The sequence below is a fragment of the Pangasianodon hypophthalmus genome, chromosome 6, assembly GCF_027358585.1.
Source record: "Pangasianodon hypophthalmus isolate fPanHyp1 chromosome 6, fPanHyp1.pri, whole genome shotgun sequence".
NCBI lineage: Eukaryota > Metazoa > Chordata > Actinopteri > Siluriformes > Pangasiidae > Pangasianodon > Pangasianodon hypophthalmus.
Genome location: NC_069715.1, coordinates 2991974 through 3136152, shown reverse-complemented (window position 1 = coordinate 3136152; position 144179 = coordinate 2991974). Strand labels below are relative to the sequence as shown.

At 39.2% G+C, this 144179-nt stretch overlaps 1 protein-coding gene across 3 annotated transcripts; it reads right to left on the bottom strand.

The window, feature by feature from the left end:
- Positions 1-34904: 34904 nt before the first annotated feature.
- LOC113534491 (carbohydrate sulfotransferase 8) lies at positions 34905-136585 on the bottom strand. Of its 3 annotated transcripts, XM_026927340.3 has the most exons (5): positions 136219-136585; positions 118395-118866; positions 90241-90429; positions 38783-38820; positions 34906-38665 (listed from the first exon to the last, which is right to left on the bottom strand). In XM_026927340.3, the coding sequence occupies exons 3-5, from the start codon at positions 90416-90418 to the stop codon at positions 37544-37546; spliced, it is 1338 nt and encodes a 445-aa protein (XP_026783141.3). In that variant the 5' UTR covers positions 90419-90429; positions 118395-118866; positions 136219-136585; the 3' UTR covers positions 34906-37543. The 3 variants fall into 3 exon arrangements, with proteins under 3 accessions (XP_053090859.1, XP_053090860.1, XP_026783141.3); XM_053234884.1 differs by lacking the exon at positions 118395-118866 and having other exon boundaries at positions 34905-38665; XM_053234885.1 differs by lacking the exons at positions 118395-118866; positions 136219-136585 and adding an exon at positions 38993-49667 and having other exon boundaries at positions 34905-38665; positions 90241-90375.
- Positions 136586-144179: the final 7594 nt, after the last annotated feature.

The following is a 144179-nucleotide window of genomic DNA, read 5'->3' as shown; positions in this document are numbered from 1 at the left end:
TTTAAAACGTCAACAAGCTTTCCTGTCTTTGAGACCTAAAAATTTAAGAATTTCTAAGAAAATCTAAGAATGTAACCCTTGTTTGTTAAGATGAATACAGTGTAAAACTGCTCTTAGTTGAGAAATTTTGCTCTTAAGTTTGTTGAATAAGTGCCTTACTTATAGGAAGCTCCATGACCTGAGGGTCTGACATACAGCTTATGTAGGCCGCCTACACTGATGCCTCATGCTCATTCTGAAACAGCAAAGATCTTTTCAGAGCTTTTTCTTAAGGAACAGCAGCTGCAGATGAAGCCCACACACCTCCGATACACACCGCTCCGATGATCTCTGTACAAAACAAGAGGAAACAGAAGAAACACTAAGGTAAAAGTAAAGTTTAACTCTGTTTAAAACAAGAAAATTGAGTTAAAGCTCTTGTAGCAGTTTGAGATGGATGTTGTGTTACATTATGACATAAAGGTGCACAAGTGTGCTTCAGGATTTTGTCTACCGTCAGCAAATAGAGCACTTGCATTAAAGTGTGTCCTACCAATCTCACACTGGTAGAGAATCAATCTTTCAACTGACTCTGTCTGAGATTCCGAGATTCAATTTACAGAGGAGACACGCCAATAAATTTATTTTCATTAAGAGAGACAGTATTGGGGCTGCCATAAAACTGAGACAGCAGCTGAGACAAGTTTCCAGACTGTGGCACAATGTTGCAGACGTACAAGAACCACCTGTATTTCTCACTCTTACTTCTCAACCTGTATCTTCTTTCTTTCATTTCTACAATCGTATCCTTTGTTTCATTTCTACAGCTGTATCCTGACTATCTCTTGTTTCTGCACTTGTATCGCTCCTGTCTCTCATGGAGTCATGACAGGGCATCAGCCTCGTTGTTCTTGGACACGTGCCTGTAAGCGAGTGTAAACTTGAATCAGATGAAGTAGAGTGCCCAGCAAGCTTGGCAAGGATTCAGCCTCTTAGCAGAGTTGACCTTTTTGTGGTTACTATAGTCAGTGAGGATCAAAAAATAATTCTCTGTCCCCTCTAACCAATGCCTCCACTCCTGTAGGACAGCCTAGGAGACTGCTAGTAATTCTCTTTTTCCCACGTCATGATTTCTTTCTGCTGGACTTAGTTTGCTGGAGTAAAAAAAAGGATGCAGCTTTCCTTGTTGCTGAGGTCATACTCTCAAGGGTACACATTTTGTACCATTCGTATGTACTTTTTACCTAGAAAGGTTTATATGGTCTTCCAAAAAGTGATACTATCAAAACTAATTACAGTCCATTCATGAACTTAAATCATTTTTAAATGAACCCTATAGTCACCTTTCCAGGTAAACGATAAATACTAAGGGCACAAAAGCTGTACCCTAGAGGATACCACCACAGCATCAGGGAAATGTACAGTTAGCAAGATTTTTTTTTTCTTCTGAGAATGCAACTTTAAAGGGGTTTCCATGGCAATGAAAAAGAATTGCACCTGTGCTGTTTGTTCTCGGAAGCATCTACTTCCACCATGAAGGGCAGCAAAGGATCAGAGTGATGAAAGACAAGGATGTGAAAAGTGTGAATTGCTGCATCAGTCTACTTTATTGTCTAAAAACCCTGTATGAACCTCCAATAGAATCTGGCAAACCCCAAAAACCTCTGCAATTCCTTGATTGTTCATGATTGTGGCCAGGATGTTACCATTTTCACCTTAATCTTGTCCATCTCTACTCACTAGTCATCTACAGTGTACCAGAGAAACTTCATTGAGGGCTATTGGAAATCACTTTTTACTCCAGTTTGATATACAGGCCATTTTCCAGTTGCCTGGTTAGGACTGTTGCACTTTGTTAAAAAAAAATCTTGAAAGACAGAGCAGTGAGCAAACCATAGGGCATTACCAAGTAGTCTTATTATGCTGAAGTGGTAATAAAGGCTGCCTTCCATTCATCCATTCATCCCCTTTCTCTAAACAAACTGGTGAACTATCCTCATAGTCACTATTGGGCAACTGCTGAACACAGGGCCCGAACTTCCTCTGAAGCCATGGTTAATGGTACTCTTCTGTAAGAAACAGGACTTGGAACATTATTGAAGATCCATGTACAGGAGGGTTTATTAACAGAGCCAAAACACGATCCAAACTCTTAATCGTACCAAAGGTCAAGCAAAAAGATGCACAATATTTCCAAGAATAAGAGAGCACGTTCAAAGAGTAAACAATAAGCAAGGCAAGAGTCAAGACACAGTAATGGCAGTCAGAATAAAGGTGACTCACAGTGTACACAAACACTGGGATTGGCAAGACTTGGCAAAGGTATACTGCAATGACTTGTGTTCTAAAAGCAGGAAGCAATGTGGAAGTAGTAAGCTAGAACTCAGGGGATGGAGACCTCTGCTGGCAGGGAGGTGTAACGTCTCAAGCTGGTGTGAAAGTCAGGCATTGGACTGGACTTTGTATGAGCTCTGACCTTTTCATTTTCTTTATGTTCACACATCCAGTTTTGCCTCTGCAGGGGTACTTGGTGTTGTCTGGTGACATTTTCTCTCCTGCTTCTGCTGTTGTTTGCTCATGTCACGTTAGTGTGAGAAGAAGAGCTATTTGCTTTTTTTGTTTGAGACTGCAGACTCTGTCTCTTTCTATGCACTTCTTCTGACCTAAAAAATCATTACTTCTTTCTGAAACTCTTTTATTAAATGATAAGGTCACTCTCTTTTTCCTGAATAAAAAGCATCAGGCATTTTGGTCTTTTTTCCTCCGTTTGCCTGTGAGGAAAGAACTGAAGCATAGCCACTCCCATTTTAAATCAGTCAAAATCTTTTCCCATCTGCCATGTAGACTCCTATGTGTGTGTGTGTGTGTGTGTGTGTGTGTGTGTGTGTTTGAAAAGTGAATGAATATATAATTTAATCAGCAACCACCTGTCATTTACCCGAGAGAGAGAGAGAGAGAGAGAGAGAGAGAGATTTTTCTCATACTTGCCAATCAGCTTCAATATTAGAGTAATTAACTCAACACAGAAATAACCAGCTCCATCCATTCCTGCTCACAGTGTTAGTAATAAATGTGTCCTAATTTAATTATCTTCTCATTTCTAATCATTTTCAGTAGAAGCTCGCTGAAGCTTTGTCTCTAAAATGCTCAGGAGTGAATCTGATATAAATCTGATATAAATACTATGAAATAAACATTATATCATCTCTAAATTACATTTCAGGATTGGAGAGTGTTCAACACGCTGAGTGGTGAAGGTTGGAGAAGGGTGGAGCTTTATTAGAGGCATTTACACTGCAGTCTTACAATGTTCATTACAGCATAGATATAATCTGCATTATACCACAGTGTAGTTTAGTGTTCAAATCTGATTGGTCAGAAGGTGAACAATAGGTTTATATTAATGTGCTCATTTTAATGTTATTGTTTCTATAGCAATAGCTCATACACAGGGACTTGTATGGCAGATGCTCCATATAATCTAAGACTAATAATAAACAGACTTTTTAAAAAAAAAAAAAACCTATAATCATTGATGTGTTGACATTTTTTGTTAGGAGACATTTATTTAACTTTAATGCAAGACGTCTAGTTTATCAGCAGAGGAAAGTCTTTAGGATGGAGGAGTTTACACTTTCCAGTTTCTGTAAAATGAAAAGTTGCTTTTTTTGTTTGTTTGTTTATTTTAGAGAGAGAGAGAGAGAGAAAGATGCTGTTGAGGGAATGACTGTTTATAGCTGCTATAACGTAAGTGAGAATAGGAACTAACTTGTTTCTCGGATGTTCCACAACAGTAAATCTAACTGTAAACCATTAAACGTTTTGTACTTCAATAAATTAATAATTCTGGTGGTATAAGTGGAATAACACACTCCAGACCATGCTGTTACACAAAAATAATGTAGTTAGTAGGGGAATACCATCGTATACCCCTGGCTTGTATTTTCGGTGTGTGTTATTCCTTACATAACAGCAGCTCTGACTGTAGTGCAGATGATCCACATAAACAGAGTGGAATCATTGATATGGTGAAGTTTTCTGCAAAGAGACATTTATTTATCAGAAACATATTAAATGCATTGTTGTTTTTTTTGTAAGGAGACGTTTATTTAACATTTATGGAAGGAGTCTCCAGTGTCAGCACTTTGTAACAGTCAGAGGAAGCTTCAGGATAGAGGAGTTTATGCTTTGAGAAAAGCTGAGGCTGTTGAGGGAACGACAGTTTATAGCTGCTACTATATTGCATAAGTCATAACAGATATGTACTTGTTTCATGGATGTTCCATAACATTAAAAGTAACTATAAATGTATAAAAATAATGATTTGTAGTTCTTTAATCATCATTGGAAAATTGCTGTGAAGTAAAAGGTTTAAAACACTTCGAGTTGTGCTGCTATAGAAAAATAATCACCTTCAGGGAGGTAACAGTAACTCTGCTTTATCACACCACCTGGTCGTGTTTAATTTCTTACGTAAAGCCCAAGTGTAAAGCTCTGCACAATCCCTGTTTCTTCTTAAAGGTCATTTTAATTAGTGTGTAACTTCTTAAACTTTGTGAACTCAAGTCTCTTCATGTTCTTTATGCCTTCTGCAGGCAGAATTGTACTAATGAGTGTGATCTTGTTGGCTAGCTCTCTCTAAACCCACAATGCATTGCTCTCTGTGTGCCCTGCAGGGTGATAATGACTCTCTGAGGCAGAGTTGCATCTCTTAATGATGCTTTGCTTTGTCTTTAACGTAACCTCCAGAAATCTCATTACTTTTCGCTTAATTGCTCCATCTTCAGCGGTTTTGACGTCAGGGGTGAAAAAGGAGTGGTGATATATTGATACAATCACACACAGACATCTCTCTAATAAGCCCACCATCCTAATGCATTCTGGGTAATGAATAATTTACATAGTCTGTCACCTGTGAGGTCATCAGTGTGCACCCTGCCCACGGGCTGCTTATTAAAATGCTAAGCACCGGCCAACCCGTCACCTCGGAAATGCTCTCATTATCATCTGCTTTTAACGTTAGCCAGATTTTTTACCCTGCAAACCCTGAGGAGCCGAACGAGATGCTGTCAGGAGAAAAGAGACTCGGCTATACCTGAGTTTCATCTCTAGATTTTCAGGACATCAGGGACTCATTAGTGAAGTTTAACATACACACACACACACACACACACACACACACACACACAGGCTGGGTGGAAAGTGTGTGTCTATGTGTGCATGTGTCAGGTAAAGGCACCACTGTGCCCGAAAGCTCCAGTAATTCAGCACCATGGACAGCAGCCACACAAAGGTTCTCTTCCTCTCTTTTTTCTTTCTCTCTCTCTCTCTCTCTCTCTCTTTGTCTCCATTTCTTTCTCTCCCACTCACTCACACTCTGGCTCTCACTTTCTCCATGTCTCTCTCACTTTCTCAGCCCCCTTCTCTCTTTCTGTCTCTCTCTCTTTCCCTCAGCCTCTCTCTGTATTTCTCTAACTCTTGCTCTTTGCATTCATCTCTCTCATTCTCTATCTCCATTTCTTTCTCTGTCTCTATCTCGCTGTCCCCTCCTTAGGGGGAACCTTAGAAAGGTTTTGAGCATTATTAACAAAAAGCTATGAATCTAACCCTCAAAATGGAAAATGGAAATAAAGTTATAGACTCAAAAACTGTAAATGCTGATTTATTCCCCTTTGCTGTTATAATAAGCTCCACTCTTCTGTGAAGGCTTTCCACTAGATGTTGGAGCGTGGCTGTGGGGATTTGTGTTCATTCAGCTACAAGAGCATTAGTGAGGTCAGGCGCTGATGTTGGTGAGGAGGTCTGGGGTTCAGTCGGTGTTCCAGTTCATCCCAAAGGTGTTCAGTGGGGTTGAGGTCAGGGCTCTGTGCAGGACACTCGAGTTCTTCCACTCCAACCTTCACACACCATGTCTTCATGGAGCTCGCTTTGTGCACAGCGGCATTGTCATGCTGGAACAGGTTTGAGACTCTTAGTTCCAGTGAAGGCAAATTGTAATGCTACAGAATAGAAAGACCTTTTATACAATCTTATGCTTCTGACTTTGTGGCAACAGTTTGGGGAAGAAGCATGTATAGGTGTGATGGTCATATAGTCTATGTGTGTGAGTTTGACAGGGAAATGACAGGGATTGTATACAGGTATATGTATATATATATATAGTGGGTTAATATAAATGGGGTTTAAATAAAAAAGCCTCTCTCTCTCTCTCTCTCTCTCTCTCTCTCTCTCAGGATGATGAGTGTTTTCTCAGAGAAATTACAGGTGGCGTGTCAGTAATTGCAGGTGAATTCCCAGGTGGCTGCTCGCTGGATCGAGACATTACAGAAAAATATTTTCCTCTTTAACAGGATGTTGTGCATCATCCACTTAGGATCAAATCTCTCTGAACACCAGAGAGGTTTATTTTCTATCAGCGGGTGAGAGACAGTGCAGGATTAATGAGAGTGAATGTTAAGAACCTGAAATGCTGTGTATCCACGCTTTGTGTGTGTGTGTGTGTGTGTGTGTGATCATTTCAGATACTTATTAGGATGCTATTAACAGGTTTAGAAAAACTGCACTATGTGTTGCGTAGAGGTGAAATTTACTCCAGATATGTGAACTGAGCTGCAGATGAATTTTTATAGGGAGGTAAGTGTATAAGTGCAGAAACACTTGATTATTTTACGCACATGATGATGTCTTCAAGTGAAAATGAGCTCAGATTAATTACTGATGAGAACATGCCATGGTTAATGTTTTTGAGGAGAAAATGAGCATTTTAATGGTTTTCATTTTTAACGAGCGCTTGTCTCATTCGTCTTTTTCAGTTTTAATGACGCACACAAGTTGCCAATTGCAACAAGAGCCAATTAGAGTTCAGAAAGCAGCACATAATAAAAGTTGGAAAAAGTTTTAAAAACTGCAGTTTATGAGAATAATAATGGTGGCAGTTTAAGTGTGATGAAAAATGATCATGAGTCATTACACAGCAATGCGCAACACTGATCAGATTTACACCAAATCAGTTCATACACGTCTCATGACCACCATCTGAAAACACAACTACACTCTGAGGCAACAAAATGGCTATTCATATTATTACTTTTTAATTGTGTGACAAAATTCATCACATCATGGTAGGCAGCAGAGAAGCATCTCAAGCTTTTCTTTGCTGGAAAAATAGGACTTTTTGTACTGTACATCTTTAAATCCTCTTTTTTTGGATTCCATGGCTCTTCCTTATTCACAGTGTAGATTCTGATATTCTGTTAGAAGGAAACATCTGGAGTTGTTTTAGTGTATAGAAGCAAAACAGAGGCAAATATCTGAATGGTAAAAGCCTTTGAACACTTAATAATGAATTTAAAAAATAAATAAATAAATAAAAAAACACTGAATTCATAGCATTGAAATAAACTATATGGCCAAAAGTATGTGGACACCTGACCTTCAAATCAGAATCAACGATTCATAATAATTGTCAGTATGAAGTAATACAGATTAAAGTGGCCACTGGAGACTGTGACTGTACACCACACACACACACACACACACACACCTGCTGATATACAGTGTGCATTCACAGCTCAATGGCAGCCCTTTTAAAAGCCGCTCCAATAAAAAGCTGATTTATCGCTGGTCAACAGAGACTCGTCTCTTCCTCAGGCGTCCCAGCATGCATTATTCAGGACACGGCTAATCACTCTGTAGGAGTTCAGAGGGAAGAGCAGTAGGCCAGGGGCTACATGCTCCTCACATATAAATGCAGAGGAACAACAAATAGAGGATTTCTGCTCCCTTTGAAAGGAACATTGTCCAAATGCTTTCTCTATGATTAGGGTTGAGGACTGAGCTGATCATCTGACAGTGATTGTTGAATGCTGATTAAAAGCAGCTCTGACAGTCGTGCAGCTGCAAATCACAGGTTTATATTAATGCACTTGTTCTAAGACGTTACCATTTCTATACTAACAGCTCATTCACAGGGACTTCTACAGCTGACGCTCCTCAAAATGGATTTTAAAGAATGTGTAATTGTTGATGTGGTTAAATTTACTGTAAGGTTGCGTTAGTGAAGGAGTCTCCAGTGTCAGTGCTTGTCAGAGGTAAGGCTGTAACTTTACACTTTCTGACATCTTCAGGACAGAGGAGTTTATACTTTGGGGTTTTTCTGTAACATGAAAAGCTGCATTTTTTTTACTTATTAACTCCAAGAGAGAGAAAAAAGAGAGGATGTTGAGGGAACGACTCTTTATAGCTGCTATAACAAATGAGAACAGGAACACACTTGTTTTGTGAATGTTCCACAACATTAAATGTAGCTATAAATGGATAATAGTGTCAATCATTATTAGGTAAGTAGTTTTGCTATGGTATAAGAGAATACCCTTCAGGATATGCTGTTATAGGAAAGTAATCAACTTTGGATTGGTAACAGCAACTCCACTTCATCCCTCCACCCTGTGGTTAATTATTTTTCCTGTATCAGCACAACAGCGCGTGATTCATTGTGCTCTGTGATCCTCTGATGGTATTAGAATTGCGATCCAACACATACAAAACCTTTCAATCAAAAAATATGTATGATAAAAAAAACTGAGGCTGTTCTTTTATGGTCTCATCAAGGCTTCAACAATAAATTTTTAACAAATTACAACTTGTATGGCAACCATGAATATGGAGCAATAAATTCAATATGACGTTTAAAAGTGCAGGTTTATAGCAACAGTAAATATTAGATAAACACACTGCATCTAAGAAGGAGAAGTTGATCCATTTTGCACTTCACTAAAACTGAAGAACTGAGTGATGAACACAAATCCAATCCTCGCTTATCTGCGTCCATATTAATAACCCCAAATATTAAAGCTCATAATCTGTTTATTTGTCTCTCTCTGTCTCCCTGTGACATCTGTTCAGATGTGTGTGCTGTCAATCAGGCTCTTAAATTGATGTCATTTACATTTATTGAGTAAGTGATCTTCCACAGAGCAGCCATTTACTTTCACCAAGCTTCATTAGCTTAAGTGATAGATTAGCTAAAATGCATGGTCTAATTAGCAAGAGCTATATCTACATATCAAGTGTAATGGATTTAATCAGGATGATTAGTGAACATGTGACTGAGGTGATCAGCATGGTCCAGTCACCTGACACATGTTCTGCTAAATCAAGTACAGTAAATGAGTCTTATCCTGTGTTGTCTCACATCAGGAAAATCGATGTATTGTATATATGTAAACACAGAGGAAAGTGCCCAGGAGAAGCAGATTTAATGTCAGATTTCATATTCGTTTTTTTTTTTTTTTTCTTTTAAGTGCAATGTGAGGACAGAACACCACAGCTCGTAGCCGAAACGTTCGCCAGCGACTTGCTGAGTATCGTCAAGAGTATTGTCAAAACATGACATAACAGAAAAGACTCAGGAGAAGGTTTAGGCTGCATGTGCTGGAAGATTATTATAAAATCCAAAACAGAATGCAAATATCAGTCGAAGAGCAAACAGAAAGAAAGAGAAACAAAACAGCCAGACAGAATCCCAAAACCAAAGAGTAATCAAAATCATTGCAAAGGTGAACCACAAAAATATAATAAATGAGCAAAGATGAATAAATTACTTCTGCTAGGAAAGCATAAAAAAGAAAATGCCCCCTCAACTCAGAATTCCTACTCGGGAATTTGTGACGGTCTTCTCATCCCAGCGTTCAGCAAGTGACGGCAAATCAACATGGCTAGCGTGGAGTTTTTCCTTTAGATCAATCAACATACAGACATATCTTATGTACAGACAATTGCTTGTTAAATTTATAACACTGACTATTATACTGTACTGAGGAGGCAAGTATACATCATCACAGAGTATAGTATATAAGTATACATGAGCTAGCTAGCTTGTTGCTAACAAAGTTTTTTTTTCACATTTAGCTGGAATGCACAGAGGTAAAAAAAAAAAAAAAAATGTAATTCAATTATTAGTTCCGACTTCTTACTTCCCAGGTAAGCAACAGATCATGAATCAGGAAATGAATGAATGAATGAATGAATGTACAGTTCAGAACTTTGGCCCTCTGCTGGTGTGGAGGTGTCATGGCCTGCTACATTAGAAACTTTAGAAGAGGATAATAATCATAAACTTATTTGTTTCTTCCTCAGGGAGTTTTTCTTCACCACTGTCACCTCTGGTTCATTCAATCAGATCAAATCAGCTGCTTTGTCACAGTGTCTATTGTTAAAAGTGTTGTACAAATAAAATCAAACAGAACATTTAACACATTTTCCACTCTTTATTTGTGAGTTTGGGGTAATTTGGGGACGCTGAGCATGAGGACACATCAGTTCACGGCCTGAATCAAATCCACATTTCTCCTTTGTGTGTGAAAAGCTTGGACGTGCCTCGAAACCAGCCACTTTTCCCAAAGAGCTCTGTGAGCAAAAACAGCAAAGGTTAACTGTCTCAATCGTAATGAATGCACGCTCACTCCTCGCTGTCTTCGGCACTGACCGATCCATCGACTTAATCACAGATTAGAGGCGGCTCCATATAAATGAGAGCATGGTGGAGAATTTAGTGTTGATCTTTAAGCTTGGATTTCTTACTGAGTTTTCCAGAACAGCATGATCTCAATCACTAAGACTAAAGTGATGAGTATTTAGAGACAATTTTATGGTGAAGAACTATGTTGTAGCTCTAAGGCTGTTATTGCAGGTGAATGTGCTTGCACATGGCTTCCTGGGAGAAACGAATTAAAATCTTAAAATGGTGTTAATTTCACAGAAATCCCTCTAAAGTGCAGTGGATGTGAGAGAAGAACAAAAGGCTAGAGCTCAAGACATGCATTAGTGTGAGGGGGAAAAAATCAATAATCTAATGGGGTGTTGAAGTGGTTAGAGGTGAAGAATGTAGAGGATGTAGAGACTGGATTATTAACAGATTTTAAAAGGAGATTTAGGAGGCGACTGTCACGTAATCCAGGAGGCGGCGGATGCAAGTGCAGATTTGAATTTAATAAAAACAATCAAACAATATGAAGACTGTAGACTTAGACACACAGAAGATGAACTATGAACTCGAGGCAGAAGAAAATACAAGGACTAAGGGACATAAACTATAGGACAGCAACATAAGACAGAAGCTAGGCAAAGTGTGAAGTGCTTAAATCCCAGTGCTCATTAAACTAAAACGTGAATCAGGTGCGAACATTCATGTGACGTGATCTGGTGAGGTGCAGTGGCTGATGGGAATCGTAGTCCTGCACTGCAGTCAGCGTAACCATGACAGAGTCAAGCTTCAACTGGACAGATGAAGCTTCAGAGGACAAACGCTGCGATGTGCATCTCTGAAAATCTCATGTTTAGTGAAGATGGATTTGTCAGCCAGTGTCTGAAGGTTTTAGCGAGCATTTAGTGGCTGCGTCACTTATTTTCTTTAGCTCGCCTCCGAATCATAAAAATGCCACACGCCGACGCAGTCCATCATAAAACCCGAGAACCGGTAATGTCAGAGAACATATCAATTTCATAACACACGGCTGCTGTTTCAGGATCGATATCACTGAGTGTGTGGGGAAAAGCCTCGGATCTAGAGCGAAAGAAAACCGTAAACGGTCTGAACGTCTCCTTTTAGTGACTCGTTCCTTTTCTCTGTCACAGACACTCACACATACAGTGATGGTTTTTGTGTGTATAAAGCTGAAAGTAACATTCAGGCCAACACAAAACCAGATACACACACACACACACACACACACACAGAGCAGTGTGGTTTAGCTGAAGCCATTAGCACAGCCGCTCTCATATTTTTAAAAAGCAATGGCAAAGCCAATGTGGAGGCTATTAAAGAGACCCAGAGCCAGTTAGCAGAGTGACTTACAGGAACTTGCAGAGAGAGAGAGAGAGAGAGAGAGAGAGAGAGATTGGAGCTTTTCTCACAGCACCAGTATTAAGTGTGTTTGAAGAGAGCCCTGCTGTGTTCTCCCCCACAGTATGGCTCTTTAGGCAGGTGAGAACACAGCAATCACACTCGGGTCCGAGAGCATCCGAGCCAGACCGTCTCTGTCTCTTGCCTCTAAGTGAATCTTGCACAGTTCAACTGCACTGAGATTCAACTCGAGTGAATCATAAAATTGCATGAAGGCAGGTGGAAGGAAATTGATTGTGTTTAAATAAGCTGTTAAGGTTTATTATTAAGGTGATGCTCACATTTCTGTTTATGTTACGGCATTTATGCATTGTGTGTTTGTGTGTGTGTGTTTGTGTTGTCCTCAGTAATGGCCTATTACACACTCTCTCTCTTCATGTTTGTCACCTTAATTTTATAGTTCCTCTTTATTCCTCTCTGTTGGCCTCTTTTTCTCTTTCTCTTTGTCACTCTGTCACCTTTTTCTCTTATTTGACAACTCTCCTGATTATTCCCAACTCTCCTGATTATTCCCAACTCTCCTGATTATTCCCAATGCTGTTATTTTTATTTCCTTCCTCCTATCCATTTCTCTCTCTCTCTCTCTCTCTCTCTCCATCATGTCCATTAAGCAGATGAGCATCAGTGGTCCACTCCAGAGCCACATCTCCTCTAACTGAGCTTAACAAACCCAACACACACTGATGTGCTGACTTGCACTTATTTCTCTCACACAGGACACATGAGGAAACAGCTGCCATCCGAATGCGGTTTTCTGGATACAGCTTTAATTAAACAAATGCACACTCAGATAATTAGAGCATCCAATTAATTTCCTCAGGTTTTGCTGTGTAAAGGTGCGTTTGGGATTAGGGGAGTCGACTTTTCTCCCTGCTGTGCTGACAAATAGGATTTGGCCCACAATAAGGCACGTGTCTGAAGGATCTCGTTCTGCTTCTTCATCTTCTGCCTGCCTCAGAGAGAAAGTGTCTTATATAAGACCATTACAGCCCTTTTCTTTTTCTTTCTGTTTTTCTGCATCTGTCTCTCTTCTGTAGGGAGAGAGGTTAACCGTGACTGTGAGAGTGAGCACTCAGAAGCAGTGATGTGTTCAGTCTGCGATCATCCTGACAGAAGAACCAACTCTGAGGAACCTCAGAGGAAAACAAGTGACATGTTCTGTTTTTTTGGTGCAGAGTCACTGAGGAGGTTTTACACCGAGTTCCACATCATCACTGATCCCTGTGGTCTCTCTGTCACTGTCAACACTTACTCTCTTCTCTCCCTGCTTAAAAAATAAAACACTCGGTGTCATGCTGTGATACGAAAACAGTACGTGATGGGGGATTGTGCTGAAGTTGATTATTTTCCTATAACAGCACATCCCAAAGTGCTTTATTCCTCTTAGACCACAGCAATTTACCAACAGTTGCAATTTTTATTTATTCAAGAATGACACATTATACACTTTATCTGTTTATAGTTAGTGGAACATCCACAAAACAAGTTAATTCCTGTTCTCACTTACATTATAGCAGCTATAAACAGTCCTTCTCTCATCAGCCGCTCTTTTTTACAACAAAGCATAAACTTCTCTGTCCTGAAGATGTTGGAAAACTTTACAGCATTACCTCTGACTGTTACAAAGTGCTGACACTGGAGACTCCTTCCATAAATGTTAAATAAGCATCTCACCTTTTTCTGTGTTAAATAACAACACTTTTTTAATTCATAGTTTCAGATTATGTCTAGTGTCCATCATACAAGTCCTTGTTCAAGTTTTTACTATAAAAATGATTTATACAATTAATATAGAGTACATTAATGTAAAGCTGTGCTTCGCAGCTGTAGCTATCAAAGCTGCTGTTATGGAAAATGAATCAACACCATCTGATCAATCAGAAGAAACAACAACAGCGCTGTGGTATAATAGATTTAATATAATTTTATATGCCATAAAACCTCTCTGTTTTCATGTTCTCTTTATGTTCACTGTTTTTTTTTTCCTCTGGTGCACATTATGAATGCAACAGCAAGCATTTTTCCACCAAAGGATTTTTTTTTTGCATAGAAATGATTTATTGCTTTAGAATGCTTATTGATATAGATGACAGAAAGAGCAACTGATGATAGAAAGAGCAATTATCATTAATATTTTCAGAAATTAACAAGATTTATCACCATTGATTTCAGAAGCAAAACTGTTTATGGAATTTAGTGTCATTTGAAATGAGAAGGAGCCAAAATCTTCCTGTGTTTAATTCAATAAAATACTGAGACTGTCAAAAATCAGGTGAACATAAGCACTAGCTAGAATTGTGGTCAAAAATAGGCAATGGTCAAATGATCAGGCAAACACAGCAACAAAGGATTTAACAAGATCAAACCACAGAGACAGCAAATGATAGAAACCAAAGAAGCTGTTTAAGTAGACAGAGCGATTGAGGAAAAACAGGCAACAGGTGTGTTAGAAATCAGGTGAGTGTGAGTGTTGTAATATCCGAGATGGATTCAGATCAGGATGAGGAGCGTTGGCGCCTGGATGGGCAGGAAATCCAGATGTGACAGTGAAATCTGTATTTTTTTTTGTGGGAAACTGCAACCGTTTCTTGTAATGTTTCTGTGCTTGTTATTCATAAATACACCAATGTTAAATTGACACAATTAAATATAATAAAGTGCTGAATGAATGATGTGTTAAAAAATTCTCATTTATCATTCTGCAGTGTGTGTAAGAGTGTGTGAGCCTGAGTGAGTTACACTTCCTCTCTTCAACACAGACTGCTGTATTTAAATACACACTTGAATATGAGTTGATTAATTAAAATACACATGTGCAAAACTTCTTTGGGAATGAAAGAACAGTGTGTGTGTGAGAGTCAGAGTCATGTCATTTCTGGTTGCTCTGATGACTTACAGGTTGTGTCAAAGTGTTCATGTTTGTATATTATTGTACCCCTCCTCTAGGTCCTAGCACACGTACGTACTGTGAAATAGCAGTGTTTATGTGAACGTGGTCATGATGAATTCATCGGCTGCAGGTGCAGGGGCAGAGTGGAGGGCCAGGGTGGAGGGGGGTATCAGCGACAGCTCGATTGAATGCACTGAGTCACAGAGGAACCCTCATCAGAGCCTTCAAAGGGAGCTTTCAATCATCTGAGGCTGATCTGCTCAAATGCCACATGCCCCAGGCATCTCAAAGCCTCCTTCATCCTCTTCCTCATCATCACAGATGAGACATGACTCAAAGCTTTCAGTCAAACTAGAGTGGATCCTTAATTTATTTTTCAATGGGATTGTGTTGCCTCCTCTCTCTCTCTCTCTCTCTCTCTCTCTCTCTCCCTCCTACAGTGCTCTCACTTCTGCAGTCTCTCTGCACAATATATGCACTGTGCCAGTCTTTTGCCTTGTTTTTGCACTCTGATCATGACAATAGAGACTGAATTGAAGTTTGAATGTTTTGTGTCGCTCCATCCAGTATATTAATACATGACCACCGACAGTGCACTAGTGCAAAGACATTGGCTTGTGCCCAGCCCAAATCTCAACCTGGCAACATTAACCAGCAAATTACACTTGCGTCTGCATGAAAATAGACTCTGTAATATTAACCCTGGGGAAAAAATTCTGTAGTGAAATTGATGGGGAACTCAAAGGTTTTTAGTGAGGAGTCTCTCTGGTCTTTCCGATTTTCTGCTGCTCTGTAATTACAAAGCTTATTTTCAGGAGAACATGCTGTTTCTTGTCCAATTTTCAGCACTTTACACTGAAATAAACAGAGCAGTGTTTATGGATTACAAGCTTGTAGTGCAGGGAGGGAAAGAGAGATAACAGTGACTGAGGCAGAGAGAAAGTGACAGAGTATGAGACAGGAACAAAAGAGAGGAAGGAAGAGCAGAAACAGGATAAGTGGATGGGTTAGATTTACTCGATAAGAGGGAATGAGGTGAGAGCCATACTGAGTTTCCAGTGAGCTCAGCAGAGATGGCATATAGAGATATGTTTCCCAGCATGCAGTGGGGTCTACCCTCACTGAAAACATTACAGTTCCTCTTTGCAGTGTGCAGCCCTGAAATTCAGTTATCCAGTCTCTCGTTCCTGGTTGATTAGCTTAAAATTAAATCAGTCAGACCAGTTTGTTGTTGGGTTTTCTAGCCTTTGAACTGAGACGAATTGAGAAAGAACTGTCCATTGGTTTCTGAGTTATAATCCAAAAAATGACGTGCATCCTATTTTTAAAACTAGTAGACAGCCATACAACTTCACCAGTTGTAATATATGGCATGCTTTTTCTTCTGCTGGTGTAAACCCTGTACCTTTAGGTTTGTGTGAGGCTGGTACACATTTGTTTCTGGGTAAATGCCTATTGTTGGCTGATTGCACCAAGCAAGTAGGAAGTTACCTGTGCTCCTGTACAAGACACAAGATGGTGTTCCCAAAAAAGTAAAAATTTCTTTCAGTAGGACCTTAACTATCTGTGCAGTTTTGGTTGTTCTGAGAGCCACTTCAACAAAAAGACACTTGTTCTGTACAGAGTACTTCAGTAAATGGTGCATCAGATCTTTATGCAACATATATCCAAGTTCAATGACAGGGATAGACTGGGGTGTTTAGAGTAGATAAATCTTTGCTTATTGAGGTCCAGTAGGCAAATGTCCAAAAGTTGCATAATTGTCATGAGCATACTGCAATGAAACAATGTTCTGTTCCTGTATACAAACGTAATGTGGTCTGGTCAGATAGTGGGCTGTGCATCTTTACTTATTGCATCCAATGAGGAGTCAGTTTCTTGAGGTTTGGCTATGTCTGACCATTCCAGAGGAAACAAAGACCATGATGTTCAAAGATGACACCATTTTCAGGTTTGGAGGAACTACATTGCACTACCCTTACCAGCAACAGATAATAAAATTAAACATTTGTAGCTATATACCACTTCTGATGCATCTTGATGTTGGCTTGGAATGAGTGAAAACACAGAAAAGGGGCCATGTAGACTGTAATAACCACAAAATTGTGTCCTCTGAAGTACACTTGCCACTTCATCATGGCCCACAACATAGCCAAACATTCCTTCTCTGGCACTGAATAGTTCCTTTCTGATCCTTTCAGGTTTCTGGCCCTCTGGCCCTCTTGCAGCAAGACCACTCCAGCTGCACTCTGACACTCTAGTCCATGACCAGGAAGGCCGCTTCTTTTATAGAGCATTCAACACTGCAGTATGGCTGATAAACTTTGGTAAAAAAAAAAAAAAAAGTGTAGTGCCAATCAGCCATACTCTAGACCGAAGTATGCGGATGTGCTTCATTTTGCGGAAGGACCGTATGGCCTCCCTTTTGCTCCCTTTTTTTGCTGCAGGCATTACATGACATAAGAAGGTCACAGAGCAGTAAAAGTGGTTGCATTTTTCAGATTCAAAGTCCAGCATCATGCAAACAATGGGTCTTAAAAGTCACTGCAGTAAGCAGTGCTGTCATTGATGTAGATGAAGCTGCAGCAACCAATTAGCCTAGTGAGTATTGCTTTCATCATCAGTTGGAAGGTTGCATCTGCATTGTCAAGCCCAAACGGCTTAAACTCAAATAACCCAGTACAATCTGCCACTTATTATTTTTAGTATTATTTGCTAAACACTGTCATTCCATTGAGTGACTCGAAGATGCCTTGTATTTGTAGCACTGAGTCTTGGCAAGGAGTCTACTATAATCCACACAACCAAGTTCTGCCATGCTTTTTTGGGATAAGCACCACAGTTGATGCCCAGTGAGAGGTTACGGAATTGGGTTGGCTAGTTATGGGCTTTTCGTATGGAGTCTTTGTGGAGTGTGAGCATTTGCCTCAAAAGAAGTGCCTAGGGAAGCAATGGTATAATTTAGGCATACCCACAGAGGTTTATTAAGAAAATTTAAACAAAGTACAATGTGGAAAGTTAAATCTTTGTTAGCTATAGCAAAAAAATTATGATGGAATTTAAAATCTTGAATGTATGCTTTGTACTCTACCTTACCTTTTGCTACATTTGGAAGTAAAATGAGGTTTAACAGGCTTATCTTTGGCACATGAATTATATGCTATAAGTTTCCAATTATTCATTTCATCTCTCTTGAACCCTTCATATAAAGGTCGAGTCAGTTCCTTGCCTCCTGCTGCATTGTTATTTTGCTAATCTGCCTCCTGCTTGAGCAGAATGAATATTGACAAAAAAGGAGTGCATTATGGAGTGGCCGGTCAGTCAGCTAATGGCCTGCAGGGAGTATGATGTACAGACGGTTCATTAATCAAAAACAGTTCAGACCTAATTATCTTTATTTCAGGCTTGTTCTGAGCTGAAATCAGTTAAATGTCGGCACAAACTGAGAGGGTAGAGATTGGAGATTATAATCATGCTGATGCATTTAAATGTTACTGGTGAATTTGTGCTTTCATAATGGAAATGAGACATCATGAGAGCACATAGGCAGACAGATAGATTTATCTTTTGTATCTAATAAATTATTAGATAATTATACAAACAACTAGTTTAAAACTACAAAGCAGGCACCGGATGTCTGTTTAATGTCAGAAAGACACTGGAGTCCAACATTGGACAGACCTTGAATATTGGTTGGAAATGAAAATTGGGTTGATATCAAAACCCAACACTGGCTTGACGTCAACTTCTAACGGTGGACAGACGCTGAATATTGGGTAAAAATGAAAATTGGGTTGACGTCAAAACCATATGTTGGCCTGATGCCAACTTCCAATGTTTGACAGACGTTGAATTGGGGTTGGAAATCAAAATCGGATGTCAGCACCATAGTTCATGGCCATTTGTAGGTATTCTACGTCAATATGAGGTTGGCATGAAACTTTTGCAAGATGTTGGTTACTTAATACCACGACTTAAAACCAATAAAATATCAACATCTAATGATGTTATAAATTCATGTTGTGTGGGCGTTGACATTAGAACATTTAGCATTACCAGGTTTTGGTCACCATATCTCACGACCTTTGGAAGATGTTGGATTTTGTTTACTTAACACTATGACTTAAAACCAACAAAATATTAACGTTAACTGTCAGTATTACACATCATAGTGATGCTGACATTGAATTTTGGCCTCCTGATGTCACAACCTATATTCAACCAAATAACAACGTCTTATGACGTTGGTGGCGCGCTAGGTAGTTTGTTTATCTGTGTTTATTTCTTATATTGGTTGATCTATCTAAATCGCCAGAAAACATGGTATTTCTGCAGTCCTATAGCTCTGTCATTTGGTTTAGTTTAGCAGCTCACACTGACAAAAAAATGGTGTAACACAAAACACACATCATGTTTGATGCACTTCTTAGGGGTGAGTTGATTCAGAGTCAAACTGCTTTCTCGCTGCAATCAACCCACACTAGAGCTCACTTCAAAGCAGACCAAGATCACCTTGCTCAGACATTCTCAGAAGTGAGTGTGACTGCTGTGTTCTCACCTGCCTAAAGATCCATACAGAGGGGAGTTCCATGTAAATGGATTAATCCTACATACTGTATGTGAAGGTACAATAGCTTTCCACTGGCCCTGGAAAGATCGTTGGCATAGGAAGATCAGCAAGAGACCAAACCCTTACAGCTAGAACAATCCAACACTGCATGCTTTCACTTTTCACAATTAATCTAAATATATCTGAAGGGTTTAAATCTCTGCAGTGGTTTGTGTGTTTAGTTTACTGCATCACAACACACACCTGTGTTAGGAGTATCCTCAATATGGTGTATGCTCAAGAATGGTTTTTGAGGCCCCATTTTCCATTGACATTGTTTATATTGGTCTGATAGTCCATGTCTTTGGTGCGGAAGAAGTAGCAAGCATTAGTGGTTGTGCGATTTAAGGTTTTGTGTGAATGCTGTGTACAGTGAGGTATATGTTCTGCATTATTCTTTATCCTGAGTCTCAAAAGAGAAAGTGTGAGTTCTCAGCAAGAGTCAGTGTTATCTTTACCAACAGAGAAGGTCCTGACAGATAGAAAGGCAGTGATTCTCTCCTTTTATTCCATCCAGGAATAAATTACATAATTCAGATTAGAAGCAGTAATTGCAGTGATGAATGTAATTATTTTAATTAGAATTTAATTAATAGGGAGGCAGGTTCTTCTTCAGCGTTGTGTGTAATCAGACTGCATGTTAATGGAAATCAATTACAGTGTAATGTGAGGCTACATCAAAGACTACACACACACAGAAACATAAAACATACACACACACATATATATCCCTTCCTTTGTAATGAAAAGCGTGTAAGTGTAACATCTTCTTCATCGACCTGTCATTAGCATGCAGTAGAGCTCCTCTACGGTCTCATTAACACACTCAGTATGACAACATCACTCCTGAGATCCTAAACACCGTGGGTGACGTCCTCTATGCGCTTCTACTGCACAAATCACAAAGGATGTATTGATTTTGCAGAATTAGTGAATAATAATAGGATTTATGATTACTGGCTTATGCTTAAAGGATGAGAGAAGTAATATGTGGTCTTTGCAAAGAAAAAGCATTTAACATGTGTGTTAGGGAAGAAGCTGAATATGAAATCATTTGGATTGAAGAGATAATTTGTTCAAACACATATATTAAAAGGAGGTGCACTGCTCTGCACACTTGAGACCAAAACCTGTTTCTATTGGGCAGACTCTTCTGACATTTGGATGGGAGATGGGAGCCCTTTCTCTCAGAAAAAAAAAAATCTAAGACTCACCTCAAACCATGTAGAAAAATGTGTTCTTGTTTGAGGAGACTAAGTTAGAACATTGTGGGCATAATTCTAAAACAAGACTTATCACCCAAAGAACACCATACCCAAGATGAAGCTGCTTGTTTTCAGCTGAGACTGGAGCTCTAGTCAAGAGAGAGGGAATCATGGATGGCTCCAAATACCAATCTACACCGATCTGCCATAGCATTAAAACCACTGATAGGTGACATGAATAACATTGACTATCTTGTTACAATGGCACCTGTGAAGGGGTGGGATATATTGGGCAGTAAGTGAACAGTCAGTTCTCAAAGTTTACTTGTTGGAAGCAGGAAAAATGAGCAAGCATAAGGATCTGAGCGACTTTGACAAGGGCCAAATTGTGAGGGCTAGAAGACTAGGTCAGAGCATCTCCAAAACAGCAGGTTTTGTGGCGTGTTCCCGGTATGCAGGAGTTACTACCTACCAAAAGTGCAAAAGTCCAAGGATGGACAACTGGTGAACCAGCGACAGGGTCATGGGAGCCCAAGTCTCATTGATGTGCGTGGGGAGAGACGACTAGCCCATCCGGTCCGATCCCTCAGCAGAGATACTTTAGCACAATATTGCTGAAAAAGTTAATGCTGGCTATGATAGAAAGGTGTCAGAACACACAGTGCATTACAGCTTGCTGCGCATGGGGCTGTGTATCTGCAGACCGGTCAGAGTGCCCACGCTGATCCCTGTCCACCACCAAAAGCACCTACAATGGGCGCGTGAGCATCAGAACTGGAGCATGGAGCAATGGAAGAAGGTGGCCTGGTCTGATGAATCACGTTTTCTTTTACATCATGTGGACGGCCGGGTGCGTGTGCATTGCTTACCCGGGGAAGAGATGGCACCAGGATGCACTATTAGAGGAAGGCAAGCCGGCAGCAGTGTGATGCTCTGGTCAGTGTTCTGCTGGGAAACCTTGGGTCCTGGCATTCGTGTGGATCTTACTTTGACATGTACCACCTACCTAAACATTGTTGCAGACAAAGTACACCCCTTCATGGCAATGGTATTCCCTAATGGCAGTGGCCTCTTTCAGCAGGTTGATGCGCCCTGCCACACTGCAAAAATTCTTCAGGAATGGTTTGAGAAACATGACAAAGAGTTCAAGGTGTAGACTTGGCCTCTAAATTTCCCAGATCTCAATTCAATTGAGCATCTGTGGGATGTGCTGGACAAACGAGTCCGATCCATGGGGCCCTACCTCGCAACTTACAGGATCTACTGCTAACATCTCGGGTCCAGATACCACAGCACACCTTCAGAGGTCTTGTGGAGTTCATGCCTTCATCCCGGTGAATAGCATAAAGCAAATTGTGAGCTGTATTTGCTGTCATTGTTCACTAACTAAGGGAATTCCTGACTCTAATTTGCCCCTTACATGTGAATGTGTGTGTGGTGTTCTGTGATGGACTGACATCCAATCCAGCATGTATTCATCTCACGTCCAATAGTCCTGGGATAGGCTCTCTCCGCCACAACCCTGACCAGGACAAAGCACTTAGTAAAGATGAATGAATGAATGAAAAATGATAGATAGTAGATTTGTTTCAAAATCAATTCCGCAGGCAACTCGATCAAGTCTCCTTCAAATAAACGATCGATACCTCGCTTGCCTGGAGAGAAAAGGGCCATATATCGCTTTCATCCATGTACACAAACACGGATAGCTCACTGTGACAATCATTAGCATTGATCAAGCCAGGTTTCACGTTATAATATTGTCACTTTCTGAAACAGTTTGTCGGCTGAATTCAGTGAAAAAAAATCACTGACAGAATTCTTTCTGCTTTATTTGGCATTTACTTCTCAGACAGTCCGGACGTTCCACGGTATAGCAGTGAATGTAACTTTGAACAGGAAGCTAAACAGCCAGAGAGATGCAGAACAAGACAGAACATCAAACATAGATCAATAAGAGTCACAGTCACTCGCCTCATGAACACTGAGACGTGACATGACTCTTATTCAGAGGATTAGCAGCCTTGACATGAGCGCATCTCAATTTTTTTTTCTCAGGATTTCCAGAACTTTCTGATATAGCCTGCATAAACACACTTACTAAACTAACATACTGTTTAATATTTTCTGTATGATTTGCCCTTCAAAACACTACCATTGATTCTAATTCTTCTTCTGCCTGGTATAATTTCTATGTCAAAGTGAGCAACTGGCAAGTGAATTTTACTGAATAATAATTCTTCTTAGTCAGAAATCATTAAGCAGTGCTGCACACAAGTTTGTCTACTCACCTTTTAAATCAGGAAACAAGCCCCCATTTCAGAACCACAGCTTTTCCCTGAAATTTTGGCGCCAGCACTGGTTTCAGTTACTCGCTGACATGAGACACTGCCACACACAGATGTAACATGCTGGCACAACTCCAACGTAAAACCTGATCTGCTCTATTCACACACATGGAGACTGATTTACTTGTTCATAAGCTATAGTAAAAGATGCAGAAATAAATTAAGACCTGCTTAAATGAGGTAACGCACTAACCATGTAAGGAATGTCATAAAATCAGGTTGTGTTTTGTTGTTATTTAACAAATAAAAACATATAATCATCGATATTGTGAAGTTTTCTGTGAGGAGAAGGAGGAAGAAGTCTCCAATGTCAGCACTCTGTAACTCTCATCGGGAAAGCTGTAACTCTTCAGGACAGTTTCTCAGTAACATGAAAAGGTGTGCTTTTTTGTCTTAATAACTTAAAGAGAGAGGAAAAAGAGAGGCTGGTGAAGGAATGACTATTTATAGCTGTTTATAAGTGAGAACAGGTACTCGTTTCACTGACCACAGCATTGAATGTAACTATAAAATGGATTAAATGTATGATGTGTTGCTTGTTATTAAATAAAAGTTGTATTCTTTGGTAAATTGCTGTGCTATAACAGGAATAAAACACTTCAAGACAAGCTGTGACTGGAAAATAATCAACTTCAGGGAGGTAGCAATAACTTCGCTTCATCACACCACGTCATTGTTGATTATTATCCTTTATACAACGGTTCGTTCTGGTCCACCAATTTGATTGGTTGAACCACACTGGGACATTTCACTGTGTGTATCGTTCTGCTCGTCTGTGTTCTCCACATAAAATTCCACTTCCTAGTTCAAAACTGTTACTACTGTAGTGTTAGTGACATCATCAGTATACGTGGCAAATGATACTTTTCAGGAATATAACTTTTGACTTAAAATAGAAAATCTCATCAGATGAAGATGAAAAAGAAGACGGGACACCAATTTTACCAGAAGCACCTTTTTTAAAGGGAATATACAAATCAGTGTGAACTAGATAGCCAGCTAGATGACAGGCTATAAAGGGAGTGTGGCTTCTTTGGGAACTATTTCCACTAGTGGAGCAAAAATAAACAAAAAATATTTGGCCATACTATGTCCACAATGTCACTTACTCAATATTAGTTGCTTGTTTGTACAACTCTTGTATAAAAGCAGTATCACACTCGCGATCATGCGCTTGGGCGATATTGCTTAAATAACAGCATGACCCATGGAGTTTTATTCCTTACATAATTCTTAAGTAAACTAGTTAAATGAGTTCAGTACAAATAACTTGATTTTAAATAATTTATTTTTGAACATTAAAGTGTTACCAAACTGTATATGTATTATTACTTATTGTATAAAAAAATATGCAAGTAAAGAAATGAAGAAACGATATGAAATTCAACACAGATTTCATGTCCTTCACCAGTAAATATCATCGGCATAGAGATCCTACTCTGACTGATATTGGCCCTCTGCTTTTATTATGATCTGAACACATCAGGGCAGCGCAATTATAATTCCTGAGTCCCATATTGAAGCAGGAACACCTCCGCTGTGTCCAATAAGCTCTCTTCTGAAGGAAATGATGTCTCTGATCCCAAAGGAAATCTGCTTTGAGTGCATATATCTGTACCTCCTCACATTCTCAAAACTGAACTCACAGTCTGTCTCTGTATCTCTGTTAGCTCAGCTCAAAGTTTCAGCTTTCAAGCTCTATTTTCATGAAATTATGGACTCAGAATTCCCAGTATTCACTATCTACATTTTTGTTGCTACAATATTTATAAAATACTGCATATAATTTTTTAATACTCTCTACTCGGCTGCTACCCCTTATGTTTACATTTACAGCTACTTATACTGTTACTCTTCTGCACTACTGTCACATCTGATGCGCTTTCTTACTAGAACTGTGTACTAGTTTAATCAGTAATCTTTAATTAGTAAGCTATCCATTAATTGCTTATAAATAGATCATTACCAAACTAAAGCATTAACCAATTCTCATATCGTTTCAGTACATATGTACAGTATCTAAATACACATTATATTCTTATCTTTGTTAAACTGTCTTCCGTAAATCTATATTAAGATGCAGCATCAGTCTAAATCCATGCTCCTCTGAGAGACACATCCAATCATTCCACACATCCAAAGAGAAAGCAATGAACTTCTCCTCATGCACATTCATACTGTATAAACAAATCACACTACACATTTAATTAAAATTACTGGCTGCACTAATCCTGTGGAGCTTAAACTGCTCTTTGCACATGATGAGCACTTGGCAAAACAATGTCACTTCCTGTCTGCTTTAACAGGTGGCTAATGTGGGCAAGAGGGAGTTTTTAAATTACAGCTCACAGAACTGAAGCCAATCCCATCATGCACCAGCTCCGGCTCCAGCAATGCACCGCTGCTGGCCAGACTGCATCTGAGAGGGAATCAGTTAGCAGAGTGTTAGCACTGTGGAAGGAGAGAGAGAGAGAGAGAGAGAGAGAGAGATGGGTCCTCAGTATTTTTCATTGCTTTAAGCAGTGACCTCTGAGCAGCCATGAACTTTTTATGAGCGAATTAAATATTGATTGAAAATTGCACAGCATTCCAGCTTTTTTTCTCTCATGTGTTTTTGTTCTCCCATTTTCTACCGCACATATCTCTGTTCTTGTCTATTTTCTATAACAATTTTCTATAACAGCAGCTCTGACAGTAGTGCAGCTGCAAATCACAGGTGTAGTAACAACTTACACAAGCAGATGGTCTACATAAACTCTTAACTAACAATAAACTGATTTTAAAAAACAGGTTGTTTTTAACAAAAAAAAAAAGTCTAAATGTTGATATGGTGAAGTTTTCTGTATGGAGATTTCTATTTAGCATTTATGGAAGGAGTCTCCAGTGTCAGCACTTTGTGACAGGCAGAGGGAAAGCTGTAACTTTTTGCTTTTTTGTAGTTTCTGTGTAACATGACAAGCTGTATTTTTTGTCTTCTTAACTTCAAGAAGATAGAAAAAAGAGAGGCTGATGAAGGAATGACTGTTTATAGCTGCTATAACACAAGTGAGAACATGAACCAACTTGTTTCATGGACATTCCACAGCAATAAATGTAACTATATACAGATAAAATGTATGTGCCGTTCTTTAATAAATAAAAATTTGGGGAATTATTGGCAAATTGCTGAAGTAGAAGAGGAATAAAACACTTCAGAACATGCTGTTATTGGAAAATAATCAACTTCGGGTGGTAGCAGTAACTCCATTTCATTACAACACCCAGCAATGATTATTTTTCTATAAAAGCTTATATATAATATTCCTTAATCTAACTTATATATAGCTTATATATATAATAAAGCATATATATAATACACCTTATATATACATTCGCTCATATCATGTACTCATGAAAACACTGAAAATAAATATACATTTCCTTCTGAAGGCCATTTATGAAACTGATCCCCACTTTTCAGGTAATGTATGAAGCAAGTTATGTGGAGAACTCTTCCAATAAACAACAGATCAGAAAACATGTACTGATACTGATACTGTAAAAATCTCCTGGCCTCGTGTAGTGTTTTCCTGATCAATAATTTATGGTGAACATCAGACTATCTTTTGTGTACAGATTCTGTTGCCGGCTGTGCCATTGTAACACTGCAGGCTTTATTACACATGACGTGATTCTGATTGAAAATTAAAGGAAAGTAACAGTTACTTGTTTTAATATTGTCCAGTTTGACCATATAAAGGATAAGAGATGCTTAAACATGCTTACATTTAGCTCGTGATGATTTTATCCCAATTATTAGCTATATTTCATTCCTCCTGTGTCATATTCAGATGTTTATTCAGGTTAATTGTTAGTAGACTGACCAATTCTGACCTTCAGCAGTTGTTATTTTGTTTGCTCTGATCTGCAATACTTTCTAGTGAACTATTCTTCATTCTATTGAATTTGGGACATGATGTCTAATATTTGTTAATATTTTAGCAATAAGCAATTAGTAATTAAGGAATTGTCTAAGACTGCAGAATAGTTAAGAGCTGACATGTTATTCTTAGGAAAGGTGCTGATTAATATGTTGTGTTCTATTTTCCCAAATTATGAACAAAAGCAGTAAATGTGTCGCACATGAGCAATCTTCTGAGTCCAATGCTTTTCCTTCCTTCGTTAATGTGGCCTTTGTTTGTCCCACAAGCTTCCAAAACTGCCCGCTCGCACAACCTTTTTATTGGGTCCCGCAGGATCCAAGTCCCAATGCACATTTCTAGCTTGCCGTGATCAGGACAAACTGGAAGAGACAAGTCCTGACAGTACTGTGTGTCATATTCAGTCAAGTCAAAGTTAACACTTGTCTCCTATTCAAAGGGTGTGTGTGTGATAGTGTGTTTGTTTGTGTATTGCGGGCAGAGAGAAACGTCATTTCCTATCAATATTTAATTCACTAGTAAGAGGTTCATGGTTGTTCAAAGGTCACTACTTAAAGTCCTTCTCAAATGGACAAATAAAGACATCAGACAAGTTAAAATCATGGGGTAATGTTCCCTCAAATACGGCGTATAATTGAACCCTGAAAAAATATAGAGTGCTGCAACATCTTAGCCGCAGGCTTCTCTCAAAAACTTGCCAGTAGGTGGATTGCCCTAGGTAGGAATGATTGTGTGTGTGTGTGTGTGTGTGTGTGGTGTCCTGTGATGGTGTATTCCTGCCTCACATCCAGTGTTCCCGGGATCAGCTCCGGATCCACCATGACCCTGACCAGGAAGAAGCACTTAGTGAAAATGAATGAGTATATCTTTGATAGTAAGATAGGAAACAGTGAAACCAGATCCCTTTTCTCCCTGTTTTCCAGGTACACTGCCATCTGTTACCAGAAAAAAAAAAACACTCTACACACACACACTGATAATGTCTCATGGGGAAAATAAGAGCTTTATGTGCTGCAGAACTCCTGACAATGCAGAAAGTAAACAGCAAAACTCTCAATCTCCCAATTCTGCCAGTGTCATTTCATTAGCTTTAATGGGTATAAATATGCTTTTTCATCAGCTGAAACGGCTCAGACAAGCAAAACTCATTTTTATTTCTGTTTGGGGAACAGATTTGTCTCTTTAAACTGGTAGGGAATATTCTTAGGGAATTTTGTGTTACTGTAAGACAAAGCAAAGCTGCTTTGTCACTGTTGAAAAGCTAAACTCGTTTCTCGTGTTATTCTCTGGCAAGGAAGTGTGTATTTATTCGAAATCCAGCTCACGTTTCTGTTTTCTGTTTTTTGTTACTTCAGTCAGGTAAGCAGAGGCTTCATGGCTCAGCCTTTCTCTCTGTGTCCATGCTTTAGTTTAACCTCAGCATTCCTGGTTATCAAGTTTTATAAACAAAAAGACTTTTTCCGTGACTACAGAAGTTTGCCTTTGAAAACATCAGTGTCTGACAAAGTGACAGTGAAGTTTGTTGAGTAGAGATCAGGTTAAATGCATCCAAAATCAGACAAGACAACAACCTTACAACTCATGCATTATTCCTAGCTGCAGGATTTCACTCCCTGGGGGATCGTCTAACACTCCAGAATAATTACGAGCTGAAATTTTATTCTTATTACAGGTGACGATGCCTGTGTGAACTCACACAATTGTCTCTGTGTCTTTTTTTGGACCTGTCTCTACCCTCTGTTCCATCATTTGCTTGTTACCTGATTGTTTGCACCTGTTTTATATTAGTTCTTGAGTAGTTTGCCCATTTATACTCTTATGTGTCTAAGATTCTTTGATTCTTATCTTGCTTTTGTGTGTTTAAGTCTGAGCCCTGTTTCTGTGTTCTGAGTTTCCATTCTCACTTGTTCTTCAGTTTATGATTATGGATTACCCTTGTCTTGTGTTACCTGCCTGTGCTCTGGCTCCCACCCTCTGGCTCCCAACCCCCAAAGGACTCTGCGTTCAATGGACTCTGGAATAAATAAATAAATAAATAAATCTCAGGCTGTGAGATATACACTTGCATTCTGGCTATCTCTCTCACATGTTACAGTGAGAGCTCCATAGCGGGGGTGTGATAACAGATGGAAAGTGTTAGAAAGGGCAAATTCATTAGCTTAAATTTACAAGAATGGGCAGAAGTCCAAAAACAGTTAAACGCTATTACATGGAAACAAGAACAAGCCTCAGACTTAATGACTTAACAATAAGACTTCTCAACTAACCATGGAAACACAGAGGGAATAACTATACAAATGAACGAGGGGAAACGAGGTTCAGGTGAATGAAATTAAGGAAACAATGCAATAATGAGACAGGATTATAACAGAAACTAAACCTCTCTTAGTATCTGTGAATTTGTATTTCCTGAGTCATGACATCAAACACTCAGGAAACTAAATCTGTGTCAGTTAGCATTTGCACTGGTATTATGTGTTAAAGGTCTTTGTTTCTCTGGATTGCATCTATACTTCACTCCTCACAGCAGAATACAGATGAGGGGTTTAGGATTCTGTAAGTGTTACGATTTGGTCATGAAACTCTCGGAAACTGCGGCAGTGAGAACTCAGGTTGGTGGGTTTTTCACGCTGCCTCCGTCCTCCAGCAGGATGTCCCAGAGGAACTTCCCCATTCTGCAGCATCCTCAAATTTCAGAAAGCTAAACGCCCCAGTGCTCAGACACCCAGCATTACTGACAGCGCTTAAATCTGTAGTTACTACTGTGCTCTCAATATGAATGTGTGCAATTTCTGTATTAACTCTCCCACCTGCCCAACAAAAAGAATCTTATCAGTAGGCTACTTAAACTAATGCAGTGTATACGTATAAAAAAAATATTCCAAGTCATGCCATTTGCCCAGGCCTATTACTAACCAGCTAAAAAAATAAAATAAAATAAAACCACAGGAAAAACAGTCTTAAAATACAGCAGAACTGACAACCTCGAAGAAGAATGCGTAGCCCTGCATTATTGATCTGCTGCTCGAACTGTTGAAATGCATCTGAGAGCTGAGATCTGAGAGCAAGCTAGCAAAGCAAACGCACAGCACTTTTAATCTCTGTCAGATTTTTTTTAGCATTAGATCCAAAATATCACTGTAGGCCTATTTATTATTATTTTTTTTATCAACAATTTAGGCCTTGGTCAAAAAGGGACGTTTTTGACTATTTTTGGTGAACTCAAAACATTCTCCATATTTTAAAAAAAAAAAAAAAGTAAGAGCACTCCATCAGAGCTTCTTTCAGGTATTGCAATCATGGGCCAAAATATTACTAGTAGGAAATGTGGGCGGGGGCGGGGCTTCCAGAGTGTCAGTTTATATGTCAATTGGCTCATCTGACGTTTTTAATTATGTCACGTCCACATCACGCAACACAGCGCGGCCTACAAACACGGTCACTGACTACAACTCCCAGATCACAGCGTGGCCTACAAACATGCAGCCTCAACTTCATTCTGATCACACACACGTGGACTCAATTACCCACCCACAGTATTCAAGGACTCACTTCACAGCAGCTCAGTGTGAAGTACACGCTCAGTGTCACGGACCTGTCTATACCAAGGCGATTGATTCAGGGCTACAGTGTTTATGGTTATGAGTATGTATCTGGTTTCTGGTTCATGTCTTTGTCTCTTGCCCAAGTATCATTGTTTGTACATCGCCTGTCTTCTGCTTGTTTGCTGACCTTGACTCTGCTTATTGTTCTGAAATTGTTTGCCTGTGGAAAAATAAACTTAACCTGCAACTGTCACCGTCTCTGACAAATTATGAAAAAAAAAAGCTTTTTTGGCATATTTGGGAGTACGCACCAGTGTACACTGTTGTTAAAATATGGAGCTTCTAGGAAAATTATGTAAAGGCTGGCAGGTCTAATACAGTCTTTTAAATATTTATTTTTGGTATTTTTCATCTCACCCCTCACCCAAACCTCGGCTCTATATGCATAATTAAACTCAACACTGAATATGACATTTCTGTGAGTATTTCACAAGTAACACAAGTTTAGCAAGTCTTCCTTTCAGCAGTACTTGAGTTTGTAGTGCTGTGTGTATTTCTGAATCAAAATGGCCTCCAACAGAGAAGAGGAATTTATTTACAGATTAAACATGATTCTCTGTAGAATTTATTTACAGATTAAACATTATTCTCTGTAGAGTTTATTTACAGATTAAACATTATTCTCTGTAGAGATTATTTACAGATTAAACATTATTCTCTGCAGAGTTTATTTACAGATTAAACATTATTCTCTGTAGAGTTTATTTACAGATTAAACATGATTCTCTGTAGAGTTTATTTACAGATTAAACATGATTCTCTGTAGAGATTATTTACAGATTAAACATTATTCTCTGCAGAGTTTATTTACAGATTAAACATTATTCTCTGTAGAGTTTATTTACAGATTAAACATTATTCTCTGTAGAGTTTATTTACAGATTAAACATGATTCTCTGTAGAGTTTATTTACAGATTAAACATTATTCTCTGCAGAGTTTATTTACAGGTTAAACATTATTATCTGTAGAGTTTATTTACAGGTTAAACATTATTCTCCGTAGAGTTTATTTACAGATTAAACATTATTCTCTGTAGAGTTTATTTACAGATTAAACATGATTCTCTGTAGAGTTTATTTACAGATTAAACATTATTCTCTGTAGAGTTTATTTACAGGTTAAACATTATTCTCTGTACAGTTTATTTACAGATTAAACATTATTCTCTGTAGAGTTTATTTACAGGTTAAACATTATTATCTGTAGAGATTATTTACAGATTAAACATTATTCGCTGTAGAGATTATTTACAGGTTAAACATTATTCTCTGTAGAGATTATTTACAGATTAAACATTATTCTCTGTAGAGTTTATTTACAGATTAAACATTATTCGCTGTAGAGTTTATTTACAGATTAAACATGATTCTCTGTAGAGTTTATTTACAGATTAAACATGATTCTCTGTAGAGTTTATTTACAGGTTAAACATTATTATCTGTAGAGATTATTTACAGATTAAACATGATTCTCTGTAGAGTTTATTTACAGATTAAACATTATCTCTGTAGAGTTTATTTACAGATTAAACATGATTCTCTGTAGAGTTTATTTACAGGTTAAACATGATTCTCTGTAGAGTTTATTTACAGGTTAAACATTATTCTCTGCAGAGTTTATTTACAGATTAAACATTATTCTCTGTAGAGTTTATTTACAGGTTAAATATTATTCTCCGTAGAGTTTATTTACAGGTTAAACATTATTCTCTGCAGAGTTTATTTACAGATTAAACATTATTCTCTGTAGAGTTTATTTACAGGTTAAACATTATTCTCCGTAGAGTTTATTTACAGATTAAACATTATTCTCTGTAGAGTTTATTTACAGATTAAACATTATTCTCCGTAGAGTTTATTTACAGGTTAAACATTATTCTCCGTAGAGTTTATTTACAGATTAAACATTATTCTCTGTAGAGATTATTTACAGATTAAACATGATTCTCTGTAGAGTTTATTTACAGATTAAACATGATTCTCTGTAGAATTTATTTACAGATTAAACATTATTCTCTGCAGAGTTTATATACAGATTAAACATTATTCTCTGTAGAGTTTATTTACAGATTAAACATTATTCTCCGTAGAGTTTATTTACAGATTAAACATTATTCTCTGTAGAGTTTATTTACAGGTTAAACATTATTCTCTGTAGAGTTTATTTACAGATTAAACATTATTCTCTGTAGAGTTTATTTACAGGTTAAACATTATTCTCTGTAGAGTTTATTTACAGATTAAACATTATTATCTGTAGAGATTATTTACAGATTAAACATTATTCTCCGTAGAGTTTATTTACAGATTAAACATTATTCTCCGTAGAGTTTATTTACAGATTAAACATTATTCTCCGTAGAGTTTATTTACAGATTAAACATTATTCTCCGTAGAGTTTATTTACAGATTAAACATGATTCTCCGTAGAGTTTATTTACAGATTAAACATGATTCTCTGTAGAGTTTATTTACAGGTTAAACATTATTATCTGTAGAGATTATTTACAGATTAAACATGATTCTCTGTAGAGTTTATTTACAGATTAAACATTATTCTCCGTAGAGTTTATTTACAGGTTAAACATTATTCTCCGTAGAGTTTATTTACAGATTAAACATTATTCTCCGTAGAGTTTATTTACAGGTTAAACATTATTCTCTGTAGAGTTTATTTACAGATTAAACATGATTCTCTGTAGAGTTTATTTACAGATTAAACATGATTCTCTGTAGAGTTTATTTACAGGTTAAACATTATTATCTGTAGAGATTATTTACAGATTAAACATTATTCTCTGTAGAGTTTATTTACAGGTTAAACATTATTATCTGTAGAGATTATTTACAGATTAAACATTATTCTCTGCAGAGTTTATTTACAGATTAAACATTATTCGCTGTAGAGATTATTTACAGGTTAAACATTATTCTCTGTAGAGATTATTTACAGATTAAACATTATTCGCTGTAGAGATTATTTACAGATTAAACATGATTCTCTCTAGAGTTTATTTACAGGTTAAACATTATTATCTGTAGAGATTATTTACAGATGAAACATGATTCTCTGTAGAGTTTATTTACAGATTAAACATTATCTCTGTAGAGTTTATTTACAGATTAAACATGATTCTCTGTAGAGTTTATTTACAGGTTAAACATTATTCTCTGCAGAGTTTATTTACAGATTAAACATTATTCTCTGTAGAGTTTATTTACAGATTAAACATTATTCTCCGTAGAGTTTATTTACAGATTAAACATTATTCTCTGTAGAGTTTATTTACAGATTAAACATTATTCTCCGTAGAGTTTATTTACAGGTTAAACATTATTCTCCGTAGAGTTTATTTACAGATTAAACATTATTCTCTGTAGAGTTTATTTACAGATTAAACATGATTCTCTGTAGAGTTTATTTACAGGTTAAACATTATTATCTGTAGAGATTATTTACAGATTAAACATTATTCTCTGTAGAGTTTATTTACAGGTTAAACATTATTATCTGTAGAGATTATTTACAGATTAAACATTATTCTCTGCAGAGTTTATTTACAGATTAAACATTATTCGCTGTAGAGTTTATTTACAGATTAAACATGATTCTCTGTAGAGATTATTTACAGATTAAACATTATTATCTGTAGAGTTTATTTACAGATTAAACATTATTCTCTGTAGAGTTTATTTACAGGTTAAACATTATTCTCTGCACAGTTTATTTACAGGTTAAACATTATTCTCTGTAGAGTTTATTTACAGGTTAAACATTATTCTCTGTACGGTTTATTTACAGATTAAACATGATTCTCTGTAGAGTTTATTTACAGATTAAACATGATTCTCTGTAGAGTTTATTTACAGGTTAAACATTATTATCTGTAGAGATTATTTACAGATTAAACATTATTCTCTGTAGAGTTTATTTACAGGTTAAACATTATTATCTGTAGAGATTATTTACAGATTAAACATTATTCTCTGCAGAGTTTATTTACAGATTAAACATTATTCGCTGTAGAGTTTATTTACAGATTAAACATGATTCTCTGTAGAGATTATTTACAGATTAAACATTATTATCTGTAGAGATTATTTACAGATTAAACATTATTCTCTGCAGAGTTTATTTACAGATTAAACATTATTCTCTGCAGAGTTTATTTACAGGTTAAACATTATTCTCTGTACAGTTTATTTACAGATTAAACATTATTCGCTGTAGAGTTTATTTACAGATTAAACATGATTCTCTGTAGAGATTATTTACAGATTAAACATTATTCTCTGTAGAGTTTATTTACAGATTAAACATTATTCTCTGTAGAGTTTATTTACAGATTAAACATTATTCTCTGTAGAGTTTATTTACAGATTAAACATGATTCTCTGTAGAGTTTATTTACAGATTAAACATGATTCTCTGTAGAGTTTATTTACAGATTAAACATGATTCTCTGTGTACAGAGTTGAGGGAGTGCTGCAGTGGTCAGTTTCCTGGTTCCCTGATTGGACCCCTTGAGGAGGATTTAAACAATCTGTGTGTGGGTCATGATGTCACATTTTAATCAGTTTAACTACTTTAACAATATCATCAACTTCAGTTACCAAAATACATCTATTTGTCTCATTTCATAAAACAGATAAAACAAAAAACAAACAACAACAACAAAAAAAAAACGCAAGGTCTAAGGGTTTCTCGTTCAACTACAGAATAATTGGTCCTCCTGCATGGCCTGATATTACCTGAGTGCAGTGGAACGTAGCTGGAAATGTCTCTTAAATCTCTGTCTGTCTGTCAGTCTATCTGTCTCTCTCTCTCTCTTTGCTTCTGTCTCTCATCGTCTTCAAACCCTGTAAAGATTGAAATAGTAAAATAAGAAAAATAAAAGATCTATAAGTAAGAGAAAATAATAAAAGGAAGTTTCTGTGCTGGAATGATGATATGAACTCTCCGCTTGCTCAAAAGCTCTTTCAATTTCTTTCAGGTCTCAAGTGCATGGGTGACACCTATCATTATTTTCCATGTCAAATTTTGTGGGCTATTTTGCTGTGTTTAGCCATCCATGATTTTTGCACATTGCATTATTCAAATTGTTAGACTACTGGGAGAGTGAATAAGATTTTTAAAAAAAAGGCCACAAGGGTAAAAGATAAATGCATAAATATTTATTCATAGACACTCAAAAGAGAGAGAGAGAGAGTGAAATAAAGTGAGAGAGAGAGAGAGAGAGAGGGAGAGAGAGAGGGAGAGAAAGCTTCACCACCTGAAGAATGTCTTCCTGATTCACGCCGCTTCATTGGCAGTGTAAAAATAAGGCAAAGGGCATCAGATGACAGATCTGTACATGTGTGCACAGGAAAACACATTTACATTCACTTGTTTTTCACTGTACGATCGTTTTCATACAGATGTTCAGTGGAAAGAGGGGAGAAAGAAGCGATCTGTCGTTCTGCTGGAGTTCAACCACAGCATCTGAAACACTTCAGCAGTATGTTTGGGATTCAACACGTTGCATATAAAACACATCTGTGCATCACAATATGTGCTTCTTATACACCTATATATCTGTAATGATACTCATTTTATTCTATATAACCATTTTAATATATGTCCATATGCCATAAAGCTCTGTATCTCTTTACCTTTATCTCTAATTCTTTTCAAAAAAATAACATCAATAAGAAACTATTTTAATCTCGTTATACACAGCTGTTATAATAGCTGTGAGTTACATCAGCTGGCACCACAAAACAGGGACAGTTACTGCTGAGCGTAAACAAACAAAAAAAACCCTGCAGGTTTATTACAGGGTTATTACACGGTTATAACATGTATTATTACATCGTTTCATCACTTTAGTTAACACTACATCTTTGTTTTTTCGGTCTTGGATTACCAATTCAAAGAGTTCTACAGAAGAAGTGGAGATTAAACACCAATTAAAGAGAGACTTCAAGACGGTAGTATGTGGAATTTAAACCATATGGGACCATATGGGATTTTCTGAATCAGAATATGTCCTGATTTCAGGGTTTCTTACGTCAGGGGTGTCAAACATTCGGCCCACGGGCTGGGTCTTAATCCAGCCAACCACAAATAAAATCTGTGTTTTAAATTAAAATCGTCTGGAGGACCATAATTGAATTTAAATATTTGAAGAAAAGTTATTCCTCTAGGGAGTGAAGCAGAGCAGTAAGATTTAATTCTTCATTTAAGCTAGAAAATAGATGCTGATCCATGTCTCTTTCCAAAAGAACTAATTGAGGGGATTCACAGCAACGGGGGTGAATACTTATGCAATTACATTTTTTACATTTTTACATTTTTTATTAGTAATAAATTTGCAAACTATGCTGAGCCACCTGCTTCACACACACTTCGCAAACACTTATGCAAGCCACTGTATGTATATGGTAAAACCAAACTGTTGGCTGAACACATTTAGGTGCAGTTGTTGATGTTGTTGGTCACTAAAGTGTTTTTTGGTCCGACCCACTTGACACTGGACTAACAGTAATGTGACCTAAAATGGGTTTGTGAGTTTGACACCCCTGTGTTACATGATCCATTACAATGTGAAATTCTTGTTACTCAGCATGGTCAATTATCTCACACACACACACACACACACAGCTAAACATAAAGCCATACTTATACAAATACATAGAAAAATATATAATCCTCTGAATGCCCTTTTTACAAAACTGAATATTACAGTTACTTTTATCCTTTAAAATATTAAGCGAAAGTGTGAAAGTGTTCACTCTAAAGAGACGGATGTTACTTTTAGTGGATGAAATGGTTGAGAGGGAATCAATCTATAAAGGGAGAATCTGTGTGTTTCTGGACTTCCTTCATGTTTTTGAAGTGAAGATAGAAGTTTAATATGTGATCAGACTGATCTGTTTCAGTCCCATCAGTGTTATTTGAAGAGTTAATGCTATGAAGCAGCAGTTTTAGCAGTTAGCATGAGTTAATAATATATAAATGTGTGTATCTTTTATTTACCCTCAGTTTTTGACAGTTTTACAATTACAGCCAAGACAACGACAACCAAATGTGTCACCGATTTTGTCAATACAAGTCTTCAAAGGGTTTGGAGTAGTTGAACATCAGATAGTCCATGTAGTAGAAGTCATAGGCCCTCTGCCTGTCTGAGGCATTGAGCTGTGTGAAGTAGTGCCGCGTGATGTGTGTGGAAGTCCTGGCAGCTTCAGGGTTCCTGTCCTTGAATGTGGGGAATGTGAGGTTTTTTGGAGCTCCCGTCCTGCGCAACAGGAAATTGGCTTCCTCCTCCAAAGTCTCAAACTTGCCGATAAAATCGTAGTCAAGCAAGCATGGGCTGCAGAGCTGGCTCACCGGCTCCCAGTGTATGTCCATGCCCACGGGACGATGGACGTCCAGCAGGTAGCGGATGAACTCCTGGAAGGTGACACCGCTTCCTGTCCTGAGTGCCGATTTGGACGCGTTCACCCTGTACTTGGAGATGATAGGCTTTCCGAACACTGGGTGGTAGTATGAGTTGGGGCTTTCAAACTTGTCCCTGAAGGCTGAGACGAGACGCTCCATCGGCTCGCGGACAAACAGCACCTTGGTGTAAGAGCGGAGGCGCTCGGCAATGGCGCGGCGATCGAAGCTGTCCAGCCTTTTTAAATGGTTGCTGTAGTGGACGGCGTCATGGTTTATCTCTAGTGTGGAGGACGCAACACCAGCAAGCACCATCAACACCCGCTTCCAGTTGGAGCAGCCTGCTTTGGGGACCTCGCAGTAGAGCAGTTTGTGCCTGTCTTCTACATAGATGCGGGACACATGATGTGGCGTTATCGTTCGTGAGATGTTGCTCCGGTATTTGGCACACACTTCCTTGATTAGGCGACGACGAGCCTCTTGGATACGGGAGAGACGCCTCCAGCTCTCAGATGTAGAGTGTGACGATGATGACGAGGAGGAGGATGAGGAGGAGAAGAAGGAAGAAGAATTAGAGAGAGGGCGGATCACCGTGCTGGTCTTGAGGAGTTTCCGGTGGCGTTTGGTGATCCTATGAGAAGCTTGAATTGGTTTGTTCCACTCGAAGGCAGGAAACTGCATGGGCGAGACGGAGTTATCAGCAATTGGTTCATCTGGTCTGTGCTGTCTGTTTGACCGAACTGCTGTAGCACCACCTTTAATGTCACTGTCCTGCTGGGCACACAGTTCCTGCACCACAGAAAAAAAAAAACTTATGAAGCAGAGGAGGTGTGTACCATGTAACAGATCAGATTCTCTTCTTTTGTGTACAAAAACACACATATACACATAAATGTGTTCACTTACCTCCCTCGTCTGCCTTGTCATGCCACTGAACTCAACCCCTGTGAGAAAGAAAGAGAGAGAATGATAATTATTAATATAAATGAATTTGTGTTTCATGAGAATGGCAAGGTAGGAGATTTGAAAACTCCAGAAGCTTCTGGAAACTAACACGTGTTAACAGGTATTATGCATTAAAGTCCATCATGTCCTTAGTTAGCAGAAAATGGGCACCTTGACAACATTTCTCAGCTCCATGGGGTTGCAGTTCCAGGAAACTCTTGTTCCTTTTGCACTGTTTTCTCTCTCACACATCTGCTTTGGCCAGAATTGCAGGGCAAAAATGAAACAGCACATTCCATTTGCTGTGGAACACACAGTCCCCCTGCTTTCACAGCAGAGTAATATACCAGTCCAGAGGCCTTTATTTTGGGGTTAGGTCTAGCACACAGGGTGTTCACAAAGTGTGTGGGAGCTGGTGAAGAACAAGACAAAGCTTCTGACCTCACATATGTAAGCATAAGGGCTAAAAGTCAATGACAGAAAGAGTAACTTCTCTCCTTCGCAGAATGTTCAGCATATTGGAATGAGACTCAACTCACATGCCATGAGAACCTTCTTGATGGAAGTCAGAACCATCTCAATTATGGATGTTGTCACGAAATTTCAAGTGCCCACACATTGCCTATATGCACACTTACTACATCTAGCTGGGATTTTAGTAGCAGCAACTCCAGTAGTGAAACTGGGAATGATGCACCTTTGAATTATAAGTGTATCCCCTGCAAAGAGAGAGATTACAACTACAGGAGGCATATGGAAAAACCTGAGAGTGAAAACAAGTCTTGTTATCAGCACATCAATGCACATCAATGTTGCAGGGGATCAGTATCGTTTACAAAGTTTTAAGTTAGTAGTGCAATATTTTCAGGAATACCTAGGATATCATATCATCTACCATGGGGGCATAAAATGGCAATGCAATGTTGAGATTGGACAAGAAAGCCTTGGAACTCTAAGACTTGTCTCTCTGGAACTCTAAGAGTCTCTAAGACTTGTCCACGTACTGACCTGACACAACAAAATAGTGGATGTCATGTCTTGCAGAAATACTACGCCCAGGGATTGGCAAAATCACAAGCAGGACATTCTACTACTTTTGAAAGCTTACTGCAGAGCTGAATTTGATCTGTTCATGAACAGACAAATCACAATGAGATGCTTTGGGCCAGGGCAAGATTGGTGCATGATTGGCCAGATCTGCAGCTATATGCTTTTCTACCACTGCCATTGCTATGAACGACACTGCAACACATCCAGCAGACTATGCAAACACTGGGCTGCTGATCGCCCCAACATGGCAGGAAAAAAAAAAACGTTCCCTCCTGTTGCTAATGTTACTGACAAGCCCTGTATACCTGCTACCTATTCTGATTCCTAATACAGAGTAATTTAGAGTAATTTGAGCAAATCTTCAATAATATCACAAATAAAGAATGGTTATCAGTTTAACTATTAACTGATAACTGTTTATGAGTGCTGTCCATTTTTGCAGCACTCGTACACACGACTTTGCTGTCCACTAGTTTTGAAGGAAAGCACCCTGGTGTTTCAGGATCATCAGGACACCTTGGTCGCTTGGACTGGTGAGAATGGCCAGAGAACAAACGTGATGTAAGGGCTACTCACGAGAGGTTGCGGTCACAAGTAAAGACTTCCTTATTTATACTCAGCAAGGAAATTAGCATGTGGAAAGTATCCATTAGCTCTGAAGAAAACCATCCTGGTGGCCCACCATTTAGTCATAGACCCACAGTTACCTACTTAAACTTTCAAGTTCTTATCTCTCTGTCTTTCAGTTGCCTCCCTGTCTTTCTCCTCTACACATCTCTCTCTCTCTCTCTCTCTCTCTCTCTCTCCCTCTCTCTCTCACTCTCTCACACACACACATACGTTCTGCCTTCCAGCTGCTCCCTCTTTTTTTTCTATCTCATCTCCTCTCAGACTTCTTGCACTTGCTATCCATATTTACTTTGTGTTTTCCTGCCATCTTGCCTTGAAGATATTACAGTATTTTTAAGTTTGGGGAACACCAACATTTGATTTCCAGTGCTAGACCTAGAAAAAAAAGTTCATTTTAGCCATTTTTTGCCCGAGTGTTGCTGTAGTCAGTTCCCAGAAGGCATCAGTGCAATAGAGAGTAGGATCTGTACACAAGAAGTGTGCCATTCTGTTACATCCATCCTGATTCTGACCCCTTTGACTGTTCAAGCTCTGTACACTGACTTTGACTTCCAGCTTCTTTATTTGTTTTTTGCTGATTGGTTCTTTCCCTGGCTGTGGTCACCTGTTGCTTGTTCTTTCTCTGTAGTTTGTGTCTTTTGACCATCTGTATTTTAACATGTGATTGAAGTTGTCCTGTTCTAGTGTACTGTTAAGCAGCCCACTGTGTTCCTAGTGCTACATTCACATCTAGTTCTACATTATATGCAAACTCTGCACACCTCAGTTAAACTATAACAATTATGTGTAATGCAACAATACACATCATGAGTGAATAGTGCCAGTGATCCACAAACAAACTTCAAACATCAACATTTCCCCTCCGCGTCGTTATAGTGAGTGGAATTCTGGGAAATTACAGGAGTTTCTGCATTTACTGTATCCTGTTAGAGTGCTGCAGAATGAGACCCCGCCCACTTAATGAGCACTTCCTCTAAGCAGCATCTCAAGGTACAGCATGATTACAGTGACAGATCTGACATGTTGTACCACATACAATGAGAGCGGTATAAGCAGCAAGTGCGAGTCAGTTGTAATTATGTGACTCAGAGGCTCAGCTTCCATCATTCACAATGAACTGAGAAAGAAAACACACTCACACTCACAGGTTTATTCAGGGAGGGTCAGAGACTGTCACTCAGATGACTGACACTGTGGTGACTCTGTGCAGCTGGTATATAGAATTGAGTGTGATGCGGTTATTACTCTGGTATAAAAGCCCAAAGTGGTGTCTAATCCCCTCACGCATCTTTAACACTGATGCTGTAAAAATATGAAAGCTATCAGTCAGTGTTTTACTACATGTGTAGCAAGGTGTGTGTGTGTGTGTGTGTGTCGGACATAATGACTGTCATTGCAGTTGTAGATGTAGCATTATTTAACCAGGAATATAATGTCACTGAAACTGCTTCTTGTCTTTAAGCAGCATCAGACCTACATTCCTCATTCTCAGAACTACACAGTGGCTATTTGCGTTACTATAGTTGCTGAAGGAAACTGTATGCTTTATGATGAAAAACTGAACATGGCTGGTGTTCAAAAATTGAACGTTAGTGGTGCCATGTCTCGTCCGTTACTCCTGTCAGGTGGTAAATCATTTTGTAGCCCCATGCTAACAGATGGTACACGTAAGTGTTGAGAAGAGCTTATTGAATAAAGAATAATGATTATTATACTACAGCACAGCTGAATTCTCAGAAGGTGTTGATTGATTTTCTATAGTAACAGCTCTGACAGTAGTTCTGGCTGTGACATAAATGATAGGTGACAAATAATGCATTTGGTCTAATATGTCATTGTTTCTATAGTAACAATGCATTCACAGAGAATTGTATGGTGGATGTTATGTAATCTATGCCTAATAATAATTTTTTTTTAATAGTGCTATATAATCATTGAGATGGTGAAGTTTTCTGTTAGGAGATGTTTTTGTAACATTTATGGAAGGAGTCTCCAGTGTCAGTGTTTTGTAACAGTGCTGCCACTGCAGATGAGTTTACACTTTTTCTCCATGACATATCAAACTACATTTTTTTGTCTTATTATCTTCAAGAGAGAAAAGAGACTAGTGAGAGAAAGACTGTTTACAGCTGTTATAACATAAGTGATATAAGGAACTAACTTGTCTCGTGGATATTCTACAACAGTAAATGTAATTATAAACTGTTAAAAGTGCAACATTTTGTGCATTCTGTTCATTAATCTGGTCATTGTTCATTTCGTTCATTAAATTAAAAATTGTAATCATTGTAATCAAATTGATGTGGTACTTGAATACACAGATAGTAACACACTTTGGGCCATGCTGTTATAGGAAAATAATCCACTTTGAGTCAGGCCACATCACACCATTCCAGTGTGGATTATTTTTAGTTGTGTGATATTCGTTGCATATTACTCTAATTAGTTTAGAAATCTCAAGATAATTGTGCATGACATTTGTTTTAAAATGCAGATCTAATCATCAGTGTTAGAAAATGGTTTGCGTGTGAAAGGGGTTTGTTTGCCCTGTCCATCTCCCACTGTAATGCTCAGAAGCAGGTTTTTAGTTGTACAATGCTGAAGGATGTAAAAAGCCTCCCCTCAAGGCTGGGCTAATGTTAGCACTTTTATACCATTGGGTTTGTGTGACATTTGAGCCAACTGAACAGCCTCCACTCTCCCCCTGAAACGGCTTCTGAAGGACGGTGCTTTGTGCGGCCGGGACGCAAATGTCACGAGCGAAAAAACACAACCAGTCGCTTTCATGTCAACACAAAAGGCGCTTCAAATACTCGTAGTGCCGACATCCATAAACACGTCAAACCCTTGGATAAATTAGTAGCACGGATGAGAAAATCAGTACAGAGACTTCTGGAAATATTTCATTCTTCTTCATAAATTCTCTTCTCTGTCCTTTTCTCTCTTGACAATTCTCTTGTTTACGAGGCCAGTGAGTGCAGCAGGTTTGTGAAACAGGAAAGACCAGACTACTGATACACACTGTTGTTGTTTGTGAGGGAGTGCTGGATAATTACAACTTTAAACATTTCCGAACAGACGGCGCTAAAATGTTACAGTGGTGCAGAAAAAGAGAAAGAAACAAAGTCATACACACTGATTTGTGTTTGTAATTCACACTTTAAAAAAGCTGTGAAGTTAAAAGCCTCAGTGATGATGAAGTGTGTTTATGACTGAAATGTATTGAACTGTTGTTTGTGATTTCCGCAGTTTTTTAAAAAAAAATATTTTCTTGTGTGCTGTTTATCCTCTAAACCCTTTTTATCTGAGCTTTCAAATAAATCATTAGTTTATGCTGAATTAGATTACAAAAAGCAAAAGCGCGTGAAATTGCCACTGACTGAAAAGCATCATGTTTACCCTTTTTATCTGGAGAGAATTATTTTATTCAACAACAGATGGCAAAGATTTTCATTGTTGCCACCAGACCATATGAGTCAAATTAATAGAAATTCAAACAGGAATCTAATGAGGAAAGCAGCGCTTTCTGTATTTCTCTGGTTATTTTTAGGGTCAGCACATGATTTTCCTCTTCAGTCTCTGAAAATGTCTTTCTGTGTCACTTAAATTGAGTTTCTTTCTGTGTCACTTAAATTGAGAGGGTCTAATCCAAACTAAGTAAGTACACAACTTAAAAACAAGTAGGCATATAAACTTGAATCAATGACAATTTTAATAAAAATGTGTTGTGTGAGTGGAAGGTTTAGGAATAAAAAGCTTAATGGCTTATCTAGGTAAATAGATCAGATGTGATCATATGCATTTAAATAGCAAGTTTAACATATAAATAGTTGAATTATGTTCATAAAATAGATATGTATTGAGGGGGTTCATGTATTGTTTTCCAGCTCAAGGCGCCCAGCTTCTAAAAATATGAGAATCCCTGATCTAAGACAGACTGAATCAGGATGGACTTAAAGAGCCTAAAAGCTCCTTCATGTGCAGATCCAGAGATATGAGCAGTAAATAAATGCTCATTGTCACGTAAAGCTACAACCAAACATAATCACTGTAGTAGCGATTTAGTAGAGTTGCAGGATCGGCCATATCAGGGGATTTTGAGGTTGATGATCTGTGACTGCATGTAAGAGAGCTCTTCTTATGAAACTTGTTATTAGTTGATGAATTTCAACAAGCTTCAGCATCCGTGGGTTGAAAATGAGGCACCTTTTGCTCTGTAAAGCTTATAATGTTTTTTTTCTTTCTGTTACTGAGCCATTCTGTGTGATGGTTTTGGCTGTTCTGGGAACCGACTTTCTCTTTTCCATAGTATTGAATTCAGTTATAAATATATGATATTATATCAGCATTCTTTCTCTGAAAAGAACAGTATTCATGAGTCAGTTATTCACTGGAGAGAGAGATAGTGGTAGATGCACATTACATGAGGGTGAGTCAAATGAAAACCTTAAACAGTATATTAAATTTGTAGTTAAAAGTAAAAATGTACAATTGGTCTATTGTTCTCAATCGCTCCTTCTACCGCTACCTTGAACCCGATACACTTTTGTGACACTGACTTACAATAATTAATGCAAAAAAAACCAAAAGCTTTAGATCTATAGATATGTAAATGAAGCACTAGTGTTTTATTACATACTCGTACTCGAACAACTCATGTGCTATTATGCACACGTCAACTGATATTCTCATCATTTTCACAGCTTTATTTATTGGCCTCTTTTATTTATGAAGAGTCGCAGCTCGCTGGTGAAATGAAATGAATTGCACGGCACTCGTGGCATTCATTGCTCGCAATATTTCTAGGCGGCAGAGAACTGAGACAAATCAGCGTCTTACTAATGAAGAGAAAGAGAGAGCACTCATCACACTGTCAACATGACCAAATATATGAGTAGAGCAACAGCCAACACACACACACACACACACACACACACTCTCTCTGTCTCTCTTCTGCCTTTATTATAAATGTCCAAGGTGATATTTTATTGTTATTACAATTTCTCGCAGCCTCTCCACCTCTTCTCCACCTGCGGCACTGTTTTAATCTCCTTAACATTTAATAATCGGAGCAGAGTTTATATCAATCTACGTGCCTAGAGAAACGTTTTGCTGTCTCACTGCATGGCAAATGCTGCTCCTGACACTCACTAACAAATGAAAGAACACAAGCAGGGCTTTATTCCCACCCTGATTACCTTTAAAGTCCAACAGACTGACAAAAATCACAAAACTTCCAGCAGACACAACAGGCTTAGCTTTGTTGAACTAAATTTCAACTGAATGTGCTCCAAATGGTGAAATTTCTCACTATAAGCCCTATTCAGACTGCATAACGTTTACACAGAGGTGGGGTTATGTAATCATTACTGCAGTATCTCTGGTATTTTAGTCCTGTCCAAATCTGTCATTTTTCAACATGATTACTCCGTATTTTTCCTTCTATAAAATACGCAGTAGAAATAACCCCCAAGTTATATCCTGTGGGAAAAGTGGGTTTGCACTTTTTATTCAGTATAAAGTCACTCCAGAAATCGCTTGAGCTTTTCAAAATTATAAAACGTACTGAGTTTAAAATGCTGAGTTTAAAATGAGTTTTAAAATGCTGAGTTTGAAATGGGACATGTCAGAGAAGTTCTAGTTCCTAGCACAGGAATCGCATACAGACATGATAGGTTCATAGTAATGATCAAGCGTAACTTGAGTGGCCACGCCCCCTGCAACAAGCCCTTATAATAAAGGTCAAATCAATCTGCTTTTTGTTAATGAGGTGTGTGTAGTACGCATAGAATTTCTGGTGTGATTAACTTGCGTACATCATTAAGACACGTCCATCTCTGTGACTTATACAGAGGTCACTTATTCCATGTTAATCGATCACAATTACTACATGTCTACACATTGCTTATGTCCAGACATGCCGTCCAACTAGTACTTAAGCAGCAGCTGTTATTGTAGTTCCATGAATCTTTCCACGAAAAAAGTTTTGATGAAACTCCAATAATTAGCTCCAGAATTTTGAATTGTTCTGTTGTGTGCTCATTAGTTCAGTAGTGACCAGATTATTGCTGATTGCTTTCCAGCTCATTGAGTATCTGAAAGTGATTTAAAAAGCAATATTGTTCTTACCCTTGGCATATTGAACCATAAAATAGTGTCTGGTTGCTGTAGGAACATTCATTTCAGCCCCGTGTCAGTAAACTAATAACCTAAAAACTGCCCTCTAATTTAAAACCTCTCACTTTTTGGCTCCTCAGCTGAACTTGACAGTGACTGAGTTTTCACTGAGATGAGATTGTATGTGGCCTCAGATTTATATCTGTTAAGTCCACTGTGTTGAAACAGTGCTGTCCTGCTCCTCCACTGTTAAATGATGAACTGTTTGTTGGTTCGATATAAGCACTCCGTCACTTGTCAACTGTCCCTATGAAGGGAAGGTCAGAAGAGTCAATGTTCATTGACGCTAAAAGTTTCTTTAATGCACAGGGAGCACAACGCTACTCTACAAAAAAAAATAAGAAGTCACGCTGTGAAGCTTCGATAAACCAGATTTTTCCTGCCAGGATCGTTTTGCCTGCTTGGACATGAGCTGGATAACAGCATATCAAGAAACTGATGGGTTATCTAACATCATCTCAGCAGGGTTCATCATTAAAAAGTATCTCATTCAACTACACCAAATCTCATGCAGAACTCTTCCAAGCTTAAGCTAATCACACAGTCCTGTCCAAAGCTCAGATTCGAAGGAACAAATCTGATCTGATGATGGTGATGTCTGAGGACGTGGTAGGAAAGATTGAGGCACAGCTGTGGAACAAGTGGAACATCACAATCTTCTGTGATGCTGATTTGTGAAGGATTCATGTGTTTGGCATCAGTGCGTTAAAACCCAGAGCTTGTTATTCTAGCACACTTCTCTGAGGACATTTTGGCGTTGGTTTGTTTATTTGGCATCACTGCTGAAGCTGCTGTGAGAAACTACACCATATGCCCTGCCTCATGACCCCCACTCTGTTTTTTAATCCTGAACGATCAGGCTAAAAACACACACGGAGAAATGACGGAGCTAAGATGCAACAGACAGAGTTCGTCACTGCACAGTGTGTCCTTGGCTGGGTTTGAACCCTACGCCATCAACAGTCCTGTATTCCATGCAAATTGCAGCAAGGCAGCACGGAAACCAGCAGAGTTCATTAAAAAATAAAAAGATAAAAACCAACCAAGCAGATGGAGCGCAGCAGTGTGTCCACAGGTGTTCCTTCCTTTTTAAAAATTTTAACATCGTCTCCACCACCAGCTCCCTAAAAACTTTTTTCTTCCTTTTCACTGGTTTTCTGCACTCAATCTTGTCTTGTCAGGAATTTAATTTCCTGTCTGCAGTCGTCTCCAAGAGGTAGCCATTAGCAGGGTCGACTGGCACAACCTTGTGCACCTGTCCATGTTGCTCCCTTTCCATCATATCACCATCATTTACACTCTCAGAATCTTTATCTTTGTGTAACACAGTGAGATGTGTCCAGAAAGCTCCATTAGTGTTGGTTACACAGTGTGTGTGTTTGTGTGTGCGTGTGTGTGGTATATGTATTTGTGCAAGAATATGATTAGACAGTGGGATGCTCGTCTGTCCTTCTTAATGCCCTTGGTGAATGTGAGGACTCTGTGTTAATATTGGCCAGTGCCCTCACATTGGGCTTCATTTATCGAGCAGAATACACACTCTCTTTGAGCTTTGCCTTTGCGTTTTGACTCTCTGAGTTTTGTGGGCAAGGCTCAATGTAAATCCGTTGTCTCATGAACATGCATGGGAATATATGGCTGATTGGCATTTCTCCGCATACAAGAAAACCTGTTTAAACTGAGAGTTCTTGGATGGAGGGCAGAGGTGAATGCTTGAGTGTTTTTCAGGGAGAATGTAGCATAGCGTGTAAAGTGCTCACTGGAGACGCAGTGCTGCTGCTGTTGTGTTTCATCATTCAGAGGGATCAGAAGCAAGGTTTGCTTTCAAGACATATAGTTTTTAGAAGTGCACTCAAACTCTAAACCATCTCCACCAGCCTGCTTTCTGAGAGCACCGTTTCATTCTGATCTCCAGTTTTTCATTCTGCTAAGCAGAGAGAGCTGATGTTTACTGGCCCTTTTGTTTTATTCATGACAGTTAAGTCTCACTTCACTCTACTGAACCGAATGACGAGCGAGATGATGAGCCAGGCTGAAAAAAAAAAAGCCTGATGAATAATACTGTGTTTAGGAATTACTGTCAAAATAAACTTCAGTGTGATTCAGAGATAAAGGGAGTTAAATAGGACAGACAGAAAAAAGATAAAGAGAAGATAGAGATAGAGAAAGGAGAGGTTTCTGTCTGTTCTTCAGTATTCTAATTCAATTCAATTTTATTTGTATAGCGCTTTTAACAATGGACATTGTCACAAAGCAGGTTTACAGGAATATATAAATTCACGATGTAAATTTTAATTCTAATATCTTCTCTATTTAACATCTAATTGAAGATCAGAAGAGTTTCTACCTCTTTCTTGGTGCCATTTCTGCTAATTCATGGGGACGGTTCCCTGCCCAAACTCACTAATTAATAAGGCACATAGTGACAGACATCTGCTTGAAAGTCTTCCACAGATAACTCACACTCATCTTTTTCATTTCATGCTTTTTAATTCTTTTAATAATGGAAATTTTGCTCATCTCTTGAAATTAATCTTCGCTGTACATCTGCCAGCTCTGAACCAGTCCCTAAACATTGAAAAGCTCCATCAAAGCCTGAAGAAATTTTGTAAAATTTTACTCAGCATTTGTCTTTAACATAGTTTACTTTCAAAGACATGTTAAACACCAGTCTTCTTCATTCTTCATTCGAATTCTTCAGTCGATGAACATCATCAACCACCCGTTTCCTCCTCTCCACTCCCAGCTCACCATCCAATTTACCGTGTGACTAATTGATTATTCATTCTTCCACGCCATGTGAGGTTAATATTACAATTTCCTATTTGCAGGCGGTCATGTGGAAACTCATTCGGTGGGCATTAGATTGGAGCAGGGAGTCATTTGGGAGTGTGGAAAGTATTTGGGGGCTGGTGGCTCGTAGTCCGTAGAGTTTCCTGTCTGACCTGATTTGTAACACGTGACTTAACCTAGTCCATTTCTCCTTCCTCTAGGGGAGAGAGATAGAAACAGAGAGAGAGAAAGACACAATGAGAGAAAGAGCAGGGAAACAAATTTTCTTTCATGTTTGAAATAACAGTTCCTGCCCACCTGGTGCTGCCTGCCGGATATCGATCTCTTTAAATTACACCGAACCAAAAGTCATGACCTTAAACTAATTGTGTGTTTGAGCAGCAGAGCAGAATAACGCTATGTTACAAAGTCCATTGATTGATTTCTCTTACAATCTGGTTGAACTTTCAACTGAAACACAAGAGACATTCTCAATAGGTAGTACCCAACGCTGAGTATTGTCTGTGTTGTATTTCAACATTTTGGCAATTCATTTCTCTGTGTTACATAAGCGGGTACTTTTTATTCATCTGAGAGGTATCGGAGCTCCAGAAGGGCTGCAACAAAAGCAGTTTCAAAAGTGAAAAAGCTGGGCACTTGGAGAGGCCGGGGAAAACTATTTCAGCAAACTGTTTGGTACCTCAGAAGCGGGAGGGGAGACCTTGTACAAGCTGTGCTAAGCAAATGCAAGAAAATTGTTGAGCAATGAAAGAAGCACTTGAGAATTCAAGTGAACATGCTCTCTCTTTTAGTGGCATTGCCAGAGATTTGGTCTCCATCTCTTGACTTGAATTACTACAAACATTTGAGGACTCAATAAGTGTAGAAAACTTTTTAATTACTAACAAAGGTTAGAAAATTTTGCAGCAGCAAGGATGCAGTGGTAGTTAAGATTTAGCTGGACAGCACTGGAGCTATGTGTTGAGAATGCCTCTTCAATGCTGCACAGATATCACAGGAAGGTCCTTGGACTTGCAAAATGGTGGTACTTTTTTTTTTAAAGGGATCCTGAGGTTGTTTTTTCCAATAATAGGGGAATCACACTTAGGAAAAGTCCATACTAGGATGCTTGAGTGAAGAACCTAGAATTCAGACCATGAAGCAGTGGACCAGCTCTTTTCTTTTGTGCAGCTTTGTGAGGTCTATTAGGAGGTATGCAATTGTAGTCTGCATATGATTTGTAGACTTAAAGAAATACAGATATGATTGTGTGCTTGACTTTTGTTGTAGGAGATACTGCAGGAGTATGAGGTACCTGGGTCATATACTGAATGAGCACAGTGAGTTGTGTTTGCATTTTGGCATTAAGTCAATGTTAATGCTGGGTATTGACTCCAGTAAGGGTGTCCTTCTTCGATTCCTGTGTGTGGTTTACATGGACATCAAGGGCGTAGCTAAGACTGAAAGGATGTCCAGTATGGAGGGTTATGAGTAACATTCGTGTTATTTGCAGATGATGTTATCTGGCCATGTGGCACCATCTGAAGTGGACAATTATACACACAATTTGCTGTGTTTGGACAAATCACTATACTTGAACAACCAGTTGAAGCAGTCAGAATGAGAATTAGGACCTCCAAATTAGAGGCCAGGCATTAGGGGCATGATGCAGGCTAGGCTTACTGTCTGTATGGAATTTTACATGTTGCGACCTCGTGTCCTCCGATACTTCCTCCCACTTCCCAAACACATGCAGGTAGGTGGTTTATCTACTCTAAATTACTCTGAAGTGTGTATAAGCATGCAAATATCTGTTTGTGTGTAACGCCCTGCAGTGGACTGGCTTTCCCCATACAGAGTGCAGTCCTTCCCCTCAGTGTTTTTGGGATAAGCTCAGGATCCACCACAACCCTGAGCAGGATGAAGCAGTTACTGCAGATGAATGATGGAAAGAAATCTGAGGCCATGGTTCTCATCAGGAAAAAAAAGTGGGATGCTACCTTACGTTAGTGAAGACTTCTGATGAATTCAGGATCTTATTCATGGGTGATAGAAAAGGAGAGTGTGAGACTGGCAAACAGTGGAAGGAGTTTTGCAGTACCTTCAGTTGTCTGCAGTGGTGAAGAAGGAGCTCAGTTTTCAGAGAAACCTCTCTGTTTACCATTCAGTCTACATCCCCACACTCACCTATGGTCATGAGCTGTGGGTGCTGACTGAAAGAATAGCATAGTAGGTACATAAATTAGGTTCCTCTGCAGGAAACAATCCAGAAAAGCCTCAGAGTAGAACTGCTGCTCCATGAATGAAGAAATTGACTACCAAGCTTAGCATAACAAGCAGACAGTTAGCTATTTTCAAAAAATATGAGAGGAGAAAACTGCAATTCCACAAATCTTATCACCCCTTTAAATCCACTCCATTATCAATGACAACTAGATAGGAAATATTTAGCCCTTTAGCCTGAGTGTAAGAGGTCATTAACTCCTTTCTGACCCCATGACTGGCTGCTAAATCAAATATAGATTGTTCCACTCCTAGAATATGAAAGCCAGGGTGTATGTGTGTGTGTGTGTGTGTGTGTGTGTGTGTGTGTGTGTGTGTGTCACCTTTTTGTCAGTGTGTAGCAGGATTTTCAGTACAGGATGTGTCAGGGTAATTTTAGAGCAAGCAAAGGAGAAATTATTTTTTAAGGTCTTCGCTGTGGTGTTCCCTTTCCCTATATTTAGAAGAAAAGTGCTTGTCTCGTTTCTTTCTTTTCTCATCTTTTGTCTTTTTCCTTTCATTTCTCTCCCCCTATATCCAAGAGTTTCAGTGTTAAAGGGCTCAAAAAAATCCATCACTGAGCTCTGAGAGCAGGGGAGGTGCCTAGTAGTTGGTGGATTTGATTTCTCATAGCAGATGTTGGGTTTCTCTCCTGAAGTGAGTGCTGCATCAGTAAAGGTGGCTACCATGTCATTATTTCCGGCTTGTGATACCTAAAGCCTCAATCAGAAATCACTTGTGAGGAAAAGTTTGATCTCAGAGGACATACAGGGTAACTTGAATATCGCGTAGTCAATCTCTAATGTGCATTATCTTGTAGCAAAGACACTTCTGTTTGTTCAGGCTGCTGTTTCATGTGTACAACATCTTTCAAAATGAACAGATTTTATTAGCGCAAACACTATTTATTTCCACATAATTTCACTCCTTAGTTATCTTTAGGAATTAAGCTAAGAATCAGGGGGTGTATTTGAAGCTAATATCTATATAACATGCTGTTAAAATATGTCTGAATGGTGCACCATAGTTAAACAGTGGTCTAAATGAACCAGAGCTAGTGGGCCAGAATTGTTCCAGAAATGTTCAATTCTTATTCCACATATTTGTTGCCGAAAGTCTTGTTTTTCTCTGCAGTTGACACAGTGGGGTTGAAGTGAGCGGAACTGTCTGTTTTCAAAGCTGCTTGTATCTTAATTTATACATAGTTAAATTAATCTATTTCATATAAACCTCTGTGTCTGCATCTCTAAATGAAACACAGATCTTCATGGTTTATTATTAGCCACAGGCGATGGTGAACTTCAGCTTTAATGTGGGCTTGGAGCCTCACAAACGCAGCAGGGTCATGTAAGAACTTTAATGTGTTGCTGCTGGAAGTTATAAAAGCTGAACCTTTGGACCATTTGGGTTGCTTTTCCTAACACTTATTAAGTCCTGAGCTAAATTACTCTGTTAATACTGATTCCCCATTTGGATAAAATATGACCAAACACTTTACAAGTAGTTAGAAGTAAATAAATAAAGTAATAAATCAATAATCCAGGGTCTCTATGAGCTTTTTCACACATATTAGTCTGGGGTAGGTTTGTGTAGAGCTGAAAGCATATTCATAAAACGTTTTTTATTCATTGATCAGAAATACGCTGATAGAAAAGGGTAAACAAATATTTCTCAACGCACACAGAAATCACAGAGAACACAAAGCTGGTGCTAAATAAATGATCATGATATAATTAACTTCCTTAAAATCTGTATACTGTATCCAGCATTTATTTTCATTTCTTAGTCTTTGGTCAAGATCATATTTCTGCAGGACTTTGGCTCAGTTTGCATCTCGTGACTCAGTTTAGCAGCTCACATCTTTGAAAAATGCCTGCAACCCAAAACACATGGTATGTTTGGTTCACTTCCTCCAGCTGAGTCGATTCAGATTCGAATCACTTTCTCACTGCAATTGAACTGAGCTAGAGCTCACTTGGAAATGGACCAAGACCACCTCAGTTAGACATCCTCAGACCAGAGGATTGCTGTGTTCTCACCTGCCTAAAGAACTGCACAGAAGGGGATTTCACACCAGGATTCACTGCATATGTGAAAGCACCCTATGAATATCAGGGGACTGGAAACCAGGGAGTTGACTCAAGAATCAATTAGACAAGCTGATAAAGCAGCCAGTAAACATATCATCGCTACAGCATTGAAATTGCAAATGAAAACGGGGTTAATAAGAGTCACTCTTCTCAAAAAGCTGATTTTCACCACCCTTACATATGTTACATATCTCGAGCTTCAGAACGCAGACTGACACACACTTTTTATTTCATCTGTAATTCTCCTACAGTCGGCTTTTAGCACTGTGTCACTGAGACAGCAGCTCTGACGTATTTGCACAAATGTTGTTTGCCGTTTCTCTCTCTGGAGGTCATGAACTCATTCACACTCCCTTCTTTTGGATAAGAACAGGGGTGAAAGGTGGCACAGGGGCTTTTGGATGGAAGGAAGCGTCACTCTGGCCTGCAGTAATGAGCTCTGAACTGATTCTCCAACATCTCACAAAAAAGCAGTACAGACCCAGCAGGAGATCAGGATCATTTAATCCATACTAAAAAACATCCAAATCTTTCTTTCCCTCCTTTCTCTTTGGTCTTGTTTTTCTTTCTTTCTTTTTTTTTTTGTAAAGAAAGCCATATTGTATATTGTACACCTATAGAAAAGAGTTGGGATGAGACAGCTATAAAGCATTGCAAGATCAAAAGCTGAGAGCCTGAACGCTCAGATATGAAAAAGGACCACATGACCTGCTGCTTTTTTCCTCCAATCCTTATAAAATCCTTCTGTCACTAAGTAATGGCACACTTTTATGTGTTAAGAGCAGCCATGACGCATCTTGTATTTTTGTATTTCTTTGCATTGCTAATGCATTCCCACTGCTTGGTCAATTCATAAATTTTATGCAGTAGTGAATCTCTGTGTTTGTAGCCTTGTAGTCTCTAGGTGAATGTACGGTTGTGACGTTAATTGCTGATTGGGCCTGCTCATACTCCCATTATCATATGGCAAGAACATTATTAAAAGGATGCTTTCATGAAAGGGCACCAGTAGCCTATGGTCTGAATGAAACGATCTGCCTATTACGCCAGACCCTGCTCCTGTATACATGACTCACACGGCTGAGGAGTAAGTGATGCAGATTACACCTCATTGTGCTTCTCTCATAAATCCTGTGTACTTTAAACTGTCTGCACATGAGCATTAAACTGTACACAATAATGTGCCACTTAATCTGAGTCTAAGTGCATCTAAATGCATTGATTTATTATAGATGATCGCCAAATAGATAAATAGGGAGTTTAGCTGAATTTCAGTGCTTTAATCATGTTGCACTTCAACATTTGCAACATACTTACAGAATGTAAATCACTGAAACAGTCCTTATGTAAATGTTTGAGAGTGAGGCAGAGTGAGGGGGTTTGTGGAAGCTCAGTTGTATCCAGTCCAACACTGACATGAATAAAAAACTAAAAGATTGTTGGATTTCAGCCAAATATGCAGAGTGATGAGAGGAATGAATGATTAAAGCTCACCTGTCTGGTCAAGCAGAGCAATCCAACAAAAAAACATCTATTGCTGAATAACTGTTTCCCACAATTTATGGCCAAGGTCTACTCGCATGAACAAATACACAAAGTCAAGGTCGCCAGACATCAGGTCATATTCACCTGCAACCAATCAAAGACAACCCAATCTTGGACTCATTATTTGTGAAGTGAAGTTACTGAGCCTTATTTCTTGTGTCGGTATATTCTGGTTTACATTTCATAATGTTTTGCTCTTTCGATTTGTCCTGATTAATCTGGTTGCACATTGCCTGCACTGTTTCCATTTTTTCCACATTTTGTCTTACCCTTTGGTTTTGATCAATGTACCTGTTTCTTTAATGAATTCTATCCTGCACTTGCATATCACATGTCTGCGCATTCAAGACAGAAGACTTCACTGTTACCATGGATGCAGCAAGATAGCATGAGTTGAAATAGTCTGTGTGCGCTCAGGGGGCAGGTTGTCAGAGATCAACAACAACAACAGCTCTCCGCTACACACACCATATTTTGGCAAATTGTCTAAATGGCTCCAGCAACAAGTGTCATCTTTATTCAACTTCGTCTACAGCCATCACCTGGGACTGCCCCTTCATAGCCCAATGTAATAAGTAAGACATAACTCTTCTTAGTGTCAGGATCTTTTGTTCCAATGTTTGTTGTATTTTTTTCTCCCAAGAAGTCTCCTGACCCAATCTCACTGCTCATAGGCAAGGCTTTGATTTGTGCTACAACCATTGGGAATAGTTGAGAAGAGGTTGTATGGTCTTATGACCATTTTGCATCTCTTTTTCCACAATGTCATTGTTCATCTAAGTACACATTAGCTGCTGGCAGTGGCTGGAATGAAACCATTCTCACTGCTGTTTTCCATCAAGGATTCAGAAGGGACGTTGTTATAGAGCTGGCCTGTAGAGATGTAAAGTCATTCCACCTTAGATGGCCTCATAGACTTAGCAATCCATCTAAACAAGTTGCTAGTTCGCCCTTAATGTCAGAGGCGCCAATAAAACAGCCTTTTTACTATGGGGAGGTGATGCCCCTTATCACGCAGAGCCCCATACGCCCCAGCACAGGAGAGGCTCATCTAAGTGGAAAGTGTGCAGCTGATTCACCAGCAACATAATGCAGTGAGTGTGTTACATCTCTATCAGACCATATATTATTCTTGTTATGTTGCATCATTTAGACACTATGCTTGTTATTTCAGCACTCATCGACAGCAGGGCCGCTGGGAAATTCATAGATCCTGACAGTTCTTCGCTTCCAGATTGAGACACAACCTCGGAATGACTGTACAAGCCTTGGACAGCAGATCATTAAGGAGTGGACTCATCACTCATTGCAACACCCCCTTTCTCTAGACACAAGTGCTGAGAGGATCTCTCTGCTCATTATGTCATCTCCCGACTATCCCATGGCTCTGGGACTCCACTACTGCCAAGTGCACATCCTGTAATCTCTTGGACAGAACACAAAATCACAGTGCCATTCCCACGTTTCCTGAAGTGGCCGAGGTACTTGAAAGTATCTTACAAAGAACTTCAACAAGTGGGATGTCAGCACTAGGTCTGTGTTCATTCAGATCCCTTACTCTTCACAGCATGAAGAATTGTACAACTCATCTTAGAGAAATCTTAACTTGAAGAAGTGTAATATCATCAGTAAATTACAGTGACATGAGTCCTATATGAGTCACTGACACCTGCATATGTCATCTGCAGTTTTATCTGGTATGGAATTTAACAAATTGTCTCAATGTGGGCAGAGAGACTGAATGAAGACAATCAAAGAAATTCGTAAAAAGTAGAAAGTGTAATAAATACACACTTTAAGAGAGTTTAAAGAATTTTCTCCACAGGTCAACACTCAGGGCTGCTCAGTGGCATTTGTACCATGCCGTATGCTGAGTTTTGTTTTAAAAAAAATATCACCTATTAAAGTTTCCCAAGTCTTCTCAAACTTTCCAGATGGAGGTGGACATATTGTGAGTCGGTGTGTTTGCTGAAGCAGTGTGTCGCTAGAAGTCAGTGATTCAGAGCTCTCATGACTCAGCTGGTGTGAATTAGAGGTGCAGTTTAGCTGTACTGGCCAAAATCTCACACTGAACCATGCTGCGTTTTCCCCTATTAATATTCAGTGATGGATATGGAGGTGATGAATGAATTTTAAAGGGTATGTCAACCTAAAAATTTTTTTTTTAAAACTGTAAACACATTTGTTCAAAAAACTACTGATGTGTTCTGTTAAGACAAACAATTAATCATTTGGTACTGATAGTAAACACACTGGTGGGGGGATTTTTTTGTATTAGTGGCCAGCAACCTTTCAGATGTCAACACCCTCAAAACAGAACCGCTCCATCCTGAGCTCAGTTTATTGTCTGAGTTTTGCATATTCTCCCTGGTAGGTGGACGGGCCATGTTAAATTGCCCCTAGGTGTGAATGAGTGTGTGAATGTGTGTGTGTGTGTGTGTGTGTGTGTGTGTGTGTGGGTGCATGGTGCCCTGCGACAGTGTCCCATCCAGGCTATATTCCTGCCTCACCCCCAGTGTTCTCGGGATAGGCAATGGATCCTCCATGACCTTGACCAGAATAAATCAGTTACCAAACATGAATGAATGAATAAATATTGGAGCCTTGCAGGAGCCTTGCACATGGCAGATGGCAGGAGCCTTGGTCTCTCTTCAGGGTGGGACAGTGTTACCATGTTTTCTGTCTAGTGGCTGTGGTTCATTAGAGAAGCAAAGCATGCTGGGAAAATCATCTACACCAACTTCAATTTCTCAAATCTACCACAGCCATTAGACTGCCTCATATTACTCAAAGTGGGCATTCATGATGATTATTTATTGAGTAATAATTCAAAATGATCCTCCTTGGTAGTCATTAAGGGGACACAGATTTGCATCAACACATTCATAACAGATAACTGCTTGCCCTGCAACTAAATAATTCTGTTCATGTTTTAGAGTTTTCAGGAAACTCTACAATACTGCACTAAACAAACAGACATAACCCTTCCAGCATGCTATAAACATCACAAGTAGGTAGTACATTTCCCACTGCTCTATCCCACCCGTTTTAAGCCTTCATGCTTTTCTTCATTTTTTTCCTAAAGGTTCTTTGATTGCTACAGAGCTTTCCTTTGCTGGTCAAATCTTAGAAGCTTTGACTTTTTATTTTAACACAAAGGAAGTCAGATATTTGTGTCTGTCTTACCCAGAAAAAATCCAACAATTTCTGAATTCCTCAGAGCACCTCATTTAAAATGCAGTGAGCTCTGCTGCTGTGATCCTGAGCTTGTGGTAAGTCTGATAGTCTAATATTACGCTGATGTGGAAAGAAGCAATTCTCCTTTACGGCTTGTAGAAGAAACTGGAACACTGAAATGGAGGTGCAGAATCAGACTTACATCGTACACGACTGTTTTTCAGACATGATTTGGCTCAAATAAACTCTCAATCAAACAGACATTTGTCTGTTTTTTCAGTGCTTTGTTCAAGGAGAATTGAGCTTCCTCTGCAGAGTTGCTGGGTTTATACTCTGTGATAGAGTAGAGCTTGACAACCTAGGAGTAGAGCCACTGTTCCTTGAAATCAAGAAGAGACAGTTTAGGTGAGTTTGGCACTTTACAAGGATGGCCCCTGGTCAGCTCCTGGTAGATCTGTATCAGACACATCCCATTGGACAGCGACTCCATGGCAAGTCCAGAACCTGGTGGAGAGATTGGCTTGGGAACATGTGAGGATCTCCAAGGAGGAGCTGGACTCTGTGGCTGGGGACAGAGATGTCTGGATTGATCTTAGACTGTTGCAACAACAGCCACCACGAAAGAGGACTAATGGATTCTGTATTTTTATTTTTTTTCATAAATTATAGGCTTATAGTTTCACAGTTTCCTAATTATGCTGCCAACTAATGATTTTCTTTAAAGCAGAGGGAGGTGAACGCTTTAATCAGCATATATCAAGAATATAACGTACCACCAAATTATTATTGATTTGTTCTCCCTGCTGGATTCCTCAATCTTTCTTGGTTTGGCTGAATTGTAGTCCTTCATCTTTCATATGAACTCTTTATTTATCAAGGCAAGAGGGGCTCGGGTTACTGGAGCACAGGTAATAGGATCCGTTCAGGATAAGCAAGAGGATGAGTGACATCAAAGACAGGATTTGTGCGTCCGCTGTCTCTTCTCTAATCCTTCCATCTGATGTGCCTATCCACTGAGTTTCACTTCCTCTCTATAGGACACGTCTCTGCCTTATCGCTCTGCCATGACCTTCTCTGTGGAGGTAGAGCTTTTAAGAGGAACCTCATTCATTTTGTCACACATAGCACCATAAACACTTAGCACTCCTGCTGGTATTAGCTTTTGCCCCATGTGGTCAATCCATGTGGTCACAAACAGTATGTCAGCAACATAGAGCTGAGTCACAAGCTGAGTCAAGCTTCATTTACATTCACATGGATGAGGTCCAATGCTCCAGTGCTGCCTTCCTCTCTCAAAAGAACTAGTGCTGTTATTAAATATGATATTACTACAATGCATAAAAATACCCTCTGTGCTTTATTACTGAAGTCACACTGGTGTGCTAAAACCATCTGTTGTAGCTAAAACCAAATTTTGGTCTACTTCGGATTAACATCTTAACAAAACCCAGACAAACTCCATCTACAGATGTGTGCTTGTTTAAAATCAGCAATGAAAGGAAACCTTTCAGCCCTTTTTCGTTACTCTGTGTCTGAATGTGAACAGCATTCAAGTCTTTGTGTTTGAAACAAAAGCTAATGTGCACTTTTGTATTGTTTTACCTGTTTCACTGTGAATGAGTCACTTTTGCTGTGCGGTGTTAATGAACAGCAAGTCCATGTTGTTGCTGTCCCATTTGGGAACACTTCCATCTGTTCATGTCTATCTGCATGAATTATTTCTTCTTTCTTTATAAATGTACACCCCACCCACCAAGCTAAAGTCACAAGGCATTTTCTTTTCATTCTTGTGTTGTTGTTTTTTTTTTTTACTTTAAGAAGAAAATAGAAAAATACAGCTTGTTCTGAACTCCCAAACTCAAATTCTCAGAAATCTAACTAATGAAGCAATGGCAGACTTTCATTCTGGGAGTGTGATGGTTTTAAGTTCACAGCACAGCTTTATTATCCGTCATCACCGTCCTGACATTGGCTGTGACATTTCACTGAACATCTCCATCAGAAGATGAGCCATGAAGCCAACACTGATGTTAAATGCTTCTTTTTTCATTCTTATGTACATGTGTATACGCTGATATATCAATATTAGAAGCTATGTTATTAGAGTAACTTGACGGTTGAATGAATAGTCAGTTTTTCTCCCTGACAGACTAAATCTCTCCAGTTGCTCAGCGTATCTTCTATGCGTATTATGGGAAAAGTGAATTTACGTCTATACATTTTTTTGTTTTGTTTTGGGTATTTTTTTTTTCAGATCCTGTTGATGTAATTATGTGAAACAATCACAGTGAAAATCTACAGTAAATCCGCATTCATGTTTGGTTGGAACAGAGCATCTGTTCTGATAGAGGTGAAGCCTCAGCCTGGATTAAAAATGGATTGTAAAGGGGAAATGAAACTCCCTGATGAGTAGAAAGTATGAGTAGAAAAATAGTTCTTCACAGGAACTTCAGGACAAGCTGAAGGTTACCTTTTCACACATCTTTACTTTTGGTCCCTGAAAGTGAAGAAAGTTTTGCAGAATAAACTATTTCTAGAAACTATTTCAGCTGTGTGAACAAGCGCTCTGAGAATGTGTGATCCCTGTAAATGTCTGACGCAGGAGTGAAAAGCAGAGTGACAGCTTCAGATGACGGTTTGCTGAATGAAATGTTTTCAGAGGAGATGAAACCTCCGGCATCATGGAGATCTCGCTTAACCTACAGCAGTCTAAAGCATCACACACACTTTAATATACTTCATTACAGTGTGTACATTATAGGCCTGAGGGAACTGGTGTCTCATGAAACATTCATGCAATACTAAGATTATGTAAACCTTCAACATTAGCCAGGGGTTTATGGTAGCCAGCAAATTTGCTGAAATAAAACACATTGATTTTCTTGTTTTAATCAAGTTACATCACAGATCATAGCTGATTACTGGACATTTACCTGCTGCTCATCTGAGAGTGGAGCGTGGACCCCCAGAGAGGGGAGGGGAGATGTGTGTTAACTTAAAGAGCCTAATGAAGCTAATTGATAAATTAGCACTGTCATTGATTCGGTATTGACTGTAGGCTCCAGTGTCTGTCTGGACTCAAGAGTTGAAGGAGCTCTTTAATAAGAGGCAGTGACACTGTGAGGGAATCTAAAGCCCAGCTGACATTCCCATTCAGTTCTAGTGATAAATCTAATGAGGGCACATGTTACCTGGGTGATCTTGGGTGTTTTCAGTTCTTTAAACCCAACTGAGGTCGATCAGGTCTCAGCTTGTGCAAAAGTTTCCCACAGATCCAGAGCACCAGAGCCAACTGCAGGCTCTTTTACTTCGTCCATGTTGCTGGTGATGGACCACCTTCTTTCTTCTGTGATGCTGAGGGCAGAGTAGGTTCTGCAGAAGGACCACCCTGCAAAGCCTCTACATCTTACCTCTATGATCAAGAACCATGACTTTTAACCTTGTCAATTCCTTTCACTGATCATGTGTTCTTATGCCACTCTCTTTTGTTTGAATGCCTCCCCCATACTATCTTCCCATATTCCTTGTGGTTTCTTAGATCAAAAGAAGATCATGTCTGAGGTTGTGCTGTGTTGAGGACTCCAAAATGGGCTTTATAGGGTGATGCATTTTAACATCCTCCAATACTGATCTCCTGCAGATGTTTTCCACAATTGTCTTGTGTTCCTGATTATGCTGCTGCTGATATCGGCTTTCCACAGCCACCTCTGGACAGCCGCTCAGGATGTGCTTGAAGGGGCCACTTTCCCTGGAAAAGTCGACATGCTGTTGTATCCCAGCAGGGTAAGTTGGAAGGACTGAGGAGAACATCAAAGACTGCCTGGACCAAGTCCAGTCCACTTGATTTTCTTACCAACAGCATGCTCCCATCTTATCCAGACTCCTTGCTGTGTCCTCTTCACTGCTATGGTGGACCGTTTCCCTCTCCATGGCTGCTCTTACTTCATTTTGGAACAGATGTTGCCACTTTTCCCCTGATATCCATCAAAACAGGTGCTTGAGAATGTTCCAAGTGAAGGTTTATCTCTGGTCAAAGCATCCACCAGATCTCAGTGGCCTTAGGCATGGGTCAGCCTGTTCCTCTGCAGCTTCTATTTTCCATTTCCTGCTAGCCTATCTTTGCTTTGGAGACATCAGGGTTGATTGGCTCTCAATACTCCTGCACCCTCCTCTCATTCAGGAGCAGCGGCCGTAGGATGTTTGGAAAAATACTGTGCTGGTAAATCCGCACCTCGAATAGCCCTGAAACACCCTGTTGACATCCTTTAATCATCTCACAGCTGTTCTTAAATAATGTTGAGTGTCTGAGATTGATTTTACAGACTTTTAAGAGATGGCAAAAATTCACGTATCTTCGGATTAGAAACAGAACCATAACTATATCCTTCATCAAACCATGGACCATGAGTATGTGCAGGTTCGAATGACATTCTGGCATTTCAGGATCCATCTGGCTCCAGTAACTGACTTTTATGAATATTTGTATGAATATTTGTATGCGTTATGAATATTTGTACGTGTAGAATTATACATTAACCGTATAACTTCTTGGGTGAAAGGGGAATCATGTAATAACTAAGTTAACATTCACACTGGTATGTGTAACTGTATGTGTACAGTGTTCACTGTCACTAGTCATATAATTGATTTAAATCTCCTGAGTTAATGTCTTTTCATACAATCAGCTCTTGCTAAAAGGATTCACACAAAAGTGGTCTTACAGCAATACCTCTATTAATAGGCCTCCATCGTAAAAAAAAAAAATTCACACTCTATCAGAGTGTAAATTAATCTATCTTTTCCTGAGTGTGCTGTTCTCTGCTCAGTGTGTGTCTCTGTGTGTGTTTAGTTACGTCCCCCTTAACCCTGGTTGCCAGGCTCACTAACATCTAATTCAATAATAGTCATTTATGCTGAATGTGTGTGTCTGTGGTGTTATGTAGCACTTGCTCTGGCCACTGATAAAGCAGCATTCAGACCATAACAATAACCAGCCTCAGAATGGGAATGAACTGAGAGGACTAAATAATTTCTGCCAAGAGAGTGAGAGAGAGAGAGGGAGAGAGAGAGAGAAAGAGAGACAGGTAAAGGAAGAAAAGGCTTCTGGGTCTGTCATAATAAAATTCAGGTCTGAGCTTCAATAAGGATGTTGCATAAAACTGTGTGGTGTAAAATGTCAAAGCAAGGCCAACGGTATAAAAGACAAAAATATATGATGCTGCCTGTTGATGTCAGTAGCACATGAATAGAGAAGCCTTCATTCCTTTCTTTATCTATCTATGAAATGAATACGAATTATTTGGACGGAAACTAATCAGTGTGTGTCTGCTGAAGGCAGAAGTCCACTTAAGCCCACCTATAAACTCTCATCTACTTACACATTTATCAGTATCTTTGTCCTGTTATCCAGATGTTTGGAACTTTCCAAGGTTAAGCCCCGTCTCCCCTATGAAGCCTGTTATTAATTCTCTTCCACTCTCATCGCATCTCTGGGACACATCGTCTGCACCTAGTCCTCCACAGAAGACAAATGAAACACTGCGCGCAAGAAAAGCACTCAGAATTCACTGCTGCTTCGATTCCTGTTCAGCGTCTATGAAAACACGTGTGCTTTCCTCAGGGGGAAATAATGCATCATCCCTTGCTGTGTGAGTGCGGAGCTGTACGCGAGTAAAAGCTCTGTGCAGAGATCGCTGCCCTCCTTTGCATTTAAAGTTGTTTTCTAAAAGTACAGTCTCATCCTAAGGTGCCTGTAAATGCCATCGCTTCTGGCCATTGTTGACTTCAACTACTAAATCACTAGGAGATAATTCTAATAAACACACTGTTTATAAATCATTGCGTAAAGCTGCAGGGTGTAAGATCTACAGGGTGTAAGGGTCTTTCAACCTTTCTGATGGAAAAATATGCTCCTCTTCCACTATATGCAGTAATCTCACAGCGATAGGAACAACAAAGAATGTATAAGAACTGAATCCCGGAATGTCTTTCTCCTCATCCTGACAGATTTACACAAACGTAATGTGTTTAATTTATCTCCAGGATTTGTTGACTGGCTGAACTGGATCGTTGAACTCTTGGTCGTTAATTTCTACAGAATATGGAGTGGAAGAGATGCTGTCGCGTCCAACTGGCTTTAGTAACTGAGCTGTTCTTGCAAATTTATGTTATAGCTTTTCATTATTATGGCAATTTCAATGATTACTATAAGAGATACTACAGTCTGCCACAGTCTGGCTTCTTTAACAGCTTATAAAATTAATGAGAAGTCACAACACAGCATGGTCCTGTATTTTCCTGACCTGATGGAAGTCAGTATCTAAATGCCAAATCCTTTATAAATGACAGAAACCTGCACATTGCTGCTGTTCAGGGTGTGTTTTTGAAGCTTCACAGAGTAGCGCTGCTTTAGGTGACCTGTTTAAGAGACGCTGATAATTTAGTATGAGTTTTTTCACACCTTTGATGCACTGTACTGATGAATAATGAATGCATCAACATGGCAACCCTTAGAGGAGCTCTAACCCCATTATAGAGCCTGGAAGGCCTTGTCGCAGGGAACTAATATCATTTTACAAGATGAGGTGGAAATAAAAATGTTAAAAAAGAAAGTCTTAATTAAATTTGTAGTAAAGCAACCCAGTAAGTCCTTCAAACATGATAATGTTCTGTAATATTAAAAAAGACTCCTCTGAATGAGAAGAAGCTTCATGTAGTCTCATTTCACACATCACATGTAAGAGCATAAATATTTGATAGGATGAGCAGATTAATAGGAGAAACAATTAAAACCCACACAGAGACAGAGAGACACAGTCTTTGTAGGGACACTTGAAGGCATCCTTTCCTTGTTCATCGTGGCATGTGGGCTACGTGACGATGATCTCGTGCTCCAGAGGTTTAAAGCGCCCATTCAACGGCTTGAAAATCATGATTTTATTCCACATCTTTCCGTATTTTCTTTTGAAGCAGGATGTGAGGGAGGCAGTGTGTTGAAAGGCTTGACAGAAAACAGCCAATAATGTTTCAGATACACCACACATCCTGTCTTATTAAAAAAATACTCAGCAGTGGCTTGGGAAAGTGGTTAAATATGCGGATTTTAAAGTGATTTCCTCAAGGCTGTTTTGCCCATACTTGAGAATCTGTTGTGTTCAGTATTTCCAACCACCTGGTGTCAGATTAGTACTGGGCTGAGGGTCATTTGTTAACAGTTTGCAGCAGTGCAGATTTGATGGCTTTAGACTTTCCACAGGTGAGACTGTAAAGACTGACACTTAAAACTGGACCATTTATATTTAAAAACACTGTGTATGAAATGTCATACACATTTTTGTAACTTAACTGCGCTTTGTAGAGAACAGACCATCTCACACACACACACACACACACACACACACACACACACACACGCACACACACATAAACTCCAAATATCTCTGTAGCACAGAAGGGATGGTTTGGCTGGGGAATAGCATGTGGGCAGCTGCATGATACATGTTTAAGGGGGCGGGACATACATTTTCCCATTGTTGTTGCAGAATAATACTGTCAAGTTAAATCAGACTTTTTGTAACTTTTTTGATGTAGACAATCTCCAAAACACCAATGCTGGTTTCATGGCCACTTAAACTGAAGCAGAAACTCACAGTTCATTGAATGAGCTGCTGCTACTCTGTGATTAATGCCGCTTGAGTTAGCCTTCAGTGAGTGAGAGCAATGAAAAGGAGAAATAATGAACAATAAATAATCAAGAGGAAACATTTTATATGGTTCTCAGTTCGTCATACAACAGGGACTCATATCTTCACCTGTTGCCTTAATTCAGTTGAGCTCATATTAAAGGGATAATTTAGCTGAAAATGCACTGCTAGTTTCCATTTTGGTGTTTTACTTTCGTAGAATTTTAGCATAACTCTTCCCTTTAGAAGTCTCTTTTATATCCTTGTGGCTTTTAGCAGATCTGAAATAACAAACTGCTCTTACTTTTAACAGGCACTTATACATTTTATTTTAACATGTAACGCATCCGTGATGGCCCGCTCATCTTTGTCGTCTTGGTGCGATAGCCGGTTTGAGAGATTAAGGCTCCTCTAATCCTGACATGGTATTATGAAGGCCGTGACTCATGGAGCTCTAGAAGTGCTTTGGAATTGCAACATCTCTGCGTTAAGGCTCCTACAGATGTGAATACATCCTGAATGAATGGAGCGCCTGTCCTACACAATGGCACGTCTCTCATACGAGGTCACGGTCACACATTCACCTAATGAAAAAGGAAACTATTTCTGAGCTGGTACAGTGAAAATGAAATCCAGCACAGCTCCAGATGGTGAATGCATAGCGCTCCTCACAGAACTGCACCGTTATGATGATGGAATTTATCTGGAGAAAAAAAAAAGTTGGGTTGAAAAGAAGGAAATAATCCCGGAGCATGTTTTCTGAAACTGTTTTCTGAGTAGCAATGCATTCATATTTCATGACGCTCCATTTTGTCTGTATCAGATCTCTCATACCAGGAGCTCCATCTGACGTCAGCCTCACAGAGCGTAGCGTAGCGTGCGTAGCGTGGACATCACCGTGAGTGAATATCTTTCTTTCTTTTTGTTTGTTTGGTGGAAAAAAATGATTAAAGCCTCACTGTACTCATCCTAAATAATGTTCAGGTAAGTAAATTCCAGGGATGTTTATAAAAAGCATTAAAAGCATTTCCTGCCATATGACTTTCTTTTTTATGCATATTGCTATTGTATGTACAGAACTTATTCACGTTCTTTCTTTCTTCCTTCCTTACTTTCTTATGTATTTCTTTTACACAGTTACTTAATAATTAATTACTTATTTACTCATGTATTAAATTACTTACTTGACTACTTACACATCTACTTACATACTTCCTATATTTCTTTTTATTCCTTTATCTTTTTATTACTTTATTACATATGTACGTACTTAGTTGCTTACTTACTTACTTACCTACATACTTAATTACTTACTTTCTTTCTTTCCTGCTAATGTACTTTCTTTCTTTTTCGTACATTTCTGACATACTTACTTTCATACTTACTTTTCATACTTTCTTTCATATACACTTACTTACTTACATACCTAGGTACTTAATTACTTTAATTATCTACTTACCTCCTTACTTTTCATACTTACTTCTCAGACTTTCTTTCTTATGTATTTACTAACTTAATTACTTACTTGGTTACTGATTGACTTACAGGTGGCCTACGGCAATGGATCTTCTCAGGTTTAATGGACCTCTTTCAGGTCAGCGTCAGATGTTGGAACTGGCAAAATTACACTTTTACAATACACAACACAAACTTCGACTTGATCATCAGTCTGCTGTGCAAAGCTTTCATGGTGTGAAAACACGCTGTGGTTCTCAGACTGAACTCATCTTTGTTCATCAAACAGCTCGGCTTTTATCTGTGAACGCAGGCACTCGCCACATTTCACACAGCAAACAAAGCCAAGCAGAAACACTGGCCTCGGTGAAACTGGACATTTTCTCTCGGGGGAAACAGGAACTGCTTTGATGCCTTCAAAAGGGGTGGCAGAGAAAACTTTTCTCAAGCGTGTCAGAAACAATTCCCATGGTCTCTTTAAGCTAAACAGCCTTTTCGGTGTTTAAAAGATCAAACATCCTATTTCTTATGAGGTTGGCAATATTTCAGTTTTTCTGGCAACCTGACCCTCCTGCTCTCCGAGTGAGCTATATCAGCCTCTAAAGCAGCTACTGCACTGAACACATTACAAATAAGTCGAAATAAATATGGTTATTTCTGGAGCTTCATTTTAACCTGACACTGAAGTGGCCTTTGTTGTGTAAGAAACATTGACTCTCCTTGACATTTCACACATCTCTCTTTCTCTCTCTCTCTCTCTCTCTCTCTCTCTTTCTGTTCAGAGGAGGGTAGAGCGTTGGAACAATCACAGCCTTGTGGAGCGTCTGGGTCGTGTTTTCACTGGGTGATGTTGGGGAGTGTGAAAGCTGAAATTAGTGTTTGGAACTGGTCAGGAAGCAGAGGATCTCCTTTATCAAACACTGCTTTCGCTGACAATTACAAGAGCCACAAAATACACACTTACCTGTTTAATGCATCAGAATGAGAGGAGATCATCCACAGCAGTCAGAGAAAGACAGAGAGAGAGAGAAAGAGAGAGAGAGAGAGAGAGAGAGAGAAAATAAATTAACACTCAGACAAAGCAATGTTTTACTCTTTGAGCTTTTTGCCATATTTCTTCCTTCATGAACAGTTAAATCAGAGAAGAAATCTTTTCTACAGTGCAATTGTTGAGCAATAGTGCAATATACTACCGGTTACATAGCTCTAGTTGTTCGCACAACTGTTTTGCACATACCTGTACACAGCAACTCTGTTGTACATGTGCAACACTGTGTATCGATTACATTGTGTCTGTCTGTCTTTATCTGTATTTTTTATACTGTTGTACTCTTATGTATTTTTCCTTATATTCTGTATCCCGCTACATTCTGCACTCCGTGTAAGTACCGGAAGCACCAGTAAGCTGTGAATGAATGAATGAATGAATGAATGAGTATGGTAAAGACTCAGAGCAATCCACCATGTTCAACACGCTTACAGTCTATGAAAGGATCCTTCACCATAATCTCTCTCTTTATCTGTCTCACTCTGCCTGTGTGTCTGTCTGTCTTTATCTGTGACACTGTCTATCTCTCATTCTGTATGTATATTCCCTCTGTTTCTCTGCCTGTCTGTCTATCTATCTCCCACTCTCTCTATGCTTGTCTGTCTCTCTCTCTGTCCCTATCTATCTATCTATCTATCTATCTATCTATCTGTGACATTCTCAGTCTGTCTGTCTGTCTCTCTTTCCCATAGGACTCAAATTAAAGCGAATGAAAGACTTTCCCAGTTGATGTATTAATCTTTGATTTATACAGAGCGACACTAACGAAGAGTTAGCAATGCTACAGTGTGTTCTCTAACTCCCATATGCCTTTGTGTAAACGTGCAGCTCATCATTATTCACGATGTGAAACTTCTACATGAAGTCCATTTAAAGAACAGTTTACTGGTCAGAATAAATATTGATTTATTACAGCAAAGACATGACCTCTATGTGTCATTAATAAAGCTTTTAATTCTTAAATCAAAAACAGGAAAATCATATTTCATTAGTGTACAGCTGTGTGATCAGTCAGCGTGTGTGTATGTGTGTGTTAAAGAGGAGCTGAGCGGTTTCCATTGCTAAAGCTTCATCAGTCTGTTCATCTCATCTGCCATCAGACACTAATTAAATCCCAGCGGCCAATCAGGGTCACACACTGGACAGACAATTCGAATAATTACAATGATCAAGAAAAAGATACAAAAATGATCAAGAGAGAAAGAGAGAGAGAGAGAGAGAGAGAGAGAGAGACTGTCGTAATCATTAATATTGTTTTTGGTATTAATTAGTATTAATAGTGGAAAGTCCAGGGTATTTTGTGGTCTTGTAAGTTTTTTGTTTGTTTGTTTAAATAAATCGCATTACAACTTTCTGAAGGTTTATTCTAATTCATGCTCGATCAATGGATGACTTCAATACTTTATTTTCTTTACATCATTGTTGGCCTTAATGTTAAAAAAATACTGCTGTCAGGAATGGTAGAGGAGGCAGATGCAAGTGCAGGTAAATCTTTATTTACAGTGAAATAGATGAAACACAAAGACTATGAAACAGGAACAAACAACAGTGAGGCTAGACAACAACATGAGCATGATAGGAATAAAGGTGACAACCAGTAAAGACTGACCTGGAGCGCTACACCATACGTGACTTAAACACCTTTGACAATTAGACAAAAACTTGATTCAGGTGCTCCTGGTCATGTGACATGGTGTGTGTAGTGGGTGTTGTATGGGTGGTGTAGTCCGGTGCCGTATCAATGCTACCGTGACAACTGCTTCATTTCAGAGCCAGGTTATAAAAGGTTGGCTTTATGTTGGTGTGTGAGAGTCCCCGTGGAAACAACAATATTAATCCCATTCAAATCAGTGCAAATCAAGAGGAAAAGATCAGGTAACTGGTGTGAGTTTAGTAATATAATCCAATTAATGATGGAGGTATGTGTGGGTGCGTGTGTGAAATCCTCAGGTGAAATGTCATTCTGAATCATATGTATCACTATCCTGAATAACCCACATCAGACATGACAATTCCTGCTCCATGACAGTGTCACGTCACAGCTTATTATCCAGCCTTCGCTCGGAACATCAGCACTGAGGCTCTCTGGGAATAATACGGTGTGTGTGTGCGTGTGTGTGTGTGAGACTGTGTGTCATGTCTCCTAATGGTGGTGTACGGATTTTCCTCATAATGAGTTCATCATAATGGACAAAAATCTGCTTTTGTAAATGGAAAATCACAGAGCGTGACTAAAAGGCTTCTCTGCGCCACCGTGCACAATGTTTCGCCAATTACTCCAAACTAAAGCCTGTCAGTTGGGTGTTTTTTTACAATCTGCTGGAAAAAGAACCAAATCCGACACACTGATGACTTTATTTAGCTTCTGACTGAACACCATACAGTATAATATAATGCTCATTAAAATGTAGAGAGCTTGATAAGGACCGAAATTTTAATCTTTGACCCCTAAAATGTAGAGAGAGGAATCTCAATGCATTCGTTAATGTTCACATATTTTAGTTCCTATTTATTTATGTCTGGTTCTTATCAATCTCACATGCCACAGAGGACATACTATATAGTGATTAGGATCGATACAGTGTAAAACTGTACCTAGTTGAGAACTCTCGCTCTTATGTTTGTTGAACAAATCCTGCTCTTATAGGAAGCTCCATGACCTGAGGGTCTGAGACACAGCTTAAGTAGGCCGTCTACACTGACGTCTTATGTTCATTCTGAACAGCAGGATCTTTTCAGAGCTTTTTTCTTAAGGAACAGCAGCTGCAGACTGAAACCCACACACCTCCGATACACACCTTTCTGATGCTCTCTGTACAAAACACGACAAAGAGCAAGCGGAAGGAACTTTTTACCTCGGTGAGGCTCAGAGTTTTTCTTGTTTACAGCAGAGTTGAGTTAAAACTTTTCCGGCTGTTTGAGATGGATGTTGTGTTACATTATGACACAAACCTGCACAAGTGCGCCTCAGGGTTTTGTCTACAGTCAGCAAATAGAGCACTTGCATTAAAGTGTGTCTCATACTGGAAGAGAATCAATCTTCCAACTGACTCTGTCTGAGATTCTGAGATTCAATTTGCTGAGGAGACACGCCAATAAATTTATTCTCATTAAGAAACCCGGTTTAGGAGCTGCCATAAAACTCAGGCAGCAGCTAAGACGAGATTCCAGTCTTTCCATTATAGGAGCCACCTCTATCTCTCGATCACCTCTCTACCTGTAACCCTCCTTTTCTCATTTCTTTACATGTATCACATCATTTCTCACTTGACCTTTCTTTAATGAAAATCCTGCATTGAGGAAGTAGCAGTGCTTCTGTGCCAATTTACAACTGCTCACATTCCACCCAATAATAATAATAATAATAATAATAATAATAATAATAAACAAGCTTGATCTGATTGGTTCTGGGAATCCCTAATAGATGACTATTAAATAACATGATCCCAATGCCAGCAAACCTTTCTGTAGCTTTAAGGGCTTTCGACACGTCAGATAGTTAAATCTCTCGCTGCTCCACAGAATTCCTGCTTTTGATATGGCAGGTAAAAAAACAAATGGCTTGTGTTTCATGTGGTAACCATAGTAACAGCAACTCTACACATAGCACATGTTTAATGAGGACTACACCGTAATTTTGAACCTACAGGCTACATACGAAGGATAGAAGATATTTGATTATAAATAAAACCCAAAGAGGTTTGACCACCATTTCATATATTATTTCAGCAAATTATGAACATAACTGTAGGGTGATGAGGTTAGCCATCTCCTTGTCTTGAGGCACAAGTGTCCTGGGGTTGAGGTTGTTTAATGCCTTGTCTTGTTTGATACCTGATGGAGCTGTATCAGGAATGTCCTCCTGGATGGAGACCCCAGGGTAGACCCAGGACCTGCTGGAGAGGTTAAATCCCACAGCTGGTGTGGGAACTCCTGAGGATCCCAAAGAAAGAGCTGGAATCTGTAGCCAGCAACAGAGAAGTCTGGACTGGCTTTCTCAGCGTGTTGCCACCATGACTCCCACCAGGAAGGAAAATGAAACGGGATGCCAGTCCATCACAGGACACCCATTCACACCAAGTGGCATTTCAGCATAGACAATCCAACCACATGCATGCTTTTGTGAGTTGGGAGGAAACCAGAGAACACAGAAGAAACCAACATTTACATTTATGGCATCTGGCAGACGCCCTTATCCAGAGCAACTTACAATTATCTCACTTATACAACAGAGCAGTTGAGGGATAAGGTCAAGGGCCCAGCAGTGGCAGCTTGGTGGTGCTGGGATTCTCAACTCTCAACCTTCCGATCAGAAGTCCAACATCTTAACCACTGAGCTACCACTTCCCACCATGGTCACGGGGAGACAAACAGTAACCCGAGCTCAGGGTCAAACAGGAACCCTGGAGCTTTGTGAGATAGAAACCCTACACACTATGCCACCTTGCCACCCTATTATTATAATTATACTGTCATAATAATGAAGAAAAATGTTGTCACTCACCCCCCCCCCCCCCCCCCCTCCCCCCCCAAGAAGAGGAGGTGATTGGATGATATATACCATGCCAAAGAATCGAACAATTTTCTAAACTCGTAACGCAACCTGCGCACCTCAGTTATCATCTCATCTGCATTAGGGAGAAAAAGGATAAGACTAAGTGGACGTTGCCTTCTTTCTGTTATTGCTTTATTTAATTGCGTCTGGCATATGGCACGTCAGTAAATGAACTTCAGAGCGTTAATCAGAATCACAGAGAAATGAGAGAGCGATAGAGAGAGAGAGAGAGAGCGATAGAGAGATAGAGAGAGAAAGAGAGCCCCGCTGTTTGACTGACAGATTAATTTATAATGTATAGCAGCTATTGGGTGAATGAAAGAGGTTTAATGTTTGATAGCCAATTAAAGACTGATATTGAGACGGAGTTGAACAAAGACACAGCCGATGAAGAGAGAATGCATGTCTGTCTCTCTCTGTTACACACAGGTCTCTCTCTAACATTCAATTCCTGAACTCTTCAGGTCTAAACTAAAATGTTTTCCTGTGTCCTGCTCCGAAGGCCAGACGCTATAAAAAGCCTTTTTTTTTCTAAAGTGATAAAATGAGGTGCTTTAGTTTTAGCTTGGTGGGGTTGTGACTGGTTGTGTACTGGATGGACAGAGCAGGGGCCTGTTATGTAACACTGTTATGCTTTCAATTTACAATCCTCATGCCCTTGCTGCTCATCTGGTGTGTGTGTGTGTGTGTGTGTGTGTGTGTGTGTAAAATGGTCAGTTTTTATCAGCAGCTTCTGAGACATCCAGTCTTTAGCTGCCACCTGTCACTTCCAGGAGAAAGAGAGGCAGAGAGAGAGAGAGAGAGAGAGAGAGAGAGAATAACTGGCTCCATCCATTCCTCCTCACGGTGTTAGCAATAAAAGTGTCCTAATTTAATTACCTTCTCATTTCTGATCATCTGCAACAGATGTGAGTTAATCAAAAATGTTAATCAAAACGTTTCCTTGCTCAGCTTCACCAAAATGTCGTATTTAAAATATTTAGGAAAAAAAATCGTACACAGTCGACCATGAAGCTAAACGTATGCAAACACAAGAATTGCTGAAGAATCCACATAAATCCTACAAATTCTTCTTATTAAAATATGCTCAGTGATTTTACTGAGTGACACGAGTTCCTGCATCAACAATGACAAAGATTATTTAAATCTGATCATCCAATCAAACTTTATCATACGGCATCACCACACGTTTGTCTACTTTCACTTTGGTTAACGGTTTCCTACATTACCCACAATGCCACTCAACTGCCTGCTGATAGTCCTGCAGTGGGATTTAACCATTGCTTCACCTCAACCTCAAGAGAGCGATGCGGCGGCGCTTTAGTCTTTTAGTCTGTCCAGCTCTCTCACCTCCTCACCTGTACACTCTGCTCAAGCAGATCAGCTCCTATAGCTTCAACTTTCACACTAATACCATCGTCAGTGTCATCACGCTCGTCATCTCGTAGATCGCTAACTAGCTGAGCCGAGTCTCAGCTGTAACTCAGCACAACTGTGTCATACAGAAACATTGCATTCTGGGAATTTGAGTCCAATGTTTGATGTCTCCACATTTTCTATGGTGGATTTCTTAGACGCTGAACATCGCTGAGAAATAGTGAATGAAAAAAGAAGCTCTATGTTTAGTTTATTTGCCTCCTGTGACTTCATGCAACACTGGACAGGAAACACACACACACTCACACACACTCACACACAGTGAATTAGTTGCTAGTTGAGTTATCAGTGAATGAGTTGCTAACTTGCCAACTAAAGGTCAGTTACAGCTAGAGTAAAATAACACTCACTCTATCTCTGTTTCTCTATCTCTGTCTTTGTCTCTCATTGTATGTCTCTCTCTCTCTCTCTCTCTCTCCCTCTCCCACATTCTGTCTCTCTCCTTCTTTCTGCCTCTCTCTCTCTGTCTCTCCCTGTCTTTCTTTATCTCTCTCTGTATGTCTCTCTATTTCTGTCTCTTTCTCTCTGTCCCATTCTTGCTCTCTAACAGTCTCTCTGTATGTCTCTCTCTCTCTCTTTGTCTCTGTCTATCTCTTCCTCTCTCTGTCCTGCTCTGTCTGTCTCTGTCTCTCTTTCTGTTTAGCTCTCTCACTCTTTCTCTCTCTCTTTGCCTTTTTTGTCTCTCTCTGTATGTCTCTCTGTCTGACTCTCTCACTCTCAAATACTCAAAGGAAGAGGATGAATTGCACAAATGGTCAGTCTAAGAAAAAGAAAAATAAAGCAGAGACAATTGAGTTTTGGTGTTGATCAGAAGAAGCAGAACAGGAAAGTCGTGTGCTTGCAGTTACAGGAGGATTAAAGTGAAACGAAATGAACCTTCCAGAAATCTCATTTATTTTCAACTGCTGCAGCGTTGCGGGTTTGACGTCGCTAGTGATATTGATCTCAGCCAGACATCCTGCCCCACACATCCTGCTATAACAAGCCCACCATCCTGATGCATTCTGAGGAATGAATCATTCACACAGTCTTACTCTTACCAGTGAGGTCATCAGTGTGCACCTTGGCAATGAGCTCCTTATTAAAATGCAAAGCACTGACCATCCCATCACCTCACAACAGCTCTCATTACCATCTGCTCTTAAAGTTCAGAAGATTTTTCAGCCCCTAAAGCTTGGGAGACAAATGCAATGCCACCAGAGTTGGACTGCTGGCTTTTCAGGGCATCACTTTCAGACGATATGATATGCATCTCGATATGTACTACAACACAAAAATGATATAGTTAAGCATGTAACGAGTCAAAAGATTTCAATTCACTACTGATCCAATATGATTTGATTCAGCACTGATACGATTCAATTCAGATGAATCCTGATCCAATGCGATTCAGTTCGTGTTACTGGGTTCCAGAGTAGCTATCATGCTCCTGAATCCAACACAATAGGGGCACGTGTCCTTGCAAATAAAGTAACCAGCAGCTACTTGCTTCAGTTATTGCCTTTGACGAGCTAGAAGTGTGGGATAGCAAGCTCTGAAAGAAACTGCTAATGCTAGCATTAGCTGTTGCATCTAAAGCTGCAGGCTAACTCTTGGATAATATTACTGCCGTCGTAGGAGTGTAGCAAGGTTGGCGATGCTGCCAGTGTATTTTATGGCAGGTCTGTTTTGCGCATAGCAGTGTTGAGCTTTTGTTGAATCTGAAGTAGTTCCAAAGTTTTGATTTAATGCTCTCTCTCTTTCTTTTATCAAAGACTGTTGGACTGATTTTCTGATTCGAAGCAGTTTTTCTTTACACCACTGGTGTGATGTGTGTGATGCTGGGCCTCAGATAAAGGTAGCGCATGCTCCTGAGTAGCGCAACAGAAAAGTTCAAATCCCAACGATGCCACAGCTTTCTGTGGCTGTGGTCTCTCCCCTGTCACTCACAGTGAAACTAGCCAATCATAGGCATCTGTGAAGTCATGTATGCTGAAGAGGACAGATAGCGCTTTCCTTCCAGTGTGTTATGCTGCCCTGTGATGCAGCATGAGGAGCAGCTTGAAAAGATGCAGTTGGCTGCTGTCAGGTTTTTCTTGAAGGACGTGTTGGCCGTCACCTGCTTGGTAGCTGTAGTATGTATGGGAGAGCTGGCTGATAGGTGGGAATTTGCAGGTGATTAAATTAGGGGAGTGCTGCACCTAAAGCTCCAAAGTATCAGCACCGTGTACAGCAGCCACAGAGCTCTGAAGGTACAATAACACATGTTGTGAGAGGATAAAGACTGGAGTGTGAATATCACTCAGTGTAAGTGCCGAGAGACTTCTACAATAAGAAATGCTTAATCATTTCCCAGAGTTCTATACACAATACACAGACCCCCAGCCTGAAAAAGAGCTCAGATTAATTATTGATGGCAACATTTTGTGGCCAATCTTTTTTGAGGACAAAATTAGAATTTTAATGGTTTTCATTTTTAATGATTGCTCATCTCATTTCTGAATGTCTTCTGCAGGTTTAATAGCACACACTAAGTTGCTACACATTCAGACCCAGTTAGAGTCCAGAAAGTGGCACTGAGTAGAAAAGGGTCTTTTCAAAATGTTTTAAAAAAGAAAAGTTAATTAAAACGGTAGTGGCACCATTTTTACAGAGATGAACAATCACTTTGTCATGTGACAATTCCACACCATTCAATTCAGCTTTAACATTTACACCATGTCCGACAACCACAATTTGAAACACACATATTTTGATCATTATTTATAAATCCCTCCAGTAATGGAGAAACAGTCTTGACCTTTTGTGTCTAGTCAAGGTTCTAATTTATTTGTATAAGCCAGTGAGAGAGAGAGAGAGAGAGAGAGAGAGACAGCTCAGTGTTCAAAATACACTTTCATTAATATCAGCCCTGATAAAATTCATCACATCGCCTCTCCAGTCAAGCAACTAATAAGGATCTCAAGCTTTTACTCCTAGAAAACCTGCCATCGAGAACAGCTCTCTCTCTTTTACTTTATGTCCTTTGCTCTCTATTACTCACTCTCTCTGAAGAAACTATATGGCTCACCAACCAGCACTAACTTCAGGTCTCTGTCTTAAAAGCTGCTTTCTTCAGGAGTGATGCACTAAAATGAGGCAAAATGAGTGGAAGTAAAGTAATTATGATGTGACTGTCCATCTGTACATAGCTCACTTTAGAGTCCATATTAACTTTACACAGCACATTGTATACAGTAGATTGTTACATTACTAACATTACAAAGTGCATCTTTACACAGTCCACCTTTACTTCACACCTCTCACTTTAGATTGTTTTAAACAGTCCATCTTTACACACCTCACTTTAAAGTTCAACTTTACTTTACACACCACACCTGACCTAGTCTATTTTACATTGTCTAACTTTACACAGTTGAACTTTACACAGCAAATCCTTACCTAGTTTACTTTACACAGTCCATCTTTACACAGCTCACCTGACACGGTTCATCTTTACTTTACATAGCTCACTTTACACAGTTTAACTTTACACAGTTGAACTTTTTACAACAAATCCTTACCAAGTTTACTTTACACAGTCCATCTTTACACAGCTTACCTGACACAGTTAATCTTTACTTTACACAGTTCACTTTACAATCTATCTTTACTTTACACAGCTCACCTGACCTAGTCTATTTTACACATTGAATTTTATACAGCAAATCCTTACTAAGTTTACTTTACACAATCCATCTTTACACAGCTCAGCTGACACTGTCCATATTTACTTTACACAGCTCACCTGACTTTGTCTGTCTTTACACAGATCGTTTTATACAGTCTAACTTTGCACATTTGAACTTTATACAGCAAATCCTTACTGAATTTACTTTACATAGTCCATCTTTACACAATCCATCTTTACACAATCCACCTTTACACAGCACACGTTATACAGATCACTTTACACAGTCCATCTCTAGGCAATCCGACTTTCCACATGCTGCCTATCTTTACACAGTCCATCTGAAGTCACTGAATTCATTGAAGTCTGACTCACACGAACTCACTTTTCATAGTCTCCGAGGATTTATGGATTCAACAGACCAACAACAGTTTCACTAAACCCCACCCTGAGAAACTCCATTAACTCGAACCACTGTCCCTGAGCTTTCAGCATGTCTGAAAAACAAAAAACACTTTTACACACTTTTAAAAGTTCCGGAGTGATAAATAACCACAGAACATAAAAACCACTCAGCATCCAGTGGCTTTAAAAGTTAATCGATCATCTAAATGTCAGTACAAAGTATTACATGTTGAAGAGTGCACTGGAAACACTGGAGACGGTCCACACACACACACACACACACACACACACACACACCTGCTGATATACAGTGTGCATTCACAGCTCAATGGCAGCCCTTTTAAAAGCCGCTCCAATAAAAAGCTGATTTATCGCTGGTCAACAGAGACTCGTCTCTTCCTCCGACGTCCCAGCATGCATTATTCAGGACACGGCTAATCACTCTGTAAGTGTCCAGGGGGAAGTGCAGTAGGTTGGGGGCTACATGCTCCTCACAGATAGATGCAAAATGAAGCAGTGGAACAACAAACAGACTATTTCTGCTCACTTCGAAAGGAACATCGTCCAAGCGCTTTCTCCAGGAAAGACACAATATCAGTCGAGGTGGAGGAGTCTGAGAAAGAAGCATGATTAGGGTTGAGGACTGAGCGGATCATCTGACAATGATTTGTAAACGTCTCTATAGTTGAATTAGCCTTGAGCGTTCTGCAGTGGAATTCTGGTGGCATGTGACGGCAGTTTGAGAATTAGCACAGAGACTCAGCAGGACTCATAGGCGTCACTGTGACAGAGTCGCTTTAACTCTCAGAAATACAACGATGAGAAAAATAGTGAAGGTTTAATGTCTCCTGATGATAACACACCCTGCCACTGCAGCCAGATGCTGGTGATGTGATAAAATGAGTACAGTCATGTGTAATGTGTATAATAAAGGAAAAGCACTGAGCTGTGATTAAAGAGGCGGAGAGTGAATCTGTTTCACAGATGATCACATTATCCTGAGCCATTTCCACCTGCTGTCTGTAAATAGCTGTCGTTTTGGGACGCCTCTTTTAACTCCTGAATCGAATCTACATTTATAATCGAATTACACTGATGCAAGAGAAATAGATTGGGATATATTTATAGATATATCTGATCTATTTATATAGTAAATATAGGGTTCATTGTAACGATGCAAAAACTAGACAATAGACAATAGTGTCTATTAGACAAAAATCAATAATAAAAATAATTCACAGCAAAATTTATTATCAGTGATTTGGTCTATTTTATGAAGCACACTGTGGTGTGTGTTACGTCACTTCATGCAGCACGTACAGAAGCTGTTTGATTCAATTAGCTTTTAATTTTCGTAGCTGCCGCCTCACAGCTCCAGGGTCCATGGATCGATCCTGAGCTCAGATCTGTGTGGAGTTTCACATGTTCTCCCCATGTTTGCGTGTTTTTCCTCTGGGTTCTCCAGTTTCCCATATATGTGTGTGTGTGTGTTTGTGTGCATGGTTCCCTGCGAGTCCTATCCATGGTAAATTGGCACTCTCTTGGCTCCGGACTCACTGTCACCCTGACCAGGATGAAGATGATGATGATGATACTCAATATTTTCAATCTTCCTCTGTGTTTTAATCAAGTCACCATCCTGTTCTCGATTCACATCTAAGGTGCTGGGAGTCAATCCTGAAAAGAGTCGACTCCCTGATTCCGGTCAGTGAAAACTAAGAGTCAACCCCAAAGCTATGGAGTCGATTCCACACACTGAAACTGATTCTACTCACACAAACAAGGCAAACAAAATGAATGTAGCACCAAAGTGTTTCAGTCAGTGATACAGCCAGTGGGGTTTGAATTTTCTGATTAGAAGAGTGTATGAATATGTTAACATGCATCAATTTTCCCCATGTATTTTAAATATAAATTCTTATATATAGATATAATATACAGTACATTAATGAAAGCGCTTCTGTGCATAAAATATGTGCTATGAAGAATATCAGATTAAAGCTTTTAGTTACTGATCCAGAAATTCATCAATTAAACTTGGGAATGAGCGTAAAAACACATTCTCTCTAAATTCTCATTTCAACTCAGTTTCATTCAGTGGAGCTTCATTTGCAAGTACAATATTTATATATGTATGTAATATCATTAAACAGATTCAAGAGCTGCTGGAACTGAAGCTTCAGTGCTAATGCTATCTGAAAACACAACGACCCCAATTCATCAGTGCTGTGTATGATCCAGCATACACAAATTCTGTGCAAATTTTGCACTGGTTACTATGGCAACCGGCATTTAACAATCTTTCTGCTGTTAATTAATGAACTTTTGTTAAAGTTGGTGAGAGCGAGGGGACACGTCAATCATGAGGACCAACAGGCAGCCTGACCTGAATTCAAATCACCTGTGTGTGTGTGTGTGTGTTTATGTGTGTGTGTGTGTGTGTGTGTTTATGTGTGTGTGTTTATGTATGTGTGTGTGTGGTTAACTGTCTCTATCATAATGAATGCACACTCACTCCTCGCTGTCTTCAGCACTGACAGGTCCATCGACTGAATCACAGTTTAGCGGCAGCTACATGAAGACGAGAGCGTGCTGTAGAATTTAGTGTCACTTGAATTTGTTGCTAAGACGAAAGTGATGAGAATTTAGAGATGATTTTATGGTGAAGGACTATATTTTAGAACTAAGCCTGTTAATGCAGGTGAATTTACTTGTAAAAGGTGTTAGCTCAAGCTAATGCAGCAAAAAAAAAAACCTTTAACACAAATGTGGAGTGAATGTAAGAGGAAAGATAAACCTTAATCAAAGATAAATGTAAAAGCATTCCAAAGATAAACACAATAATTAGGTTTGTGGTCTGAAATGGAATGTGCCAAGGGAGAAATCAAACAGGAAGCAGGAAGTGAGAGTCAAGACCAAAAGCATTTCCCTTTTTCAGAGCTATATGATATTTTTTCAGCCACATCACAGTGTTGAAAAATAGAAGACTTGGAAATGTCACTCCCACCTGTAAGCAGGCTTGACAAATCCCTCCATTATGTTGGGTTTAAAGACTCAGTTCTGCTGGGCGTTTTATACAAAGCTCAGAAATCCTCTTACTCTAAACACTCTGTGCAGAGTCTCTTCACCTCCAGAGCTTTAGCCATCACAAATCTTCTGATCTTCTGATGCTGATCAGCTGAACGAATCCAAGCTCCAGTAGTTAAAATATTAAACAATACAAACATAAAAAGGGACCAAGAGAGTTTTATTTCTTATGGAAACTGTGATATGACACTTTATGAGAAGTTTCTCTCAGGTTTTATTCCTGGATTAGTTCCTGGAATCTTCAGTCAGATTAATCAGAAGGCTCAACGTTCTCGTCGCTGGACGGATTTTGCTGGACAGATGAACGGATTTAGAGTGAGCACCCAGAAGATAAAGAGAGGCAGCCCAAACAGCTTCAGAGGACAAACACTGCGACCTGCATCTCTGAAAATCTCATGTTTAGTGAAGATGGATTTGTCAGCCAGCCTCTGAAAGTTTTAGCGAGCATTTAGAGGCTGCATCATTTATTTTCTTTAGCTCGCCTCTGAATCATAAAAATGCCACACGCCAACGCAGTCCATCATAAAACCCGAGAACCGGTAAAAGTCAGAGAACGTATCAATTTCATAACACATGGCTGCTGTTTCAGGATCGATATCACTGAGTGTGTGGGGAAAAGCCTCGGATCTAGAGCGAAAGAAAACCGTAAACAGTCGGAACGTTGCCTTTTAGTGACTTTCACATTTAGTGATGTTTCTTGTGTATAGAGCAGAAAATTACATTCACATTAAGACAAACCCACACACACACACACACATACAGAATCCACTGTTTAGCTGAAGCCATTAGCACAGCCGCACTTAGATCAGTCTGAGACATACTCAGCTTTTCATATTTTTAAAAAGAAACGCTGAGGCCATTGTGGAGGCTTTTAAAAAGAACCAGAGCCAGTTAGATGGGTGAGACAGCGTGTCTCATCGCCTCCTTACAGGAAATCACAGGAAGACAGAGAGAGAGAGAGAGAGAGAGAGAGAGAGAGAGAGAGAGTCTGGCATCGTAGCTTCCTCACAGCACCAGCTGCAAACCTTTTACACAATTGACAGGATCAGTTCCATCCTAGAAGTTTACACATTTTAAGCAAATTTTCAAATGTTGTAAGTCGTTGTGTTTCCACCAGCAACAGTTCTGTTAAATATTCTGAACAGGAGAAACGAGATGATGTCATCAAAAGAGCTCCAGCCAAAAACACACACAGTCATGGAGAGATGGGAACACACACTCACTACATCAGCATTTATTTCAATCTGTTTCCATCACATTTCATCACATCTCCGCTTTGTCTTAGCTTTGTAATGAAAGCTCTAGGGAATTGGAAAATATAAGCACCAAACATGGAAGCTAGCCAATGACTGAGACTAATGATATGTAAGGAAGAAAACACTCAGTGTCATGCTGTTATAGGTAAATAATCAACGACAGGGCAGGGTGATCAAGCAGATTTACTATTATCACTTTTTAATGGTAACAGCACATGTAAAGTGTTTTATTCCTCCTGAACCACAGCAATTTGCCCACACTAACCATTTTTATTAATTAAGAAATGAAATGTTGCATGTTTTATCCATTCATAGTTGCAACTAATGTTGTGGTACATTGAGGAAATACACGTTAGTTCCTGTTCTCACTTATGTTATAGCAGCTATAAACAGTCGTTCCCTCACAGCCTCTCTTTATTCTCTCTTGAAATGAATAAAACAAAAATCGCAGCTTGTCATGTTATTGAGAATACACAAAAAGTGTAAACTCCTCTGTCCTGAAGATGACAGACACCTTAAGATTATAGCTTTACCTCTGACTGTTACAAAGCGCTGACATTGGAGACTCCTTCCATAAATGTTCAATTTTACAGAAAACCTCACTATATGAATGATTACACAAGTTTTTTTATTCACTTATGCGGAGCGTCCGCTGTAAATGTCCTTATGAAGGAGCTGTTACTCCAGAAACGATAGCGTATTAGAACAAGCGCGTTAATTTCAACCAATTACAATCAAGTATTCAACAGTGCTGTGGTATAAAGCTAGCTCACACACAGCTGTAAAATCTTTTCAACAATCTTTCCCCTTTTCTTTCCCAGACACTTTTCTCTCTCTGTTTTGCTCCTCTTTCTCTATGTGTCATTATCTCTCCCTCCATCATGGCGATGGAGGAGACGGGCGTCAGTGCGTCCTCCTGCACTGCGTCTCCTCTTCCTCCTGTCAGAAGAAGGACCTTTCACCAGCTGACAGCTTGTTTTTCTCATCATCTTTTGTCCTTCCAGACGAGGCGGGACCCACAGATCTCTCAGCGATGGAAAGAGAGATGAGGATCCTCCACTCCTCCATTGTCCTCAAACAAGTGTCATTCCTGACTGCAGTTATGTCTCTCACACGCTCCACATGAATAAACAGCCTCCATCTGAATGCTGTTTTCTGGATGCGGCTTTAATTAAACATAAACACATTGAGATAATTAGAGCCTCTAATTAAGGTTTTCTCTGTAAAGCCATGTTCTGGATTAAGGGAGTCGACTGAGAAATGGGATTTGGCCCACAATAAGAGCTGTTGCGGCTGTTGTTCCTGTTTTGCTTCATCTCTCTTAATTTCTCTTCTTCATGCCTGAGGCACAGTCCACACAGATACGGATATATGTTTAAAAACATCATTTATTCTTTGCATTTTCGTCTCACATCCACATGAACAGACTTTTGGGTCCCTAAAAACAAAGCTCTTTGAAAATGCCCTCAAATGCGGAGGAAAAAAAAAACACATGTTTTTGTAAATGCTGACATCACACAGCACACAGTTCAGAAAGACACGGGTCAACAGTTTGTATTTGAGTATAACATTAAGCAGTAGTTCCACCTCATCATGTGAATCCTCATGCTTGTCGTTTTTTTTTTCTTTTTTCTCAGAACTTTTGGCCATGTGAGTGTTGTACCGCATCTTGTCTTTCCTACAGCTCTATACGTAGCTCTTAATGTTTGACTATCACTGTGCTGGCTGCTCAAGTGAGCGTTTTCGAATTGTTTTTGTGTTTTCGTGTGGACGGAAATATATATTTTGAAAAAACTCTTCATTTAGATGGGAATGGAGGGTAAAAACTACATTTTCAAAAATTTCTGTATACATGTGGATGGGGCCACGTCTTAAAAAAATGTCTTATATAACCCCATTACAGTCTCTCTCTCTCTCTCTCTCTGTTTTTCTGCGGCTGTCTATCGTCTGTAGGGAGATGTTAACCATGAAGAAGCAGTGACGTGTTCAGTCTGCGATCGTCCTGACAGAAGAACCAGAAACCTCAGAGGAAAAGGAGTGATGTTTTGTTTTTCTGGTGGGGGGTTACTGAGGAGGTTTTACACCGAGTTCCACATCACCACTGATCCCTGCGGTCTCTCTGTCACTGTCAACACTTACTCTCATCTCTCCCTGCTCTTCAAAATTTCATTAGTTATTTCTCCTATATTTCATCAAGGTCATCAAAAAAAACAAACACAGTTTACATTTTCTCTTTGACAAATAACTCTGTCTTTTTCCTTTCCAAACAGCAGCTGATAAAAAGCTGTCTAAGAGACCGTATGTGAAAAATACTTCAGAATTGTGTGCCACTGTAGACAATAGAAACTGAGAGTACGATTAATATTTTACAGATATTGATGAATCTTTCATCTTCTACCATGAGGTCTGTATAAGATGGGACACTACAGCACATTTAAAAGTCGAGCTCTTACTGGTGTCATGTGACGAGTTTTATTTCTGTATCATTGTATTTGGAGGTTGTTCACTGAGACAAAAGTATAGCCGATATTTTATCAGTGGATTGTACATTCTGTCTTCTGTTTCATCATCTTTATCAATTAATTTAAAAAATTGCAGTCAATTAAGACAATATTTATGATAGACATACATTCTGGATGGAAAAAAATGTCAATACAGTTTTTTTTTTTAAGTTACGCAGCAGTCATCTTTTGCAGATGCATTTTGGTGGGTCCCAGAGAACGAGCAGGTAATGAGTGAGTGTCTACACCTGTGTGCAGTTAATGATTTTTTTTTCTGCTCTGTGTTGCAGTGAGAGTGAGAGGAGGAAAACTCTGGAGAGCGCTGACACAGACTGTGCCAGTGACCTTGACCATTCACAGAATGATGACAGACTTAACATTTTTAAGAAAAAAATAAAAAGGGGAAGAAAACCATGCATCCAGCAACAAAACTCTCAAACATTTTTAATGTCTGTTCATTTGACCACTAGAACTATGTACATAAAGTCTATTAAAATTTTACAGATTTCCACTCTGTTCTCTTAACTGTCTCATTATTGATTGTGCTTCATCAACAGGATTTCCCATAATGCCTGGGTGGAGACAGAGAAGCCCCTTTTCCCATCAGCCATTATCCTATTTTAAAAAATGGATGTTTTTACCTGAAGCACAACATTTTCTTATAAACCTGCTGTGTGACACTTGGCCCTCACAGTGAAGTGTGTGTTTCTGAGTTTAAATATCTGTATCAGATTGATGTGTGTGTGTGTGTGTGTGTGTTTGTGTGTGTGTGTGTTGTGCAGTTTATTCGCTCGAGTGAAACTGAAGTGATTATTCAGGTCAGATCTGATGATGATTGACAGATTTGTCTGTTCTCCTACAGCTTGTCTAGACACAGCTCTGTTACTCACAAACAGTTGAGTTTAATATAATTACAATTCAATTATATACAATTACATATAATAAAGAGCTAAATTAAGATGCACAGTAAGCACTTGTGTGTGAGGAAGAGAGACTGTGTGTGTGTGAGCCTGAGTTGTGGCTCCAAATCAATAAACAATTCAATATGAGATGATTCAATATGAAATCTCATTGTAAAGTGGATGAAGTGTGTGGGAGTGAAAGCTCTTTTACTGATTTACAGCTTGATTTGAGTCGGATTGTTCGTGTTGATATATTGTTAGACTCCTCTCCTAATTCCTAGCATACGTAGCCATTGTGAAAGGACAGTGTTTATTTGGACATTGTCCCAATGTCCTGAGGTGGAGGGGAAGGATAAAGGGGCAGGGTGGAGGGGTAGAATGGAGGGACACAGTAGAGGGGTAGAGAAGAGGGGTTAAGTGGAAGGTAAGGGTGAAGGGGTAGAGTGGAGAAGTAGGGTGGAGTGGTAGAGTGGAGGGGTAGTGTGGAGGGGCAATGTAGAGGGGTGGAATGGAGGCATGGAGTGGAGGGGTAGAGTTAAGGGGCAAGGTAGAGGGGTGGAATGGAGGCATGGAGTGGAGGGGTAGAGTGGAGAAGTAGGGTAGAGGGGTAGAATGGAGAGGTAGGGTGGAGGGGCAAGGTAGAGGGGTGGAACGGAGGCGTGGAGGGGTAGAGTGTTGAAGTAGGGTGGAGGGGTGGAATGGAGGCATGGAGTGGAGGGGTAGAGTGGAGAAGTAGGGTAGAGGGGTAGAGTGGAGGGGTAGGGTGGAGAAGTAGGGTAGAGGGGCAGAATGGAGGGGTAGAGTGAAGGGGCAAGGTAGAGGGGTGGAACGGAGGCATAGAGTGGAGGGGTAGAGTGGAGAAGTAGGGTAGAGGGGTAGAATGGAGGGGTAGAGTGGAGAAGTAGGGTAGAGGGGTAGAATGGAGGGGTAGAGTGGAGGGGCAATGTAGAGGGGTGGAACGGAGGCGTGGAGGGGTAGAGTGTTGAAGAAGGGTGGAGGGGTGGAATGGAGGCATGGAGTGGAGGGGTAGAGTGGAGAAGTAGGGTAGAGGGGTAGAGTGGAGGGGTAGGGTGGAGAAGTAGGGTAGAGGGGCAGAATGGAGGGGTAGAGTGAAGGGGCAAGGTAGAGGGGTGGAACGGAGGCATAGAGTGGAGGGGTAGAGTGGAGAAGTAGGGTAGAGGGGTAGAATGGAGGGGTAGAGTGGAGAAGTAGGGTAGAGGGGTAGAATGGAGGGGTAGAGTGGAGGGGCAATGTAGAGGGGTGGAATGGAGGCGTGGAGTGGAGGGGTAGGGTGGAGAAGTAGGGTAGAGGGGTAGAATGGAGAGGTAGAGTGGAGGGGCAATGTAGAGAGGTGGAATGGAGGGGTGGAGTGGAGGGGTAGGGTGGAGGGGTAGAGTGGAATGGGGTGGTTTGAATGCATTGAGTGATGGAGGAAGAAGAAGTACCTCATCTGAGACTGTTCTACACAAACGCCGAGTGCCCCAGCCATCTCACAGCCCCCTTCATCTTCTTCCTCATCATCACAGAGGAGACACACTTTCAGTCATGCCAGAGTGGCTCTTTTCTCTTTATCTTATTTATAGTTCTTTTCTCCTACATTCTTTCTTTGTGTCAGCTGCAGTAGCTCTCACTCGCTTTCTCTTTCTCATATATCTCTGCACCACTTTGTAAGTCAGATCACTCATAGCATCTGCTTTTATTCTTTATTCTCTCTCTCTCTCTCTCTCTCTCTCTCTCTCTCTCTCTGTCTCTCATGCTGTTAAAATTAGACTCCTCTGTTCCCTCTCAGCTCTTCTGGATCTGGCAGGTGTCCATCAAGACTTTATGGATGGCACTGAATTGCTGCTTTTTTCTCTACCTTTGTGTCTGCAGCCTACAGATACTAGCATTTCATTCACGTCATTTGTCTGTTGCAGTCGCCATATTTGAGCTGAATTTCTGGCTTCACTGCACAACGTGAACTTCACTAATTACTTCGTAGGAGAATAAACAGTACCTTGACAAAACTGTTGATAAAATAGACTTGTGTACTTTCCTCTGAACTGATGATTCCACTTTAACTGGCATAAAAATGATGAAATTTATATTTTCCAGATATATTTATCCCATAAGCAACTCCTCATCCTGTTCCAGAGAGCCTCGAAGCATTTAATAGCACAAAACCCAAGTGACTCTTCATGTCTGAGTGGGTAAAGAACGGTCCCAGTGTTTTTCACCAAGAGCAGAATAAATTCATATTCATTATAGTGAGGGAAAGTCAATATCAGCTAATAAACTTTTGCTAATGTTGGCAATACTTAAACTTCCCAAAACGTAGCTAGCTAGCACAGTTACAAGGCAGTGTGACAAGGAGGATCCTCTGCACTGCTGCTTGAAGATGTACTGTATGTAATGAAGTGTATCAGAGCAGTCGATTATCAGTATAAATGAAAATAAATCATCTTAATGAGGCACAATAACACTGATGCAGTCACTCCTCAAAATAGCATTATGTGAAACACAGGGATAGTCAACACCCCCTAACTCAAAAAAATAAAACTGACCCCAAAACTATGTTCAGGAAGTAATGTGATCTTCCTATAGGTGTAATACTGCTGTTTAAAAAGAGTGAACTTGTGTGTACAATGTTTAGGACAGAAGCAGGGCCTGGGTCATAGATATGAGATTAATTATATTAAGAGATGGAAATTAGGGCAGGATTATGGAGTTCAGATCAGATTTAGTGTTTCAGCTGCAATGGTTACATTCAGAGATGAAATTACATTTTTACTGTGGAATTTATACTTTAACTTTGTTCTGCAGCAACATCAGCTTTAACCAGAGACAAAACTAAACTGACCTTCTAACACGATTAGACTGTAGGCTGAAAGATTGCCAGCTGAATAGAGTATTAGAGCTGTGAGATGTAAAGTGTACATAATGGAGGAGTTTCTCTGTTTTTATCCTGTCTGTCTGCTCTGTAATTACAGCTTTTATTTCAGAAAGACTCTCCATTTCATCCAATTTACTGCACAAGCTCAGGAATAAACAGAGCAGAGCAGTGTTTATGGATTACAAGCTCGTAATGCAGGAGAGTCAATAGCAGGTCCGTTCCTGCTGATGACTCTTAGAGACACGGAGAAAACGAGAGATAACGAGACTGGGGCAGATGAGTGGCAGCAACAGAGAGGAAGGAAGAGCAGAAACAGGATAAGGTCACAGATTAGATTTACTGGATAAGAGAGCATGAGGTGAGAGGCCTATCGAGTTTCCAGTGAGCTCAGGACAGAGAGAGCGCTCCTGTTTCCCAGCATGCATTTTTTCTGTAGTAGAGGTTCTCTTTGTGCTGCGTTGCAATACTGTACTAAATACGACTTTGTGTCATTTCCCTCCTCATTTCCACATGTTTGAATCTTGTCGCTGTAACATTTCACCTGCTTCAGGTGCAGTTCAGACGTGATTGTCATTATGTTAAAAAAAAAAGGTGTAGCCTTCTGATTTACTGAAACACACACTGTAGCAGATGAGGCGTGGTTTGGTATCAGTCCTCAACATGATGGAGGGGTTTGGGGACGTACTAGAGGGACAATGACTGACGTGACAAACCTGAACCTTACTTCCCTGAAAGTATTTCTCTTTTCCCTCTCTCTGGATGTGAGTAGGGCTGCTCAAAAAAATCATTTGTAAACAGTGGTGGTTGAAAACTGTGAGTGTATGTGTGTGTGTGTGTGTGTGTGTGTGCATTAACAGAGGAACTTACCTGGTCCCTGCTGCAGCACCATGTCTGATAGATCCTGTAGGTGGATGAAGAGCACCAAACCTCCGGCGCCAAACAGCAGAACAAACCAGAAGGAGCAGGAAAGCTTCGGTCGAGACCCCCGACGTGACCCCCGCCTCCCTCTCACAGCCTCCAGCACGTTACAGTCTGCCCACAGCATCTCTATACACACTAGAAAATGAAAAAGAGAGAGAAAGAGAGAGAGAGAGAGAAGATGTTGAAGAGACAAGGTGATGTTGAAACAGTGTATAATCAGGTGGTGAGGTTGCAAGGAATTTTATTTTAATTAAGTATGCAATACAAGCAAAATCTAATTTAAAGTTATCATGTGTTGGTCATTTACTCATACAAAATGATCCAGTACTAACATCCGACATGGGACATGAGCCTGGTGTACACTGTCACACTAATGTACAAACTACACAAAAAGCCAGCGATCTGGACGTATTTCACGATTAATAAGGATTAATAAACATAAAACTTAGCATGAGGAGTTCATCGTTAGCAGCAGACACAGGCTAGGTGAGAAAAATGTCCACAGGCGACGCTATGTGAGTGAAAATTACATTGAAAATGTTCCAGTATGTTGTTCTTGACAATCAGCCAAGAAAAATCAACTCAGGAAGAAAATCAACTCAATAATATTATGAATAATGAACCTTGTAGCTTCACGGTTGCTATTTAAAATGAGGAAAACATAAAGAGACCTGAATAAAATGTTCTGTGATGTCCCTGATTGATTTATACCACGTAGATTACTCATCTTGGGTATTAGTATCGGCGCGTACCAAAAAACATGTACTCATACTCAGTCTGAAGAAATTGGTATCACCGCACCCCTAGTTGTACTGACGCTGCATCTTAAACAAAATGTCAATTTTCCCAAGAGATTTAGTGCACATGGGGAAACCGTAATTACTCAGAAAGATGTTGAAGCCAAACAGACAGTAAAGTGAGCAGTGCAGCTTCACTCACACGTTGCCCTTTAGTGCTGAGTGTGGAATTTCCTGTAGAAAAGCATCTGCAGGGCCACAGTATAGACAGATCATGTTGTACACACACCAGTGTGAAATGGAGAGAATCTGCCTGTCATGCTGAATAAATGAAGCATTTCATACTGTGATAATTATCATTTTTTCAGCAGTTAAGTGCACTCGGCTCTGCTTGAGTTGCCTCGGGTTTTGCGAAATCTCGTACGCTGCTGTTTCTTGTGAATGTTGGTAAAGACAATGAGACTGTTCCCTCTGTAATCCAGCACCTCACCTGAGCTGTCAGTGTACACAAAGCCACCAGTATTCCCTGCTGTTATCCGTATTAAACACACCCCACATCCACAATCCCACTTACACACATGATAACACATCATCTTCTAGCAGTAGTCATGTCCTTACAAACATGATGTCTACAGTATGTGCTGCTACTTATGCACAGTCATGTGCTTCATCATCTGAAGCCTCCATTGAATAATTTTATCTTTCTTTCAAATTTCATTTAAAAAAAGTCAATGGAGTTGGTTGATTGCCTCCTGCTGCACTGTGATTTTGCTAATCTGCCTCCTGTTTAAACAGAATGAAAATCAACAAAAAGGTGTGTGTTATGGAGCGGCCGGTCAGTCGGCTAATGGCCTGCAGGAAGTTTGATAGACAGATGGCTCATTAATCAAAAACAGCTCAGAGATAATTGTCTTTATTTCACAGGTCTCTACTGATCTGAGATCAGTTAAACACAGCCACACAAAGCGAGCGAATAGAGGGTAGAAAAGATAATCGGATTAATGATGCATTAAATTGCCATTCAGATTATAGTCACACTGATGGTGCGTGTCAAGTGGTTACAGTTGTGAGAATAGGTAGATGGATGGATGGAGGCCTACACTCCCTTCTCTGAAAAACTAACTTCCTCTGTATCTCGAATTAGGAGAGGATACAGGAGTTTAAAAACTCTTCTCCTAAACATGATGCTTTTCAATTACGCTAGCGTACTACCTGCACGAATAACACATTCTCTCTCTCGCTCTCTCTCTCTCTCTCTCTCTCTCTCTCTGCTTTAAGACAGAATTTCCCGGCTGATTCACGATCTCAAGATCCAAAAACACCACTTTTGAGCTACAAAGAGCTGTGTGATCTTAGTGTTTCAGACACACATCCTCGAGAGTCGCACCAGCAGCGTTGCATTCTTTACACCAATTGGTCTAGTTTTAAAACAACAAATAAGAAATGGCTTTGCATCACAGTGAACTTGTTTCTAATCAAAGACTTAGAATAGGAAGTAAAACACAACTTCCTTTTTGCATTCCTGAACACTTTTGGGCTAGTTTCTGGGCTTTTTGTGCAGTTTTTGAGATGCAGATGGGGTGGAAATTTTGCTGAGAAAGCAAAACAGCACAACAGTGCACATTAGCTGTCTTGGACAGAATGCTAATATTTAATTAGCCATGTTTAATTTTGTTACCTACTAATGCTCAACTTTTGTTTCGTTATACGCTACATTAAGTTTCAATTATTGTACCTTTGTAATTTTGCATGTTTTAATCAACTGAAAATGGAAACATTGAGACAGATGTTGACCCGAAAACAACAAGCTAAAATAAAAGTATATAAATTGGCTGTTTTATTATTATTATTATTATTATTATTTATTATTATTATGTTAATGACTGTACTCATTTCTGCCTCCTCTTATTTCCACTCTCACCTGTGCCCCAACCGCTGATGTGAGGATTTCTGCACCATGTACAGGGACACACTAAGCACATGGGACTCTGATCAAAACATCAACAAGTGCACATGGCCTGGGGCAAAACTACAAACAAACACTCACAGCTGGGAGGAAATTAGTGTCACTTTCCACCCTGATTGTTCCCAGCTGGCAGCTCTTCACAGAAGCATTAAACAGACTGCTCATAGGAGGAAGAGGAGGAAGAGGACAGAAGCACAGTAATTGTATGAAACTGAGCAGTAACCCTGGTCTCTCTCCATCACCAGATTTCACTGCTTGGTGTTTCAGCTTTACTGCCTGATCCATGGAAATCATAAACACTAGAGTACTGCAGGTAGGTCAGGAACACCCACGGGGGTCAGCAGCACCACCATCAAGGGTCTGAGTTAACTCAGATAAAGACTACATAAAGTTTTACAGTAAAGATATATATTTTTCTAATTAACCTGGTTAACCTTTTAAAGTGCTGAATACTAAATCTATATATTCCGATACTGAAATCACTGTTAAGTGCGTCCATTGTGCCGTATGTACACGGGAAGAAGTGAGAAAACATGGCATTGAGGGGGCTGAAAAAGTCTCAAGAGCAGGCAGTCATGCGGGCAGGTGGAAGCAGCAGTCAGATATGAAGGAAGAAAATACATTTATTACAACTCAGCAGGTAGAATTGGCACTTTAAAGCTACAGGTTCGATCCTGAGCTCAGGTTACTATCTGTGTGGAGCTTCTGTGCATGTTCTCGCCTTGTCCATGTGGGTTTACTCCTGGTTCTCCCAAAAACATGTCAGTAGGTGGTTTGGCTAAACATGTCTGTGCATGGTGATGAACTGGTATCTCATCCAGGGTTTGTTCCCATCTCTAGATATTCGATGGGGGTAAATCAGGATAAAGCTGTTATTTTCCCTCACCACAGGGCTGCAAGCTAAAATACTGACCTGACATTCAGGAAAGCTTTTACTCTGCGTTCAATATTTGTGTTCAATATTTGTGTTCAATATTTTTCTATATTATGTCGCATTGGCGGGAGGAATAATTTAAGAGCTTCAGAGAAAATGTGATATATAGTTTGTATGTTTTTCTAGCCAGGCATCAGTTCACTTAATCAAAACACACACCTGCCATCAGGAGGATCCCCGAGCATTGGAAGGGCTTTTTGGGGCTCACTTTCTATTAGTGATGTTCTTATTGATCATCAGTAATATTTAGATTTGATACATTATCTATATCAGAACAAATGTTGCAGTTGTATTATTACAGGAATATGAATGAGTTACCTGGATCAGTGGGAGAGAGGATTAGAGTTCAGGATTGTTAACTCTGAACACAGTATTTAGTGACATGTCTGTTCAACCAAGTGTGATTCCTGTATTACTCTTCAACCTGCGTCTCAAAACACAACGCTTGAGTTCACAGCAAGATGTAGCGATGACTTCACCAACATATAGAAGGTCCTGGCAGATAAAAAAATCAGAGATTCTCTCTTCTTATTCCATCCATGAATAATTTATATTACTCACATTAGGACTGATTCCATAAACATTCTTAATTTAAAAGCATTGTATGTAATCAGACTACTTGTTAATAGGAATCCATTACAGAGTAATGGATTCACACACACACACACTCACACACACACACATCTAAAAGCCAGTATTCAGTCCCCTGATTGATTTAAGCTCCGTTTCTGCATCAGGAATAATGAAAAGGCGTGTAAGTGAAGCGTCCTCTCTATCTGCCTTATATTAGCACATAGTGGAGCTTCTCTACACTCTCATTAACACACACATTCTCTCCTGAGAGATCCACTGTGGCTGACTATCTCTGTATGCTTCTCCTAGACAAATCGAGCATAAACATCTTAAACGCTAGTCATAAGAGGCACCAGAGTCCACTAAACATTTATTTATTTAGCAGACACTGTTATCTGAAGTTCCAAACTTCAGAATCCGATCCAGCTGAGAATGAACAGCTCACTAGCAGTGCTGGGGTTTGAACTAACAATCCCTCTAGTCACTAACAAACAACTTGTAAAGAATGTAGAACCGTAAGGAAGCTGGAGTCATTTACATCCCAGAGCACAGGTGTTAAGGCCTCGTCAAGACAGTGCAGTGCGATGGACGTTACACTACTCAAATGGCATGTGTTCTTGTTGTAAAAATTTTATCATGTACACTGATTGGTAAAAGGTGAGCTAGCTTTCTGTAACTAACTGGTACTAGGCCGAGCTCATGTGCAGTAATTACACAAGCTTATTTAGTGTGGAGAAGCAGAGTGAATATTACATCTGGTTTAACCCTTTAGGGATGAGATCTTTGGTAAAGCAAGAGTACTAGGTGTAGATCATGATTATCTGAATCCTAATGCAGCCTCTCTCTCTCTCTCTGTGTGTGCTGTGTGAGTTTTTCCCCCACTTTGCGTGTAACACACTCTGACAGAACAAATCAATCCTCCTCAGTACGTGAGCGTGAAGTCTGAGCGATATGTATGTAATCCTTGTGACTGCTAGGTCTTCTTTCATTCAAATCTATTTCACAGTGATGATCAGTAAATCTTCTTCATGATCAATGATGATCCATAAATCTTCCTCATCCTCTTATTTTATGTGGGAAGTGGGCTGGGTGAGGCAGGAAGGTACTGTCGTACAGTTTACAGCATGCTCTAAAGCCGTTTTTGATCACCCAGCGGAACACAGGGACTATAGTGAGCAGCTACTGAGGCTGAATAAGAGGAATAAATCACTGCAGGATATGTGCTCTCTTTCCACCGGAATGATTTCACACTGCAGTGACAACTTCCAATCTTCAGATGAATTTATCACCTTTAATCTAGCTGGAGGATTTACTCAGAGAGGAGCCATCATACAAAAACTCATCAGCTCAGCTGTTGCCCCACAGTTGGAGGTGGCAAGACTGAGTTAACACCTGAGGAATGACTGAGGAAATACTGAGGGGTTCAATTTTGTCCAAGGTGTGGAGCGCTGATCAGTGCAATCTACACCAAAAATCCACATTAAACTGAAGCTTTCCACATTCAAATTTTTGATTCCACTGTTTTTAATGTGTCACTTGTATTAAGTCTAGCTGACTCTGGAGCGGCTGGTTGATTCATTGATCAGCACCTAGAGCAAGCCTGGCAAAAAAGTAACCCCTGATACTGCACATTTTACACTGCTATTATGTTACACTACTAAAACATCATCTTCACCAAGTGATGCTTTGACTGCTTTGGCTCATGGATTAAAACCTCAGAATGGCTAGACTTATTGAAAGGTGTTGAGCTGGTCCCTGCATTTTTATGGCTGTTGACTCCCAGTGATCCCATCAATCCAATCCAACTGGAGTTGTTCAGCAAACCAGGTGACTGCTGACTTGCTGTCATACTTCCACGCTCCTGAGTTTACCCTCTGTTACAGAGACAAAGATGATGCTGGCTTTATGTCAAAGCATGACTATGGCTCCCAAGTGGTGCAACAGAAAGTGTTCCCCTTATCGTCAGATTTGAAGCCATTAAATGCAAGGAGCAATCTGGCCGTGCTCTCGGGTGGGAGGGGCAAACTCTCTCTCTCTCCGTCAGTCAAAACAACACTAGCCAATCGTTGGCATTTGTAAGCTCATGTATGTGGAAGAGGGTAGATAGCAGTCTCCTCTGAGTGTGTTCTGCTGCCCTGTGATGCATGCGTCTTGGAGGAATCACATGTTAGCCTTCACCCTCTCCAGTTGGTAGCTGTCGTGTCAACATGAGTCTACACCAAACTGGACATGCGAAGCGAGTACAAGAGATAACCAGAGGACAGCATCCTTCTTCCTTGTTCTCTGTGACGCCCTCCACCATTTTGTCATTGCCTATATTGAAGACATGTTGTTCCACTTGGCATCGCTGGTGAAGCACGACGGTCACGTAAGATTGGAGCTGTAGTTAAATTTGGATAAATGACACTTTTATCTCACAGGAGTAACACACACAGCACGCAGCAATGCTCCACTTCCCCAGAATACTAATGCCATGTTGTGTTTGTGTTTTAGTTATTCCACCTTGCCAAGCTTTATGTTCCTTTTGTTATCACTCGCCATTTCAGCTGTGTCTCATTGAGCTCATTATTAGCTCAGTGGGTCCCTGCATTTGTATCTCCCTTGTTGTGTATTCTTGTCTGCTGTTTTGTTTTTATGCCTTGAAGTTACTTCGCTGTTGTATTTTATGCAATGTATCACAGTGACAAGCTGTTAAATAGTGCTTATACTCAGGATATGGGGAGGTAAACCTAGCAGAGCAAGGTGTTTGGTTCAAAAAACAAGGCAGCAATCCAAATGGATTTATGCAGATAAAGATCAATCATTGATTGTAATGGAAAGTCATACATCTATTTATTCAATCGTTTTCATCAAGTGCTTTAACCTGGTCAGGGTTGCGGTGGATCCGCGGTTGCGGTGGAGTCTAAGGGTGAAATCAAGGATTGCACCCTGTTAAATATTTTTTATATATGGATGAAACGTTGGCCTGAAATGCTGGCATATTGTTGCAGTATTAAAACAGATTATTATGATAAATTGTGGACTCACTCCCAAATCAATTCTACAGGCAACTTGATCAAGTTTGTCTTAACTAATCAATAACTCACCTGCTTGGAGAGGAAATGGCCAGCCTATCACTTTCATTCATATGCACACACACACACACACACACACACACACCACACTGACAACTATCAGCATTGATAAAGCAGAGTTTAGTGATTATATCAACTCTGAACTGTCAACATCTAAATCTAGTACAGGTCCATCAGCGTGTCAGTGAGTTTCAAAGCTTTGTGTCAATCGCTGAAATTCCTGTGGATGCCAGTCTATTTAATTTAAAGAGTAAAATAAAGAACAGACAGCGAGATGCAGGACAAGACAGCACATCTAACATCTCTCATCACTCATGATTTCTTATTCAGTGTTTGATTGGTATGATGTTTATGTGAATGTAACAACTGGCAAGTGAAATCGCTCAGAAGTCAATTTTATCTGATTTTGATGAACTGAATCTTTGTGTGTCAGATCAGGAAACTACTAAATAGTAGGCATGTAACAAAGCATCAAGACATGATGCATAGTGATGCAAAACTTTAACAATGTGCATCGTTGAAATGTCTGATTCACTTTGTGGATATCAGCATTCTATTAATTATGCATCTAATGCAAAAGCACTGTTTGAACACCAGATGTCCCAATCTGAGAAACCCTCGGAATTACAATATATAGAGTGTGCTGGGCCCGATAGCTCCAGATCACAATGACCGATACACATCATACATTATATTGTTACTTGACCATGTTATAACAGTTAAAAATGACACCAGCTCCACACTGCTGAGATCTACACTGCCTGAGAAAGACATTGTGGAACTCTGTCATTTTAGCCGATTTTGGAGCTCTATTTACAGTTAAAATGTCATTCTGTACCGTGTAGTGCAGTCCCTGGTGAAAGTATGGTTTTGTACTAACCTGCATATCTGTTTGTATTATCCTCTGTATTTACTGTACTGTATGTCACTGTGCTGCAATTGTCTTTGCCTCTGTCCTACGCTGTTGCACATTTGCACTTTCTGAGGTCGTTAGTGTCATGCTCATGTAAAATTCAGTACCATGACCCTGGATAATCAACATTTAATTCCACTGTGTATGTGTATATAAATCAATATTCACTGATTCAATTTTCAGTATTCATTCACAAGAGTTGAATTCAAGACTGCAAAATCTATACCGATAATAATTATATTAGCAAGCAGCTCCAAATCAACACTCCAGTCCTATGTTAGAACATGACAGAACACCGCTACACACAACCTTAAGCCCCAAAATTACAATGTAACAGAAGTATGAAATCTTCATTTTATTTTATAGCTCGCCATAAAAATAAAGCTAATGAAAGCTGAATCCAGTAGACGTGATCTTAACAGAGAGATACAGAGACAGATTGGGAGTTCAGTTTTGAGAATGTGAGGAGGTACAGATATATGCACTTAAAGCAGATTTCCTTTGGGATCAGAGACATCATTTCCTTCAGAAGAGAGCTTATTGCACACAGCGGAGGTGTTCCTGCTTCAATATGGGACTCAGGAATTATAATTGCGCTGCCCTGATGTTTTCAGATCATAATAAAAGCAGAGGGCCAATATCAGTCAGAGTAGGATCTCTATGCCGATGATATTTACTGGTGAAGGACATGAAACCATATGAAATGTCCTGTGTTGAACTCTCAGGTGCTTGTCCTGCTCCTGATCCAGAATGAAGCTGCATGCCTTATCTTCAACATCCCCATGTTCTCCATCACCACATGACTGTGTTCCCTCTACTGGCTTCCAGTAGCTGCTCACATCACAATTGAAACACTGATGCTTGCTTACAAAACCAAAAACAGACCAGATCAAACTCTCTGTATCAAGTTCCCTTTGAGCCACAAGCACAGCTCGACTAAACCCACTATCCCTAAAGTGTTGATTCATTTTCTACAACAGCAGCTCTGACAGTCGTGCAGCTGCAAATCACAGGTTTATATTAATGCACTCGGTCTAATATGTTATCGTTTCTATAGTAACACCCCATTCACAAGGACTTGTACAGCAGATGCTCCACATCAACTTATTAAAAATGTGTATAATAATTGATATGAGTTTTCTGACGTGAAGTCTTCTGTAAGGAGACATTTATTTAACATTTATGAAAGGAGTCTCCAGTGTCAGCACTTTGTAACATTCAGAGGTAAAGCTGTAGCTTCAAGTTTTCTGACATCTTCAGAACAGAGGAGTTTATGCTTTTGCAGTTTCTTTGTATCGTGAAAAGCAGTGATTTTTGGACTTATTGACTTCTAATTGAGAAAAGACAAGAGGCTGATGTGGGAAAGCTGCTATAGCTGCTATAACATAAGTGAGAACAGGAACTAACTAGTCTCACAGATGTTCCACGACATTAAATGTAACTAGAAATAAAGAAGAAATTGTAATGGCAAATTTCTGGGGTATAAGATGAACAAAACACTTTGGGACCCGCTGTTATAGGAAAATAATCTACTTAGGGGTGGTAACAGTAACGCCACTTCATGACTATGCCATCACATCACCCTCTCACTGATTATATTACTATAATATCAAAATATAGTAAACATGTTACAAAAATAACCATATTCTAAATACATATTACATTTCGTATTGCTGTCATACTGTACTGCCTTGAATGTATAGCTAAAGCAAGCAAACACTGAAAAATGTCCTCTAAGAATCTAGAGAGAACGCAACAAGCGACATGTTTCCTCCTCGTCCGCAAATCAAATTACACTTTTAATTAAAATGACAGGTTTGTTGCTCTAATCCTGTGGTGCTTAACTGCTCTCTTCACATGATGAACACTTGGCAAAACAATGTGAGTTCCTGTCTGCTTTAGAGAACTGCAGGTGGCACATGGAGAGGGACCAGTGTGAGAAAAAGGGGGGGTTTTAAATTACAGCTCACAGAACTGAAGCCAATCCCATCATGCACCAGCTCCACCAATGCAGCGCTGCTGGCCAGACTGCATCTGAATGGAATCAGCAAGCAGAGTGTTCACTGTGATTGCTCTGGAAGGAGAGAGATCGACCATCACAGAGCAAAAGAAAGAGAGAGGGAATGAGAGATCACAGCAGACATGGAGAGAAAAAGTAGAGAGATGCTTCTTCTTTTTAAGCGGTGACCTCCGAGCAGCCCTGAACCCATTACAGGCTTATGAAATATTGATGTAAAATCACACAGGAGTCCCTGTCCTTCACCCTGCCAGCAACCACAGTGGTGCTTTAACTGAATAGAAAACACACACACACACAAGCACAACCCACACATACACACAAGGACAGACAAATTAGTAGTCTGGACATCCAGAACAAGAGGATTTTATGTCCAGGCTCAAAATGTATAATCACTGATATAGTGAAGTTTTCTGTAATTAAATCAATTATGGAAGGAGTCTCCAGTGTCAGAACAGTCAGTAAGCTCTCCACTATAACATTGTTTTGCAAATTATTCTTTATTACTTACAGTGCAATTAATTACTTACTTACTTACAGTACATAGTATTAATAGCACATATAAAGTGTGTTATATTACCAATGTTGTCTATGTCCTTGTCACAACAAGAGCTGAACAAATGTTTTGGTTTGTTTTTATTTATAGGATGGCTGTAGCTGCAAACGCTTGCATTTAGTCAGTTTTCTATCAGTTTTCTATCAGTGATTCCCGATACTGTAATCAGACATCCCAAGCTTATTGTACACTTTAGTGAACTTGGCCAATAAAGCCTGTTTGTTTTAAAGCTTCAGGATGTTGAGTCAAAAGCACTGTGTGTGTGTGTGTGTGTGTGTGTGTGTGTGTGTGTGATCATGACAGGTGACAGGTGGTTCCAGCGATTACACAGGATGTGTGTATGATGGAGAGCAGCTGTCACATACTGTAGATTAATTATGAGTTTGCCAAGAGCAGCAGCGTATAATTTCACCAAAACTTTCATTCCCACATCACCATGGAAATCAGTCAGCTTACCTAGATACCACAACATGGTAATGTAACATAATTATTTCTTCATTATCCGCAGAGAGAGGGGGATTATAGTTTTATAGTTTTCACTGAAGGTTTTGTGTACTGGTGTGTGTAAAAGCTCTGTAAAATCATTCACACAGTATGTGTATTTTTTCTACACCACACACTTATGAAGCAGATTGAGAGCCACATTCCAAAGACAAAGCGCTTTAACACCACGCTTTGGATCAGGCACGGCAAAATAAAGCCGGTCCATCTATTTTGTTGCTAATGCGGTAAAAATGACCATGAGACCATCTGCTTTTAGTTAAAAGGAAAAGCGTGTTTAGAAAAAGCTAAATCTCTCTCTCTCTCTCTCATTTTTCCTTTTAATGTGTACACTTAAAATGCTGCATTGAGCAACTCTGCTCCTAACTAAGCTATAATAAAGAAGGAATAAACACTGTGTGTTGTGTGGATATGGGAAAACAATCAATGACAGGGTGCTGAAATGAAGTGGAAATGACTGTTACTACACTGAAGCTGATTATTTTCCTATAACAGCACATCCCAAAGTGTTTTATTCCTCTTATACCACATCAATTCCCCAACAATTCATTTTTATTTATTAAAGAATGACATACTGTATACGATTTTATCCATTTATAGTAACATTTAATTTATGGAACGTCCACAAAACAAGTTATCACTTACGTTATAGCAGCTATAAACTGTCATTTCCTCGCCAACCTCTTTTTTTTTCTCTCTCTCTCTCTTGAAATGAATAAGACAAAAAAAATTGTTGTTGCAGAGAAAACGCAAAGCATAAACTCCTCTTAATTTTATTCAGAAAGGTTACGGCATTACCTCAAAGCATCGACACTGAAGTCTTTAATAAGAATTTACACGATTACAAAATTACAACACTTCTTTTTAAAATCTACTTATTGTAAGGCTTAAATTAAATTATCTGGAGCATCTGCCATACAAGTCCCTGTGAATGAGCTCCAGTAGTACTGTGATCTACCTTTCAGGCAAAACTATGTCTTTTATCAACACTTTCTGACCAATCAGATTTGAGAATTCAACAGCACTGTGATAGAATTGGCAGTAATTAATGTTGGTGCTACATGACGTCTCCTCTACAGCTGGAGTTTAAAAGCCCTGAGGGGGAGAAGATGAGAAACAGAGAAACCGGATCACTTTTGCCAACCGTTCTCTCAAACCACTGTAGCGTTCTTACATTCACTGACCTTGTACCTCTGCAGTCCAGTCTAAATCCCTCACGCTGTCACGTGGGGAATCTGTGCTGCAGAACACCTGACAATGCAAAAAGCTTTCTCATCTTCAGCATAAACAGCACAGCTCTCACTTCTGCCAGTGTCATTTCATTAGCTTTAATGGATATAAATATACTTTTGTATCAGATAAATAAGCCTGGAGAGGTAAAGCATAGTTTTATTCCTGTTGAGAGCTCAGATTTATTTCTTTAAACAGGTAGAGAAAGCTCTTGGGGAATCAATGCCATTTTGTGTTGTTAACTCTAAATGGTCTTCAACACACCTCAGATGTATCTTTTATGCTCTATAATAAGGAGAAAGGTTGGGGGTTTGACTCTATACAATGGATTCTCCACACTCATGTCTCTACTGAATTGTTCCAGTATTCTCGCTATAATCATCTCTGTGTATGGCATCACATCGTAATTCCACAGTTTAACGAATAACAGTAACACATTCTGTCGCCTCAGCTAAAGCCACAAACACTTTAAAATCTTCTTAAATCTGCTTTGCCTTTGCTGCTGCATTGCTGAGCTGCTCACCCAACACAGATACCTCACACTGGACTGACTGTATTCAGGATCGGCGACTTGCGTAGTGCGTAGTGTCCACGCTTATAGTCAGTCGATTTATATTTCAGTAAAATATAAGACGTAAATCACCTCCAAATCACTTGAGACCATTGCTGTAAATTAACATAAACATCTGTAGCTCTCTAGACTATTTCTCATCCTCAAGAAAAATAATAACAAAAAATTTTATTAGATTTTTAAAAACTCTTTTTTTGTTTTTTTTTAAACTAGTGTTGCTCTTAGGATTTTGTGTGTGTGTGTCATGCAACAGTCCTAAACTGTGTACATTTTCTATGTTCAGAAATGATATTTTCTAAATTTTTTCATCCTCAATATATTTTGGACCTGTATGTTAAAAATTTTGGACATTGGTGGATTTATTTTTATTATTATTATTATTTGAGGCATACTGTATTTAAACTTTTTTTTTTTTTTTTACATGGACAATCCATTTACTTTTTAATATAAATATTATTTAGACAGAATCAAAATTCATATACCATGCCATGATGAGTAAACATTAAAAGAATCTGGATGTGTGTATAAATAATTTGTGCATGAAAGGGTTAAAAAGTGAAAAACAAAAAAAGACTAATATATGAATGAGAAGGCACGAGCACTGAAATAAATCTAATTGGACTCTAATTGGAGTATATTATCACATTCATCACTGCAAATTTGGTTTAATTTAACAAAATGGCTTCCACACTCATTATAGAGCAGTTTATAAAATAGCACTTGATCCAGCACATTGTATTACTTTACTTTTTTGTGTGTCATGAGTTAATTGAGTGCAATTATTAATGAAGCCACGAAATACTAAATTGAGGTCATGAAATGATAATGTGGGATGTAGGCTATTTTATCATGCCTGAGTTACTCCAATAATGGTGATGTTTTTGTTCATTTGATGCGCTCACCTCCTGTTAAGAAGATGTGCCTATGGTTTGAAGGATTAAGAGTGCTGAGCGAGCTCATCTGCTACACTTACAGCTCACTTTGAATTAATTTTTAATTTTATCCATAAAAAATTGCCTCCTTTAGAGAAGCAACATCTCAGATTAAGATGTGTCTCCTCCTCCTTCCGTCTGTACGTACTGAATTTGAGGTCTGAATACTGATGTGAGAAATTTCTGTATTAAATTCTCAACTTGTGTGCTTAATTCAACTCTAAATACGGCCCATCATGCCTAATGTTCCTCACACAGGTTCATCGTGTTGTGTTTTTAATTCTATTCCAGTTTCAGCTCAGCTTCATCAGGTAGCCAAAGGATAATTCTCTCTCTGAGGAAGATTTGGGAGGGAAAACTGTGTTATTACAGAACCTGGGCTTTGACACAACCCATGCTGGACTAAGTGACATTAAAGGTCTTCCGGTAGAATTGTGGGCCAGAAAACAGCGTCCGGAAAAAAGACACAAGCAAACAAGGTGAAAGTCACGAGCTGTCTCATGCATTATTCCTAACCTCTTACTCTCTTCATTCTCTGGGGAATTGTCTGACACCCTGGATGAATAATTAAGAACTGACATTTCATTCTCACTAAAGGTGACGTGTGTGTGTGTGTGTGTGTGTGTGTGTGTGTGTGTGGGTGGGTAGCATTCTTTCCTGAAAACAGCTGACTTGTAGACACACAGAGTGTTTGCTCCTGAAGAAAGGACATTAAAGCGAGCCACAACACCCCAGGGCCACTCAGAGGTTTGATTTCTGAACATATGCAACGTGCGGCTTTCCAAAGTTCAGACGTGCGGAGATGTAATGAGTCTCCGTATCAAGACCACCTGAAACACTGGTTCAGATATTCACATATTTTCCACTAATATCTACTAACACACTGTAAATGAGTGGAAGCAACGGATGTGATGTTAAAATTTAGTACCTATAATTAGAATTGTAAAATGTTAACATTTTTTTACAGATCACATATGCAGCACGGCTGTTTCACAGGCAGTTTGTGAGAAATCCTACATATCTTGATATATTGTATATCTTGATATATATTGTATATCTTAGAAATGCCTTTGAGAATCACTTTTGAGATATAATATTTTTGTCACATTGCACACCCCTATCCATACCAAATCCCTCTCTTTTTGCATTACTCAGTACCACAGTAGGGCTGTAGGAATTACGTTTTCCAAGACTGACCCTGGATAATCTTTAACTCAGGCTGTGTGTGTCCTCCATGTCCTACTCACGCACACCCATAAATAATTTCAAATCCCACCACATATCGGGTTCTCACTGAAATGTTCGGCAAAGATAAAGCTGACAATCTGCATCTGCACTACACGTGGAATGGTCATTGTTATTGAGGACTTTGTAGAGCATTAAAACTGGCATTTATGACAACAAGCGTTGCCTCTGCTATATGTCATGCAGTCTAACAAATGTCCAGTGTGTATTTTGTGTAACAATGTCGGCAGTGTTTTTATTTCATCTAGGCATGGCAGACAATAACATAAAACTTGGTTCAGTTGTGTCACGTTAGCCGTTAGCCCTGTAGCTCTTCCGCAGTCACCTCCCTCCTAGTACTGACCCAGGCTAAACCACGCCCCCATCTGTGCCAGAGCATTAGTCAAAGTAACTTAAGTGCTAAGTAGATGAGTCTTCGTCTACCTGAACGCTTTTCTATCTCACGTTGGAAGCTGATCTGTTTGAGCAGAGTGTACAGAAGTGAGGTATCGCATCGCTCTCTTTTGGTAGAGACGAAGCGAGGGCTAAATCCTATATGATCCAGCTAAAAATGCCTCAACATATACGCACTGATTAATATTTACCTTTACCTAGAACATTTCCATTTACCTGCACATTGTTGTGATTTTCCTGCTCTAAAACGCCCACTTCAACTCAGCAAGAGGTGTTAATTTGCCAATTAGTTGAATCAGGAGTGTTGGAGCAGGGAAAACACTCAGATCTTCAGGTTGACCAGGGGCCCTGAAACATCTGGCTCTTGTTCTTAACGCTTTTCCTAATTTACTCAAATGCTCTAAAACACCATCATTCGAGTCGGTGAAATGAATAAACATGCATTTGTACATTTCTTTTATCCTTTACAATATACATATATTTATATTAATATTATTATATTCATTATTATATATTAAATATAAATATATTTATTTTATCATTTACAATGATAAATGTGTGAGAACGAGTAAAAGAATAATGACCCTTGCTCGAAAAGCGTTGTATCACCAAAAGGGCTTCGTTAATTTTTTCATAAGTTACAGTAGGTATGTGAAGCACTAATTTTACTCGTGCTTGAACATTTTAATTCCAGACATTATTTTCCTTTTGCTTTACAAAATATAAATCATTAGCAGGTGAATGTGGTCTGATTATTTAATTGTAGACTGATTATTTTAAAAGTAGGCTTCTATGGCACAATCAGAGAAGGTCACGACTTTTCGATCTGGGAACAGAAGCATGGCAAATATCTATTGATTCTCTCTCTCTCTCTCTCTCTTTCTGTCTCTCTCTCTCTCTCTCTCTCTTTCTGCCTCTTTCTCACATCTCCGTCACATGCACCCTGTCGGTTGTGTCCCGAGTTTGTGAGAGCGAGGCGTCCGGCACAGCCATCTGGAGAGCTGCAGCATGTTTCAGCCTGCTGGGATGATGCCAGTACTGAAAGTCTCAGCACACACACACACACACACACACACACACACGCACACTTCCTCTGTGCACACATGATCACGTGCACAAATAACAAGTACACATTTTCTTCTCGAAGCACACACACACACACACAAGTGCACATTTCTCATACAAACAGATAAAAGCAATCACACATAAACACTGTGTATAAACACACACACACATTTGGTAAGAGTACAAACGAGCTTGCAGGCTCTCTGAGGAGTCATGCGTCAGAGCCTGGTGGTGTATCAGGCATCATGCTAACAAGAACTAACACATTTACTGGTACTGAAGAGTAGCGTTGATGCCAAACCTTTAGCGGATGAACACATGCTAATGCTGTCCCCGTGCTAATGCTGTCCCCGTGCTAATGCATCCCATGCTAACAAAGAGCAAAAGACACCTCCTCTATGATTAAGAACTGGGTAATGATTTGCAGATGAGTCAGCAAACTGGTGCACTTCCCTGTCACTAACACTACCCACTAACACTAACACTACCAACTAACACTACCACCTAACACCTCTTACTATCACTAACACCTAACGCTAACACCCTTCACTAACACCTGTCACTAACACTACCACCTAACACTTCTTACTATCACTAACACCTAACGCTAACACCCATCACTAACACCTGTCACTAACACTACCACCTAACACCTCTTACTATCACTAACACCTAACGCTAACACCCATCACTAACACCCGTTACTAGCACCTGTTCCTAACACTAACACCTAACACCAACACTTGTTACTAACACCTGTCACTAACACTACCACCTAACACTTCTTACTATCACTAACACCTAACGCTAACACCCATCACTAACACCTGTCACTAACACTACCACCTAACACCTGTTACTAGCACTAACACCTGTCACTAACACTACCACCTAACACCTCTTACTATCACTAACACCTAATGCTAACACCCATCACTAACACCTGTCACTAACACCCATCACTAACACCTGTCACTAACACTACCACCTAATACCTCTTACTATCACTAACACCTAACGCTAACACCCATCACTAACAACTGTCACTAACACTACCACCTAACACCTCTTACTATCACTAACACCTAACGCTAACACCCATCACTAACAACTGTCACTAACACTACCACCTAACACCTCTTACTATCACTAACACCTAACGCTAACACCCATCACTAACACCTGTCACTAACACTACCACCTAACACCTCTTACTATCACTAACACCTGTCACTAACACCCATCACTAACACCTGTCACTAACACTACCACCTAACACCTGTTACTACCATCTTACACTAACACCTGTCTCTAACACCTGTCACTTGTATATTAATATTATTACACCACAGCGCTGTTGAATTCTGGATTGTGATTGGTCAGAAGGTGTTGAATAATTTTCTATAACAGCAGCTCTGACAGTAGTAGCAGGTTTATATTAATGCGTTATATATACCTTATTAAGATTTATATTAATGCGTTTCTATAGTAACAGCTCATTCACAGGAACTTGTACAGCAGATGCTCCAACATGAACTAAAACTAACCACGGATCATTCTGAATAATTTTGCACAATTATTGATATGGTGAAGTTTTCTTGTATGGAGATGTTCATCTAGAAGGCTGTACATTGATTTGGCTACTTAGTTTTTTAATAATAGCTTAATTAGTTGAAAAAAAAATTATTTCCTTCACTTTCCAACTATTTCATGCATGTCAGGAATTATTATATTACAGCTACTGAGAAATGATTTTACTTTTGAATAACAAAAACTCATCTTTTACACTGTAACATGTAACATGTAAAAAATTCATACAAACATTCAGTGGCCACTTTATTAGTTGCACTTACCTTGCATTTACACATTTATGGAAGGAGTCTCCAGTGTCAGCGTGTTGTAACAGTTAGAGGTAAAGCTGTAACTTTAAGTTTACGCTTTGTGGATTCTCAGTAACATGACATTTATAGCTGCTATAACGTAAGTGAGAACAGGAACTAACTTGTTTCACGGATGTTCGCACAACATTAAATGTAACTATAATTGGATTAAAAATGACAGGTTCTTTAATTAATAAACAGATTGTAATCGTAGGCAAATTGCTGAGGTGTAAGAGGAATAAAAGCCTATGGGACGTGCCAGTATGCCCCTTTGCGTTTTATGCCTTACAGTCGTATCTCAGCTAGGCTTCTATATTACTGACTGGAAGGTTGTGAGTTGAAATCCCAGCACTGCCCTTAAAGAGCAACTCCAGTGTCCTCAGAAACCATCTGTGTCACTGGGGAAAGGGGTCACCTACAGACATGTCCTTTAAAATAAGCTCCGCCCCATGATGAGCTGATGTCACAGTGCGCCAGTAACATCTAAGGCAGTAACTTTTTGTGAAATATGGTAGTAAAATATGGAAAGTCAGAAATGACCAAAATAAGAGGATTTAAACTCATACATTTTACTTAAAACATGCATATTTACTTCATGGTTGCCAAAAAAAAAAAAAACACACATTTTGCATAGAAATGAGAATAATCGAGCAGTAAAAGGTAAAAGAAAAGTAAAATATTGCTTTAAGAAATGCCTGACTTGTCTAGTCCTGACCTTGACACCTGTCCCACGGAGCGGCTCCTGCATCTTCACACAGACGTGTGTAATATCCGATACGGACGACACCGAGTGGAAACCATCAGCAAGAATTACAGTGTTATTGAGGCAGAGCAGGTTAGACAGTAACCTGATTGGACATTGATGAAGTGGAGCAGCATCAGCTGTCATGTCGTGCGCACACACACACGCACACGCACACACACACACACACACACACATACAGCTTAAATTCTGAGCAATTTATAATCCTTAACCCTTACAGGAGTGCGACAGGAATATTGCAAGTGTTTATCTGAGATCATATCCACCACGGTGTTTCCGCAAAGTAAATCCGCCGCACACGTCCCTGTGTAAGCTGTTACTATAGAAACAATAGCGTATTAGAACGAGCATTAATACCGTATAAAGCTGTGATTTGCAGCTGCGCAATTGTCAGAACTGCTGTTATAGAAAATTAATCAACACCTTCTGATTCGAGAATTGAGCATTACTTTCTTTTTTTATGTCCATCCACTACTTCCTCTTCCTTTACATGCGGCACGGTGGGAGTGTAAACGTCACAAGTGAGCTCCACAGCACATCGACTTTTGATTTTTGGTGAATTCACAAAAACATCCTGGTTCTTTTAAGATTATATCATTATGCGTAACATGAATACGATGCTAAAAAGATAGAATAGAGATTTGCAGTAGTAAAAGTTGAAATGTAAGGAATATATAATCTAGTCTGAGAGTGATCAGTCCATACATCCTACCACAATATCATCTTACACCCTCTTTAGATCTACGAGGAAAACACTTATCGATTGGGGTGTTTATTGGATATTATATCAATAAATGCATGTGTGTGAAGATTTAAGTATACACACCTTTCAGCTGTACGCTGCCCTCTGGTGGCCGTGTGGTGTTTAAGGGGGAAATTCAGAGCAGAAAGCAAGTGTGCGTGTGTGTGTGTGTGTGTGTGTGTGTGTGTGTGTGTGTGTGTGTGTGTGTGTGTGTGTGTGTGTGGACAGTACAGCTACAACATAAAACAGCTCATCTGGATGATAAAGTTGTGCCTGGAGAGATTTTACAGTAAGACCCGACTATACTGAATCCCAAGTTCTGAAAAATAAAAGATGAGGAGATTTCTTCTGCCCTTTTGAAATTCAGAGCACATATAATTGCAGAGGTGGACAAATCATAAATGTATTAGCTCGCCCACAGGGAAAATGAAAGCTTCTGTGCATGTCCGGTCCTGTGTTTTGGTTGCCTGGAAACCTAACTGGCCAGGCTAAAATGTAGTGTAATAACGCATGGCAAGCTAGTTAAGTGCTTTAATATGGACTAAAGGGAAATGAATGAGCATATGAATTCCCGGGAAAGGAGCGTTTCTGTGCAGTCATAGTCCTTATCCACTTGTTAAATACACTTTAACACGTGTTTGTGGCCTCGACAAAAAATCCGCAAGTCACTGGTCAGTGTTTCGGTTATGAGCTGACATGTAAAAGCTATTATTCGAGTCTGGCTAGTGTCTTTATTTTCATCTCGATATGTTTAACGGTGTATTGTGCCAGCAGGAGAGTTTCGCGCTTGTCGGTTTCATCAGTATTCATACCTAGACTCGGAAAAGAACATCTGTTATCTGTCTGATTAATCTGTCTGATAACAATGGTTGATGTGTGTAGTGCAGCAGGCGGTGGGATTGTGAATGAGTAGCGTGATATAGTTACAGTATCAAGATTCGTCACATTATCATGAGGTATATAGTGTATAGACCCCTTGTTTGTTTGAAAACAAAAAACACCTGATGGTACCTGGTTAATTGTAGGTAACTACAATATGTTAGTAAAACGAATATGTTTGTGAACATGTGTCTGATTCTGACACCCAACAGCACAACATGACAGACTCTTCCTGTTTTAGAAACGTCAGAGTCACGTGTCAGAGCGACGTATCTCACTCAGGGGTCCGGATCAGTCAAGATCATTGAGAACCAGTAGGGATTCCTGATGGTTGAATTACGTATTGGAGAATTGCATGCTGGGTACTGTAGTTTCGCTAATTCTATTAAAATGCTGACAATAAGCGATACAATACTGTGCAACAGAATACTAAATACCATGACCAAAATAAAATATATTAAATTCTAGTTTTATGTCAGAATGCTCCTTTAAGTTTAAACCATTGATATGCACCAAACATTTTGAAAACATAAGCAATAGGGTTTATTTATTTATTTATTTTTTTAAATGCATAATTAAACTGCATGTCCAAGTGATTTGTCCATCCTTCTAATTGAGATGTAACTGGAATGTAATAGGGATGTAACTGGGATATAATTCGGGTGTAGCTAGAATGTAACGGGATGTGACTGGGATGTAATTCGGGTGTAACTGGGATGTGACTGGGGTGTAACTGGGGTGTAATTGGGATGTAACTGGGATGTAATTGGGATATAATTCTGGTGTAACTGGGCTGTAACTGGGATGTAACTGGGATGTAATTGGGGTGTAACTGGTATTGTAACTGGGATGTAATTAGGATGTAACTGGGATATAATTCGGGTGTAACTGGGATGTAAGTGGGATGTAATTGGGGTGTAACTGGGATGTAACTGGGATGTAGCTGGGACGTAATTGGGATGTAATTGGTATGTAACTGGGATGTAGCTGGGATGTAATTGGGATATAATTCTGGTGTAACTAGGATGTAGCTGGGATGTAACTGGGATGTAATTGGGGTGTAACTGGGATGTAACCGGGATGTAACTAGGATGTAGCTGGGACGTAATTGGGATGTAATTGGGATGTAACTGGGATGTAGCTGGAACGTAACTGGGATGTAACTGGGATGTAATTGGGATATAATTCTGGTGTAACTAGGATGTAGCTGGGATGTAACTGGGATGTAATTGGGGTGTAACTGGGATGTAGCTGGAATGTAATTGGGATGTAACTGGGATGTAGCTGGGATATAATTCGGGTGTAACTGGGATGTAACTGGGATGTAATTGGAATGTAATTGGGATGTAGCTGGCATGTAGCTGGGATGTAATTGGTATTGAGTGTTCTTTTGGCCTCCGGTGTTTGTTGAAACAGATTAACTGAGTGACCCTACAGACTATTTGTAGCATTTACTTCATACTGTTAGGATAAAGCTAAGGTAGTATAAGCTCTATTCACTTAATCCCAACTGGGTGATCATGACCCCGGTGTGAAGTGGAGGAATCTTATTACGCTCCTTATTATACAGTTACTTATCAAAGAGAAACGTTTCCAGCTTATTATTCAATTATTCATCTTAAGACATATTATACAGAAACTACTATAAATTATTCACTAACTGCAGTGAAAATATAGTTATGAGAGTGAGGAATGGAAATTAGGTCTCTCAGATGGGTCTTTGGGGTTTTAGGGGTTAATTTTACAGAGAATACTGTTTTGAAATTATTTCATCAGCGGTTGCAAGCTTCCGCTAAGAAAAAAACAGACTATCAGAATTACTCAGTAATATAGAGAACTGCATAGCAACACTAGTTTAGCATTTTAGCGAACATTTCTATTCATTCTGTATATAGTATGCTCTCCTAAAAAAGTAAAACTAATAGCAAAATTGTACATGTTCTATGTAGGCTAGCTGTAGGAGCAATTCTATGGCATGAGATGTTATCACTTAGCTTCGTATCTACTGTCACTAGTGTATACCATTATTGTGTTAACAGTTATTGTGTTGGTGGTATATTGTGTTATACACTATACGGCCAAAAGTATGCGATCCTGCCCATTACACCTATATGTGCTTGTTGAACATTCCATTCCAGGTTTTGTTATAATAAGCTCCACTCTTCTGGGAAGGCTTTCCACTAGATGTTGGAGCGTGGCTGTGGGGATTTGTGTTCATTCAGCTACAAGAGCATTAGTGAGGTCAGGCGCTGGTGTTGGTGAGGAGGTCTGGGGTTCAGTCGGTGTTCCAGTTCATCCCAAAGGTGTTCAGTGGGGTTGAGGTCAGGGCTCTGTGCAGGACACTCGAGTTCTTCCACTCCAACCTTCAGACACCATGTCTTCATGGAGCTTGCTTTGTGCACAGGGGAATTGCCATGCTGGAACAGGTTTGGGCCTCTTAGTTCCAGTGAAAAGAAATCATAATGCTACAGCTGTGTACAGTTGTGTGCTTCCAATTTTGTGGCACCAGATTGGGGAAGAAACACATATGAGTGTGATGGTGAGATGTCCACATACTTTTGGCCATATAGTGTATATACTTGTATACTGTGCTGATATAATAAAGTTGTGGGATTATTCTTCTTTGTCATTTTCAGATTTCAGCACATGCCTACCTTTAGAAAATGTTTCTGTTCCTGTTTTGAATGTAGTTGCTGCTTTCTTCTCTCCTGAACCAAAGCTCAGCTCACATTAGAATGAAACTGACCAATGAGTTTAATTCACAGGATGAGGATGAAATGAGGCCTGACTGCTCTGGCTCAAATCACAATGAATGACTTTTACAGTCTTCATTTAAAGTAGATCCATTAAACACACACTGTCCAAGTAAAGTACAAATCCCACAAAAGGACAGATGACATTACTGTTAGTTTAGTGGGGTTTTTTCTCATTTAAATGAAAGAGTTACATCTTCTCTGTTTTTCATGTTTGGTTCTGGATGAAACATGGCATGAACTCTGTAAAGCATTATACTCTCGAATGCGTCTTCCTACCTCTTTAAGACTGTGGGTAATAGTTTGCCCCACGTCATTCTTACGATGCCATCGATGAGATCTCGTGATATACTGCTCAGCACTAATAGTTGTTCGAGCTGTTGACAGATATTAGATTTTAGCCTTCCGTCTAATATCACCGCCGGCCGTCACTGGAGTTATTTAAAGTTAATTAAAATTAAATAAAGACTTAATTCAGCACCGAGGATGTGGCTGTGGACTATAGAGTCAGCCTGAAGCAGGATGTGTTACAAAATGTTGATTCATGTGCATTCAAGGGTGGAAGCTTTCTAATGAGTTCTCATCTGAAGCCAGCAGCAGCCATAATAAATGCGTATGGTGGGCTTAAGATCAGTCAGGGTTCGCTGCAACATCAGCTACACAGCAAAATCGAAAAAAATATATATAAGATCGTTTTTCCTATGTGCAAAGTGTAATTGAAGTTTCTTGCATTCAAGTGCACCAGTAACAAACTAGCCTGGTGTGTTTTGGTATCTTTATGACTAGGGGCTTCACAGATAGTCACGGCGTGTGATCAGACGGTGACATCACTGATGACCTTTGCAAAATACTGAGTAAAATGCATTTCCGTCTTTTATCATCTACTCATTCATTTTTTTAACCCCATCAAGTTCTTTTCTCCAGTGGTTCTCTCTTTTCTCCCCCTCACTTTGGACGTGTCCTAAATCACTCTTACAGCAGCCTTCCGTTTCTCTTCCCAAAGAGACACGACTGCACTGTAAACCCTTTTTCTGTATTTAATCCACTACTTCTGAAAACACGTTACATTGCTGCCTCTGCTGTTACTCCTGTCATTTTCATATCTAGGATTATTTTTGGTTAACGCCAAACACCATCTTCCTCCCTTCCTCATAGCTGTTCACTCTTTCAGCTTGTAACAACAATGTGATAAATACTGACAGTGTGAGAGATTTTATAGAAAAATCATTCTCAAAAATAAGAAAAAACAACAATCTGGGATTTTGTTTTTTGTTATATGTGCGAGAACACTTTTGTAAAAACATGTTTTTAAAAGGTTGATTAATACTGTGATATTTCCCTCCAAATGAAAATGCCCCAGTGTCTAAGCCCCAAATAGTGACTGCTAAAAATAAGAGTAGTACTTTAAAAAAAAATAATAATAATAAAGTATTAGCTACAACCAACCACTGATGAGTAACAAGGCCGAAATTCTAAAATCAAAATTAGTCCCAAAGCTCTGAGTTTTAATTACGAGTTTTAATGACGGTCATGTGCAGCTTATTACAGTAATTACAGTAGCACATGCACTTTTGCATTTTTATAAATCCGACTGGACACAAATGAACGCCGAGTTAATTAAATGCTGTTAAAGTCAGTTCGACACTGTAAAAGTTAATATTCCGCTGGAGTTCTTGCAACAAATTCCCACATGCACTAGAGAGCCTTGAAGAAGTTTCTGCTTGTTGGTGTGTTGTTTTTAATTACAGATTTCCTTCCCTTGTGTATAAAGACTGAAAAAGCTATAAATGACCAGAATTAATTACAGCTAACTTTCCCTTAGCTGTGTAATTATCCGCCACATACACCCTACTTACACATACAGGAAATGCAAACGAGCAAGGTGACAGGATGCTAACGATAATTGAAATAATTCCTAAAGGATTTTACACAATTAGTTTCTGAAGTTTATTACGTAAGATTCCGCCTCGTTAGCTTTTACATGATGGTTGCCTGAAGTGTGGTGAGTTGCTCACATTTTCCACCAATGTTCAGCATCGTATTAATGAGAAATCCAGTGTAGAAGAAGTGAAGTTGAAGCAAATGTCCCAGAATGCAATGCAGCTACAAGATGAGATTCTCTCTGGCAGGTTAGAGATCTGCGAGATGATGCGTGTGATGGTGGTGATGTAAAAGTTGAAGCTTTGGAGGCTGATCTTTGAGCAGTGTGTACAGATGAGGAGGTGAGACAGACTAAAAGACTAAAGCACCGCTGCATCACTCTCAACGCTAGTCGGTAGTCTGGTAGTGGAACGGCATTGTGGGTAATGTATGAAACCTTTAAAGTGAAACTAGACCAACTAAACAAAAAAAGTCCATTCAGATAAATTTTGGATACCACTGAAGGTCACATGTTAATTATAAAGATTAATATGCAAGTTGTTCAGGGTGGATGTTTCCTTTAAGCTAAATTTGCTAGGTAGCTAAATACAGTTATGCTAGTTAATAAGTTAGCACAGTTAGCTGAACTGATTTTTCCATATCATATTAATGATGAGACCATAACAATTATAGTATTATTAATGGAATTTTGGTGTTAGTCTGATGTTTACTGAAAATATTAGCTAAAATATCTCTCATGTGCAAGCTGAACTCCATCACCATAGCAACAATGCAACAATCGAAATTCCATGTACATCTGCTAAATTTTAATAAAATGTTAAACATTTAAAAATTCAAGATGTTAAGTATGTGATTATTAACATAATCGACATATATAAAGATTATATTTCGATTTTTTTTAAGCTATTGTCAGTGCATTTTTGAAAGGTGCTCACATTGTCTTTTTATTGTAACTAGCTAAACATGTTGCTAACATTTAGGCAGTTTTTCTAATGATAAACAATGTTGAATGTTGAATGTACAATATGCACTACGTAATACTAAATCCTTTTTTTTTTTAGTAATAGAGCATTTTAATGGATTAAAGCCCACTTTTTAAGAAAAACCCTGAAATATATTGTTACAGTTACAGCTACTTTGTGGTTAGCATGAAACCTATGCACAGCTACATACAGAAGAACTATCGCGCGTGCAGACTGAACTCCATCTCCATGGCAACAATCCAACGGTCAAAATCCCTTTAAATCAGCTAACTTTAAACAAAAACAATGAATATTCTAGAAATTCAGGACAAGTTTGTGATTTATCTTGGACGTAATAACATAATAAACACACATTAGACTATAATATACATTCAGTTGTGATTTTTTTTAGTATTTTAACGGAATATTTGTAATAACGTTTAACAGAAAAGGTGCTAACATTGTTATTTATCTAATCTGAAACAAGCTGAACATGCTAGCAAACATTTCAGGTTACATTTTTGTAACGGTTAATAATGTGAGGTGAGGAAAAATGATATTAAATAAATACTTTGAGGGTTTTTTTTTTTAGCAATGAAGCAACTGAACGTATTAAAGAAGACTATTTTAAACAATATAGTCTTTCATTACAGTTAGGCTACTTTCTCGTTAGCACAAAATATCACGCGTGCAAACGGAACTCCATCTCCATGGCAACAGTCCAACGGTCAAAATCCCTTTAAATCAGCTAACTTTAAATAAAAACAATGAATATTTTAGAAATTCAAGAGAAGTCTGTGATTTATCTTGGGTATAATAGCATAATAAACACACATTACTCTATAATATACATTAAATTGTGACGTGTTTTTTATTTTAACAGAATATTTGTAATAACGTTTAACAGAAAAGGGGCTAACATTGTTATTTATTTAATCTGAAACAAGCTGAACATGCTAGCAAACATTTCAGGTTACATTTTTGTAACGGTTAATAATATGAGGTGAGGAAAAGTGATATTAAATAAATACTTTGAGTTTTTTTTTTTTTTTTTTTTTTTTTTTTTTTTAGTAATGAAGCAACTGAACGTATTAAAGAAGAAAGAAGATTGAAAGAAGATTTCTTTAATATTTTAAACAATATTGTCTATCATTACAGTTAGGCTACTTTCTCGTTAGCACAAAATATCGCGCGTGCAAGCGGAACTCCATCTCCATGGCAACAATCCAACGGTCAAAATCCCGCTCAGTTTGAATCAGCTCATTTTAAATAAAAAATGTAGCAGTGGTATTATTATTATTATTATTATTATTATTATTATTATTTTAGACAAGCTTGTGAAATTTTAGTACTGGAGCAACTGACTGGATTAAAGTCTACTTTAAGAGAGAAAATAATGGATAACGGAGTGTATCTTTACACAGTGCTGCTTTGAGAGAGTAGAGCTGTAAGTTTGTGTACTGATGGAGAAGACTGACACGGTGTATACGAGGTGTTGGTGTAGTGTTGCAGTGAAATGAAGCCCACACTCACCTGTTCATATGAGCAGAGAAAGTGAAGCTTCCGGTCCGTGTCCTCTCCTCAGCACCATCAGAGCGCGAGCCGCTGCTCGGCTGCACGCGCTCCAACATCCACGCCTCTGCCCGCGCTCGCGCTCGCGCTCCTCTCCTCTCCTCTCCTCTCGCGCTCAAGCTTCACGGCTCTGATCTGCTGCTGATCTCTAATCTCTCCACGGATCCGCGCGCGTGTGTGTGTGTCGTGAGTGAGAGAGAGAGAGAGAGAGAGAGAGAGAGACTGGGCAGCCCCACACCCGACGAAGGAGAAAAACAAAAAAAAAAAAAAGAAAGAAAAGAAAAAAGAAAGACAGAGAACCCGCCCCGAGAACCTGCGCGTCTGGGCTTGAGGATCCGCCGCGTGCGCGCGTGCAAGCGGCGCGAGGAGTGCCAAAGTGCGTTGCGTTGCGCAACTCAGTGTCCGGTGTGTGGCGGAGAAATCGACTCAGCATCTGAGTTTATAGCAGAGAGAGAGAGAGAGAGAGAGAGATGTGGGTGTGTGCCTATTTGGAGCTCTGTGAATCTTCCCACACGCTCTATATGGAATGTGCATCATATATCCATGATACACACACACACACACACACACACACATATATATATATACATACATACATACATACATACTGTGTGTGTGTGTGTGTATACTGCCCAGCACAAACACACACACACACACACACACTGCCATATATATATATATATATATATATATATATATATATATATATATATATATATAATATAGCAGTATGTATATATATATATATATATATATATATATATATATATATATATATATATATATATATATATATATACATACATATACACACACTGCCTAGCATGCAGACACACACACACACACACACACACACACACACACACATATATATATATATATATATACATACACACACACACGCACGCACACTGTCCAGCACATGGTCTCACACACACACACACACACACACATTTTGGGCCAGGCTTAAGCTTTTATTTTTTGCCTGTATATATATATATATATATAAATATATAGGCAAAAAATAAAAGCTTGGCCCAAAATGGCAAAATATGAAGCTTTTAATGATCTTAACACCAAATCATTGGTCAGAAAATGAGCAAGAATGAAACAAGTAGATAAAGGAAGTTAATATGCGATAGAGTTTCCCTTTGATTGTGCTGTGGCAGATAACCAAATAATGACTAGTCTTTAAAAAAAAAAATCCCAGAAGATATTTTTGGAAAATTTTGTACACCCAGATGTGCATTAGTTTGAATTTTACATCAAACATTTTAATCATTGTCATGATTTTACGTTTGCGTACAAGAAGACTATAGAAGTGAATTTCCCTGTTTCTAGCTTTTCCCCAAACAGAAGAAGGAAACCAGTAAACAGTTGCACAGGAACTCTGAGGGTCGTATCACTGCACGTCGTATCAGGTGAATCTACCCCATAGGTCACGTTGCAGGTTGCAGGTGTACAGTTACTGAGCGTAGCCGAGGCGTCACCATGTCACAGCGAGTAGCATGGACGCTTCACTGCTCCAGGATTTAATCCTGAGCTCGGGTTTCTGTCTGTGTGGAGTTTCGTACGTGTCCCATGTCTGCCTGGGTTTCCTACAGATTCTCCGGTTTCCTCCCACCTCCCAAAAACATGCATGTGTGACGGACTGGCGTCTCATTCTGGGTTCCCGGGATAAATTCATTGCATTCCCAACCCGGATGAAGCACTTACTCACAACGAACGAGTGCAGCCGGTTTGTTGCCTCATTTATCAACCTGCATACGCATGAATTTATTCATAAATCGTTCGCAGGAATGTTCAAGAAATGTTGTGTTCATGAAAATACGAGTTTGTATAAATTTAAGTAGAGTATAAGGATACTTACTGATGTGAACGTCAACTGATCAGCTTCAAATAGTTTAATTTATCGTTTGGTGATCATTTGGTGAAATTCACTATCAATGAAATGAAAGAAAGCATTCCAAAATAAATCCTTAATTTAAGACAAATAGTACTAGCTGTTCGATTAAGAGAAAAGTAATGGCACCCTATAAAATCCAAGGGGGGAAACGTTAGTGTATGAATGGTAGTCTACACACTGCACTGAATGAGTTGTGTTACTGGAAGATTTAGCATACACCATGTTTAGGATGCGCTCTTTCACCATTGAGCTGTCATTTTGTCACGTTCAGCTCTCTGTGAGCATTGCCTTTTATGGTATTTTGTGGGAGTGGCAAAATGTAAGTGTGCCTTGAATGTGCTTGGGAATTTAAGGCTGATCGGTAATCATCAATATACGCAAATGATTGTGACGAACATCAGACTTGCAGAAACTTTTTAGTTCGGTTTGGTGTACGAAAGCATTTACACACAAGTTTATTGAAAGATTGTTAAACGAGGCTTAATAAGGCAGACACTGGGTGTATATAACATGTTTTATGGTAGTGTAGTCCAATTAACAATCAGTCAAGTCGAATCTTACTCCTGTTGAAGTAAACAGCAGCAACACTGATAGTCATTATTTGTATTTTCACACCTGCTAGTGCAGTTTGTCTTTAAACACAATGTTAATAGTCTCACTGTCTTTTCATATCCATTGGTTCTGCCTGTACAAGTGTCTGCATATTCACACAAAAAAATAAACATTGTTGCACAAAAACTCAAACTCAAAGACCTCCGCTTACACAAGAAAGAACCATTTGTCTTCAAACTGTCAGGATAATGAGAGTGCTGTTTGTTGTGAAACATCACTCTCATTTTATTCGTCTAAATAGCATTTTCGTTTTTCATGCATTCACACCGGCAATCAGCGGATTACAGCAGCTATTATGGATATAAAACAAGCTCATTGTTAAAAGCACCGAGTGACTCATATGGTGGAAAATCTCTGTGTCCCCTCCAGAACCTTATTATATATGACAGATGCTTTGAGAGAGAGAGAGAGAGAGAGAGAGAGAGAGGAGGGAGAAGGAAGGGGAGGGAGAGAGAGGATAAGAATAGAGAGAAAGACACAGAGCAGGAGTGGACAGAGAGACTGGGGAGGAAAGAGAGATATATATAGAAGGAGAAAGATGCTTATGAAGAGCGAGGGGAAGAGAAACAGTGACGGAGGAAGAGAGAAAGGGAGCTAGAGGCTATAGATTCAGGACAGATTTTTTTTTTTTCCTTTGTTGCTTGGGCTCAATGAATGGATCGATTTTTCTCTTTTGAAGATCTTATTGTGTTTTGAATCCCTGTGCTTTCCTGGGTTCTTTGTATAAGTTCCTTCTGAAGGAACACATGCTGTATAAATGGTTAATTAGGTTTTGGTTATTTGTTTAATAAAGCTAAGGTTTATTCATTATGTATTAGTTTTTATTCCTAAATATCTGTATGGCTGCATAGCAGGAGATCTGTTAGGTAGAAATGATGAATAATTGCATTATTAGTTGTGATAAGAGCGGAATAACATGGCGAGACGTGCTGTTATAGGAAGGGGAGTCACTGCTCTCGCCCCAAAAGTGGATTATTCTTCTGATTATTCATCCCAAAGTGTTTTATTCCTTTTAAACCACAGCAATTTGCCAACAATTGCAATTTTTACCTTATTATTGAATGATGATTTATGCTTTTTTCTAGCCGTTTAATGTTGTGACACACTCATGATACAAGTTAGTTCCTGTTCTCGCTTACATTATAGCAGCTATAAACACTTGTTCCCTCACCATCCTTCCTTTTTCCTCTTCTGAAATTAATAAAACAAAAAAATGCAGCTTGTCATGTTACTGAGAAGCGTAAACTCTTCTTTCCTGAAGATGTCAGAAAAATTAAAGTTACAGCTTTAAGACTAGGAAGATATGAATTCAGGTTATTAATTCATACTCGATAGTTTGTATAACACGGTTTTAATAAAGTCTTTATTTACACATTACAACTAGTAATGTGATTATTAGTCATTTTCACCTTTTACACATGTCTAATTTGATCTTTATTGAACTTATAATATTGAACATATAACGAGACCCAATTTATTTTATTCTGTTCAGATTTTATGATGAACACCATCACACTGGTTTATCATCATCACACCCTTGTTCTACAGCAGGCTGGCCCTCACACCATTGCCGCGTAAGTACCATAGCTGCACAACACAGATTCAGCAGGAACCGGAGCGCTGCTGCTTAACACTCCTGTACCCCCCCGTCTCTGGTGTTAAATGAACACATCTGAGAAGAGCCTGACTGCACAAAATAAAAAGTGCTGCACAGCTTTCTGGGTGTGTTCGTGATTACACTGCTGGACTCCCAAAGCTCACGCTGGGTTTTCGATTTCAGGAAATCAGGATGCTGCGCTCTTAGAGTTCCACCTGGAGTGACATTATACAGCGAGATATCCGTAACCTGTCACACAGGCGTGTGTGGATTAATTCACTACAGCTCTACATACAGTATATACTCCAGCATTGTTCATGAATCCCCACTACACTCCTAGCAACAAAAACGTCAAATCCACAACCCTTAAGGCTTTTTCTGGTTGTTCCTCTAGGTACACACTTAAAGGTTCCATGTAGAACAGTACAACAGTAATCCACTATCAAAACAGGATCTAAACTAGAACCGTTTTAAGTTTAGCTCTATAACTATACAAAGAACCCCTTGAAGAACACTTTTTAAGAAGTGTGAAGTGTGAAGTATCTATCTATCTACCAATCTATCTAGCTAGCTACTCTATATATGTCTATCTAGCTATCTATCTATCTGTTTGCCTGAATGACGCACAATTTAAGGTAAATTAGGAGAAAACACTTTTATACTTAATAAAACAGCAACATGCTTCAACACATTTGACCTTTTTTTGTTGAAGATCTGCAGCTCAAACTGTTTGAATAAGAGCAAACAGCAACTTTTATTCAGTTTCTAATGATTATTACCATTCAAATTATTTATAAAGTGTTAGATTTGACACTTCGTTGTACGTCTGTATTTGTCTGTCAAAATTTTTGCCCTTTTTGGGCGCAGATTTTCGGTGGCTAAAATTTCGGTGCGTCCCATATATGAACCATGTAGCAAATCACCTCATCATAGAAGTTTTTATGACCACAGAACATGTTTAACTGACAGCATTCTTAGTCTGAACATATGACTGGGGCCGCAGGGGGCGTGGTCAAGCGGCAGCAGTGAATGGGGGGAGGAGTCACGGAGAACAAGCACGGTAATGAGTGAATGAGTGCACCTGTGTGTGGTTAATGAATTGTATTTATAGACCTGTTGCATTTCAGTGAGCAGTTTTTTGCCAATGAGCTCGTCCATGAACAGTTTGGTTCAGGTGTTTGAATTTGTCAAGAGAATCACTTAAAAGCAGGTAGGACTAAAAAATTATTTTAAAAAAAGCATGTGACCTCATTCTCATCACTAGCAACCAGAGTTTTATCAGAAATCTGTGATCACTAATCAACTAAGCATCAAAAACTAATCAACAGGACGAAAGGAATGGAGAAGCCAGTGGAGCACACCTACACCTACACCTTTTCAGAGGTCACTGAAGAAAATGCCCCAGTTACAGTACTGAAAGTGTCAGCGTTGGCATTTTCTCTTTTCCAGTGGTGTAGGATCAAAGAGGAGGTCTGTCTGCTCTGCTCACAGCAACGAAATGATGTAAAACAACTGCCTGGGGCCCATAGTACATCAGCCCACTTACACTGGTGCAGAGTCTACACACTCTCATCGTATTTAGACAGAGAGAAAGAGAGAGAGAGAGAGAGAGAGAGAGAGAGAGAGATGTAGCCTGCAGTAAACCTCATCATTCTCTCTGCAGAAGGACACAGTCACACACTCTAAAAATGTTTAATTAGAAAATGTTGTAAGTTCCTGCGGTAATAAATCAAAAGGTTGGTGAATCTGCATAATTCATTCTAGTGCTACACAAAGCTCAGAGCAAGCGAGCAAGAGAGAGAGAGAGAGAGAGAGAGAGAGAGAGAGAGAAAGAAAGTGATGAGGTTTCTACCTGCTTGTGCAAACACACCAGAATGTGAGTTGGTGCTAAACGGAGGAATCTGCCTTATTAGCGCTGTTAAGTTGAGAGCTTTATTTGCTCAGAGCTTCAGCAGGACGGGTTAAGGCTTTCACACTCACACGCTCACATTCACATGCAAGAAATAAAACAAAAAAAAAAAATCATGTGATTGGATTATAATATGAGTTCCCTGTTATCTACAAGCAATAAATTAAATTATACCACAGCGCTGCTGAATTCTGGATTCTGATTGGTCAGGAAGTGATTAATTCTCTATAACAGCAGCACTGACAGTAATGCAGCCTCAAATCACAGCTTTATATTAATGCGCTTGTTCCCTCCACATACTCTAAGGCTAAAAATAAACAGAAATGTGTAATTGTTCATATGGTGAAGTTTTCTGTAAGGAGATGTTTATAAACATTAACATTTATGGAAGGAGTCTCCAGTGTCAGTGCTTTGTAACAGTCAGAGATAAAGCTGTAACTTTAAGTTTTCCAGTATCTTCAGGACAGAGGAGTTTGCGCTTCTCAGTAACATGCATAACAAGCTGTGTTTTTTTTTTTTTTTTTTTTTTTTTTTTTTTTGTCTTATTAATGTCAAGGAAGAAAAAAGAGGGGCTGGTGAGGGAATGACTGTTTGTAGCTGCTATAACGTATGTGCAAATAGGAACTAACTTGTTTTATGGATGTTCCACATCATTAAATGTAACTATAAATGGGAAAAAAATGAGGTCACGTTCTTTAAGAAATAAAAAAATTGTAATTTTTGAAAAGTTGCTGTGTTAGAAGAGGAATAAAACACTTCAGGATAAGCTGTTATTCGAAAATAATCAGATTCAGGGTGGCAGCAGTAACTCGGCTTCACAATCACCCCAGGGTTGATTAGTTTCCTATAACACTGTATGTTTTATAACCAGAAGTAACTTGTTTTATTTTAATAAGAGCAATATTTGCTCAAAGATTAAGATTCTGTTTTTGTAAATAGAAGGTTGTGGTTTTACATCCAAAGACTGGCAGAAAACCACGGTTGTGTTCTTGAACAACACTCAACAAGGGCGTGTGAATGGTTCAGGAGTGCCGGAGCTACACAAAGCAGGGTTTCTAGCTACACTCTGACCTTCACCTCGGCAGACCTCTGCTTGGATTGCTTTCTGCCTCTTAAATAAAACTGTCTTCTAAGTCAATACCTGTCAATGTTTTTAATCAAAATGTTTTTAAAAACCCACCAAGGCCAAAGCTTTAAACCATTCAGTCTTTTTTAAAATCTCATTTGAATTTGTGTGATGACAAATCTAACATCCTGGCCTTTATTTATTTCCTCAGCAGGCATTCGCTTTTAGTTGCTGCAACATTTTTATTCCAGCAATTCATCTGTTTTGTGTGCTTCACAGTTACAGATTAATTAAACACAGAGCTTAGAAAAGAATTAAAAAATATCAATTCCAAGCAAATAAATTATTTTAACGCAAACTCTCTTGTGTCCTAACACAAGAACAAAACTATTTATTTTGGCTTTAGCATTTAAACATTCAGCTCTAATATAATTGAATAGTCAGTTTCTAAAGCTATTTTATCCAGTGTTTGGCATTTGTACTGATAAAAATGTGTGCACACACACATGGATATGGAATTGGACTGTTTTTAAAGTGGCGAATTGCTCCAACTGGCAAATGGCACCGCTGCATCCTTACCTAATACACAGTTTAAAAGAGATTCATAGTGATGGAAAGCGTTAACTATTCCCATAGCGTCCTTGTGCCTTCACACAAGCTCTCTGAACGAGGACGTCTGTGTGCATGAGTCAGTTTTTCCCTCAAATGAAGAAAGAAACTCTAGCCTCTCTGCTGATGTGTATCACGTATGCATTTGAGTAATGGGGACAAAAAGGATTTGCGACACTGGAGACGGTCAAAGAGACGTTCATAGTCCCGCTGGATTCATTCGTCAACAAAACTCGCCACACATCTTTCAGTGAGATAAAAGCTCTGATGTCGGCTCTGACCCACAGCCTTCCTGTTCTCTTTCACTGTCGTCTCTCATGATTTAATTTAATACATCAGTGCCTGCGGTCCTGGAATTTATATTAATGAGGAGTGAAAAGAAAAGGGAAAAAAAAATGATGTTTGAGAAATATAACTTGTTAAGAGTGTGTTGTTTTTTGATAGTTGATGAAAATAAAATAGCTCTTGCTAGTGAGGATTGTATGACAGAATGAGAGAGAGAAAGAGAGAAAGCAACAATCCACCAATCCACTCAAACTCCACTTCTACACTTCCTGTGTTCCTGGGTTACCATTAATGTATATGAGGTTGCACGTAGTTATTAATTTTGCTACATATTTATTTGGCATCTGTTTGTTTTTGATATTTTTTATTACTATTTTTCACTTCATATTTTGTTCAATTCCTAGTTCTCTTGCTCTGTTGTTGTATGTTGCTTTGGCAATACAAAATATTTTGTCATGACAATAAAGCACACATTGAATTGAAAGCCAGACAGAGAGAGACACAGAGAGAGAGAGACAGAGAAAGAGACATTCGGAGAGAAAGGACACAGAGGGACAGAAAGTGAGAAAAGACTGTGAGAGACATAGAGACAGACAGGGAGAGAGAGAAAGAAATAAAATGTCTGTATGCTGATGATCACCCATGAAAGAGGGACTACAGCAGAGCCTGGACCTGCTGGACAGATTCAGTCAGACATGATTCCTGACAGTGAACCATGGAAAAACAAACATCATGCTATTCCAGAAAAGACCCCATAATTTTGTAAGTGGCCGCGCAAATATTAACCAAACACACACCTACACCTACTTAGCAATGACTCTCCATCCTCATGGTCACTTAGCTGTGAAAAAAGCAAGAAGAAAACAAGAAGAAGTTATTCAACACAATCAACAACACAAACTGACATTCCAAACTATATTTAGCTTAAATTATTCATTATGCCTATTGCACTCTATGGCAGTGTAGTGTGGGACCCACTCACACACTCTGCTATTACACATCAGCATAAACATCCAGTTGATAAACTGCATGTTGAGTTTTGCAAAAACATCCTCAGCGTCCAGAGAAAAACACCAAATAATGCATGCAGAGCAGAGTTCGGCCAATTCTCCCTAATATTTGACATTCAAAAAAGAGCCAAGAAATTCTGGCAGCACCTGAAACCGAGCGCTCCACACTCCTTCCACTACAAAGCGCTGAAAAGCCAGGAAGAAAGGAAGTCCTTAAAGCCTGCTGGTCCTGAAGCTCACTGGTTTAAACTCAGATATTATTACAAACTCCACAGAGCCCCATGACAACTACACATTAGTCACTAAAATGAATCCCAACCAAATTATAAACAACCAAAGAGAAATACATCACCAACTGGAAAGAAACAATCAACGCACAAAACAAACTTCGATGTTATCTGGCCCTAAATCATGACCACACCACAGCTCCATACCTCAGAGCTCTCAGAGACAGAAAGCTGAGAAACGCCCTGACGACGTACAGACGCAGTGAACACAGCCTGGCTGTAGGAACTGTCACCTGGGAGAGGTGGAGACAGAGCTACACTTCCTAACACGCTGTCCTGAATACACTGCAACCACAAATACTGTGCATTCCACCAGAAAGCACGTAGCATCATGCCTCAATCTGACGAGGGCACTGACGCTGATAAACTGCCCTATATATACATTCTTCCTATTTCTTATAATTATATTGATCAGGTATGAACCTTATATTTTCACTTTGATATATGCTCTGGCAATAATGTAATCAAACATCTGTGTTAATAAAGTATTGTTGAACTGAATTGAACTAAGAGAGAGAGAATAAGAATGAGAGAGGGAGAAAGAGAGGCAGTGAGAGACAAAGAGAGAAAAACAGAGAGAGAGAGAATAAGAATGAGAGAGGCATAAAGAGAGGCAGAAGTAGAGACAGTGATAGATAGTAAGAAAGACAGTGAGAGACAAAGAGAGAAAGACAGAGAGAGAGAGAGAGAGAGAGAGAGAGTAAGATTGTGAGAGACAGAAAGAAAGACAGTGAGAGACAGAGAAATACAGAGAGAGAGAGAGAATAAGAATGAGAGAGGCAGAAAGAGAGGCAGAAACAGAGACAGTGAGAGACAGTAAGAAAGACAGTGAGAGACAAAGAAAGAAAGACAGAGCGAGAGAGAGAATAAGAATGAGAGAGGCAGAAAGAGAGACAGTGAGAGACAGTAAGAGAGGCAGTGAGAGACAAAGAGAGAAAGACAGAGAGAGAGACAGTGAGAGAGAGAGAATAAGAATGAGAGAGGCAAAAAGAGAGGCAGAAACAGAGACAGTGATAGACAGTAAGACAGAGAGAGAGAGAGAGAGAGAGAGAGAGAGAGAGAAAGACAGAGAGAGAGAATATGAAAGAGAGAGGCATAAAGAGAGACAGCAACAGAAACAGTGAGAGACAGAAAGAGAGACAGTGAGAGACAAAGAGAGAAAGACAGAGAGAGCGAGAGAGAGAGAGGCAGGAAGAAAGAAAGACAGACAGAGAAGGAGACAGAGGCATGGAATGCAAAATACAGAGAGACAGATAGAAAGAGAGTCACAGAGAAAGACAAGGATAGATTGAGAAAGAGAGACAGAGACAAAGGAGATCATTGACATCTGCACTCAGATACAGCAGCAATAATCCAGCCAGTTGGGAATGCTGACGGGAATGCCGCTCAGTGTGGAATGCCAATCCGAGTGTATCAGATGTGGTCTGAAGAGAACTCAACCCCGAAGCCATGGGTTACTGAATAAACTGGAATATTTTCCGGAGCCGGGAAACAAACTTCATTATGGAAGCATGAACGATTCCGAGGTAGAAATGCAAATGAAATCATTTTTAATTCACTAACACGTATGTTGCGTTAATCCCAATCCTCCAGGCACTCTGTTCCATTTTCCCTTTAAGAGCTACATGGCCAGAAAGCTCGGCTTTTAAAAACCCAAGCAACAAAAAGCCACAGATGAATGTGCTCTAAGTGCTTTTTATATTGCTTGATGGAAGAAAAAGTATTTTAAAAAATCGAGTAGATTTCAGATTTTCCGCAGGCTGCATTTGAAAGCAGAACTAATTCCGAGTCAGTGGGGCTCAGGAATGCATCCCAGGGTGCACACTTTGCCCAAGATGGCCCCAAGGACACTTCATTGCAGTCATCAGTGTTATGGTGCTTTGACTCAGCAGTTTTTAGAGCCTCCATGATGCTGTAAATTAGAGCAGTGTGTCTGGACAAACCTGTCGCGTGGACTTGATCCATGGGAAGGAGGCGTGGCTTAATGCTGTACATCATAGCAACACAAATCTCACCCTTTTAGGGTCTAGCGAGCTTTCTCTTTTTTATGTTGCACACACACACACTTTTTTATATCTCAAAAAACAGTTAATATAAGGGCTCATTGTGCTAGTGGGAAGCGAGGGTCGTAACATAAATGAAAGAAACGCTAGATTTTGGTGCGAATTTGGAGCTACAGGAGAATTAGTGTGAGCTAATTCCCTAAACATCCCTATTCCAAGCATAAAATGAAAGAAAATTTCTGATTCCCAAAAGAAAAGGCACCCCTCCAGTATCCAGACAGCTACAAATGGAGCAATTACCTGTTGTTTATCCCACAGCGCTACTGAATTCTGCATTCTGATTGGTCAGAGGGTGTTGATTAATTTCCTATAACAGCAGCTCTGACAGTAGTGCAGCTGTAAATCACAGGTTATCGTTTCTATAGTAACAGCTCATTCACAGGGACTTGTACAGCGGATGCTTCACATAAACAGAATAAAAAAAGTGTGTGATCATTGATATGGTGAATTTTTATATAAGGAGACATTTATTTAGTTTTAACATTCATGGGAGGAGTCTCCAGTGTCAGCGCTTTGTAATAGTCAGAGGTAAAGCTGTAAAGTTTTCCGACATCTTCAGGACAGAGGAGTTTGCGCTTTGTGGTTTCTCAGTAACATGACTGAGGGAATGACTGTTTATAGCTGCTATAACGTAAGTGAGAACAGGAACTAACTGACATGGATGTTCCATGACATTAAATATAACATCAAATAGATAAAGAGTATGATGTGTAGCTCTTTAATAAAATCAAAAATTCAAAGCTTCAGCAAGTTGCTGTGGTATAGGAGCAATAAAACACTTCAGAACATGCTGTTATAGGAAACTAATCAACCTGACAGTGGTAACAGTAACTCTACTTCATCACAACCTTTCCTGTCATTGATTATTTTACCATAACAGCACCAAACCGAGTGTTTTATTCCTTACTTACAGACTGCAGATATTTGACGTGTCAGTTATAAGTGAGAACGTAGCTCATGTGTATAATTTACAAAGCTAGCATGAAGCTGCAGTGTACAAAGTTTAAAGGCTAGCATCGCGCTAAGAGCGTTCCTCTACAAAGTAGGAAAGCAGCTTAAAGCTGGAATACACAAACCGGTGTCAACTGTTGACTGGGACTGACGTGATCAACGAAAACATTTCTTCTGTTTTCCTCTAAATCAAGGATGTCATTTCTGATCTGCCAATCCCCGTGTCAAATCTGGTTCTCTTCTGCGAAATCCTAAACGAGTAGTGAGGACAGAGAAAGAGAGAGAGAGAGAGAGAGAGAGAGAGAGAGAGAGAGTGAGAGTGAGAGATGAAGAAAGCCAGATACACCCAGGGACATAACAGAGGTGTAAAACCTCCCATAATGCACAGTGACACACACACACACACGGAGAGAGAGAGAGAGATAGTGAGAGAGATTGTAATTTTTCTTTATCGATCACACCAACCATATGTTCCATCTCTATCTTCTAGGATCTAACAGGCTTTGGCTCTGGAGGTTAAAATCTCGTGTGTGTGTGTGTGTGTGTGTGTGTGTGTGTGTGTGTGTGTGTGTGTGTGTGTGTGTGAGTGTGTGTGTGTGTGCGTGTGTGCGTTTTTTTTTTTTTACAGATGACAAGAGAAGACATTTTGTTTCCCTTGGCGACTCTATGAAGGAGATTCATGCGTCCATAAAAGCAGTCGAGGAAAATAACAAAGTAAAATGACTTAAGTGTAATTTTTAAGTTTCTGTACTTGAGTTTTGCTTTCGCCAAACACTTTGGATTTTTTTACTTCCTACATTTCAAAAGAAAAATCTACTTTCTACTCACTGCGTTTTCAAACATCAGTACATTTTTATCTATAATCATATGTTTATTGTTACATGAACATTTTTATGGAGTCGATTGAAATTCCTAACAAATCAAACCTTGAGAACGCGACCTGATACACATCAGTGTGCTGTGTACACTCTGTATTGTATTGTGCTAGCTAGCGATTAGCATTCAGCTAGTTTGTATTGTCCCAGTTATCACCATGCTAGCTAAGATTTGAGAGTTAGCCTTAGCTGATGTTTTCACACATTCCTTGGTGAAAGAGCTGCTAATTTACCATCAGAAAGTTTAATTTCATATTTTTTTGTTCTGCTTGAACGAAAGCTGTACTTCAGTTTTATCACTTGATTTATTTAGACTATTAATTTCACTTTGACTTTTATTTGTTGAGTCTTCGACTCTGTGTTTGCTTTTTGGAATTGTGCGCTTTGCCATTTGAATCACTAAACCTGCACTTGCATTCAAACCCCTGTCCATCCCTGACAAATATCTTTAAATTTATTTTCCCTTAAAATGCTTATACTCACTCGCACCCTCAACTCTTTTTTTTAGAAACTGTTTTATGGTGTCTTGGACACACTTCCACACTACGCTAGCTTAACCAGATCAGAATTAAACTGGGCTTAACATGGTCAATATTATGAAATGAATAATCATGCATAGCCCATTCATTGAAGATATAACTCGTAAAAGATCTAATAGAGAGCTAAGCTAAGTAAACAGACTGCTAGCTAGCTTTTCTAGCTATCATGTCACTCAACACATACTGACTAAAGCAGTTAACTTTAAACATTTACACACATTAGCATTAATCACATACTTTTCTTCACATTTCTTATCTAATCATAGGTTTCATTTTGACTGCTGGAACATTTGTGTCTAAATTTTGCCTGCTGGCACATTTGGATCCTTAAAAAAAATAAAAAAATAAAAAAGCTCAATGTACGGTTGCCATGGGAATCTGAAGAAAGCGTGACATTCGATCCACCACAATAGACATCCGTATGTCACAAACCACCAACTACAGCCTGGAAGTAGCGCAATCAGATGCACACAACTTCCCAAAACAATTTTTACATTGTCCCATACCCTTCTTGTATCGTGTCCTGGATGACGTTTTGTATTGTGCTTTGGATACGTTTGCTGTTAAAGTGGTTAAAGTCATGAGAACAGTGAGCACAAGCTAGCTAATAACTAGGGATAACTATTTAGCTAGCTAGTATGTAGCTATGAATTCTTTTCAATGGACCACATAAACGCAGAGTGACATATCACAAATCGTGCACTCTGGACTACTGGTTAGTTTCTGAAGTGGGCTGTACATACAGAACTTCATAAACACAGTAATCACACAAGCACAGACCATCATATCATGAGCTCAACAACCCTATGTGTGTGTGTGTGTGTGTGTGTGATCTCAGCTTAGCCACAGGCTTTTAAAAACCATTTTACATTCCATCTCTGATCGATACGTGAGTGGGTGGAAAGTGGGTGTATCGAGCCGCAGAGTTCTCCAAGATCACTGCGAACGGGCAAATCTGCTTTTAGTCTTGTTTAACAAGCAAAAGAGCAAACGTCTTATATTAGTCCAAGCTGATTTTAGGATAAAAAAGTTAAATATCACAGCTACAGCATATCTGGAGATCGTTTGCATTAAAAAATGGCATGCACTGTTTTTTATCTATTGGTACTGGACATTATGCTATATACTGCATGTATACACTATTAGTGGGAAAAACAGTTCTTCACAGGTTGTCTGTGTAGTTAATGGTTCTAAAAGAGTGAAAAGGAAACCTCTCCAATTTAGGGTTTGATATGTTTTCCATAGATGAAGAACATTTAGGCTCTGGATTAACATTTATTTGCAACTTTTCCTCCTGAATATCTGTAGTCTGGAAGATGGTGGAACTAGAGATTTTCCTCACTCACAATCTCATTTAATAGCTTCATTCCTGCAATAATTTAACCTTCACTTCCTTCCCTGTTCATTTTCCATATTTTAGTCCTTCCCTGAATAATTGGATCCAGGTCCCTTTCCCAGCACATGCGTGTACGTCCCAAATGGCGAGTTTTCAAAGGAGTTTCAGACATTAAGGTTGGAGATAAATCCTCCTGGAGCAGGACTAGAATAAACCCCGAAAGGCAATACATCTCCAGAAAGTGGGTTTTTAAAGATAACCTGAAGTCCAAACTGACCTGTTTGTCCTTGTAAGCTCATGTCCTTGGTCACAGTGTGCACGATTCGACTCTACTAATCCCTTAAATCACTTAAAGACCCTTTTCCCTCCCATCATGTTCTACATAAAGTGCAGTGAGCTTTTCCTACCTCAAATGATTTTTGGCTATATCACTGTGATCTTCATGGATGGATTTAAACAAAAAACTAATCACCAAAGACAAGTCGAAATGCCCATTGCTCATAAGCCAAATAAATTCTGATGGAAAAAAACAAAGTCCTGTCCACTTACTGAAAATCTAGCGTTTCAGTCAGAAATATGTTACATTACGAAAGAAAACTGTGTTTGAATTTGCGTTTCACGCCGACTGTAATATACAGTACTGTGCACAAATATTTTTTACTGCAAACTTTGTTATAGATGTTAATTTTCTGACTTCTACATTATTGATTTGGTACAAAAACATTTTAGATTCCAAACATTAGTTTTCCAGCACAGAATGAAACGTTACAGAAAAATGTTTGTATGTCAGTAAAGAAAGCAGCAGATTCCATAAGAGACACTTTTCAGATAAAAACAGAATGAAGGCTGCTGGGTTTCGCTGCAGAAATAAGAAGCGAGTCGACAGTCAAAGTCTCCAGAAGAACTGTGGCTGCTTCTGCACGATGCTCAGTAACACTTCCAGCTCATTTCCTTATAAAACTGCACACACTGCACCTCAGATACTGCTTTATTTTTAAAGTGAAGGATCGTCACACCAAATATTGACTTTGTTTCATTTATTACTGTTTACTGCTCTTTATAGGATTTTTTTTTAATGTAGAAACATTTAGTGTCATTATTTTTGAAGGCGTCTTTACTCTACAGCATTTCTTTGCATGTACCTAAGATTTTTGCATAGAACTTGTTAAAATATTGAGTATTTCTTTTCTGATAAACCTCAATAATTTCTTTTGCACAAACTTCAGTATACTATATTCTCACACTATTGTCACTGTACTGTATTCCTTTCTTCTTTTCTTTTTATTTAACATATCTAACAGAACTATTCACTGAATCCCGTTGTACAATCACAATCAAAGTAATGATATTCATACTCATGTCCTCTGTGAGATATTAAAACATATAGAACATTAACACCAAACTTTTTACACTATGATGTTATAAAATAGGTTTAAACTTTAATTTAAAAATGTCCCACGAGTCGTTCTTCTTTTCACTACGGAGTTACGAGATTTATTCATTTGTTGCTCTGTTGTCATCACATGCATAGTTTTTTTATTCGTTGCCCGACAGACAAGTATACTGAGCCCCTAATGTGCCATGATGAGATTTCTTTTTTTAAATACATTTGAATTTTCTTTGCAATAGTTTTCTGTGTTCCTTCGCAATAGTTTTGCTTACACTCTCAATAATTTTCGCATTCCCTGGAAATAATCTTATGTGTGGTTTATTGTCATCATATAATAGGAAATATTAGATCAGTCTGACTCTATTCAAGATATTTTCACTTGCTAAGATGTTATTTTTTGCTAAATAAAGTGAAGCGTCAAGCTGTGATATAACTCTCCTGTTTACTACACCCAGTTAAACATATGGAGAGAAAATACAGATGCTAACCAGACTTAAATAATGACTTTTATGTTCAACGAGACGACAGAATACCACTTTCCATAGCCAAAACATTCACCAACAACCTGCTGATTGTTTCTCGAGGTCACAAACATGATGTGCTATGTTAAATACTTTGGTAGATGATAATAATGATCTTATACTCATATATTTGTTTCATATAGTCTGTAGGAACGCGCTTAACTAGCCAGCTAGCTCACCATACATAATTATATTACATTAGCTACCAGTGCTTAGCCTCATCTGTTTCTGGACAACCAAAAACTTTAACTTTCTGGATAATACTTTTATGATTTGTCCAATCCTGATAGAATTTCCTTTACCTGATGTGACAGAACAGTATCAAAGATGGAAAAAGAAATAGTTTCATAAAAATATCAAATCAAGGATTTATACTGCAAAAAAATGACAGCTAAGTGAAAATATATTCAATATAGTCAGATTTATCTAGTGTTTCCTATTATAATATTATTATAAACCAAATATATGATTCCTTTTTAGACATTTTCACTAATTTCTTGTTCATTTTTTCTAATTTTAAGCGTTTATTTCTAGAAAGAAGCAAAATTATCCATCAGTAGAATGAGAAAATGTAAAACTTGAAATGTTTAAAAGGATGGAAAAACTGAACAATATTATTAATATTTGATTTATAATAATCTTAATGGGATAAGTCTGCTCATATGCTAAGCTTTCATATGATTTTCTGTGATCAGTGCAGGAAATATTCCATAAAGAAATGTTTGAGTGTGTCGCAGTTATTGATATTTTAACATTTAGGGAAAAAAAAAGAAGTTCCATCTCTTAGGTTTTCCAATAATTTTTTACTCTTAATGTTTTTTTCTCTCACCTTTATCCTTGATTGGTGGTGTATTAGCTGTACCACACATAAACGTCGCCCAGTCCTTTGCTATCCTTACTGTGAAAGCAGGTATCTATCTGTGTGAATCATTCAGGGCCCTCGAGATTGCTTTATTTTCCTCAGGAGGATTCACGTCGGTGTCAGGGACGTGTCGTGACGCGCCCGTCTCCGAGCGGAAGCCTCGGATGAGTTGTGAGTTCACTTGTCCTCCGGCTGTATATTCATCTCCAATATCTGCCAGGTCAGAGTCAACCAATTTTCCAGATATTTGCAGACAGCTCCAAAATGAACATTAAATATTGATCTGGGCATATATTAGAGACACCAGCACACACACACACACACACACACACACTCACACACACACACACACACACACCTCACAGCACAGGCGGTGTTATTTTTATCCTTGCTCGTTTAGAGCTAGGAGACATTAAGAGATAAATTCCTTTCTCTGGAGCTCTGGTAACTCTGTCATTTAAACTGCAGAATTTTTTACTAAGTCACTACTCCAAATATTCCTCATTATGTCCCTGATACAAACGCTGTATTTTGTACATAATTTAGGCCATAACTGTAGTTTGGAGGCAGCAATTAAAGATAAATATCATTGTGAATTAAACCATGACCACAGAAATATCACCTACATTACAGGTGGCTCCTTCATTACAGTAATTCATATAATTAATGCACATTTCAGCATCTTTTTAACTTTGGATTCAGACATTTTTTTTAAAGTTTCATGACATCGTCTTGATGCTGGAAAGTCATTCCTTCAGCCGTCTCGAGAGCTCAGAGCAGCTTTCGCAACCCGTTATTGAGCTGTGCAGAAAATGGGGTTTCGAGATCCTTCCGATTTTATTAAAAAATTACGTCTTCGGGGTGACAGCTACAGGATTTTGCTTTTAGATTTCTTGCTATGAATTTCAGACAGAGCAAAAAAAAAAAAATCTTTTCCTTCGCTTTAGTATAATAGTTCACAAACGATGTAAGATGCTATGCATTTGGGGAAAAAAGCCCTAAATTATTCTTTGTGTTGTTGATGGAGCAGTACCTTTTGTACCTTTAATATGTGTTTTTCACCTGGAAACATGGATTGCACCTTTAAAATGATTTAAGGTACAAATATGGACAGTAATTAGATTTTAGAGTAAAGCTTTAAAGGTACACTACATGCACATTTCTATGAGCAAACTAAAGATATGAACAAGGAAACATAGTTTAGTACCCTGTTTTCATACTGCAAAAAAAATTTCTTAGCAAGTAAAAATATCTTGAATATGTAGTATATTCAAAATTCACCGAAGTCATCTTATTCTACTGGCAGAAATTAAACCTAAATTAAATTATTTGCCAATAGAATAAGACACTTCCAAGCCTGAAATGAGTAAATATGACTAGAAATAAGCTTAAGGTTGTTATATTTGTGATATTATAATATCAAATCACAATAAGAAATATTAGATAACTTTTCTTTTATTCAGTATTACTTAGTAAGATACATTTTTTTAAGTTTAGTTGGTCAGGATTGGCAAATGATCGAATTAAGGGAAAATGCTGGTGTGAAATTACTGGTGTGGAACCAATAGTGCACCTATGTGTGTTTTGTCCTGGTCTGTCTCTGTTTCCTCTGCTGTCTGAGGAGAGGAAAAGCTCAGAGACAGCACCCGAGAGCACCCAACTATCTGCTGGCCTGAAGACAAATTATGGATCTGCTATTGTCTGCACTCAGCAGCTCATCGCCTCCTGAACAGAAGGTCTTGTACGTTAAGTTTTCGGTGCAATGATTCCTCACTCCCCACCTGCAGGGTTCAGGTCCCTCACACACACTCACACACACTCATGACTGACTTCTGAACATACTGATTAAGTGTTGATACGTCAGTCGGAGCTAAAATCATGTCCAAAACCTCCATTTTTACTTTTATTTTCACTTTATTTGTGTTTTAAGACCAATGACAATAATGAATGATAAAGATGGGAAAATGCATTTAATAGAAAATCACTCAACTCAAGGTCACTCAAGGTCTTCAACAGTAAAATCAGTATGAGATGTGTAAATATTTTATTTGTATTATTAAACTTGAATATTGACCTGCGTAAAGAAGTACTGCATGGCTGTTTGACCGAAAATGGAAATTACTGTACTGTACTTTTTCCTGTCATTATTGTTTACCAAGAAATAATGAGCAGTAAGTACTGAATGGCAGCTTATTTGACTTTTACACAGTACTGTACGTTGTATAGAGTGCAGTATTACACTGCCTTAACACACAATCAACTTGAAATAAAAAAGATGACGTTGTTGCAAAGCTTTCATTTTTTAAATCCCTGCTTAAACTTGGTGCGACCAGATCAGTCGTTTCTCTGCCATTGCACCAGTTTTATAGATTTAATTTCTCCTACAATGGGCATACAGTACATTCTCAGAAAAAAAAAAATCTAGCAACTCAAAGGGTCCTCCAGTTTGTCCTATAATAGTTATACAGAACCCTTCAACTAAGGGTTTCTCATTCAGGAAGCGTTCCATGTAGGAAGCACTGACACATCATCAGGTCATTTTTACACTTCGTTTTTTTTTTTTTCCTTACTCTGGGCCATTTGCGCTGTGAGTTCAGTGTGAAAGCTGTTTTCGAACACTACAGAAAACCAATCCTTGGTCCTCTTGAAAACGGTGGTCTGGAGCAAACCTGTGCCCAGAATCAGTCAAGTCTGAGGACTTGAGTATCCGTCTGAGTAAATATGTAAATACCCAAAGAGTGTATGCTAACGTTTCTAGCTGACCTAGCCTACTTTTGAATCTCAGGGCTCACTTTTTTTTTTTAACAAAAGTGTAAATCAGGTAAATCAAGGCCAGCTAGGACATGTAGAACAGTGCTTCACAAACACTTCCTCTTTACACAGTATATAAATCGAGCTCAAACTAACAATCATTGCGAAGTCTTGCCAATTCTTTAGTGTAATTTCTGAGCCTTGTTTCTAGTAATTTTCCTTTCGTGGGTTTTGACCCTCACCTCATCCTTTGACTTCTCTTTGGATAGTATTCATTGTGTTCCTGTTTTTACTGTCGCTCTTCTTGAACATTGGATTGTAGCCTAATAAACCTCCAGGACATGGATCCTCAAATCTCTCCTGAGTCCAGAGTGTTACAGAAAACTTTTCGCAATGACTAAGGAGTATGATGCTAAGTATTATGATCTGAAATTATATTATATGTAATTATATTATAATAAACTATTAAATAAGTCAATAGAGATCCTGACATGAGACTTGAGAGACGTATATCAGACCCACACTTTGCTTGCAAATCTCAGAGTGAACAAAATAACGATATCAATAATGCAACCTTAAGGGCTAAAACCTTTTTCCTCCTGCCATTTTTTTCGCTGACAGAAGCAGACCGGAGAGTAGGAGGGGATTTTACTTACTTACAGTCGCTGTGTCTGGGAATGTTGTATCTATCCTGATTGATATGAACCTGCTTTAATACATGTTTTATTGTTTATTTCATGTCCGTCGTTCTCCACATTACAAGCCCTGCACTGCAGAACATAAAAAACCTTTGGGACAGTCCGAATGGTCCTTGAAAGTTATGGGTTGGGACAGAGCCAGCCTACATGACGGATAGCGGCAGTTCAATTGCTGCTATGTTTATTTAGTGAAAGACGCCTCATTCCCTCCATCAGACTAACGAGTGCGAGTTCAGACTGAACGTATGGACAACATGAAGGTGGTTTAAAACGAGTGGGTCTGTAACTAAAGTCTTTGTATTACATTTTTAGATTGAAGTGCCATTTGAGTATGCATCATTCTAATAGTAAGTGCTTAGCAGTTTGAGCGCTTTATTATATGAAATATCCTGAAATACTGTAACCCCTGTTCTCTTTTCCCTGATTAACAGCATTAGCAGAGAACCCTTAGCTCTTGGCCAGCTTTTTATTTTTTATTTTTTGGCTATGTTTGGTTTGATTTGTCACACAGATGGTTATGCTATCAGAAACTGAAAGATGGAAAGATGAGTGAGCGAGAGAGAGAGAGAGAGAGAGAGGTTATTTTGATCCATCCACCATAATGAACTGGGAGGATCGGTCTCCATATTATCTTTCTCCTGAGCTCACTCGGTCTGTACAGAAATAGACAGGATCAACACTGATCCATGTGAAGACGTGCTGGGCTTCAGACCTGTCTGTTTTTGCCAAAAGCATGGAACATTTCCCAGTAAGGAATAAAACACTCTGTGTCATGCTGTTATAGGAAAATAATCAACAACAGGGGCTTGTGATGAAGTGGAGTTACTCTTACCACCTTGAAGTTCATTATTTTCCTATAAAAACATGTCCCGAAGTGTTTTATTCCTCTTACGCCACAGCAACTTGCTAACAATTCCAATTTGTACTTTATTAATGAATGACACACCATGCTTTTTATCCATTTATAGTTACATTTAATGAGAGTGCCTGTTCTCACTTTTGTTGTAGCAGCTATAAACAGCTGTTCCCTCACCAGCCTCTTTTTTCTAATAGCACAAAAAAACACAGCTTGTCATTTTACCATGAAAAGTGTAAAACTTAAATCAGTACTCAGAAAACTAAACCATATCAATGATTATAGATGTTTCTACTGTATGTTTTAAATAACAACACATTTGTTCCTCTTATTACAGGCCCCTGTGAATGAGCTGTTGCTGATAATGAATTAGATCAAGCGCATTAATATGAACCTGTGATTTGAACTGCAGACGGTTCTACTGTCTTAACACACCTCGTCCTTTTCAACATATCTATATTTACAGTTTATTTCATTTTACAGTGGCCAAGTGACCTCAAGTCCATCTGTATGAAAAGATATCTAGATCTCTAACACAGAAAGTCACGATTTAGCATTCTAGATTGGACATTTCTCATAAAATCAATAATAATAATAATAATAATAATAATAATAATAATAATAATAATAATAATAAAGCCAATTAAATCCTAGATCTTAGAGGATCTTAGGATCTTAAAGTTAATCCTAAAGGCTAGATGGAAGGGTAGATTAGATATAGATTTAGGATGCCTACCACACACACATGCACACACACACACACACACACACACACACAGGAGGTTTGGACAGTATTGCATTGTTTTAGCACACCAACTCTCCAGCCAGAGAAAATGGAAAGGCTTAAGTTGGTTATGTGCTTACATTTCAAAGGAGTCCTTGAGACATTTTTCAAAGGCATTCTGGCCCCTCAGTGAGCTCCAGTGAACCAGAAGGCCTTCCCTTTGCGCTGTGTGTGTGTGTGTGTGTGTGTGTGTGTATCCTTTCTCCTGTGTGGGTGCATGTGTGCAGGTGAGAAGGTTCTCTGGTGTCTGCATGGGTGAGCGCAGTGCACAGTTTGAGCCAGATCTGGCTGAAACAGGATCCAATAGCTGTCGGAGTTGGAGCAGAGCTTTGTTAGTTCTCTCACCTCTGAAAATCAAATCGGCTCATTGCTGTGATGTAACTAGCATGGTTCAAATTGCAAACATTCTTTGAAAGGGTTCCTCACAAGTACTTTAAATGCTTTTGGATAGCTTTCTAAAGAGATTCTGCTTCTTCCCTGTGTCACAGGGTTTCGCTGAGAGCCTTGAGGCTTCCCACAGAGGAACAAACAGAAGAAGCCTTTAGGGTACTGGATGGATTTCATGGATTTCATGAACACACTACACAATAAGGGCGTCATGGTGGCGCAGTAGGTGGCGTTCCTTCCTCACAGCTCCAGCAACCCCGGGTCAATCCTGTGTGTGTGGAGTCTCACATGTTCATGTGTGGGGTTTCCTCCATGTTTTCCTCCCACCTCCCAAAAATGTGCTGTATAGTAGTATAGATACAGTATAGTATCTGTGTGTGTGAATGTATAGTATTTGTGTGTGTGTGTGTGTGTGTGTAGTACTTGTGTGTGTGTGAATGTATAGTATCTGTGTGTGTATGTATGCATGTGTATGTGAATTTATAGTATCTCTGTGTGTGTTTGTGTGTGTGTAATATCTGTGTGTGAATGTATAATATCTGTGTGTGTGTGTGTATGCATACATGTGTGAACGAATAGTATCTGTGTGTGTGAATGTATAGTATTTGTGTGTGTGTGTGTGTGTGTGTGTGTGTGTAATATCTGTGTGTGTGAATGTATAGTGTGTGTGTGTATGTGTGTGTGTGTGTGGGTGTGAATGTATAGTACTTGTGTGTGTGTGTGTGTGTGTGTGTGTGTGTGTAGTACTTGTGTGTGTGTGAATGTATAGTATCTGTGTGTGTGTATGTATGCATGTGTATGTGAATGTATAGTATCTCTGTGTGTGTTTGTGTGTGTGTAATATCTGTGTGTGAATGTATAATATCTGTGTGTGTGTGTGTGTGTATGCATACATGTGTGAATGAATAGTATCTGTGTGTGTGAATGTATAGTATTTGTGTGTGTGTGTGTGTAATATCTGTGTGTGTGAATGTATAGTGTGTGTGTGTATGTGTGTGTGTGTGTGTGTGTGAATGTATAGTACTTGTGTGTGTGTGTGTAGTACTTGTGTGTGTGTGAATGTATAGTATCTGTGTGTGTGTATGTATGCATGTGTATGTGAATGTATAGTATCTTTGTGTGTGTTTGTGTGTGTGTAATATCTGTGTGTGAATGTATAATATCTGTGTGTGTGTGTGTGTGTATGTGTGTATGCATACATGTGTGAACGAATAGTATCTGTGTGTGTGAATGTATAGTATTTGTGTGTGTGTGTGTGTGTGTGTGTGTAATATCTGTGTGTGTGTGAATGTATATTATTTGTGTGTGTGTGTGTGTGTGAATGTATAGTATTTGTGTGTGTGTGTGTGTGAATGTATAGTATCTGTGTGTGTGAATATACTGTACATATCTGTGTGTGAGAGAAATAGAACTCTCCATCAAAGGGTTACGCGTGAATGAATGTGTGTAATGAAAAGAAATGAAGAGAGAGGTAGAGAGAGCTCTAGCTGAGGGATATGAAGAGAGAAAGAAAGACATCGAGTGTGAGCTACTCATCTTTTTGGAGATGGGTTTCAGTGTTGATGATGTGTTGATGATGAAGAGGGATAAGTGTCTTTACCGCAGAGAAGAAAGAACCTTAAGAAGCATCAATACCACTAAAAGCAAACTACGCCCCTGTTCATGAACTATTTAACATCAGGTGGAACGTCTCACACTCTGACCTGGCCAAGGTTCTTCACGGCACTCGCGAGACTTTTAAACTCAACCTAAATATTTCATCATCTCTTCATTACAGCTTGGAGCCGTGCCTCATTTATCGACGACTTCTGAAAGGCTCTTTAACATCTAAAAGGTTAACATTACATTGACTTAGCATTGTGTTATTATGGGATGTTGTGGAGCTCGCCGTAGGAAAGATAGACAGATCTACACAGCTCTTTGACAGTGACATGGTGCTCATGCTGATGCTGATAACATCTGGTGTGAAAATAACAAGCGTGGAAGTTATTTCTGGCTGTGAGAGCATGTTTTACCATCTGAAATCAAATCCCTCATCAACTAGACATGATTACATGTGAAACAGCTGATACTTTCACTGGTTTTCAGCCATTTTTGTAGCTCCCAATGAATTTCTTTTTATATATATCTTTGACTTGCTGTCACTGAAAATGATGCCACATCCAAGTGTCAACGTCTGTGGTTACTTTTTCTGTCAAAACCAGCAGCTTGTTAGTGTCAGAACCGAACTGATGACTGAAAACCAGAAATTCTGTGGAGGAAAGGCAAGGAACGGGTCTAGATTAGACACCAGCACCAGGTGAGTGAAAACAAACACAGAGTTTGGATTAAATTCTGATACTCGGCTTTGCTACACGCACATGTAATGTGAAAATAAATGAGCAAATAACTGTTGGCAAACTGATGTGGTTTAAGATGTATAAAACACTTCTGGATATGCTGTTATAGGAAA

Excerpts from the sequence above, each read along its gene's own strand:
- LOC113534491 (XM_053234884.1), bottom strand. The coding sequence starts at position 136,258 with ATGTGTGGTACAGCTAATACACCACCAATCAAGGATAAAG. Across the intron at positions 90,430-136,218 it reads ACCACCAATCAAGGATAAAG|TGTGTATAGAGATGCTGTGG; the intron begins GTGAGAGAAAAA and ends TTCATTTTCTAG. Across the intron at positions 38,666-38,782 it reads TGACAAGGCAGACGAGGGAG|GAACTGTGTGCCCAGCAGGA; the intron begins GTAAGTGAACAC and ends TCTGTGGTGCAG.